Source organism: Argiope bruennichi, chromosome X1 (assembly GCF_947563725.1).
Source record: "Argiope bruennichi chromosome X1, qqArgBrue1.1, whole genome shotgun sequence".
NCBI classification, from domain to species: domain Eukaryota; kingdom Metazoa; phylum Arthropoda; class Arachnida; order Araneae; family Araneidae; genus Argiope; species Argiope bruennichi.
The window spans coordinates 97,544,869-97,660,394 of record NC_079162.1 but is presented as its reverse complement, the minus strand read 5'-3'; the positions used below and the strand labels follow the sequence as shown (position 1 = coordinate 97,660,394).

At 29.1% G+C, this 115,526-nt stretch overlaps 1 protein-coding gene across 1 annotated transcript; it reads left to right on the top strand.

Moving 5' to 3' along the window:
* The first annotated feature begins 5,759 nt into the window (after positions 1-5,759).
* Positions 5,760-65,236, top strand: LOC129958391 (regulator of G-protein signaling loco-like). The gene is made up of 15 exons (XM_056070857.1): positions 5,760-5,964; positions 7,906-9,397; positions 25,246-25,970; positions 27,758-27,856; positions 29,920-30,120; positions 30,848-30,934; positions 37,849-37,995; positions 38,197-38,392; positions 39,671-39,885; positions 41,560-41,763; positions 43,845-44,042; positions 47,921-48,020; positions 56,733-56,902; positions 59,931-60,108; positions 61,936-65,236. The coding sequence occupies exons 2-15, from the start codon at positions 7,936-7,938 to the stop codon at positions 62,859-62,861; spliced, it is 4,908 nt and encodes a 1,635-aa protein (XP_055926832.1). The 5' UTR covers positions 5,760-5,964; positions 7,906-7,935; the 3' UTR covers positions 62,862-65,236.
* Positions 65,237-115,526: the final 50,290 nt, after the last annotated feature.

The window sequence follows — 115,526 nt, the reverse complement described above, 5'->3', positions numbered from 1 at the left end:
AATTTAAGATGAATTTCTCTGATGATTTCCGTTTAGAGGTCGTATTCACTATAAGAAATCTATGGCTAAACTAAATTTCAAGTAAATATCTTGCATCAAGTTAGAAGAAATATTTGTAGAACAGAAGTTAGGAATGACTGGCCGATAAGTTTTTATAAACAGGTCTTTGAATTTCAATTGTACGATCGTTTAAACAATCTTGTTTTTATATTTAATTTATATTTCTTCTTAAGAACATAATCCATGGGCACTTTTTGATTGTAAATAGGTATAGGCTAAAATTAGCGGGTAGGTCTTGTTCAAGAATATATTCTTGGGTACGAATATTTTCTGAAAAGGTTTGAGGGGCAATAAAAAGCTCCAAATAGGTCGTGAATTAGGCGGTGTGGATTAAACTGTACCATTATACGCCGCACGACTTCACTTAAAATGCAAAATTAGAGCTGATATTTTCAAACTTTTGTTCAAACTTTCCGAACTTTATTTATTGCTCCTGCCCTAGTTTTTATTATATCGCTACATTACATGCACTTAATTAATAACATTTGACACACATCAATATAGCTCCTCAAGTGCCACCTGACAAATGCAAAGAAGAGTACCCCTTACTGTTAGCAAGCATAAGATCACAAGACGGAAAGAAATCACATAGTTTACTGCCATTGTTACCAGCCGTCAATATTAAATTTGTCCAAAATTCTAACGTATAACACTCCATATAATATATAGAGTAAATTGCAACTTTAAAAAGTACTATATGTTATATATTATTATAAACAATATTATTCATTTATCTGTATAGAATGTATTACGCCTTGTTTTCATAACAGTGTCTTTACTTCAGAGTGGTAGTTCATCAATTAAGATTTTTTTTTTCTTTTAAAGAAGATTGGATTATAAAGATAAACCGTTTAATTCTTTTACCTATTTAGTTTCGATCCAAGCTATATCAAACAATTATATAGCTCGAACAACCTTATGGCACCATTTTTTACAGGCTACAAAATCTTGTCTAACGTTTGAGAGGGGCATCATGACACGCCCTCCTTGAACTTGATGTAAAATCATAAGATTAAAAATTCTACAAGATTCATATACAATGTCCCGAAAGAAGATAATTAATGATAATGATTATTATAGAAGATAATAATTAATTAATCTTGATATTTTGGTGCTTCTTGTTTCACGAATATTTATTATTTTCTTCTTGCACTAAGCTTTTGCAAAAGTTTTTTACTTTTTTTCACGACAGAAAATTATCTTTCTTGAGTTTTAGTTTTAAAAACAAAAAGACGTTGAGAAATTTAGAAATCTAATTTAAGAGCATATTTTAAAATATAGTATCATTAAAATATTGTCATTTATTGGTTATATAAAACTTAAAAGCGATTATTGATTTCTAATTCTTTTTAATTGAAAATAATAACTGTGATATATTTTCACTGCAACATTTCAGGCACGATATTGTAACAAAAATTGCATTTCTTTGATTTCTTATTTTTAAAAATAAATCTTACTATAGGGTCACAAACTTTCCAATTTTAATCAATAGTACATTGATTAAAACAATTACTTTTACTGATAGCTATAAACTTAAAGAAATCAACATTTCAAAATTTTAAAAAATATCATTTTTAGATTAAATTTAGAGAGCGAAGTTACAGAAAAATATTTCGAAATTTTATGAAATTTATACAATTTCTTTTCCTTTTTGGAACTTAATGAGTTTAGGATGTTGTAATATTGCTTGATGTTATATTTATTCAAATATTATGCAACACTAAAATGACATCTAAAATAAAATTCAATTTATTAACTAGAAAATGACTTTAAAAAATCGTATAAATTCAATTGTATAAAGCATAAAGATTTTTTTTTTTTTTTTTTTGTAAAACAACATAGGAAATTTGGCTAAAGTTAATATTTTCGCCATGCTGTGATTTCAGGCCTGTATAACTTAGAACAGCGTCCCTTCCCAAATGAAATTTTATATTAATATGTCCGACAACGTTCGGAAAATCTTTTTAAAATGATATTTGAAGCAATATTTTTCTATTTTCAAATGACATTTATGTAAAAATTTAAAATATCATGCATAAATATTTTATAATTTAAGTTTTTTTTTTATTTAAGAAAAGCTAGAATTTTTTTGCCCTAAATTTCGTATTTTTTCAGACACACTCTGTCAAAAACAAATAACCGGAATAATATGTCCTTCAGTACATATAATCTTGATTATATAGGCTAAGAATTGAAGCAAAAATTTAGGAATAACTCAAAATTCTTGCAATAATAGTCAAAATTTTTGCAATCCTAGCTTAATAATGTCCCCTCACTATTCGTTTATTTGGGTTCATTCCCTAGACAGTTGTATAAGCTAAATGTTTGCAAAATTTTGGACATGCATTTTTAACAATATTTTGGTAATCATGTTTGAAACATGAAATTTTTTGGAAATACCGCATTTTGAGATAAATGGGTTTAACATTTTGATATTCATTTTTCAAAGAGATGAAAAAAGTACTTCTCTTTAGAACTTTTCTTTCGTTTTTAATTTTTGTATATATAAGATAAAAATAATTTTGAAAAGGTAAAAAAAACCCCCAGATTTTTAAATAAAGCACTAAAAAGAATGGGGGTTGGGCGGGTGGATTAAAATGGGTTTTTAACGATCGCGTATACTTTAAGCAAGCTATAAGCTTTCCCATAGTAATATGATTCAGCATTAACACATTTCATATTTTTATATTTTTTACTTTCAAAGATGAACGTTAATGGTCAGATTGAGATTACAAACGATATGGGACTACGTTAGCAAGTAATCATTTATATGCTTTAAGCAAAGCAGAAGGGGAAAAATAAATAATGGAGAGTAGATGTAATTGATAAGAAGTGGTGATTGTACGAAATAACTAATTGAAAGTACACGGAATATTTTTCTTACTGAATTGAATTATTGTTATTTAAGTTTATTGCAGTGTTTATAATAATTGAAAATGTAAACTCGTCATTTAGTCTAATGATTGAAATGACAATTTCATTTTCATATTTTTTCTAATAAAGAATGAGTTTCGACCTCTCACCTAAAAGTTCAGATCTCTTTCTGCGTCAATCTGGAATTGATTCATGACCGTTATCTCTGAGGTAGGATTTTACATCTTATTAACTGAAAATAAATTCCGAGAATTTCCAGGATAAATCTATAGCGAAATTTAAAAATTTCGGGTCGCCTTTTAGGCCCCTCTTCAACCTAACCTTTAATGCATCTCTGACCGTTAAACATTGGTTTAAAAATATGTCTTCTTTACTAAAATATTTACTTTCTCGTTTACGAACAACAGAGAATATCGTAACCTTCAAAAAATTAAACTTTGAGAGTTTGGCGAATATTTTAGACCTCCTCATGTTCTAAAAAAGTAATTTTGAAATTATATCTGCCGGTGTGTGAACACATGCACTCAAAAACGCAGCAAGCTGGGAAAAAGAAATAGAGTATGTAATCCTAGCATAAAAGTTTAGATAAAAATTGTCTGTTTGTCTATTCAGTTCATGTGAATTCGATAACTCAGAAATGCTACTAGCTAGATGATGAAATTTGGCATATTGTTTCATCTCCAGAGTTATAGATGTGGACCAAATTTTGGACCATATCCATTACCCGACTAATTATCTATCTATCCGTTTATATGTGATCAAGATAACCCGAATACGCAACAGTCTAAATTAATTAACTTTATTATGTGCACTAAAAATGTGATTCATTGTCAAATTTTGAACAAAATCGGTAAAGAAATTAAAAGATGTACTAATCTAAAACGTGCATTTGATTCTTTTACTGAGTAACGAAATCAAGCGCTTAATGCACCGTGCTGTAGGAAAAGTCGATGGAGGAACACTCTTGCTGGTTCAATCTATAGTTTTCACTCTTACTTTTTATAGTGCAGAAGTCTGTCTATCTTTAAGATGATGTAGTGACAGGTAAGGGTTCGGTATTGAAAAGCAGACATTCTAGATCAAGCTGAAGACAAGACAATTCTTTTGATCTCGTGCATGCTAAATTCAACGCCATGGGTCTGATGTCCTTAATCTGATTTGGCGTGAGATATGGAGAATTGGGTTCCTGCTCATCTCACCCAATCATGAAGTCTCTTCCAAAGTATACCTCCTGTAAATTTGAATTGGGTACATTGATCTAATAAACAAATCTTGATGCAGATTTCTTGAAAATGCATTGTAAATAAAGGAGTCTCGTTTGCAGGTTCTTGAGAACGCGGTATCTTAGAAATTCTTTTCGAATTTATAAATAGTGATGAAAGGACCACTAAAAAAACATTTAAAAAATACCTGCTATTTCTAAGTCATTCAAAATTCTCCTTTTCTTTATAACACACTCTATGTGTTCAAAAGTATCCAAATACTTTCAAATTTTCGCATTTTTCCGAATGTCTTCAGAAAGGCTTGAGGGTCTTTTTACTTCGATCATGCAAAATAATGTACTTCATCTCATATTTTACCATAAAAAAATTTGGTCACGAGGGTATTTAAAGGATAGACTGGAAATAGATGGTGAATAAAATGATTTTGCCCCCCCCCCAACGTCTCATAGTGCTTTGCTACTTTCCTCAAAGGAAGATAAATTTCTTTAAGTTTTCTAAATTATTATATTAAATTCATAGATATGGGTATTTGATCACTAACATTTTTAAATAAAGCATTCAAAAATATTAAAAAATATAAGGTTAACCTTTATTTCACTTTAAATATAAGGAAAAAAAACAACAACAACCCATAACCCTACTTTCCTAACTTATATCCTTAATATAGTACTGAAGCCACATTAATTTTACTGTCATTTTTCAGGAAGTTTCATTAAATATTTAAAAATCCAAAAATAAACCCTATTTTTAAAGTTTGAATTATAATTTTTATTTATAAAATACTTCTTTAATTAACTTTAAAAATACGTTGAAAAAAAAAAACGTCCCTACTTTTTTTTATGAGTTGTAAATGATATTGTATTTTAAACATTTTTGATTTTCTAAACACGAAAAAATTCTTCATCCTAATGATGCTCCTGACGTAAGCGGATAGCGAGAGAACGATCATGAAATATAGTGAATATTACTCATTTCTCCAGTTAAATCTGAACATGCGCAGAGACACTCATTCCTGTTCAGAAAATTTTTAAGTTCGTTAACATTGTATGATCGTTCTTTCGCTATCCGCTTCTAATGTAAACAAATCATCATAGCTGAGTTGCCATCAGCGACATCTCGTGATAAAAGCTAATCTAAAAAGCCTTCGAACGATCACGCTAATTATTAATTCCTTGCTGTTCATTCCTATTAGCATAAATTGTATACAGCCTGCATTACATGCAATGATTCCTTTCCTCTTTCTTTTTTCTGACATTTTGAAATATTTATGAGGTTGAATGTTATAAACTATGATGCAACATAGGATTTTGTAATTCATTTAATCCCTGGAAATGTGAGCAAGTTATATTTCCCATCAAAAGGAAATAATATTCGATATTGAACTTAATTCGATGGGGCATCTGTAAAGTTTAAAAAATTCTGGTTCATATGCACAAGAAATAAAATTAAGAATTTGGCTTATTCGTCTCTCATTTCTTTTACCTTTGTCACATGATCTTTCAAGGAATATTATTCAGATCATGTGACCACAAACGGTCACGAAATGTTACCAGCCAGTGGGTATAAGGATTCTAAATATTTGGCATTCTTCAGAGTATGAACGATGACAGGGTTATTTAATTTTTGTGTTGTGTTCCTGTAACAATTCAAATTTGATGTACGTTAGTTGTGTAAACATGGTATAAATATTTGCGTTTGTATTTAATGAAAGGTTTATTCATTTTGCGTTGAAATTCATTTGATATTTTTGCATTAAGATAATTAAATTTTTAAAATGCCCACCGATTTCAACGATATTGTTTTTAGGGTGAGTTCCATTTAAATATTTTCTGTGAAATGGAATTGTTTGTTGGTGACTCATCATAACCATTTGTCAGAAAACTTAAGTTATCTATGTTTTATTTTTTATTTTCCTACTGAAATCTAAATCTTGAATTTAATAATTGTACAGCTGCCCTTGTGATTTTTATATGGATTGTGATTTGAAGTTTGCTGCTTGAAGTTGGTTTGTTTTTAATTCTTGATTTCTAATTTATTTGTGACTTATATTGTTTTGATATTAAAATGTTATGCCGGAATTTTAATTTTGATTTATGATACTGATGACTTGACAGTTATGATGTTTTTGGAAGTTTCCTATTTATTGCTGTTCTAGTTTTTGGATTAATAGTATAACACAATGTAAGTATCATATTACAAATTAAAAACATTTGAATTGGCAGCTGGATTGCTTTTTCAATTATTAGTGACATTTTGAATTCTTGTAGTGATGAATAATTGAAGATTAAGAACAAAATTTCTTTTCCTTTTCCTAGTTCCTGGTTGTCTGTTATGAGGGATTTAGTATTTATCATGATATTTAAGTTCATATTCTTCTTATCGCACATGTATATTGTAAAAATATTTTATGGTGTGTTAAAATTCTACTAAATGACTGATCGGAATGTTCAGAGGTTTATAAGATAAATTATTTTGCCTTTTTTATAGGTAAACTGAATATGGCTATTCTTAATCAAAATTTGCAATTAATACATCTAATTTTTTATGACAAGGAGGCTATATTGTGGTCCCACAATCAGATATTTTAATGTGGCTATTCATTGGAATTTTTAAAGTGGAACAATTCTTGAAAGTAAAGCATCCCATTTCTAAGTGTAATAAAAGCAATTATTCATAATATCATAATTAGTCTGGTTTTTTTTTTTCATTATTAAGTATAACATGATTAGTAACTTTTGTTATAGTATTTTTTTTAGTTAATTCTTTTTGTATAAAAATTCACAACTTACTATTATTGGAAAAGGATGTTTCCCCCTTCAGATGGTTATGATACTTTGAAAATGAATGTTTCTTCATATAATTATAAGTCTTGTATTTTAATTATTAAAAAGCTAGTATGGAAAACTTTTACACGCTTAAATCATAATGATTTTGAAATGAAAATTTTTATTTAGGAGTATTACTGTAAATCCTACCTGAAGACTTATTTGATGAAAAATTAGTGTAAAATTTTAAATAATGGAATGAAATCATAAGATAAAATATTTATTCTCTGACCATAGTAAATTATTTTACATATATCTTTTTGCGAGATCCTTTATTTTGATCCAAAAAATATTTCACTTGTTTTGAAGTTAACAATATTGGAACTTTCATTTTCTTGTATAGTTGTTTATTATTAAATTGGTACTCTTAAAAATATTAAGGGAACATCATTAAAATTGGTACCGGAATTCTTTTTTTTAGTTATATTGATTTACTGATACAACATTTGAATTTCGATTGTCATACATGTTCATAAGCTTAAAAATAGTTTATATGCTGTGTTGAATATAGAAATAGGGCATTTTAGTTCATCATTAAAGTATAATGAAATAAAAAGAGTAAGAAAGTAGCAATTTTAAATTGCAAAGCCCATTGATGCCATTACAGACAGGACCCCAAGTTATAATTAATTTTGCAACAATATATCTACAGAAGCTTTATGAGTTTTGTTGATTTGTCCAATAAATTATTTTTTTATTTTGTAAATGGATAAGTTATTTCTGTATGTATATATTTATATTACTCGTAAAATGCAGCTGTACGAACATATAGTTTTTAGTGCTAAAATGGTTGATCTCTTAAGATGTTAACATGTACAATCTCATTTTTATTCAGTGTTTTTTATGTGTATGCATATTTTAATTTGTTATATAAATTGCTTTATTTGTTATGTAAATATATAATTATCTATATATTTTTTCAGGGATCAAGTAGAGGTGAATTATAACTAATAATGCATCAACACAGACGACGCAAAAAAAGACCTAGTTATGGTGTAAGAACAGTAGAAATATCTAGAGGTAAAAATGGATTTGGTTTTACCATATCAGGACAGGCTCCTTGCATTCTGAGTTGCATCATAACAGGCAGCCCTGCAGAAAAGGCTGGCTTGCGCCCTGGTGATTTTTTAATTGCAGTAAATGGCCAAAATGTTTCAAAAGCTCCCCATGATGATGTTGTTCGATTGATTGGGAATTCTAATGGCATATTAAAGCTTCAAATAGCTGAAAACTATTATTCTGATTCCTCTGAAGAAGAATTCATATCAATTGTGAAGCTTAGACCAAAGTATCCTAATAAAATTCGAAATAGACATCAGAACAGTGTTTCTCGTGCTGAAAAAGTAGTGCAAGATTTACAAACTGGTGCATTGTTTGTTGATCACATCCATGGAAGTAATGTGATTGTCCCCCAGAAACAAAGTTCAAAATCCCATACTGCTGGTCTTGCTGGACCTAGTAGATCTAATAAGGTATTACTAGACTTAATCCTTCAGCAGAGATTACAAGATGGAAATAATAGGCATTCCTTACAAAGTCCTCTTTTACAGCAAACCACAGGTATAGCATCTGTTTCTTCAAATGAAAAATCAAAACAAGTGCCTTCAAAAAGAAAAGAAAACCAGGTTTTAAAATCTCGGAGTCATCCAGAACATTTAAATACATCATCCAGTTCTACTAGTGAAGTCTTTCATTCTATTTTTACAGAGCAAGATTTAAATAACATTTTATACCCAGCAATTTTCGCTTCTCAAAATGTAGAACAGAAAGGTAGTCAGGAACAAGCTATTTTAAAAGCTGTTGTAGGTTATTTAGGAACTATAGAGATGCCTAAAGAGCCTCAACTTCCCAATTCTCGACTGCAAACTATACGGAATTGTATTCGTCGTTTAAGAGTTGAAAAGAAAGTTCATACTCTTGTGTTAATGTCTGTGTTTTCAGAAAGTATTATTCTCATCAATCCTCAAGGTGTTACTTTAGCTGAATTTTCTGCGGACAAAATTACTTTTAGTGGTGTATATAGTGATGATAAGAAATTTTTCGGTCTTGTCACTAATCATGGAAGGAACATTGATGAATTTAGTGAAAGTAGTCAGGAAGAACCGGGATCTGTGAGTAGTTCCTGTCATGTATTCATGGTTGATCCTAAATTAATTCCTCATCATCAGCATTTGAAACGAGCCAAAGCATTTCATATAACATGTACATCAGATCCTGTAACTAATAAGTGCAAAGAATTTCCTGAATCTGCAGATAGTATTCTTCAAGCAGTAGTTGGATTGTATAGAAGTAAATTAGGACCTAATAATGATGTTGTGCATGGTTTGGAATTTCATGTAAATATGTCTCCTCAGCCTAGCAATACAAGCAGTAACAGTAGTAATAGTGACAGTGGAATCGGATTTCGAGATGAAGGTAAGTGTTATTTTATGTGATGTTTTTTGTTTCATTTATTACTCACTTGGCAATTATATTTCATTTACTATCTAATGGACATACCTATTAATATACATCACATACATAGTGTAAAAAAGATTATCTGGTATTTGTATGAAGTTATTTCAGGATGATTCTCTAAAAAGTAAATATTATCAGATTTTTATATATTTTATTCTTTTGATGATTTACTGAATTACAATATTTTTTTTCAAAATATGTGTAGTTTGTGTTCACATTCAGAGAATAAAAATGTTTTCTTCTGTCTTTAGAAATTCCTTAATATTGCTCCTCCTTCAGTTCCATTTTGAAATGCTGGCTTTTCTTTTAAGCCAAGAGTTAATATTTTCTTTTACTTTCAAGTAAATGCTTAAATGAATCTATAAGTAGAAGTCTGAAAATTTATAGTTTTTAGTACAGTAAAAGGGCTTCTGTAATATCTTGGTTCACATTTTTATAATTTAACATTCTTTAAAGCATAATTATAAAAAAAGAATGACTGATTCATATAAAAAATAATCTAAAAGGCTTGAAAATCATATTTATTTCAAAATTGTGCATAAAAGTAAGAAAAGAAACTTGCATTTTGTGACAAAAATACTAAGTAATTGCATGCAAAGGAAAAGTAAGAATGTATACAAATAAATAATGAAAAAAAATTAATGAAATTCTTATTTCCAATAAGAAATCTAATCTAAGGATATGGTTTTGTAAATTAATATGTATAAAAGGAGGTAACCTATTTATACACATTATTTTTCTTGTGTGAATACTACTTGTAAAATCATACATACTATTATTCTGTAGTTGTATTGTGTATTTTTATTTTTACTTACTCTTAGATTTTAGAGTTGCAAGTATTTTCTGCTATAAAAAATTTAAATATATACTTATGAAATATTGATCAAATAAATTTCCTTACTTTGGTATTGCACTTTGTTATGTGTTTTAGAGCACTAAGAAGTCAGTTTGTACCTGAGCTTTTGCAGTATATATTTAAATGCCACTTGACTAGTGAGGTGGAATGTTTTGTGAATAACTACTTTTTTATTTATTTGAGGCTTGGGTAGATACCTAAAACTAAGTACTATGTAAAAAAAAAAAAAAAAAAAAAAAGGATTAAAAATTTTTTTCTTGATCGAAAACATAATAATTCTAATTTAGCAACATTCATAAAGTAATTTTTTTTCTATTTGTGTGAATTCAAAATTTATTGTAAATTCCGAGGTGCATGTGTCTTTGTTTCTTATACTCTGCACATGTGTGAAGTAAATGTTATCTAAATTTAGAGAAAATTCCCTTCTGAAGCTATATAAGCCCTGATTGTGTCCCACACTCTCTTTTTCCTGCTTTCTTCTTTTCTATTCAGACTGTATCATTTCCTGGTCATAGTGTATCATTCACTGACCATTAATTAAGAAAAGTAATCTTATTCTCTTGAAAATTGAACTCTTTCCTTAATCATAAAGAAAAATAAAAAACCTTTAATTTAAAGAACTCACTGTTGTTGTTATTATTATTATTACCAAGAACATTTTATTTCAAAAGTTGACTAGATTTGATTTGTTTGTTGATAAGAAACTCCTCTGATGTTAACCTGTTTAATGTTATTCTATCTGTGCAATGTCAAGCAATGTTAATTTCAAGTCTTTCTATGCAATGGAAAAAATTTCAAAATATTGTATTGGCTCTGCATTTTGCTTTCTTGGACCCTTTAGTAGAAAACATTTTTTATAAACAAAGAAATGCACATACACATGTGTATTTTATAGCATTTTTACATCAAAATTTTGATAATATCTATTAAAAAATTATTATTAGGATTAAAATATATTAAAAAATTGCTATTGGGATTGAGAGTAAAACATTCTTGATTATGATATATAAATGGGCTGATTGGATAATTTACCTTTTCTAGTATGAAGCAAGAGCACTTATAATGGAATAGTAATTTTTAACGCTATTTATGTTATTTAGAAAGAATAATTTGCATTTGGAAGTAATAATAAACATAATCATGTGCTGTGAGTCATATAATTCGCAAATTCACTTAGTCAATAGGTAGTTTCGCAACTTGGAGATTATCATATTAGGACTGCTTTCAATGTCTACGTTATATAAATCCCAAGTAAATTGCAACAACTACATGCCACTATTACAGTCGCTATAAGCCAGACTTGAACACCATGGGAAAGAAACTTGCTCTGCCAAAATATTTTAACTAAAATAAATTAAGAAAAATGTGAAAAGGTTTTTTTAACAGTGAATTCCTTGTATGGCTAAAAACAAAAGCAAATAACATCAATTTATAAATTATAGTTAACAATTCAATTAAATTAACATTCACAAATATTACATAAAAATAAAATTTGTGATAGAGTCCCTAAACCAAACTCGGATATCTCGCAGTTAAGCTCCAAATAATTGCAACCAGGGGTAAAAATTACTGCCACCTTTATGGTTAACATTATAACTGTTCAGGGGAATTTCCCAATTGCGTTTTTTTCATTTACTACGGAAGTAAATATTTATGTAATTAATAGTGAAGGCAAAGGGGCCAGACGAGCTTTGAGTTAAGAAAATTGGTTATTATGCTGAAGATGGAAAGTCTGTACCAGAACTATCAGATATTGTCCATAGAAGTTGTTAATGGTTGATGATATCTTAAGATGTTTGAAAACCAATAATCAGGTGGAAAATAAGCCTAAGACAGCCCACGATAAGATTTTCAATAAAGCAGATGAGCGATATTTAATAAGAAAATTAAAGCAAATACATTCTTTAATACACCAAAGCTAGCTATTATTGTTGAAAAGGAATTATAAATAAAAATCCCATCTACAATAAGAAATGTGCCCCATGAGGCAGATCTTAATGGAAGAAAAGCCATGAAAATGCCTTTCATAAGTAAGTGAAATCAGACTGTAAAACTTAAATTTAGAAGGAGTGCAAAAATAAGGATTTGTTTTAATAGGGATTTGTCTTATTTACTGGTGAAAGCAAATTCGACATTTTTAATTCCCATGGCAAGCCTTGTATCTGGAGAAAATCAAACTAGATAAGGGATTAAAAAAAAAAAAAAAAAAAAAAATGAAAGCAGCTGTGAAATATAGTGGTGGATCAGTAATGGTCTGGGGCTCATTTTCAGCTGCTGACACAGGAACTCCACATTTTATTCATGGGAGAATGCATCGGGAGGTATACCTCAACATTTTAAAGGAAAATTTGACACAATGTGTGCAGAAACTTTCTCTTGGTAATAACTGGAGATTTTATCAGGATAATGATCTGAAACATAAAGCTTATTGAGTGCATCCCTGGCTTCAACATAATTGTCCTCGCATCATGGACACTCTACCCCTAAACCCTGATGAGATTTATCCCATCAAAAAATTATTGGAATACCTTAAGAAAAAAATGGGCAAAAATTTACAAAAATTAAGAAAAAGTTCATTTCCAATAAAGATGAATTGAAAAAAGTATTGTTGCAGGAATGAGAAAATATTGAACCTAATTTTTGTTAAAAATATGTACAGTCTATGCCTAAATGTCTTAAAATGGTTATAAAAAAACAAAGATTAACATACAGAATAATAATTCATTTGAAATTTTAACTAATTTTTAAAATCTTATTTGTCCGAGTTTGGATATTATTTTTGTGGGGGTTTTCCCCCATAATATTTGGTTAAAATGAATAAATTTATTACTTTTGTTATTTGTTTTTATAATTACAATAAACATACTATTGAAAATACATTTAACTATGTTTCTTATCAATTTTAGTATACAAATTTTGGCTGTATTAGTATCTTTTCTTTGATGTCTGAATTTGACTTGGAGCAACTATATGGTGTAGGAGTTTGCATGATCTGTATTATAACTGAAGTTGCATTATAAGTAGGGATTGCAATACCGGACCAAAATTTCAATACCGGTATTCAGTATTTTTTAAATCTTAATACCGGGATACCGGTTTTAATACCAGTATTAGAAATTTTAGAAAAAGAAAGAAAACACAGGTGTTTCTTTGTTTTATTTGCCAGTTTTGTTAGAGAGTGTAAATATCACAAAAAATAATTTGTAACTTATAAATTATAACAGTATATAATCACAAAAAAGTAAAGAAACATCTTATTTATTTAAATCAGAAAAAAAGTGTAAATATCACTATTCAGTCTGTTGTACTATTACAAATTTTTGAAATGTGATCTTAAAAAACATAATGCATCAATTGTACTGCCATTAAGCCTGAAAAGTAATTTTTTGTAAAAATTACCTGCTGTCGAAAACGCTCTTTCGACATCTACGCTAGTTGGTGGTACTGTTATCAATGCGCGATATACTTTTTCCAAATATTTACCTCTAAATCCCTCATCTTCAAATAAATCGATTTCTCGTCAGATGGTTTTGGATATAGCTGATTTCTGTATTGTATTTTGATTCTTTGAATTTTTTTTTTAATTTATCGCTAATTCTAATTTTTGTTCAAGAGACAATTCCTTTTGACTATCGATATTAGTGTCATCATAATCTTCGATAACTGTACCGAATTCTTCTGAATGCGGATAGGTTTGTGGGTAGAAAATTTTAATAAAATTTATAGAAACTTAATCAGATTTGAATTGGTTATTTTCTTTTCTTCTTTTTCATTTTTAAAATCAATATAATTATGTAAATACCATAAGACATTTTCTATTTCGGTATGCCTTTCTTCTGTGCGATTTTTGAATGTAATATATAATTCTTCAGATAGTGATGTGTACTGTTCTTTCAGTGATTGCAACATGAAATTTATTGTTGCATTAGCTGTTAATAAATTAGAATCTCTCTGACATAATGCCTCAATAGTCATTTTTATTGGAAGTAGAGCTGATATAGTTCTAGATATAAAGTCGAATTCACTATCTGAAAAATTAATGTACAGGTTTAAGTCGATTATTGCTTTTTGGATTGGATTTCTCAGTTTCAAAAATCGTTCCATCATTAGGAGTAAACTGTTCCAACGTGTTTTAGTATCTAATATTAAAATATATTCTGTTTTATTTTCAGTTAGTATATATTTTAGTAATATATCCTTTTTATAGGGGAACGTTTAAATATCTTAGCAATTTTTCGAACTTTAAAAATTATAGGAAACAATTCTTGATGGGTTAATATTTCATCCTCATTAGCAATATCTTCTTCAAAAATTATATTGTCATTATCTTCATTGTCAATATCACTCTCACTCTTACTCTTTTCAAAGTTGGAATCCGAAGTTTCCATATCCATAGTATTTGGATTCTTCTGTTCTTTATATTTTTGGTATAATACATGTATTACTCTTAATTGAATTCCATGTGCATAGCACAACTGCTGAATTAACTTTCCAACTTTTTTCATAATTGTTGCTCCATCAGTTGTTATGGATACAATATTTTCTTTCAGGGATAATCCATGTTTCGCTAATTTAGATTTAAGCAATTAATTAAGCCATTAATTAGTTAATTAATTTTGCCCGTTAGGGAGGCATAAAAACAAAAACGTATACTATTTTGCTATGTTCGTGATACCTGAACATATAGTGGAAACAATTTTAAAAATTTCTAGTAAATACCGAAAAACCGGTATTTAAACTTGTGAATACTGGTATTACAAAATTGTACAAATGGCTCAAAATACTGGTATTCGGTATCCCGATATACCAGTATTGCCATCCCTAATTATAAGTACTCTTGTTAAATAGGGTGAAAAGTTATTAAAACTGTTTATTTTTTTACTAAGGTGCTTTTTTTTTCTTTCTGAAGATAAAATAAAATTTTTGGGAAGTTAGATTTGCCTTAGTATAGGAATAAATTTTCTTTGTTTTGTTTCAACCTTTCATGAAAAGGTTGACCATAAAGGAAGAAGTGATGCTGGTTGCTGATTCATTTACATTTATGAGTTCAAAGGTTAAAAAAGTTTCTCCTGTAACAGTATATAGTATGCATGCTTGAATAAAAAATATCTCTTCCAGTGACTTAATTAAAAAAAAATCTTCTTTTGCTTGCATTGGTAAGTGAAAAAGAAGTTTCTTTTCGTAGACGGGGAAGAGGTAATTTTATGTTTTGGCTGGAAGTTGGTTTAGCTGTGGCTTAACCACATCGTTCTGTGGTTACTTCTTTGCAGAATATTAATTATATTTTAATATTTTTATCAATAAATTATTTAAATATTTTTACTGCATGTAATTTTAATACAAAAGTTGTATTTTTTAAAACCGTATGCTGGAAAATTTGAGTACTCAGTGTACTGTGGACTTACTGAATGTGAATACACTGAATGGTTAAAGCCAACCAAAAGTAAATATAGAATGAAATGTTCATGGTGCTCCAAAGAATTCGACATTTCTAATGTAAGAGAAGCAGCTGTAAAAGCACATATGAAAAGATTTTATTTAATTATCTATTTTCTGTGTTGTAATTTAAATTAGAAAACTATTGATTTATTAAAATGGATCTATTCAGAGAATTAATCTCTCATTTAGATTTATAATTTATTGTTTTTATATATTTGGTGCTATTTTGCTTTCAATATATATATATATATATATAATATAAACTGAAAGCAATATTTTTGTATCAATGTTAACCCAGGGAGTTACGTCTCCAAGATCTAAAGACTTTAAATATAAATATGATACAAATCAGGTTTCCAGTAGAAAAATTCCATTTTCACAGAAGCTACATCCAAGATAACTTGGAAGCTGATTACAGATATTTCAGAAATTTCCTTCATTTTCTCCTTTAAGAAAAAGATGTCTGCACCTCTGAAGTGCAATACATGCATTTGCCTTTCATTACTGGGCAAATTAGAAGGTGGTTGCAAATAAGTTCTTTTTTGTATTTCAATTTGAATAAATTTACATTTCTGAAATAAATGTCACTGTGTAAATTTGCGACAAGACCCTCTAAATTTGGAAGTAATCATATTTAAATGAATTTTGTAGATAGAAGCTTGAAACTTATTGGTGCATTTAAGAATATTTATGATGTATTGGTCTTTTTTCTCTGAAAATTTAATGTTAGTTACTTATTATCAACAACTACAGAAATCAGAGAATTTTTTATATTTGCCTAACTTATTTAAAGAAACTCAGCAACTGAAATCATGCCTACTGCAATTTTAAGGAAATAAATGATGAAATAGGATGCACTACTTTTGAGAACTCACTTAGTATATGTTAAGATTTTGGCGAGCAAATCTAAAGTTATTGAAGCATATTTTCCTTATTGCTTGATGCATCATGAATATTATAATATTAGAATTAAATCCAAATAAACCTTATTAAATTTTAGCTAATTATTTGAATAATCCCATTATGTCTCGTCTTTAAAAATAGTTTTATTAATATTTTATATACATTATGGGTTTTGTTATAGACATCTCAAAAAGAATCTAGCAGCTTTGGGTAGTTATGTATATATAATATAAGCATAATTTTGACAGATTTATTGAAGGAAGACTTTTTGAATGAACAATTGATTTTAACAAGGGAGGCATAACTTTTACACTAGGACATTGGCAGGATGTGTTCATTCTCATAAGAATACGAGAGCGAAAATAGCTGAATTTTTCCCTTTAGTGGTTTTATTACGAAATTTCTATAGGGATTTCTTTGACATGTGTCGACTTAGGAAAGGAAATCTTGGGAATTTTTGAAACAACTGCATAGGTGCCAGAGATATTTATTCCTTTGCTTGCAGCATGGGAAACAAAGAAAAGGCAATTTTTAGAGCACGTGTTGGGAATAAAAAAAGTAGTATTTGGATCAAGAAGTAATAGAAATTTTTTAGAATGAAGTAACATGGACTAATTTAGGATAAAAAAAAAGAAATTAATTAAATTAAGCAATATCATATATATATATATATATATATGTATATGTACAGAAGGAGTGCAAATGATGGGCCTGATTTTAAAAAATCATTTTGGGAACTACTGCACATATTACAATAAGCGATACATGAATTTAAAGAGAAATATACCAAGTTTTTTTCAGTTACAAATGTTCGATATGTGACCCTCTTGTTACACAGCATACATTCAGTCTGCAATCCAGTTCGTTCCAAACATTTTGTAGCATCACTTTGTCAATTATTCTGAATGCTGCACAAATGCATTCTTTAAGTTCTTGCAGCGTTTCTGGCATTGGTGGTACAAAATCAATGTGTTTGACGTAACCCTACAAAAAGAAATCGCATGATGTTAGGTCTGGAGATCTTGGTGACCATGTGATTAAAAGAAAATCATCATCACCTGCACACTCCATCCACTGGTCTGGAAGCTCCCCATTCAAGTTACTATGTACTTGCAAAGACCAGTGATGTGGGGCTCCATCCTGCTGAAACACAAAATTTGCATTGTCTTCAAGCAGTTGTGGGAATAACCAAATCTGCAACTTTTCCAGATAATTGTCACCTGTGATCAGCAAAGAAAAATGGGCCATACAATTTTTTCTGTGATATTGCACAAAAAACATTCACGTTTGGTTTAATCTCTATGAAATTGCACAATCTCATTAAGATTTTCACTTTCCCACACTCTGAATTTATGATGATTTACATGCCCTGATAAATGGAAGGCTGCTTTGACTGAGAAAATCAGTTTATTCGCGATATCTTCATTTTCCAGTTCCTCTTCTATACGAGCACAGAAGTTAAATTGATGCATTTTGTCATCTTGTGTTATTTCTTGCGTCAGTTGCAAATGATACGGCTTGAAATTTAATTTTTTTCTATAAATTGTTCCATACTGTTTACTGGCATCAGCTCTTGTAGACATCTGTGACTTTGAACAAAACTCTCCCTCACCCTGCATGTTGTATTGAAATTACTAAAGAAACCCATGCATATTCTAAGGTGCATAAACTCTTCTCTGTCATTGTTGCCATTTTTAAATTTCAATCCCAGCTGTCAATTAATGTGCTGTCATCTATTGATCAATGGAGTTAAATTGATGCATTTTGTCATCTTGTGTTATTTCTTGCGTCAGTTGCAAATGATACGGCTTGAAATTTAATTTTTTTCTATAAATTGTTCCATACTGTTTACTGGCATCAGCTCTTGTAGACATCTGTGACTTTGAACAAAACTCTCCCTCACCCTGCATGTTGTATTGAAATTACTAAAGAAACCCATGCATATTCTAAGGTGCATAAACTCTTCTCTGTCATTGTTGCCATTTTTAAATTTCAATCCCAGCTGTCAATTAATGTGCTGTCATCTATTGATCAATGGAGTTAAATTGATGCATTTTGTCATCTTGTGTTATTTCTTGCGTCAGTTGCAAATGATACGGCTTGAAATTTAATTTTTTTCTATAAATTGTTCCATACTGTTTACTGGCATCAGCTCTTGTAGACATCTGTGACTTTGAACAAAACTCTCCCTCACCCTGCATGTTGTATTGAAATTACTAAAGAAACCCATGCATATTCTAAGGTGCATAAACTCTTCTTTGTCATTGTTGCCATTTTTAAATTTCAATCCCAGCTGTCAATTAATGTGCTGTCATCTATTGATCAATGGTGGAAAAAACTTGGCATATTTCTCTTTAAATTCATGTATCACTTATTATAATATGTGCAATATTTTCAAAAATATGATTTTAACTTTGGGTCCATCATTTGCATTCACCCTTTATATACATATATATATAAATGAATTTTTTCGGAATTTTATGGATAAAAATTTGAAAATATCATCATCAGCAGGCCATTCAAAATATCACCTATTTTTGGAGGAACAAAGAGCTAAAGAAATTGCTGCCAAAGGCATAAAGAAAAGACAATCTGATTCGTCAGTCTCTTTAAGGAAAGAAATCTCTTTAAGGAAAAAGAAATCTCTCTTGGAAAAGGAAATTGCTGAAATTGAAAGTACTGCTATTGAACTTGCTCAACTAGCTGAGCAAACCAGAGACTTTCCACTGCTAAAGAAATCAAATGAGTTGCATAAAATTACTAGTAAGGAAATTGAACAGTTGAAAGAGTTAGTGAAATTTTTAGGAATAAACAGAAAACTTTTTTTTAATGGTTAATAAAATTTTACATTTTTTTTTTAAAATTCCAGATTTGTTTACTTATGTTCTTAACCTTTTTTCTATTAAGAAATTGAAATGTTAATGAAGTGGCAATGTAATATTTTTCTTCTTAATACAGACTGTAATGTAACCAAAGTATTTCAGATGTGGATTAAATTAGATTTTCATGACAAACTTGCAAAAAATAAAATAAAAATAAGGTACTTAGCTTTGATGTTAATGAAAAATATGTTGTAGTTACTTGTGGTATTTCTATTTCTCTTTTTTAAAATTGAATAGTATTTTTGGTCATCTTAATGAATTTCATTTTCTTAACGAGTTCCATAATCAAAACTACTATGTTAATGTTGGTACTCAAAGGTACTTAAAAAGTGAACCATAAACTGCTTATTTTTTAAGAAAAACTTTGACTACTCACCCTGTTAAAGAATTTCTGCTACTTGCAGATGGATTCATAGTGAAAAAGAAGCAATTTTACTTTTGAAAAAGTAGCTATGTATTCACATACATATCATATAATTAAAAGTTTCTATCCTGTGATGAGGCAAGAAAATAAAAGAAACAAAAACTAGATTTAATGAAAAAGAAAATATCACACAACAGAATTTGTAATTATATACAAGCATAGAAGCCAGAATAGAAATGTAATTTATGCAGTTCATCTGAAAATTTAAAATTTTTCTCTGAACATTTTTGAAAATGATTTCAATTTAATGTTTAAACCACACCTTAAGAATTCAAAAAGTATTATAAAGTATATCTCGTTTTAAGTTTTTATTTTAAATCAAATTCAACATTTTTTTAAATTTCAAAATTATTACTATTTTTTAAGAAACTAGCAGATGCATTATTTCTCATCTACTGAGTTTAATTAAAAAAGATTGATATTTGAATGGGATATATATTGTAAAATGCATGACTTATTTCATTTATTTTTCTAATGATTTTTTTTTGTAGTTAAAAACTTATAAAATAGTTGTATGTTTCTAATTTTTCTTGCCTTATTTTAAACTTCATATTTATATGCATATATGTGCAAAAATATATTATACACTAATGCAGGTATTTTGTATGAATAGATATAATTTGAAAATAGATACTTAGTCAAAAAGCAGCGAGGCAAATTACTTAAAGAGTTTTCACAATCTATTATTTTTTCTCTTGCTTTTTATATGTTTTTGTAACAAATCAGGAAGTAAAATTTATTGCATGAAATGTGCATTTGTCAAATACACATTTTTTAAAGTAATAATTTTGTTCAATGAATAATAAATATCGAAATGCATTTTAATATGAAAACTTCAGTAAACTATACTCTTTCTGGAGATGATCTGATATTTTGCATCAGACATAATACATAGTTTCCTAGATCAGTTATTGTTCATAATATCTTACTTTAATTTTAATATTTTATATAGTTTATTTAAAACTAAAAACAGTATTAATGTGTTATATTTGAGCTGCTAATTAGACAGCACATTTTATATAGTATTTAATTTTAGTTAATAAAAATACATAAAATGCTTGATTAGGGGAGAGTTGAGAGGAATGGGACAGCTGCATTTATGTCCAAGTGAAAATTTAGAACCTATTTCTAGTTGCTCCATTGGATAGAGTAGCCATAGCCCTTTGCTTGATCCCAATTGTTACACTAGCTATGATATTGTTTGTGTTTTAAACAGAAAGTCTGATTTTTATGCCTCAGAAGTAAATGCAAATTCTTATTTTTTCAATTTTTTTTTTCAGTCTTATTTTTCGTAAAATAAAAATATTTTTAAACGTATCATAAACTTAACGATATAGTATTTACAAACTAAAAGTCAAATTAAGCTTTTAAATGTAGCATGTTTTATGCGATATGCATTTTAAAAGAAAGTTCTGCTGAGGGAACAATGAGACATGCTCGATTATATTCCAAAACATCTTCTAAATAGCTAAATATGCTAATGATTAAAGTATTTAATTTTTCTTAATGTTGTTTAATAAAATTAGCTTTTAGGGTATTACAGTACAATAGTGAGTTGATATATATGTAAGCATTATTTTATGTGAAGCATGATGGAGTTTGAAGACAGTGAAGATACTTTTAATTTTGTGACGTCGTTTTATTTCATTTTGAAGAAGCAAGCATATGTACAAGCGATGAGCACACAGAGCGACACAGAAAAGGAATGAGGAAAAAGCTCTTGGACATTTTATCCTTGGTCTTATATAACCTATGATTTTGATAGGGAAAATATTTCTTTACTGTGCTAATGTATTATGAGATTTCAATAGGGATTTTCGTTATACGCGTGAACAAGGTAGGGGAAACACAGGGAGATTTTAAAAAAGAATTTGCTTGATCAGCGGTATTTTATCTCTTCACGCGCGGTGTGGGAAAGTTAGATTTTAGCTGATTCAACAATTTAACAAAGCTTCTCTTGAATTAATTAAGTAGAGACAGTGGAATTGGATCACGAAATAAGAGAATATTTTAGAATGAAGTTACTATGGCCTAAATTAAGATAAAATCTTGAAAATTAATTAAATTGAAATTAGAGTTAAAATATCATTACATATATATATAAAATGAAGAATAATATAAGAATTCTAAAATGTTCTCTTATTTCCTGATCCAATTCCACCTTTTTTATTTAATTATTGCTATACGAGCTCTGTAAAACTGCTTTAATCAGCATTTTCACACGTTCTGAGTGGAGGAATAAAAATCTGTCATTCTGAGCAAATTCTTTTAAAGATACCTTTATTCTCCTTTCCTAAATCAACACATATAAAGAACCCTTATCAAAATCTCATTGTAAAAACTACCAATGGAAAAATTTTGCTGTCTTCTCCTCATCACTTGTGAACGGACATCAGTTTCGTCATTCCTTCTAGTACATAAATTATGCTTCCCAGGATTGAATAATTTGAGTTAAAAAATTCATAAATTTCTCTGGCCATGAAACTGCTCAAATATATATATATAATGATATTTTAAAATCTTAATTTAATCCAAATTAATTTCCAAAGCTTTATCTTAATTTAGCCCATAGTAATTTCATTCGCTTATTTCCTTATTCAATTCCACTTTCTCTACTTAATTAATTCCAGAGAAGCTTTATAAAATTGCTGAATCGGCTAAACGCCGACACTTTCACATGCTCTGCATGAAGGGACAAAATACCGCTGACTTTACAAATTATTCTAAAAGATCCCTGTGTTTTAGATTGGCATGACATGGAAATCCCTATTAAAGCATTACAGTATATAAGACAGGGATAATTTGTTTTTCCCTCTTTTTACACCACTTCTTGACTAATCTGTTGCTGTGAGCGTACGTGCCCTGTCTGCTCCTTTTGTAAATAAACATGCCTGCCTGCCTCCCGGGAGAGAAAATAAAGCGGACTTTAAAATTTCAATGAGTCTTCAAACAAAATAATGTTTATGCACACACACACACAAAACAAACCAAAACAAAAACTATAAATTAAAATTTCGCTCTTTTTCAAAAATTTACTTAATAGCACTAGTGTATCTAAACACGTTTTTGTTATTTATTATTTTCATTAATAATTGAATCATGTAGAGTATGAATACATATTGTAGAATATTCTGTATCATTTCGCAGAAAAAAATTTCTACCTAAAATCATGTTTACCACTTAATTTCAGTTGAGTCTACTGTAAATATAATAAAGTAATAAGCAATATAATAAATCTGAAGTAATGAAAAAAAATTGATCTAAATTATGAAAGTTATTTATTAAAACTTTTGTCATTTTAAATTAAAAAGAATGATTATTAATTATATATATATATATATATATATATATATATATATACTGTAAATGCCGGGGTGTAATATAGCTGGCCTCCAGGCGGTGCACCCTGGTTAACATTAAATCTGCTGTGGGTTTGCCTCCCTTAAGAAACATAATTGATAGAGATTTAGTCCTTCTTTATGAAAAGTTGATTTGCCTGCCCAACAATACTTTTTGGAGGGATTACAACACCAAAGTAGAGAGAAATCTTAAAACTCAAAAAGGGTTTACACAATATTTCACAATATGCTTATTCTGCAGTCACTGATATGAATATCCACCTCAATCCTGAACTTATCTGTTGGCCTGTTTGCCCTTTGGGATATGGAGAGATCTTGGTGTATTTGAAGCTGGATATACAGATTAATAAGAGTCATACGAGTGAACAACAGGTTCATGCCATTGCTCTATCTACCATTGAAAACAAATATCCTAGAGACACATGGTTACATGTCTACACTGATGGATCAATGTTAACGTTGAAGACGTAGCAGGAGTTGGTGTTTGTCGTGATCTTTTTTCAGGCTATGCATCAATAGGAGCTCATTCCACCAATTATGATGACGAAATCGAGACTATTTATGTTGCATTAAAGCTACTGGCTATTTGCCCCTTGTCATTCTGCAGAGTGTTTATTTTGTCAGACTCCCTGCAGCTCTTCAATCTCTTGCAAATAGACAATACACAGATAATATCCATATACTGGAGTACAGAGAGCTCTCAATATCAATCTCTGTTTCTTTCCAGTGGATCCCAGCATACTGCGGGATTCCTTGGAATCAGGCTGCCGACTTTTTGGTCAAAAGGAGTACCAAAGTCCTCCAAAGACTTTTGAAAACCCTCTCATTTCATTCTGAAACTCCTGATAAAAAGAAGATATGCCTCCAGGATAAAGCAGAGAGAACTGTGTGACTCTGCCGGTAAGCCATGGACCTCACTGCTTGAGGATACACAGTTGATCCCAGATTTGCCTAGGAGTGCAGCTGTAGCACTTTTTCGCCTTACTACAGGCCATGACTGTTTGCTCACGTACTTGTATTGGCTCAGGCTTTGTGACTCTCCCTTATATCCTCTGTGGAGACATCAAATTTTTGATGCTACTCATCTTGACTCGTGCTCTGCAATTGTGTTTTTAAACTGTAAAGTTCAGAAATATTAGAAGGCTAGAGATCTAATGGATCATAGCCTAGAAAAAAGGAAGAAATACATCCAGAAAGAGAAAAATATATTCAATAATAATATATTGCAATTAGTGGAAATGGTTGTAAAAGAAGAGTTTTTTAGATGTGGGAGAACCAATGAAGATTTCAAAATCTGCTTTTGTTTAGCATGTCCAAAATCATAAATCATTGAATGAAAAGAATATCAAAAACAATGTTTGTTAATTTGCTGAAACCTTGTCCCATTTCTGTCATGTATGTGTCCCATACCTCCCTCCTATAAGGGAGGTGAACAAAAATATTAAAAATTTAAGTATGCAAATAACAGCTAATTATTTGTATTGTGCTGCTCTTGTATCTTTTAAAAATAAATTAAAGAACATACTTTAATAACATATTTTATAAATTGCACTCTTAAATTCACTTAGCTAGTGAATTAAATTTTTTGTGAAATTTGTTGCTCTCCTCTCAACTTTCTCCTACTATCCCAAATTACTTATGAACTCAGAGTCATGATCCTTGATATCATGCAATGAAGTTTCATACAGTTTTGAATTTTTGTGCATAAAAGTAGTGTTTTTTAATCTTATTTAAATATAGATTAATCTTTTTTCAAAATTTTATCTGTTTAATTATTTCAAGTTCTGTTTAAATTTTCAAATTATTCTGAGTCAGATGAAAAATATGCAGTGAAAGAGTATATTGTTTACTTTTTCTGTTTCTTTTCCAAGTTATTTGAATAAAATGTAATCATTTTTTTCAATTGAATAATTTTTTTATATCTTAAAATTGCTTCTTTTCAGGCAATGCCAGTGACAGAGTCTTCGTTGTAGATGTAGATAATTACCATCAGTATAGCACAAATAGCTTAGATCGTCAAGCATTTTCAAATCCTGGGTTTGGTTTACTTGAATCACCACTGAGAGCATTTTCAATATCTCAGGATAACCAATTATTGGCATCCAAATCAATGACACATTCACAATCTACTGAATTAAAAAATATAAATAATAAAGCATCACCTTGCCACTTTGATCGTCTTACAGTTAGAGCTATGCCTGATCCTGTAGGATTTGAGAGAAATTGCAGTAACTACAACTCTGAACTCTTGGAACAACCAAATTCATCTAGAAACAGTTTACACAACCTTATCCAAATGAGAGAAGATTCCCCTGGAAATTTTAAAAGTGGTCAAAATTTGAATCAGTTAGGCTCATGTGCAGATGATAATTCTATAGTTGACAACCAAAATGGTGCATCTTCTGTAGAATCACATGTTAATAAACTCAGTCCAAAAGTTTATGGACTTAATTTTCCTCTTAAATCTGTGGATGAAATTGGTTTTTGCAATACATCAGTTGAATCTGCTGGTTGGGAATGTACATCATGTAGCACGGAAGAATTACAAGTTCCTACAAGACATTTAATGTTACAAGAAGCCCAAGATACAACAGAACAGGAAGAAGATGGAAGTCAAGATGTGCATCCTCCAACTCAGGAAGAGGATTCTGAATCTGAAATATCTGGGGTCAGTACTTTTCATTCCGCTTTATCATTATGTCTTTTTAATATTATATATAAATATATTTTCGTGCAATATCAGATTGAAAGAGACCTGCCAATTAATTTTTAATTTTTTAATAATAATAATTTTTAATTTTTAAATTTTTTTAACGTGTAAATTGAGCAAAAATTTTCTTCTTTTGATATTTACTTCATAGAAAGTTACAAAATATATTATGATAAGTCTCTACTTAAAAGATTTCATTTAATATGTAAAGATTCAAGAATATGTATTTTAATAATATTCAAATATTTAGTCTTTAAACCATATTTTTTAGGCATTTCATTTTTAAGGGAATTTTTATATATATCTAAGGTTTAACATTGTAAAAAATTTAATAATAATTTTTAGTTTTGTGGTTCATTTATGACAATATTTTATTGTAATCTAAAATTATAAGCGATATTATATTTGACAAATGTGTTTGAATTCACAAAGTTTCTATATAAAAATACTCATTTTAGAATATACTTTCCTTGATTTGCATTTTTTTTTCTAAAAAAGAAACCAGATGCATTTTTGAAAAATATTTTTAAATCTGTATTTTAAAAGGAAACCTAATTTTCTCCTTTTTTGCTTATACATTTAACTGAGTTACAAACTTCCTGTAGTGGAAGAAGTAGCATCCAAGTCTCTTTTGTAGTATCATCATCATTATTACCAATTCTGCAATTTGCTGGTTTCATTTAGTAAAAAAATATCAAGTATCAGTAAATTTGTGATAATGCTTTATTATTGTAGATCCTTTAAATTAAGCACTGTTTGTAAATATTAAGTTAAATTTTCTCTTGTTTCATTATTTTATTATTCACTTTAAAAAGGCAGTTGTGAACTGAGCATCAAGAGGTGTAAAATAGCTCGATTTTGATAAGTTAGGAGATGTCAACACAGTTGTATTTATAACCCTGTTATTTCTCTACAATCTGTTTTTTATTTAATATTCTTATATTTTTTGAAATGCACTTGTCTGTCTGAGGATAAAGGTCACCTGTCATCTCGTACTGGAAGCATTGTATTACGCTTGTGCTGTAAAAATATATTTAATAAATAGAAGTGGCTACAAGTTTTGGAATATTTTCTGTACTTAATGATTTATAAAAATGTGACTTGTTTTGTTAAACAGAAAGAATTCTTGCAGATAATAAATATGTTTGCACTTAAAAAATTGAAATAAATTTCCAAAATGAACTGATATTTATTTTTATATGTGTTTGCTGAAGTGGACTTACTATATAGGAAATCTATCGCTTGTGAATGAATTTTAAGTGTAGGGTAAACTGTACTAGTATTGTTAGTTGAAAGTTTTTGTGTACAGGGAAATCAAATTTGGCTTATTTACAATATACATATCCATTTGAAATAGATTATTACTTTTATGTTATTGATCATTTATCAAGTATAAATAACAAATTATTTAAAATCCTTTATTTCTTTAATACGATTTTTGTGCATTCAGAACTATTAAAAAAAAAAATAAGATTACTATTTGCTGATCAGCAGTAACTGTGGTTTTTTTTATTGCATTGATTTTTTATCTTTAGATAGAATTCATTAACCTAAAAGTAAAATTGTAGGGATTTTTATAGGATGGTTATTATATTAATCTTGTACATTTATGAATATTTCCTCACTATTTAATAAATAATTAAAAAATACTGTAGTTCATCTTAGAAAGTAATTAAACACTTTTTCTTACTCTGATTTCACTTTGTTATTTGTAATCTAATGGAGATATTGAAAATTTATTATAGGTTGAACAAGGATCTGAGTCTACTAGTAAATGGGCTAGAACATCATCTCTGCGCAGGCACCTTGGACGTAAAAGAAGTCTTTATAGAAGCACACACGAAGTAATTTATCTATATTAATTTTCTCATTATATATATATATACTAGCCGCCTTTGGCGACCAGCCGGTTCGCCAATCTTAATGTTCGTTTAATAATGTAATATTTTTTACTGAAACAAAGCATTTTTTTAATAATATGATTACTAATAATAGAGTCACTGAGCGTTTAAACTTTATGGGCACTAAAGAATATCTTTCTTAATTTATGTAATATCTCAAGAATTTATCAACAATGTTTAATTTTAAATGCATCAAACACTAAGAAAATAAAATGAATCGTTTAAAATAATCGGTCTAAAACAGGTTAAAAAAACTACTTAAAAAACGATGTACTTAAAACTATAAGCATATACAAAAAAAAATATATAACTAACATAAATAAAATTTACTTACAATAGCATGCAACTAACATAAAAATAATTTAAATCATCCGTTGATCATGGTTGTCATGACAACAATCAGAACACAAAGCGCATGCGTGGATTTTCTTCGCCAGTTATGCTAACGCAAATGCGTGAATTTTTCTACGCCAGTTGGGGTAACGCTATGCAGATTATACATTTTTAATTTCCTTTATTCTGTGTTATTTTAATTCAAAAGTACTTCAGAATGAATCTGAAACATGGATTAATTAACAATGTTTAATTTTAAATGCATAAAACATTAAGAAAATAAACAGAATCGTTTGAAATAATCCGCCGAAAAATGTTAACCCTAGCCTCATTACTGTTGGGAGAAAAAAAAAAATGCTGAAGCCTTACTCATTTGGCGGTGGGGAAAATGGAAGATTATTTTGGCGGAAAAGTTGGCGGTGGGGAAAATTGAAGATTTTTTTGTCGGGAAAGTTAGTTTTTAATTAATAATTAAAATTTCAAAAAACGGTACCCCAGGTGCACATTCCCGACCTCTAAGGTATACATGTACCAAATTTGGTAGATGTAAGTTGAATGGTCTGGCCTGTAGAGCGCCAACACACACACACACACACACACACACACACACACACACACACACACACACACACACACACACACACACACACACACACACACACACACACACACACACACACACACACACACACACACACACACACACACACACACACACACACACACACACACACACACACATTGAGCTTTATTATAAGTATAGATATAATTTGCCTGTAATAATGTATACAAATTTTTCCAAGATATATATATTATATATTTCATAATAACTATTCTGAAAACTATTAAATTGCTGTGTCTTAAGACCTTCAGAAACTTCATTTTCACTTATTGTTTTTTGTGGGAGATAAATACATATTTAAGCCTTTTTTTTTTTTTTTGTAATCATACTAGAAAAATGATGCTTGAATTTTAATAAATTGGAGGAATGATAATTAATAAATGTGGCTTTTGAAAATGCAACAATAATATGCTCCCTTGACTATGTTGCAAAACCAAGATAGAATTTTATTTTCATAAATTCTGTTACTGATTTCCCAAGGAATTCTCTCTTGTAAAGTTAAAAAAAAAAAAAAAAAAGTGTTGTGTGTTATGTGGAAAAGAAAACTTCAGGATTAAGAGCATGTTAAGGACTTTTTTTTCCCTGGAAAAGAAAAAGTTTTTATGAATATAAATTTTATTTTATTCTATATTTCTTCCTTTTTTATGAGTTGTTTGATCAGATGGAATTTCAGTCTTTTATATTTTTAAAGTTTAAAACATATATTTAATGATAGTCTTACATAAATTAAATTATTTCTTAATTTTTGTAAGCTATATTATATCATTTTATAAATAATTGCATAAATATTATTTATTTGATTGATTATAAAAATAATTCGCAACAATTTTATTGAATCATTACATTTTGTAGTTATAATGATAGTTTGAATGTCACAATCATTACATTTGCACTTTTTTCAATGATAATCTTTGTTTTTATAAGCGATTAATTAGTTCTCTGCATATGTAAATGTTTGACTGAACCTTTGACTCTCTCATATTTTTGTTCTAATTAAACTCATACAGCTCTGATGATAAAATTAGCTTAATTGGTTTTCATATTTATTTAGGCTGGTACAGTATCTGATGGTGAACTAGCTAGTGGGAAAGCATCCACATCAAGCAGTATGCTTGCTCTAGATCGAATGAGTGATACTTCACACAGGAGTAGTTGTGCTTCTGAGCGTCCAATCGATGTGGGCAGAGTAGGTAGCTGGGCTGCTGGATTTAATGTACTTTTAGAAGATCCTGCTGGTTTACATACATTTAGTGTAAGTTTTAGTTTTACTGTGTCAGTATTATAAAATTTTTATTTCGTAAAGCATTTTTTTACTTGATTTATTAATATTCATTTAAGAATCAAATTAATGCTAATGCAATTTTCTTTAGTTGTTCTTATCTGGTTTTAGATTGTATAATAAGAACAATATTTTGTTCAGTTATAAGTAATGTGAATTCAAAGTTTTCCTAATTAAAATTAAAACAGTTAATATTTATTGTATGTATTTGCCAGTGGACTAATTCAGCTTAAATTTATATAGTTTTGATTGAGACTTGATTTTCTGGCCATGTCAGTAATATAGTTACTGATCCAAAAAATGTCACATATAACCTAATAGACAAATGAATATAGTTACATTTTGTCCTAAGGTTATTGTAAAATTAATTCTATAGCATCATGCCTCTTATATGAAGCTTTTTATTGAATGTATGAGTTATATTGATCAGCAATTCAAGTTTTGAATTATTTTCTTTTTAAGAATTCTACACTTGAAATGAAATTGAACTTATAAAATGCTACATTAGCTTGCATTGAAGTTTTATTTCGAATAATATTGCTTATTTTTGAGTTAATTGAAAAACTATCAATTATTGTTACCATCTGTACTGTTTTCTAATAAATTATACTTTTTAAAAATTTAGTTATTCATATAAATTTCTGCACATTTACTGAATATTGATTATATATTGATATTTGAAATGTTCTTCAATGTGCAGGAGTTTTTAAAGAAAGAATTCAGTCAAGAAAATATTACATTTTGGATAGCATGTGAACGCTATCGACAGTTGAAGGATCAGTCTGCAGTAAGTTTCTTTTTTATTTTATTGTACGTACATTAAACGCTTGGAGTTTTTGTTTATATTATAAAAGCATGTAGAAAGAAATAAAAACAATTTACTTATGCAGGAATTACAATAAAAGAAATAGCAGCATGAATACTGTCTTTTTCAGATTTTTAATAATATTTCAAAAGATAAACATAACTTTTACTCTGAAAACTATTTCCGATTACGAATCCTTTGCTTTAATAGGCTATTCTTATTCTGTTAAGCATTATTACGTTAGTGTGCAAGACTTGGCAATTATTTTGATTTTGCTATAATTAAGATATTTAAAATAGTAGTAGTATCTACAAAAAGTGAGCTTAAAAATTGAAATTCATACTGCTAAGGCAAAATGTACTACCTAAAGAATGAAAAAAAGTTTAGTAAGAAAAAAAAAAATGAATAGGATGCATAAAAATTAGGGAAATTAAGAGAAAAAGGTGTTATTGCCAGAATGGCGATGGTAAGAAACAAACAAATGTCCTTTAGTAAGTAAGTAGCCTCTCCTAACTGCAGTGGTTGCTTTGAATATTCTGTTCATATTCAAAATATTAATATCCAGCAATTCTTGATGCAATTGAGGTTCCTCAATAAGCATTTGTATATGTTGTCTATTTGTCTCTGGAGGATGCGATCATGCCGTAGACATCTTCCCAAAGCATCCCATATATATTCGATCGGACTTAAATTAGGGAGAACACTGATCAATCCATTCAACGTATATCTTCTTTTTTTTAGAAGCTTCTGAACAGCAAGAAACTTATGTCACCGTTCGCTATCACCCATAAATAAAAAGTCTGAACTTCGGAAGAGATATACATGGGGATTATAACTTCATCACAGTAGCGGTCTCTGACCCATGAACCTCTGTCGAAAATTTAGAGCTTTGGTCTTCTCAGCGGTCTCTTTGCCTGAAGTTAATGGATTGAAAACATATCCTTGTTTCCTCTATATCAATTGGCATCGAGAATCGTTTGTTAGATCAAAACAATTCTTATTGATAAAGAGGGCATAACAATTGAAATGTCTGCTCTTAGTGTGCGTCACATTATTATAAAAGGTTCTGCATATGGTATATAGCTGTTAATAGTATATAGTGTTTTAAACACGGGAGAATAGAACACTTTTATCTAGTTGTCTGTCCTCAGTAAATCGAAATTCTTATCTTCCGGTTACCGTACGCAAGTGCTGAGCAATGTTGCCGCTTTCTGGTTTTGGTTCCAGCATGGCGATTTATCGGTTATCTATAATTTATTTTCCTTGGGTATCCACAGTTACCTGACCATTCTACCTAATGCATGGTTTTCTTGGTTATTTCTTGTAGTCTTTTTGGAACATACAAATAAACTTTCATTGACAGCGAATGTATGGAAATACATTTTCCGACTTCTTTTGAAGTTGCCTTGCACCGCATGCGCTGATTCCCTGATGCCCTCGTGTCTCCTGTAACATCATGGTCCTGATATTTGCATATGTATCACATTTCTGCTGAGTTCGTTTTTCATTGGAACAATAGCAAAAAGTTTTTTTCTACAATTTTATAGTTTTATGATGAAAAATTACTTTAAATTTATGTACACTAGTATAGATGTTAATAAATTCCTTAGTCAGCTTAAGTTTCTTGCAGAATAGCACATATTTTGTTGTTCAACATCTGCTACTATTCACATTAGAAGTTTTCTTCAGAACGTGTAAGTTATGCGTTTGCTTTCTAAGGGTGAAAAAAAAAGTTGACTATATAAATTTCAAGGCGCTTTTTGAAACACAATGCTTTAAATTTATTCCATCAGTTTCTTATTGACAGGCATTGTGTAAATTGATGAATAAGTGGAATAATAATAGTATTCATTTTAGCATCTAATAAGTGTTGCATTACTTCTTTTTCATTTTCTATCAACTCATCAAAATCTTTTATAACTAACTATTATTAAGACTTCAAAGGTTTAATAGTAATTTGATTGATTGATTTAAGCACTAAAGTGAATTATTTATAGATTCGTTTTAGTGCTTAAATGGAGTGCATAGTAGCAGCTGTTGATAAAATTTGTCATTTTGGCAATTGCAATTTTTCAATCAACAAATAATTAATCTGTTATAAATATGAGATTAAAATTTGTTATACCAGGAAGAAGGGAGGAAGGGAATTCCAAAGTGGATTTTAAATGTTTATTGAATTTAAACATAAAAAAATGTTTTCCTTCTGTATTATATAGTTACATTACCGATTAAGTAATGATTCTGACATTAACATTTAAATGATTCTGATTATTTGCATGTTATTATTGTTATTATTTTTTTGCTATCATTTAGTAATTCTATCTGTACAATGATTTTTTGGCGCCTTTAATAAGAATAATAGAGTTTCAGGGGAAAAAATGGTGCCAGTGAACTTTATTTTGCCATCAATCATTGTTTATGGAAACCAAAATTACCATTTTAAAGATAGTAATGAATATACTAAAAGATTATGTGCCCAAGGGATTGTCTACATATTTAAAATTGGATAAACTTTGAGATTTTCTCTATCAACATCTGTTTGTGATGTCATGAATAAATTCCTCTTGGAAAAATTATCTTGTTTACAAACTTTGGTTTATATTTTTTTGGTTATATTGGGAGATATTTAACATTTTCGATTGAGGGGCCATTTTCACATTTAGATTTCTAAGATTTAGATATTTTTTAAAAATATATTTAATATCTAAATGCTCTCTAATATCTACAATTGTGTGTATATATATATATATATATATATATATATATATATATATATATTTGTGTTGCTTCATGTTACAATCGATTACTGTTTGATGTATGACAAAAATATTACCATAAAAGAATTAGTACTTATAAAGAAGTTTTTTATGTGATAAAATATTCATAATTTTTCTAAATTGCTCTTGAGTCCTGAATTGTCATTATGAAAAGTTTTTTTGTATGAGTGAAAGAAAGAAAATTATATAGGTCCTTTATTGTTTGGAAAAATGTAAATTTTAGTATTAAAATTAATACATTATAGAATAAATAATTAACTTATTTTTATTCCTTTTATATATTTCTTTTTATTTATTTATATATTTTATATATTCCTTTTATATATTTATCAATATATCCTGTTCCTGTTATTATTGCTTATTATTCAGATATGAAATGTCATGGCAATATATTTTGCAAGAATATATGTATAAAAAATACTAAGCATTCCATTCACTGATAAATGTTAATCAGTTATCCATGCTGTACAGGTAATTTAGCTTTCAATATGAAAGCTTTTTGCTTACAAAAAATTTCATTATTCAAGGACATGTATAGAGGATATGTATGTATGTATGTGGGCGTGTTACTAACGTGCAATTTAAATCATTGAACATTACACTGTAAATGGTCAGGCATTTATTTTGTATATCTTTAATTTTTTTTTATTTAGCATTTTTTAAAGCTTTTGATTTGATTTTACTATATCAGATATGAATGGAATGTGAAGTTAGATATAATTATAGGAATAAAAATTATAAGAATAATTATTCCACAAGATGTCTTTAAAAAATAACCAATTAACGTAATAATTGAACATGTTATTAGTAACTTTTTGATTAAGCACAATAAAATGCATTTATTAGAAAAAATATTTCATTTATAAACCAAATATATATTAAAACAGAGTTATAAAAGCTATTAAATAAGAGTTAAAAATCTTAAGAATACATTTAAACGTAATTTACCAAACACAGTATAGTTAAAAAGTTAATTTTTGCATTTTTCTTACCTGTTTAAAATTCTTTTCATAATGATTGAAGAACTGTGCTTTCATTCGTCACTCATATTCATTTAATTAAGGGCAAATAAAATATATTGTATATAACACACTGAGATTACAAGTCATGGGTTACCTCCTAATAACATGTCGAATCTCTTTTTGCCGGCTAGGTGCTTAATGTAGCATGTATTCAACAAGTCATTGGAAGTCCAATACCGAAATATTAAGCCATGCTGACTATAGACCTTCATAATTGCAAAAGTATTTGCTAGTGCAGGATTTTGTGCATGAATTGACCACTTGATTATCTTCCATAAATGTACGTTGGGATTTATATCGGGCGATCTAGGCGACCAAATCATTTGCTGGAATTGTTCAAAATGTTTTTCAGACTAATCACGAACATTTGTGGCACGTTGTCATGTTTGTGTACATGAAGTCCATAAATGGTTGCAAGTGTTTTCTAGGTAGCTGAACACAACCATTTCCAGTCAATGTTCATTTGGATCAGAGGACCTAGTCCATCCCATGTAAAAACAGCTCACACCATTATGGAGCTACCAGCAGCTTGCACAGTGCCTTGTTGATAACTTAGGCCCATAGCTTCATGGGGTATGCGCCACACTCGAACCCTTTTGTCAGCTCTTGCCGACTTAAATCATGACACATCTTATCAATCCACGTTTTCCAGTTTTCTAGGATACAAGCATTATGGTCACAAGCCCAGGAAAAGTGCTGCAGGCGATGGCGTGCCATTAGTAAAGGCAATCGAGTCAGTCTTCTGCTGCCATATAACCCATTCAAGCCAAATTTTGCCGCACTGTCCTAATGGACATGTCCATTGTACACCCCACTTAGATTCCTGCAGTTATTTTGCACCGTGCTTGTCTGTTAACACTCACAACTTTACGTGCAAATAACTGGTTCGGTTATTAAGTGTAGGCGGTTGGCTATTGTGTTGTCCATGGTGTGAGGTTATACATTAATTAAGGTACTCTCGGCACACTTTTTACACTATGGATCTCGAAAAGTGTTAATTTCGTAAAAATTTCCAAAATAGAATGCTCATGCGTCTAGCTCCAACTATCATTCCGTATTCAAAGTCTGTTAATTCCCTTGATGCAGCCATAATCACGTCAGAAACCTTTTCACATGAATCACTTGAATTCAAATGAAAGCCCTACCAATGCACTGCCTATTTATATATTTTGTGCTCGATACTACTGCTATTTGTATATTTGCATATTGCTATGTCTTCTCTATAAGGAAAAATATTAAGTTAAAAAGAGAATAACTTTAATGTATTATTTTATATTAAAACACTTGTTTATCTGGACAGATAATTTCAAAAAACTTTATTTTTGAAGTAGTTGATTCACCTGGACATTCAGCTAGATTAAAATTTATTAATTTAAATTTTCTTTTAAACATTTTTTGCTATCGTATAAATATAGAAGTATATATAAGTATATAAGTATATTTAATTATAAAAGTAAGAAATGCGTAATTTTATATTGGCAAGCAAAATGCTAATCAACACTTCCTGAATCATTAAAAATTATTTAAAATTACTGTTTTTGTATTATGTAGTATTAGTATATTTTGCATTCAAAAAATTAATACTAAAGGCTTAATCTAATATGTTTTGATGCCTGAATTTAATTTCCTTTAAGATTATATACAATGTTATGATAATTGCAATGATGACAGATTTATTTTATGAAATTTGACTTTTTTTAATGAAATCCTGAACACATAAAACAAAAAGAATAATCCCTTTTTGTGTTACAAAATATGGAAGTTATTTTGCATTAATTATAAACTGAAAATTTGATAAGTAGGTTTGTTAAACTATTACACAATCATTAAAAGTATTTACTGAGAAACAAAATTTCAATTTTTTTCCCCCTTGAGTTATATTCAGTAAGTGATTCTATGAGGTAAAGAGTAAGAAAAAGACTGACTCTTCACCAGCTTAGCGACTATTAATAAAGTATTATTGCACTAGAAAGCATTTTTTTACTTTGAGTTTAACTTTTTTAAATGTTTTTGCATTACAAGAATGTAGAAAATAATGTGAAATTCACACAATGGTTCATGCAGAAAGGTGCCGTGGACTCCAATTTTCCAGCTTCTGTACTTTTTACAGATGAAGCTTCATTCAGTCGTGAAGGTGTGTTCATTACAAACAGTTCACACGTGTGGGTTACAACAGTTACTATCGACAACATATTATGTTACAACAGTTCGTGTGTTATGTTACAATAGTTCACTAACGACAGCAAGCATGTTACGAGAAGTTACGCTGCGCAACATCGTTTTGACGTAAATGTGTAGGCTGGAATCATTGGTGACTATTTGCTGGGACCGTACTTGATACCGCCTCAATTTGGCGCTGTGAATCCTGTATTCGTGTAAATGGTCGCAATTTTGAGCACCTACTGTGAACCTGTATTTTACCTCGTTGGAATAAAAGTCGATGTCGTTTGCGGACACACTTTCCTTTGTGAAATCGGTTTCCCGACGTCCCCACCTATCATTCATTATACAGGGTGATTCAAAACTTATCTTTCCACCTTGAATGATAAGTTTTCAATCACCCTGTATAATAATAGATGTATAAAACTGACCAGTCTGTTTAAAGGCGATTCAAAGTGTAAACTTAGTTATAGTAAGTTTATATTGTTTTTAAAAAAATTAAATTCTGTCGAAGATATATTCAAATTCAAATTATATTGATTCTATTTCATTCAGCTTCAGATTAAAAAAATTATGCAATTGCTGATTCTAATTTCAATTTAGTAAAATATTTAATTGTAACTTAATCTCATTTTGCACACCAACATTTATTTTTCTATATTATATGATTATTTACTAATAATTTATGAAAGTAAGGATTATTCTATAATAGTATTATCAGTTTTATTATTAAAAAAACCCAGTCAATATATTTCATTAGAGTAAAATTATTTTGTTATGACCTATAAAACTTCATTCTTTGAAATAATTTTGAAGTTCTTATTTTGAAATAATTGTGTTGTTGAAGTCTGTTTTAACATTGACTTTAAATATATAGCATTATATCATAAATATTAATATAAATGATATTTATTATTGTTTGTTTTCAAATCTTTAGATGGCACAGATGGCCAAAGAAATATATAACAAACATCTATGTATAGGAGCTCATGAACCAGTCAATGTTGATAGTCATGCTCGTCAAGTTGCTCAGGAAGGATTAGAGTCACCAACCCCGGATCTCTTTTTGCCTGCTCAAAAGCAGGTATTGTGCTGTGTACACATTACTTTAGATTACACTTATACAATTTATTTTTCATTTGCTTAATGCTCTTTTATTCATGCTCGCAGAATATGATGATAGTTGACACATGGTGAATTAATTTTTTCTTCCCTGTATGCTTACTGTTATTGTCTGTAACTTTTGTTGTTATTAATTAGGTTACCTTTTGTATGTGCTTTCCAGATTTTCAATTTGATGAAATTTGATTGTTATCAGAGGTTCTTGAAATCCACTATGTTTAAAGAATGCATGCTTAGAGAAATGCAAGGACAGCCTCTTTTGTATCAAGGCCAATCAAATGATGCAGTATTTGGAAATGAAAAACAAAAGATGTGCTCAGAGTTAAAGAAAAGGAAATCACTGATACCATGGCACAAATGTATGTTCACTATTAAAAAAAATGCTTTCAAATTTTTATTTTGGTATTTTTTATTAATTTGAGTTTGGAACTTACATTAGCATATGCACTTTTACATATGCTAATGTTAGTTATGAAATTTATGAAACAGCAGTTTTGTGCTGGATGAGAAAAAAAATCTTTTAAGTTAAAAAGATTCTTATCTTTCAAGAAATTTCCATATTAGTGATTACTTAAAAAATACATTTTGATTTAACTAGTTGACTTATTTTGCATTTAGTCTTAAAATAATTTAAATTTTTTAATGCTTGTACATGATTGTGTGTTATAGATTATTAGGATAATACACTTAAATGACTAAAGGTCTATATCTTTCATGTCAAAATATGTTTAATTCTTTTATGCAGTATGTGATTAAGATGGAATGTATATATGTAATTTGAAAAATAATTGTATTTTAATCACTTTATCTTTTTCATTCACTTTTAAATTAGATGATAGACTTATGAAATACTGACTATTTATAATTATAATCTAAAACAAAAGACTATACCTATATTTATAACCTAAATCAAAAGATTTAGATTGCATTTTAAGATTCTCTTTTCTTAATATATAAATTTATGCACAACCAGTTATAGTGAATTTGCCATATCAGAATTTCATTCTCAAAACTATGGTCCTCAATTTTTCACAGAATAGCTAATTTAAAATAACTATGATCATTTATTATACATGAAGGTAGAATCTATCTAAGCTTACATTAAATAAAGAAAATTAGGTTTATAAAATGCTAAATCAAAGTATTATTATTTTGTGATAAATTCAAGAATTTTATTTGTTTTATTTTTAAGATAAAGTAAATAATCAAAATTATAAGAAATCAAACATTTTTTGAGGATTTGGTCTAATAATCTTGCTGTTATTATTTTGTTCTCGCTTTCTCATAAAATGTTCATATAGAATCATAAACATTATAAAGCATATGAATGGAACAAAATAATTTCAAATAAGCTAATTATTCTTTTAATTAAGTGCAATTTAACATTTCCAAGTAGTTATCCATGGTAATTTTTATATTGCTGACATTCATGATTTTACTGGAATGTAAAATTACTTTCTTCAGAAATGAGAGCTGTTAATTTTTTTAATGCACACTTGCAAAGTAAAGAATTTAATTTCTTAATTTTCATGTATAAATTTAAAAAATTCATATTGTATTCATGTATTGTTTTAAACTTTTTCATATTTGCATTTATTTTGTATTAATGGGATGCATTAATTGTATTGCATTTTTAGTAAGCAAAGCAAAATCAAATGAATCCAAAAGTGGAGGAAGTCGGCTTTGGGACAGACATTGTGAAATACGCAAATCTCTGAAAAAGAAGAAAAAAGAAAAAGATTCCCATAAATTGGATGATGCCAGCTCCACTCAATCTGATATGACAGATAGTCGATCCTCTCTGACTAGTAGTGAAACTGGAGTTATTTTCAAAAATGTATCTTCAAGAGAAGTAAGTACATATTATAAGAATTCTTACTTGCTCATTAATAATGAAAGTTCTTGGAAAAATGCATTATTTATTAGACTTACAGACTCATATTTGCTGAAAATTTAAAAACTGTTTCATTTTAGAAAATTGGAATGAGCATTCTTATCCTGTACTCAAAGATATGATAATAAGTCTTTAATAATCTATTTATGTAGTAGGCGTCGAGGGGTAAAGGGAATTTTTTGAAAAAAGGAATAATAATATCCGAATCAAACAAGCAATTAATTTATTAAGAATACATATGATTAAACATTTCAATATTTACTCTATTTACAAAAATGGGATAAGATAGTTTAATATTACCTGTGAGATGGGAAGGCCAAACATGGCCAAGCCTAAAAGAGGTACATAAAGGTGGTGCGTCAGATCTCACAAGTCCATTGCCACCAGAAGAATCTAGTGTTACTCCTTTAGGAGCCTCCCAGGCGCCCTGACATCACACGCGCGCGAGCCTCATCTATTGGATGCCAAAACCCAGCCATATCCGACTTGACATGATTGGCGTTACCATGTCTTACAATCGAAACCAACTAAATGTTTTAATTAACCACTATCCCTGAAAAAAGTTTACTGCCAATGTCACTTCCTACATTTATTGTGCCATACTTTTTATTTCCAGTGCTTCATATTTTCAAAGCATGCGAAATTTCTTTGTATAAATTGCTTCAGAGTGAGATATTCTTTAAAATCATTGAACCTATTTAGATACTTCTAAAGAATAGATTCACAGAAATTTAAAATCATTTACCATATTGAAAAATTAAGGTTGGTGTTAAAGAAATTTTATAAACATGCATTGAATAATTGATAATACACATTTTTTCTGACAGTGAGAATGATTTTAATACTAGAGGTTAATTGAAGTGATCTATTATTATTGTATCATTTTGTTCTGTGTTAGATTTACATAAAATTATATCATATTTTTGAGTTTTGTTCATAAAATGATTTTTTTAAATCAACATCCTTTAAAAAAAATTATGACTTTCGAATTTGTTGAATTGATTTTTGAGATTTTTAAAATGTTTAAAGTTTAATATATTTATGCCATTAATTCTTTTAATTATTTTCTGTTTTATGATAATTATGTTAAGAAATTCTGTTTATAATGTTAGTAAAACAGTTTAATTACATTTTTTAATGAAACCTTGAAGTTTATTTATGTGATAAAACAATTTTCATTGGATGATAATTAGTAGAATAAATTTAATTTTTGTAATATATAATATTTAAATAATATAATAAATATTTGAAAGGGCTCTCAGAAAGTGAGGAGCAATTTAGACCACTTAGACAGCCATTTATTTTTGTTATCATGATATAATGCACTTGAGATATGAAAATGCTTATGTACATAATTAGTTTTGAGATAGAAATATAATTCAGTGTTTTATTTGAAATTTTCAGAGGCCCAAAAAGTGAATGAATGAATTGCGTCGAAGGATTTAAATTATTATATAGTTAGATTAGAATTCAAATTACTTTTAGAAATTCTTGTTGCAAAAGAAAGGGGAGATTTTTCATTGTATCATTTCTCTTGCATCATCTATTTCGTGGATGCCAACTTTAGCAAATGTTGTTTAATTATTGCTGTTAAATTAATTTATCCAATATTTTTTTTTATTTACTTTGCAGTCTCTAAATTCTGCAGAACTCACCTTATTCCCTAACCATTGTGGTTCAGAGGGGTATTATTGTCGTGTTATTTTGCCAGACCTTTCAACTACTGTAGTGCGGACACAGAAAGGTGAAACTGTAGGTGAAATGCTCTTGAAGCTTCTAGAAAGAAGGAGTTTAAGTTACAATGCTGTTGAAGCTTACATTGTGGGATCTCATCAGGTAAAATATATTCCATTTTTATTTGTGCGGATCCTTTGTCTTTTTTTATGATTAATGAATATTGTATTTTGATTTTAGTAACAATCTATCAAATATAAATTGTAAATGTATTTTTTATACGCTGCTGTAGTTACCTTTTGAAAGTATATTCTGCATTACTTTTTTCATATTTTTATTTAAAATAAATAAAATTGAATTGAAATTGAAAAATAAAATTGAAATAAAAAAATTGAAATAAAATTGAAAAATTATAAATTAATGATTGAATTAAACACTCGTTAGTTTGAACTATTAATATGCAACATATGTTTTAGATATATAAGTATATTTTTATTTGTAATTTTCCATTTCACTGTAAAGAATAGCTTTATTTTAAATCATAGAGAAATGATTTTTAGTTTTTCTGTAGTTAATGAATGGTACAGAGTCATATAATAGAAAAGCCTAACTTTCAAATTTTGGTCTTAGATTATTAGGTGGGTCTGTCTTTTGTGAATTTATTTAGACCATTTATAAATATTGGAAAGGCTTATTGTATTTAGTTATTTTACTAGTTTGTGTGTCGAAATTTAGTGTAAGGTGTATCTTACCTATATGTAATAATTTTTTAAAATCATTTTTTGGTTTCTAATTGTTACATTTTTATTTGTTGACAATAGTTATAACTAATAGGTCATAAATAAACTGGCATATATGCCAATTTCTATGGATTCTCTATTGTTACTATGGATTTTATTGAAAACTGCAGCAAACTGCAGAACTATGGATATAATTAAAATTTCGGTGAAAACGTTCCCCCCTCATTTTATTTGTATTCCTTAATGACATGACGATAATGAAAATAGGTATTTTTCTTAAAATTACAAATTTATGATTACTTAAAATATGATGAAATATATAAAAATGACCATAATTTCAAAATTTTGACATGCTTGTTTCCATGTGTGTGTGTGTGCGTGCATTTGTCACTTTTCCATTATTGCCATATATGGTGCACCCTGCTTGATATCATTACATATATATCAATAGCAGAACTATGAATTCAATGAAAGATATAAAATGAATTATAAATAAAAAAAAGCAAAATTTGTAGAAAGAATATAAAAGTGTAATTCCTCAAGAAACTGCATTGTAGGGAAAGACTCCCAACGATATTCTTTAAATAAACTGCATTGTTTAAAAATTAATTGAGCATGCAACCTTTTTTTGTATGAATTTGTTTTCGTACAAATTTATAGATATCTTTTGCAATTTTTTTCGTTCACTTGATATCTTACTGGTTAACATAATTTTTTTGTGTTTAACTATTTCAGCTAAACAAAAAGTGCAAGATTATCTGATTTATATTGTGATATAGTATCAGATTGATACACTGAAAATAGAAAAGTCAGAGGTGGAGTTGTAGGTTAAAATTTCGTAATATAATGTTAATTAATAAAAGGGCAACAATAATAGGGTAATAATTTTTATTCCAACTTATCTTTTTGCTGTTAAGCATAAATTTTTTTTTTGAACTAATGTAAATTAAAGAAGCTTTTTTTTTCCCCTTATCTAAACAATACATGTTATGCACATTAAAAAACTGGTGTGTGTTGATTTCTGTAAAAGCATTTACTCTGAGGTTAAAATGAAGCAAGAGTAAACTGTCAAAAAAGCATTTTCCGAATCTCATTATTATTTATTTAATAATCATTAATTTGTTATTGAAATAAATGATGCTCATGATCATATGCTGTGTTTCTTCATATATAAAATGATCATATGGTGTGTTTCTTAAAGGAATGGTATACTAATAAACTTTCTATACTTCAGAATATTTCCACCTTTAAATGTATATATAGAGGATTTTGGTTTCAATAGAATAATTCTCTTCTACTATTATATTTATTTTTATCCTTTTAGTATAGATTTGATGCTCCTGCATTCTTGGCCTTTATTTGTTATTTTAGCTATGTGTTTGTTAGATTTATTGGAGTCTTCCACTTCTAAATATTAAAAACAAATTTTTAAAAATATAACATATTTTTGCTTTTTTTTGTAGACATGATTTTAACGAAATTCTCTTTAAACTATCTTTTTAGCCCCTTGACCATTGCACTGATGTTACATCTCTAAGCTGCAAAGAAATTAGAGTTGAACAAGTAATATTGTTTTGTGTTGAATTGCCTAATCGAAAGACAATAGGTGTAAAAGCCAAAAATAACAAAATTTGTGGAGATATATTGAAACCAGTTTTGCATAAATATGGCTATAAAATGGAATGCGTTACAATGTCTGTGGTAAGGATTTTTCTTTAATTTTGAACAAATAAATTTATTATTAAATCCAGAATTAATCATGTGGTGATCATCCATTTTTAGGGATTGTGAATATATCCTAATTAATTATTGGTACCTTTATAGATCTTTTAATTTCCAGATGCTTAATGATATTTTTGAATACAAAATTTTTCTATCTAATTGGTACATTTAAAAAAAAATCAGAATTGAAAAGATTAATGAATAAAATTTGGCTCTTTTTTGACATTTGTTTGTCAATAATTATTATAAAAAGTGTTGTTTTAACTCTATTTTATGATTTATATTTATATCTTAAAATTTATAATTATTCCTTATTTTTTTAATAAATATTTGCATTTTTAAATGAAAAAAGTAAAATAATTGTTTTCATATTGAATTTTGATTTAATTTTCAAGAGATAAATATACTTATTTATTTATTTTTGCCTTTGCTACTGTAGCTTATACTTTCAATAAAAACTCGGAATAAAGTTAAGCATTTATGGCTAAAAAATTGTGAAATGCTTATAAAGCAGGTTGCTTAGCATCATTAAAAATCCTTAAAAGCTGCTTTAAAAAAAATAGTTTTTATATAAGAAGCTTAAAGGAGTCCCCCCCCCCACTGACAATTGGGGAAAAAAGGATTCCCTTGCACCAAATTATATGAATATATTTTCTTTGCAGTGCCTGATCTTTCATTTCCAGTGAAATGTTAATGTGTCCAGAGGTCAGTGTATAAGGTTTCCCTTAGTTTAGGGTATTGCTGATCCTGCCGTAAAAATATTCCTTTAATTGACTTATCTCATTTTTTCCCTTTTTCTTATGCAGGTAGGGAAAAAAATCGTTTCTTTGCGGATATAGTTTTAGGTGTTCCCGGAAATGATATGAGTTTCATTTTGAGATACTTCAGCTAGTTACTACTTTTCTGCACTTGATTACTTCTTTATATAGCATTTTTAAAACAATATTTCAACATTATTATTTGTGAATTATTTAAATATTTTTACTGCTAGTAATTTTTGTTCAAAAGTTTTACAACTTTTTTGCAATATGCTAGGGAAATATTATTTAATTCATTATATATGGGAATATGATGAATGATTGAAGGTTTGCTAAAATTAGAATTGAAGATATCAACAACATCTGTCCTTTCTAAATATCGCCTGTTTTTGAAGAACAGAGGGTTAAATAAATTGTTGCTAATGACATAAAGAAAAGAAAGTTAGAATCTGATTTCTTAATGTCTTCGCAGAATAAGAAATATTTCTTTGTACAGGAAATTGCTGAAACGGATTGAAAACTGTTGCATTTGTTCAACAAGCCAGAGAGTTTTCTTATTTAAAAGAAAATCTTCTGTGTTGTGAAAACTATTTGTGAGAAATTGAACAAAATAGCAAAATTTCTTATATGAAGGGAGGGGGAACTCCTAGTTTCCTTAGTTAATAAAGTTTGTTAATTTTTAAATCTTTTTAATTATGCTGTTAATCTTTTTACTGTCAAGAAATTAGTAAATTAAGTGGCTGTATAATATCGTATTACAGCTAATTGTAGTGTGATAAAGTAATTTTAAGTATTCAATGAAAGTGCTTTTTAAGAATTTTCACCAGAAACTAGTAGAAATAAATATTTAAAATAATTTCGCTTCATTGTTTGTGAAATATATTCATCAGTTACTTATGATATTTTTTGTTTAAATTTGTTTAAAATTGAATACTTTCCCACCCAACTTAGTTAATATCATCATAACATAGAGTTTTGTATTTAAAGCTACTAGGTCAATGTTGATTCGTATTGTTCTTCTTAAAGTGTTTATAAAATTCTTGTTTTTCATGATCAAATTTACCTGCAAAAGAAATAGATTGTTTATAAATTATTCACCTAAGAGATTCTATAAAAATATAGTTATAAAAACTTTATGCAAAGTATTTAATTCAGCAGATTCTTTATTTTTAAAAAAAATCATTATCATGGATGACGAGAGGGCGACTTTTCAAAAGTAAAATTATTGTAGAAGAAATTGCATCACTATATATGTAGAGATATGTTAACTCGGGCTTGAAAAACAGGCCTCTACTAACCGGATTATATATCAAATCAAATATCTCTCACGGGCCCTTGGGGAAAGCCCGGTTGAGATTAATGCTTAGAGAAGGCTCATATTACAAGAATCACTCACTATATCCTAACAAACGAATTTAATGAACTGGACGAACGGTTGGGCGTTTGTACACCGACGAACTCTATAACATTACTGAATACAGGGTTCTATTGGCGGGAATCAGATTACTCCGTATTGGCTGTTGAGTTATGACGCAAGCGGCGCCAGGATGACACTCCGGACACCACATATATAAATGCAATATTTTTGTTGTTTTGGGAAACGTATGCTGTTTGTCTAATGACGTATGTATGTTTATGTTATAGTCTAATGATTACATTTCATGTCAAAAATCATTTCATAGAAAAAAAAAATCTTACTAAATACTCAGTGAAAGTTTTTTTCTGTCACTTATTCAGTGGATTTTTAAAATTTATCAGTGATATATAGAAGGCTAATTAATTACAAGGTGCAATGCCATTGCATAGTTTTTTTTTTCACTCATTTATGTTGTTTTCTCTTTTATAAGAGTTGAGAGAAAAATTCCATTGTTGTGCATTAGATTAAAATTCAATTGAAGTATTCATCACTACTTCAGCAATATTTATAGCAATATTTTTTTTAAGAATTCATGTACACACATATTAATGATTGATTCATATCCTCTTTTTTTTTCAATTATTGTGCAAATAAGATATTTAACAGGCAAAGAAACTTTAAAAAATTAAAGTTTTTCAATTCTTGCAATATTTTTTACATCTAATATTAAAAAAAAAATTACAGTGGAATTTCGGTAATCTGAACACCATTACTTCGACCATCATTAAAAAAAATTTAGAAATATTATGAAAAAATGAAGAAAAAACAGCAATTACGAAACAGAAATACAACTATTTTTTTTCTAGCTTAGAATGGGCATTTAAGTATGAACACAGAACCTAAATTAGTAAAAACAAAGTTGGTTATATTCTTTAGATGTCAGGAACTGAAACTGCTCAACGATATGATGTAGCACCAGAATCACATAAAGATTACGAGCTGTGTGTTCTACATTGTGTAATTCCAGTTCAAATGTACTAGATTGTCTTGATCCCAAGGGAACATTGGCATGCAGAAACCATGATACTGTACTTCAACATGAATCATTTCATTCATATGGCACACACTCAACACGATAAACACAATATTGACATTGACAGGCTCTTATAATACAATGCATGAAGGTTAGTGAAGTGAACATTGGCTCAACTCACGACAAGCAAAAGCCAACCGCACCAGTTTTAGACCAATAGTTTGTCTTCAAAGCGCGGTATCATAATAACCGTGATTCACTTCAATTCAAGATCACAATTTTCAATTAGTTTGTCCACTTCTCTGCTCTGCTGTACTGTGCAAAGCGCTACTATCTCTTTCATAAAACACCTAATCTCAATACTCCACTGTAACTTGTATATCAAGAGCATTTTACCTGACTGTCCCCATTCTCAAATTGTCCTCTATTGAGCAAATTTCAATAGTGGTCGGCCCATTTAATTTGTTTTTGGAACTTTAATGAAGAAAATTTCAGTACTAGGTTCCACTGTGATTCCTTCTATAAAATGCAGAGACTTCTTGAAAAAATGGATTTTCTGTACTAAACTACTATTTTACATTGGATTTATTGAGCTTAAAAACTAATTTAATGAAGCATATGTGATCTTCAATGTTATGTATGTGTAATTAATTAAATCATTGTTTAATTTTATGTGTTTTTTTATTATTCATTGGGAATCCTTTTGTAGGCTGCTTTGAAAAAGCCTGTTTCAAAAAATGCACCAATAACATCTATAGATAATCAGCGAATAATAGTAGAAATGAAAGATTCTTTTTCTTCTGTTGATGGTAAGTTTTTAAAATTTTGAATTTTTATCGAGATTTTATAGAATAATGATTTTCAATTTGAATCACTGCATTATGTCATTCTCACTCAATGTTTAAAGTTATGAAGAAAAAAAAGTGTCGAATGTTGTGCAGTAGGATAAATAGAGAATTTATCTCCAATGCTTTAATACCATTCCATTTAATTTTGAACTAAATTATAGGCGATTTATTCAGTGTTTAATAGATTTGTTATCATTTTGTAGTTTACTGCTTTGGCATTTTTTATGATAGTGTTTGTGACTTCCATTTTGATATGAAAAAATTTAAAACTCCTTTATGATTTTATGCTCCACCGTTTGGCTTAGTTTTTATTAGTTTCTTAAGGTTGGTAAATGCTGAATTTATTATATTATGCAGAGCGTTTGCTTTAACAGTGAATAGAAGTGAATGGAAAGGGGAATGAAAATATTGACTTTGTTTTCTTTTTATCATATGCAGAGTGTCCGTAATTATACGACCATGTTTTGAATATGTCTACAAATGAAACTATTGTCCTGAAAGTTATGAAATTTTTCTTCACAGAAGGATGGGAATAAAAATTTAATTCAAACTTTCGCTGATAGAGTACGTTTTGTAATGAATTACACATTTAGAGGCAATAACATTAAGTTAAAAAAATTTATAAAAAAACAGGTTCAGTATGCTGGTCATCGTTTTCAGCTACCTTTTGGAATAGCTGTTTCAGCTACCTCGTCAGATAGCATGTTCCAAAGTTGACCACGATGTGTTCTGGAAAACGCTATGAACATGTCGTGAAATGTTGTCTTTAAGATAGATAAAGTTCTTGGATTATCACGATTCACTAGGTGTGCCAAATACCCCAGGAACCAGAGAAGGCCACAAATCACAAAAGTGGAGGTTGATGAACACTACTCTATGAAATGATTGTTCAAAATGTTTTTAAAATCTTCTATGGAGTGATTTTTAAGGATGTATTTCACACAAAGGCTAATGTGTGGAAGAACTTTATCTCACATAAATGGGTTTCATGAAAGTCACTGATGTGCTTACTGATCCGGGGCAGATTTATTCTGTATCAATGATGCATATGGTGTCCCGGTGATTGAGTATGTTACTGGACCTCTAACAATTAATATTTCAAATAAGTACGAGTCAAAAATAAATGATGCAGTAAACCCTCGCCACACATTTATTTCCCAAATTCGGCATTTGTGAATATTAATCGAACCGTCCAAATAAAAAAGGCACCTCGTCTGTCCCGGAGATATGCCAAGACCTTTCTGAATCAATCTCTGAAGCGAGCAAGAAACTGTTGTGAGAACTGGTGTTGAGCTTCGGAAGCGTTTGGAAACAACCTCTGCGAAGTTGAAGCTTTCATGAATAATACCGAAGGATATTCCATACGATCTTGTAGATCAGTGAACGGGGCATATCCAATTTTTTTGCCACTTGACTATAATGATGATATAATTATACAATACAGGATATCTATAATTAAACAATCCTATTTCAGAGTTGTCTACAGATGAAATTATTATTCAGAAAGGTATGAAATTTTGTGTAGGACAGAATGAAGGGTCAAGAATTTGAGCAAATAATTTTGTACTAAAGTTTTTTTCGAAGCCAAAGAGCGTTTCTTAAAGAATGAAACGTATATGACTTGTTCTTTATTTAGATTCCAATACCTTTTTAAGTATAGATTTTTATTATGGTATGCATCCCTTTAAAGCAATAACTCACACTCATTAAGCGAAGATTTGTAACAGTCATTAAATCTTTTCGCATCCCCTTCAAAGTCCGATATTTCCGTAGAGCAATTACTGCTGCGTTATCTTTTTGGTAAAATAATTTAACTGATAAAGCCCGATCTGCTAAACGTAATGATATTCTGATTAGCAATAGCGAACAAATTGAAGGCGAAAGTTTGTAAGTTTATAACAGCTGCTGCTTGATATGGACAAAAAGTGCGCTTTTGTTTTTTCGAAAATTAGTTGTCGAGCAAGTTTTCTGTCAAGTGTAATCATCGAATGACATCTCGTTAAGAGATTTTGTACGTTGCAGCTCCTTGTGCATTCGAAAATAATTTTTTAAGGATATTCAAGTGCTTGCATCGAAAGACATTTCACTGCTTAAATATTATGTTTTTCACATGTTAACTGTCAAAGTGATTGTTTTCGATAAGTTTCAGTATTGTTTATAGTTCACTTTAGAGATTGTGTAATTTAAAGAATATGAGTTATTATGTCAGAGTAATTTATGCATAAGAAGGTGGTGAAATCTAAATAGAATACCAATTCATGATCAAAAACCCTTTGACATCGAAACTTAATTTTTTTCTTCTTTATACAAACAAATTCCCATTCCTTAATTATGTTCTACGCAGATTTTCACAAATTTCTGAACAATAGTTCTGTCTGTAGACAAATTTTTAATTTGGTTGATTAATTATGGAGACCCTGTACATGAAACTATAATCGTATTTTATAGCAAGAACGTTTTATAAAAAAATTATTTGTATATCGTATAACTTTTAGATTTCACCAAAAATACTGACTACATTCTTTTGCTGGTACAATTCATAAAAGTAATGATACTCTTCATTGTAGCATTTAAGGTGTATGGCTTTTCCTATTACTTGCTATTATGTTGTTTCTAAGTTAGTTAATCATTTTAAATTCAAACCATGCTTTATTATTTTTCTTTTCTGATATTTGTAGCAAGGTTTGTCTTTAGAACCAGAAGTACGGTAGCTGGAGAAGGGGGGGGGGATCTACTCAGCTTTATTTCGGCATCATTCATATCACAGTCATAAATATATCATTCGAAAAGATTAATGTATTTTAAAGATTTTTGGATTAAAATTTTAATAAGGGACTTTCTACATATTGAAATATGAACAAACTTCAAAATTTCCAATGACAATACTCATTTTTCTGATCAAATTTCGAAACTATATCAAAAGTTCTTCAAATTTCATTAATCTAGGTTCGTATGTTTTGAAATTATGAGCTAACGGAATTTTTGGTCTTCTAATGTTAAAATAAAATTTTGAACTTTCATATTTAAAAAAATAATATGGTTATTAACTTCAACTTTTTTATTGTGAAAATATAAGATTACGTAAGATAATCTAAATATAATAAATAAGTATCAAAAGCTCTACGCATTTTACGCCCTTTTTGCATATTTATTAAAAAGTAATTTTTAAATGGCAACACACTTAAATATGGGCATAAATCGAAGGACAAGGTCATGTTATGGGGGGGGATGCTAAATTTCAGCTTATTCCTGCTAGTGGTTTTTCCGTTATATTGTTTTCTGTTTTACCTCTAAAATGATGCATGTACAGGCGCCTTCACAAATCTCAAAATGTCAGTAACATTTCATTTGGCATTCAAATACGATTCATCATGTATATCGTGAGTGCAATCATGAATTATTACATTAAATGATCATGAATCGTATAATTTAAGAATATATAAAAAATATTTTGTCAGCGGCAAAAAATTTGAAATCAAACTAGAAAAAAAATGCTTTCCACTGCCATCATATTTTATTAATAGTCTTTGCTTTTAAATTTGGAAGAGAGTATCTGCTGTTGTGGCAGGCTAGAACTTACTTTTCGGCTCATATAATGTTACTTACAGGAGTAATTACTGAAAATGGGAATTTTATTTCCTAGTAAAAACTTGAAAGGGTTGCAATTATTTAGTTTTACAAACATACATATTTAATTTTGCAAACATTTTATATTATTTAATAATACAAACATCAAATTATTTTTCTTTGTCATTAATTACAAGAAAGGGCCATTTGTTCTTGTTAAATTTTTCGATGTGTTTGTTCGATATTTATTAAAGAAATATCAAATTTCATAAAATTAATCTGCCATAATTGTAATTATTATAATATTTTATATAATCATAAGTGGAATAAAATTATTCAGGTATAAAAGCATTAATGGATGATGCATTTATTATTAATATTTTGTATGCAAAATATATCTTGCCTTTATTCCTTAGACACACAAAAATTATAATTTCAAATAATAATTTACGAAGTACCGATTAATATTTTAGCTTACCACTATTTTTTCAAGAATAAAATTACACAATTTTTGCTTGGTGTTTAAATGAAAAGTAAAAGTGGATCAAATAAGTTTTTTAAAGCAATATATTTCAGTTTACTTGAATGCTAAATGAATGAACTTCTAGTTTTCTTGGAAAATAACATTTTTGTTAGAATTTCTCTTGATAAGGAAAAATAATTTATAAGCAATTACTCAAAATTTCGTATAAATTAATTTTTAGTCAATACTCTTCTTAATGATCTACTAATGACAAAGAAGTCAAGACATTATAATTGATTTTTTTTAATAAAATATTTGCGGTCACTCTTTATTTGGTTACAGTTATATGAACAATTGCATTTTATCAAATTTTGTTACAGTGGATTAAAGTGTTATTCGTATATCTTTTTTAATATATTTAATTTAATTTTAAACTTTTGGGAATGATTGCAAAAATTATATACATGTGACACGAAAATTACACAATCTAAATTTTCAGTTATTAACATGGATACATCGTAAAGGCATCCTATGGATTAATCACTCTCATAATTATTTGAAATTAATAATTATTCTTATAGAAATTGTAATTATTTCTATTATTATATCAGCCTTCAAATTTCTGTTCATATCAGAAGTTGCAAAATAGGGGATAAAAATTAGATTTAAAAAGTGCAGCAAGTATGGAAATTGAAAGATATGTAAAATAAGTGAATGAACTAGATGTTCTGTAATTTGTGTTCCTTATCAGTTATAAATACATATCCAGTATAGAGGTGTCTTCATATAAAGAATTGTTGTGTAGTCAAAGGCCATTTGTATAGAGCGCTAAGCCACCAGTAAAGCATGGAAGAAAACAAATTTACATTTAGCAGCGAATAAAGTGCGCTAATTTTTTTTCTGTGCCGATTAAAAAAATGGTGTATTCTTCTATGTCTATTTATGAGTAGTTAGCAATGATGATAAGAGTAGTATATACAGTGGAACCTTTAAGCGACCACTCATCCGTTCCGAGAAAATTCTCCGTTCACAGAAGGTGGCCGCTTTGAAAGGTATTCTTTATAATTGCAATGTACTTGCTATAATAATAATATAAACAAGTATGGCACATTTAAAATGAAGTTTGAGACTTATCTAAAGAGAAAATAGTACTTTATTTAATGTTTTTTAAACATTTTATTGAAAAACGATATAATTTGACTCACTCTTCTCAGAAGTTTTTACACTTCTGAGAAACAACCATTTTTTTTTTCAAGTTCTTCTTTCAGTTTAAAAAGTAAATCTCTAACCCATTTATTTGTTATTGCTTCGAAATTATCGAGAACTTCATCTATTTTCCTCAAAGTTGCTTGAGTTGAAAGTTTAGCTGGATTACGATTACCAACCGTAACGGAGAATTCCACGTCAAAGACGGAATCAGTGACCAAAAGGGACAATAAATTCATTTGTAAAAATGTGTAAACACACAAGATGTTGCTTAGTTAATTTAAATGAGTCTTAAATTAATTTTGAATTTGATTTAAAGACATATAGATAGACCTTGTCAACATAGGCATTCTTCCTAATGGGGATCAAAGCACTCCATTTGCATTAAAGCATTTCACTACTGGCTTGTGCTTCTTCTTGTGTACAGCCAACCACCCCGCCACCACTGAACGAAATAGTATCGACAGGATTTGCTGCTTTGTACTAGAAGGATTCGGGATCGTACTCTATTCCACTAAGTTTCGAGAGCTCTGTTACTTGATCTTCCGCCGCCTATTCGTCGAATTAGTTGTCTCTCGATTTCTCTGCTACTATCCCACAGTTAACGAAACATTTAGTGATCACTTGATTTTTTTCAGGAGATTTTAATCCAGTTAAGAGCATCTTCGACAGCATTTTTCTTTGAAAGTTCACAAGCCCTTCGCATTCATCCATACTCGCAATGACATGTCGCAGAGCGCATTGTTTATATTCTATCTTGAAACGTTTTATAACACCATGATCTAATGGTTGAAGCTTTGATGTTGCATTTGACGGTGGAAATAAAGGTTTAATATTTGAGGACTGAGCTCAGCTCTGTGTGCATGACACGCCGCGTTGTCCAACATAAGGAGAACTTTTCAGGCTTCATTTCTCATTTTTTCGTCGAAATTAACCAGTTATTTTTCAATAATTGATGATGTCATCCATGTTTTTTTTGTTCGTGTATCATGACACACCAAGATGGTTTAAATCTTTTCCTTTAAAAATCTAGTCTTTGACATCTCCAAATGACCAGAGACTTCTCTTTCTCTGCAGCTGCGCTCACACAAAAACTAATGGTGAGCCGCTCCATCAGAATTTTTCCACCTTTGACTTCTTGAGATCTTTGAATCATATTTTTGTTGGGCAAAGCGCGAGAAAAGAATGCCGGTTCGTCCATATTGAATATGTCTTGTCGTCATATCCAGCTAAAAGCAGTGGAAGACCCTCCTGCCAACCATCACATGAACTGAAGTCGACATCGGCCGCTTTGCCACACATTGATCGGAAAGTGATGTTATTCCGTCTACGAAATTCTGTCCAGTTACCCATTGCTGGCAGAGAAATTTTTAATACCCAGAGCATTCGCTAGTTCTTTTGCCTTGTGTTGAATCATACATCCACTAACAGGAGTTTTCTTGGCAGGAACAGCTTTAAACCGTTCCAAAACAGCCTTATTTATGTCGACATATTTTTCGTGTCTCACCTGTTTCACATCACGAAATTTGAGGTCTTCGTATTTTTTCAAAATCTAATAATTTTCTTTAATGAATTTATTGATTTACTTTCTTCCGCAATTAAATAATCCAGCTACCTTTCGTGCCGGTTTGCTGTTCTCATGTTGATGTAGAACTTGAATGCGTTACTTGAGATTTAGAAAACTGCTCTTCGACATTGTTGCAGCTCAGATCAATGAACGAGCTAACGAAAGAAGCGCGAATGATGTTTTTGTTTCAAAATTATCGGAATCTACTTATAATTAATTGGAAACAAGAAGCACAAACGGTCTTTCTTAATCGGACTTTGAACCTTTCAACTCAGAAACAGGAATTGATTACATTTTCCTGCAAAATGCGCCTGAATCATGGGCGGTCGTTCAGAGTGAATTGGATAGCCGTTGTTAGGGGCCACGAAAAATTAGCCTTTAGGAGGAGTGACCGCTATACAGGGGTGGCCGTTCAAAGTGGTTTCACTGTATTGATAATGAAATTCAAGAATAAAGCGCAAAAAGAAGAAAAATAATTTTATTCTCTCCCGTTATAGAAAACTTTAATTTTAACACTAAAATTAAATATTTCTTTAGAAAGGAGAAATTATATTCAATTTTATTTCTATAGCTAATACAATAAAATTTCCCTCTATACAATAAAATTTTCCATTTTAAGGTTTTCAGCGTATTGGCGATTCAGGCTCGGATGTAATTTAAACAAAACTTTCAATACTGTTGAATATTTCTTTGTTAAAAAGAATCAAACTTTTCCTACAAATTTTCGCTGTAAATATTTTATCATGCATGAAGTAGCAAACGATTTCTGACATGTGGATTGTAACTTTACAGTTGCCTTTAAAGTGTTACAAAAATAAAAATAAAAAATACCATTATTAACGTCCAGAGAATATACAAACCTTGCATATCTAAATATGGAAGCTACTCCTTAATAGAAAATGTCAAATATCAGCCGATTTAATCATGGTATATTAACCAAAGATTGTACTCTGTGTAATTTTTCCATGTGGCATCTATACATGACATCAAAACAGAGTGTTGATATAGGAAATGTCGAAGTTTGTACAATTTCAAATATGCAAATATCCCCCGTGAACATTTTAGACACATCATCTTTTAGTATTCGTCACTAGCTTTAAAATGGTATTTTTAGTTTTTATCCCAGTGTTCGACTGCAGAATAAAGTTTGGTGGCTCCTTTTTTACACGCGACTGTGCTATCTAGATGGGCTGTTAATTTGTTAACAATATCTCGGATCGGATTGTCATAGATTAAATACCGAAAGTTGTAGTAGAAAATATGCATATTCGCATAGTACTTAAGAAATAAAAAAAAAAAAATTATTTGCAGTGCATTTTAGATGTAAATGTTTAGTAACATTAGGAGTTTTGTTTCCTTACTGTGGGATATTCTCTATCCGTAATGTTCATGAACATTCACATCAAAACTAATAATTTAGAAGATCACTATTTTTTTTTTTAATCTTATTTAATTGAAAAAATGCAATGCCGAATACAAAATAGAAAGAAAAACAAATAACCCTGAAGATATTAGCAGTAACGTTCTATTTGGTTCCTGAAGGGCGATTATAATGAATCAACATTAATATAAAATAATAAAAATTGCAGATTTTAGCTCATTGACCTTTGCTATTTGTTCATACTTAGATTTATTCACACACCTATTAATCAGCCTATTTAAACAGAAGAAACCTTCTTCCAGAGCAAAAGCTGGGTCTTAGTGTCCGATAATGACAGACTGAAACGTGCAGTATTTTTAACAACACCCAACTTCTTAGAGGGTGGTGGCCGATTATTCATATACTGATTGAAAATTATTTTCTTTTTGGTTTAATTAACGGGCAATTTTGGCTTTCATTTCATTTGAATTTTCTTTTTGTGTATTTTAGATCCATGTTCAACTGATAAAAGTAAGGCATCAGGAAATGACCCTAGAGATGCTCATTCATTTCCTGATCTTGAAGAACTTACAAATCAGATATTTGATGACCTCCTAAAGACTAGGCCAGGATTTCAGTATGATGGGTTGGGCATTGTAGATTTAGAAAGAAAAGATAGGGTAAGTTGATATTATATATTTTCCTCCTTAAACATTTCTGTGTACAGGAAATGTTCTTGTTTTTGTTTCAGGAAAGGGCTAATCTTTTAGTTATAATCCTCCTTCCTCCCCAAAGAAATTGAAATGTACGGAAGAATAGCGAACTTAAAAGATTACAAAATCATATTAAATTTAATATAATTGGTTTTTGTATGAGATGATTGATATGATTATAAATATTAAAAATATAGGAAAAAACATTGCAGAGAATTGACTCAGTTATAATTAATGCTACTTCCTTTATATATTCATTAGAAATTTTGCAATGGTTGTCTTCTAGTAGTGATTTGACTTACTTTACTACTGGTCAGGTTTAATAGTAATTGGGATAAAATAGCTTAATCTGAGACTTATGAAAGCTTACAATAAGTTGTTTAAAGCAATGCATTCAATATTCTTTTATAGTAAAATAGTTTCATGTTTAAGCTGTAAAGGAATACTGCAGTTTTTAAAAACATGTATTAATGTTTGTAGCATATTATTGAAGTTTTCATTATGTTGTTACTGGTTCAATATTTTCTCTTCAGCCTTTGCATTCATGTATAGTAATTACAAATTACATCATTATGTCATACTAATTTTCTCTGATATGAATTTTCTATGAATTTATTCAGTATTTTGTTATGGCAAGGTAGACAGAACTTGAATATAACTAGGATATCTGTAGATAAGTTCAAAGTGTGTACACAGTTTTATATTCTACAACATGTATTATATGTTGCACTATGTATTGTATTATTCACGGTTCTCAAAAACTATGAGCTATCACGTTAAATCATTTTATATTAATCATTTTGCATTAGTTTACTGTTTCATTGACATTGTTGCAATTGCTTTAAAATTGTGTATTAAAGCAGAAGCAAAAAAAAAAAAAAAGTGTATTCAGTTATTTGAAGTGATGCTCTAGTGAACCAAGTAAAATCTCGAGTATTTTCATCTCTTATGCTTGATATCTATATGTAAATTTTCGTCTGTTCAAAATCTGTGATCTCCGAAAATACTTAACCGATTGCTTTGAAATTTTGACTCAACGTTGCATTCGAATACAGGCGGAGTTTTATATACTCATTACATAGATGTCATACCTGTAATAGATAAAAACGAGTTTTTTTTTTACTTCTTTTGATAATAGAATCCAACAGATGACGCCACCTAAAACAGCGCGATTTGTTGCAGGTAAAAGCAATACACGCTATAACAATTATTTTACGATTCTATTTCAGTGTTTCCGATTGCATTGTTAAAATAAATTTTCACTAATATTGATTTATTTTCATCTTGATTTAATTATTTAAAGTGACATTTTATTGGAATTGAGCTATGTATTTTAACACAGCGTTCATTTCCCACGCGCAGAAAAATGGCAAAAGAAATAATTGCCATCCGCACATACAAATCTGGTTTCTAACAAAATCACTTCAAATGAAATTGATGATGTAACATGCTGTAATACTGATGCCGACGTTGATAAGGATTTGTATGATATTGATAAAAATATGATACATGTACTTTGTGTTACACTGAACCGAATTTCACGATGCATTTTAGATAAGAAATACTTTAAGCATCTCTCGAGAATAAGTATCCAACACAGTTACAGGAAACAGTGGATCAGCAGAAGATGGCAATAAATTAGCAATCTCAGAAATGTGAAGATTTCAGACAAACATTGCCTGTAATTGCTTTATTGGCACCAACAGATAAAACAATTGCTTGCCTAAAATGCCATACTTTGTGGCGACCCTTAAAAACTTTGTGATTAACTACAAATATCCGTATTTAGTTGCAGAACGATTGATTAGTTGAGATATTTTCATGTCAGTTGCTAAAAATTGGGAACGGATAATTGTTGGTTGATCTGTCTACAGGATGAATTTCATTGTCTCATAACTTCTGCGTTTTAGTGACATCGAAAGAATTGGTTGAAAAAGTATTTCCCAATATTCAAACCAATGACAAGGATCACGATTGGCTGATTGAAAGCGCTATTGGACCTGCAACAAAGACATTTATGAGCTTAACAATATTATTTAGTTTAACATTCAAATCGAGGTAGTCGCATGCAAGTCCATCGACTCTATTGTGGAAACTGTTAATTATGTAGCACAATTTTTGAATCCACGCTATCTAAAAAGGATGCCGTCGCATGTACTGCAATTGAAAAATCGGCATACCGATTATGCTGAGAAATATCAACTAACCAAAGTTTTGCAACGGCTTTAACGTCCAATAAAAAAAAAAAAAATGAACAACGTCACAGAAACAGCAATCTTGACAGGATCTTTCATTGGTGAAGATGTTTTCATTCCTGAAATTCTCAAATATGCCATTTCAATTTAAGATATGCAATTCCCAATTGGAATGGCATTTGTAGTCACCATCTACTAAGCTCCGGACTAATCTTTAGAACTGTGTGGTTTAGAGCTAGACATGGATTCCTCTCATGTGGACAGTTATATGTTGAGTGTTCTAGAGTTGTCAAACCAGACAATCTTTATATATGCACAGACAGTAGAACAACAAAAATATTATATACCTAGAATCATTGTAGAATTAATCATATTTGAAACATGCAACTTCTCATTCCTTTCTTTTCCATGTAACCAGACTGAGTCACTGCGACTTGTGGCCGGGTACAGTTAGTACAGAATGAATTTAGGAGCCATATCCCATTTTGAAATAAGAGCTTTAAAAAATTGAAAATAAACTTTTAATACCAAATGCTTGCACAAATATAATAGCTCAAACTTTGAAAGTTTGTTTTACCCAAGATTAATGCACAATATTAACAAAGCTTACTTAGCTTGTATTATATATATATTATAACATTAATCAGGATTCATTCAATTTTTATTATATGCAGAGCGTTTGGATGAATAGAAGTTGCTATTAATACTTAAAGGTTATTTTTTGTTTATGTTGATTATCAACATTTCATGTTTGTTCAGTCACCATTGTGTACTATTTATATCATGTTTATCTTTTGCAGATTAAAAACACTTCTAAATCATCCAGTTTCTTCCATCAAACGTGTTCTGAAAAGGATATAGATATTTTACCTTCCAAGTATAAGTCTCTTACTGGCCCTAAATCTGAAGGAACGAAATTACTAGCAGAAAATAAGCCACTTTTACCTCATAATCCATTAAGGAGCAAAAGCAATTATGGTAAATAAATGTTCACTACTTTAGAATTATTTTTCAATTATATGTAAGTTGTTTTTTATATGACATTTAACAGTTGATAGTAATCTATTTACTTTTCAAAAACTCTGATTGATGCTATTTTTAAAAAAAATGGAAGGTGAAAAAAAAAAAAAAAAAAAAAAACAGGAAAAGATATATCAGATTGTTTTCATAAAAATCGTATGCTGTTTTCTAAAACATAATTGCTTTATGAAAATGATAAATTGCACTTAATTATTGATGTATACTAATAAACTGCTGTTGTTTGATGTCTGTTTTAAGCAGAAGGTTTGATTGACATTATATAAAAGTTTATGTTTATGTATATGTATAAGAACCTAAAAACTTGGCCATGTTATTTATTATGCGACTAACGGTTTTTACTTCTAATTATATTACATATATATATTTTTTTGCATAATAGAAGAGTTAAAAAAAAAAGATATATGCCTCAATTAATGAAATCTTTCAGGCTGCTCTAATCTACATCAGATGAAAGTTAAGTTGAGGAGAAGTTATATTTGTAAAATAGTATATAAAATGTTACACATGTACAAGTTTAATCGGAACAATTTGTAATGATGTAGAATATTGTAATAATTAGATAATGTAGAAAAGAAAGATTCCCTCCCCATATTTTATGGTTTTTGTTGTTGCGCTAAATTATGTGGTTTAATTACATTCTCAAAAACCTGAGATCTTCTATCAATACTATTTTAATCATTATGATTTAAGAAATGAAACAACTTGCTCAGATGAATGTACAAAGGATGAATTTGTTCAGATGCAATAAATTTCATTTAAACACATTATTTGCAGATAGAGAATCACACCATAGAAAAGTAACTGATTTTATTGTAGAGATCAGATTCATGTTTTCTCTGTAATTAGATTGTACAGGATATTGCTTTTGTAGTGTAATAAAGCTTAATGTATTCAGCATAAACGTGTATATCCAATGTCAGATAACATCTTTCAGAAAATAAAGGAACACTTTTTAGATTTAATAGCCTGTAACATATATTAAACTTTATATTTTTATGATATAAAACACTTCTAGATTAAAAAAAAAAATTATGTAATTTGAAAACCATCCAGGCCTATGAATATGTGAAGAAGAAAAAAGAACGAATTTCTAAAAAAAAAAAAAGAAGTTAAAAGTTTATTAAATTTTTTGATTTTCAAAAGCAATATTTTTGTAAAATAGGCCTACTTTTTTTTTAATTATGTTGTAATATTTATTCCTATAAAGTTCTTTTGGCATAAATGGTAAAATGTTTGCTCTTAAAAAATTGAGTAAATCTAAGAGTACAAAAAAGAATCATACTTTACCCTGTCAAAAAAAATTTAAAAAAGAATATTAGTCTATTTTTTGTGCTTTGTCTCCCAAACAAATAAATCATGTTTTAAATTTGAAAAGTATGGTATAAATACATTATCTAGATTTCTTGGTTAAAAGTAGGGCACACACTTTAAATATTTCAAAGTTGTTATTGGGCATGAATAAAGCATGTGCCATTTTGACGAAAATTTATGCTATTCCATACATAGATTAAAATAAACCTTTACAATCATTACATTGTAAAGTTTGTGCAAATACTGCATAAAATATCTTGCTAATTTTATAAAATGTTCGAAGAAAAGGATTAGATTACATACTCTAAATGTACTCTGAAAAAGACAACAGCATTTTGGACACTTATCTTTCTTTCCGAATTCATCCCTTATTTTTCTTAAAGTAAATATCTATATTTCAATGCCTTCTTTTAAAAAATATTTTTCTGTCTATTAAACAAAATTTCTTTGTAGATGGCTTGAATGCTGCTGTTTTATCATCTGTGAAGGATAGTAATTCTTCATCTGCAAAGTTCGAAAACAATTCAAATGATTTTTCTCATGGGAAAGAAAATTTTCCTGTACCAAATAAAACTGAAATGAAAATCAACAATCCTTTTAACAATGTTGATGTTGAATATGGATTAGCTACAGCTCTTCAAAGAATGGATCCTGGTTTTACATCAGATTTGATTTATTCTACGACAAAACTAGCTGAGAAGTATTTTCCAAGGCAGTGTTATTCTTCTGCTACTGACTTTGAAGAAACTAATTCCGAAAATATTTTGCAAAATCTCGGCATTATTCCTTCAGATATGAAAGATTTAAAGTCTAGACATGCTCAGTGGTCACCATCAAAGGTTCACCCTGTATCTCATCCCCCACCAAGACTTCCTCCTCGTACGAGACCTTCTGAACAAAAAGAAGTGGTTCTGCCTTTAAATTCATCACCTACTCCTAATTTGGATTCAACATTGATTGCCAGTGACAGTTTTGAATTGGACCTTGATGTAGATGTTACATTGCGTGCTCCATCAGATGAATCTTTGTCTCCTCAAGTAAACTTTTCAACTGAATCTTCGGTCCAAGTTGAGGATGCTTCGATTGAAAGAGATTTCTCAAAAGAAAACCCATTTTCTCAACCACTTTTAAGGAGATTGTCTTGTGAACCTCCACCTGTTCCACCTAAAGCTGTTGCTAGGGGTCCCCCTCCTCGCCCACCGAGTCGACAATTGGTTCATAGTAACCCAGCATTTTGCATGACTTCAGAAGATGACCTGTCAGATGAAGATGAAAGACTAGATAGTGAAGCTAAAGTGGATGTAGCTTCATTACCGCAACAAAGCAATTATCTCAATTTAGGTAAAGAATATGGAGAGTTTAATATAAGTTTTGTGTAAAGTTAAATAAAAGTGTACGCACGCACGCACGCGCGCGTGCACACACACACACACACACACACACACACACACACACAAATAATATACAATTTATCCTGTCGTTTAGCTTTATACAATTAAATTTTGTAGGTATATATTTATTTTTTGATTTGTAATATATCTATGTATTTATTGCATATTTGGATTGCATTTTTATATGATGATTAAAAAATATTTTTCTCATCAATTTTTTAAGATTAAAATGATGAACTTACGACTTCTATATAATTAGCATTTTTTAAGAAAACAAGCCAACGAAGTCTCGATTTGGGTAAAACAAATGCTAATGTTTTTTAATGACAATGAAAATTTGATGGAAGTTTTCTACTTTTGGCGATTTAGTTTTTACCTGCTGTGTTTTTAACCTTTTTTTAGTTTCTTTCTAACAACGATTTAATCAGCATCACAAATTGGTAATTCTTGCCGTGTATGTATAAAAAATTTTGATTCTAACATTTTAGAAAGAAATAGATTTGGTTTGTGTGCACTGAGCCATGTAAATTAAAAAAATGAAATTGAATGATAATTTTTGTGTTTCGTTAAAAATAACTTATCCAGTAAATTTTTCATTGAGAAATTGCAATTTGAATCCTTAAGTTTAAGAGATTTCCAATACGAACAATATATTAGTTCCATGAAGTAATGTTTACATATAGGTATATTTCCTCCAATAAATTATAAGCTCATTTTGTATTTTATGTGTACTATTCACAACCTAAATTTTACAGACTTAAAATTTAATTTTTTACTTAAAGTCTGATTATATCTAAAGTTGTTTAAAAAAGGAAATTTAAAAATGTAATTTAGTGTTTGTATGTTTCTTTTTACATATTGAGGTCATATCATTTAGCATGTTCAATCAATGCTGCAATTTTTTTATTTCTATGACTCCATGTGTTTTCTTTCCTGTTTTGAGTTTTTAGTTAAGTTTGTAGGAATATTTCTGTGTTCTTTCCCCTCCCCTTATTGTTGAAATTTGCAAATGTACAAAGAAACATTCCAAGAGAACTAGATGAATGCTCAAAATGTGACTTAATATTACTTTACTGTGCAAAAAAAAGTTTCAGTATAAACTATAATAGCATTTCTTGTATATTATTTAAACTGTATCCACTTCAAATGTTTGTAGACTCATTAAAATGTATTTTCTCTATAAATCGAAAAAATAGCTACATTTTGTATTTGAAATTGTTATATTATTTTAATTACCCTTAAAAGAAAGTTTTATGCACTTTTTATAATGTAGTATATTTTTACACAGATAAATGTACCATATTCTTTGTATGTATATATACATATTAAAGGAAGTGCTATTTTTGTACCCTTTATAAGAAAAAAGGTGTTGCCAGCTTACTTTATAATACATACTTTGGAAATTAAAAAAAAAAAAAAAAAGACAATTTGCAGTGATGTTAAAAGCATTTTGCTCAACTTATGGCTTTTTTCTGCAGTGATAGTGCATTTGCTTTAAAATTTTTAGGGCATGCCTGGTTGCAGATTCATGCCATTTTAATTTATTTAATTATTTTCTTTACTTGATAACTCTTGAGTTTATATTATTTGACTGATTATCTATTTCAGTTGTTAATCTTATTTTCATGCTATAAATTTTTTTCATCACTGTTAAAAATTATAATCCTGAAAAATAGTTAATTTTTGAATATCATTTCACTTTAAAGGATCATTCTGAGTTATGATTGTACTCATTACGGAGTTTAAGTTCTATGTCTTATTTTCATCAGTTTTGTTGATATTTCTCTTTTGCATTTGAGACACTTTTCCCACTAGGTTAATAATTTGCCTAAAAATGCATTTAATATGTCTATTACACATGATATTTTAAGAATGCTCTATTGACATTTTCAATATTATACAAAAAAAAAAAAAAAAAAAAAGAGGGTTTTAACTGATTGTGTTGATATTTGAAAATTTTCATTTTTATAAATAACTTCTGGCATTGGTTTAAATTTATCTGCAGAGAATATTAGCCAGACATTTAAAAAGCGCCAGAATTTTACATTCAGTGCTTTCCTAAAAGCATGCTGCAGTTTTTAAAAGTTGATCAACATGAATTAGGTCATTATTCTGTATAATCCAACAGACCACTGTTTTTATAAAAGTAAGCATTAAAATTTAATGCAAACCTATAACCTGAACATTCTTTTGAAATAATTGTGATCTTACCTTTTTTTTTCTATTACTTTAATAGAGAAATATTTTAATAAGTAAGTTATTTATTACAGAATTTTCTGATGATTTATATTTTCATATTGTATCATATGTAAGATTTTTTAGAATTTAACAAGTCCCTAGTCTCTCAGCAATAAAATATACTTATTGTTATATGGCTGTAAAAGTTTGTTATTTTGTGAATAAATTTTTATCTATTTGATTTGTGTTTTTTCTATTTTTTTTTAAGTCATAAAAATATTTTCTAGTGAATTTTTAATATGCAACTGATGGTTTTTTTTTTTTTTTGGTGTTAATGAATTATAAAGATTTATGCAACTAATGTACATCCAGATTTACTGTTAGCTACTTTAAATTTGAATCGGTTGTATTTAAAATTGATATATAACATTTGATTCTTGCATTTCAAGAAATAATGAGTGTGCCATATTATCAGTTCCTGAAAAAGTTGAAATAAGTTAAAATAAATTAAAATCATTCAATGCAGTTATATGAATAGAAGTTATTGATTTTGGAGTTTGAGTGAAATATTCAAAAATATTTTGGAAAAGTTATCTATACAAGGCATCAAGTATGCAGTCTTTTGATTCTTTAACATTGAATTAAAAAAATATTCATTTTCAATATCCATAATTTTTTTTGATCAGATTAATTTTCTTAAACAGTTCGATTGTGAATTAAATTAATTAAATTCACAATCTAATTCGCAATAATTCACAGTTTAACATTACAAAATTTAATTAACTGCATCACTTAATTTTGATACTCTTTTGCTTTAATTTTGTATGTGTAAAAATTGGTGTATCATTATATTCTGTCGAAATTGATTTAGTACTTAATATTAATTTAGTTCACTTTATTAATTGTGTGCACATGCGTAGTAGGTTTTTGATAATTTTGATCTTTTTGCTTTGTTAAAAGTGTAGAATTTATGCCATAAATAGTGAAAACTTATATTAAAAAACTTAACGTTTTGATGCAACAACTCAGACGTTTATAAGTGCTAACGCTAATCTTATTCATCTAATGATAAAGGGGAAAAAATAACCGGTGTGCTGATTTTCATTACTTTTAAGTGATCTTGGACTCATGGTCTGGATATTTTCGCATGGGGCGAAATTGAAAATGTTTTTTTTTTTCCCTCCCAAAAAATTAATTTGGTCAAAGATAGGAATCCTGAAACTGCTCTAATAATACCTGTATGTATATTAGATTACACTAAAATGAATTCGGGTCTAACAACCGATTATTTTTAACTGTCCGTGCATGGCATTTCCCATGATCTATATTCAGTGTGTATATCCTACCTTACGGAAATTACAGAGTGTAAATTTTAGTACTATAAGGTCAGTTAACATTAAAGTATTTTTAATATCAACAGGTTTGAATTTCTACTGTTGAAGGATCTCTGAAAGAACTTGTATCGGTGTCTAAGAAAGTGAATATGTTCTTGCATATTTCATTACTGAAGTTTTTAAATCTGTAAGGCAGTAATTTTTAGTTTCAACTCAAATTCATTAAGAATGTTTCTGGTATTCAAGTAAATTTGTGCGATTTCCTCATAGGTAATACCACATTATTGAAGACCGAAATCGTTTCGACAGAAGAAATGAGCAAGCAAGCAATTAATTTAAGCTACGTTACTGTGGCAACCCATATCAAAAGTTTGATTGCTATTTAAAAAATAGTTCCTATTTCAATTATGCAGTAGAAATGGGTAAAAACGAAGACAAATTACTTGTATATTCAATTGTACTTTTTTTTCCGATAGAAAAGTTCAAATCCCAGATTCGAATTATGAATTTTTTTTTGTTGTTGACTGTTCATAACTTTTCATATTCGACTTTGACGAAACGGACAATTCATTGGCCAGATAGTTTAGATATTTACATTTTATAAGCGATTTCAGAATAGCGAGGATCTAATATTGCAGTGGATTATTTTCATGCATTTCAAAACTCCAGGGGTGTTTGTGCTCCGGGGAAACCCCGGAATTCCGGGGATTTTGAACTTCGATACCCGGAAATTCCGGGGATCGTCGTTCAAAAGGAAGTAGGAATAATAATGAATTATTTATTTTGATCTGGGTAATTTTGTTTGCTTTGAAAGCAGAAAACGCAAGGTCAGTGTGTGTGGTGAAAACTTTTCCTTTCTTTCTCCAAAGGCAGTGATAATGCGTGAAAAGGGGGAAAAAACTTCTTTTTTGTTCTTTCCTTATTGCGAGTTATGACTCATTCCCCCGGTTCTCGAACATTCTCTTCTGGATTCTTTTCGGCAAGTAGGCGCGGCAGAAAAAAAAGGGAGAGACTTCGTTCGACCAGATGTGCGATCACGTGACCTGGGTTCAAAGGTCTTAATTTTGCAAAAAAAGTAATTCATTGAACTTTTATAATTAGGTCATTCAATACTTCATAATTGTAATTTTTCATTTCTCCCCCCCCCCTTCTCGAAACTCCAAAATGTCGGTAGTAAGTCCGTAAAAGTTTCAGGGGATTTTTTGGGGTCCCAAAAACACCCCTGAAACTCTCTTTTTAGCATGAAAGATTACAATGAAATGATAGTTTCAAAAGAATCCTTGTTTGATGAAAGTATAATGCTTTAACTTGTCATTTATATATCTATTCACTATATCCTTTGTGAGGTGTCAAACGGACTTTTGTTACCTGCTGTTCCATATGCTTGTATTTGGAACAATTTATAACATTTCATATTCTTCCATAAGAGCTGTTACAGACCTAATGATGGAAAGAAAAAGCTCTGGTGGGAGTATTGGGGAGGGGGAACTGACGAGAGAAAAGTTGTAGTGATAATGCACTCTTGTATGCGATAAAAAAAGGCTCAAATTCGATGCTAACTTTTAACCACTGTGATGACCAGAAATAATGATAATTACCTTCCTTTAATACTGTCAAAAGACTTCAGATGTATTCATACATGTATGGTTGGATTCGCCTAGTATCAAAAAGCTTTCAGCAACAACAAAAACGTATGTCGGAGCTTTCTATTGTAATTGGATTTATTGTATTTTAGCATATATAATGTCATTGCAGAAAGAATACTGATAGTCTTTTCAATAGTCTGATGCAAAAAGATTTGATAATCTATTGAATACCTGACCTGAATGACCAGCTTCTGTCTCCTCTATAAAGATTTTTGGCTTCCTCGCGATCCCGTCATAACGAGGAGTTATAATATCTATAATATTAAAGTGGTTTCGTGATCGTTAACATATTTCCTACAATATTTCATATATCGAGAATGATCTGTCCTGGAGAAGTGGAATATTTATAACGACAACTGAAATATTTATTACATATCATTTTATGGACAGTTGAAGCAAAATTCTTTTCATGATTAGCGGGAGCAGATTAAATAATATTTTAAAATTTTATGCATATTTTCCATCTCGTGATTGTTTAAGGCGTGCCTTTGAAGAATTGACTCTAAATTTTAAAAATAGTTCTACTCAATGTACCTCCGTTGAATGTATCTTTTAATTTGAAGCCATTTGATATATCGCGGACTTTTTACTTCTGAAATATTTATCAACTACTTTGATATTTTTATTCAAATTTTTTTTTTTTTCGGAAGCTTCTGGAATAGTTTTACTAAGGAAAACTTTTTTAAAGATAAAGATAGATGGAAATTAGAAAAAAATTCCAAAAATCAAGTTTGTTAGATACTTGGACCGTATTTGCTCCATAGTGACTGTCTTTCTCCCTTTTAAATACTGGATGGTTCCAAAATACCTGGCACAGGTATAGGGCTCCAAAGCAAGCAGATTTTAAAATGGAATGTATGAACGATAAAGTCACTGATATATTTACATTTCCATTAAACTCGCCCACCTCATTTTGGGATACGTGATAATCCAGATGACATGAAATTACTTACCTATCATGAAATATTAATTTAATATTGGTTCACGATAGTTTTATAGGTCATTAAATTCTATTTAGTCAGTTGAACAGTTTTTTCAACATACCTAACTTGCATTATATATAAAATGCTTGTCAACAAATTCTGTGTTCGTGTAATAATGCATAATGTTCGCAATTCGCTCAGGAAATGACGATTGTGACTCATTGTGCCAAATTACGCACAACAAATCTGTAAAGAAATCTGCTTATTTGGATCTTTTGTATATTTTAAATCTGTGCCAGATATTTTAGAATCACTGTGTATAAGAAGATGAGACAATTTATTAAAAAACAGTCTTACTACCTTAAAAGTATTATTTTTCGAATATCTAACTAAATACAAGCGAAGCATAAGTTGAAGAGAATATATCAAAAATATGCATAAAGCATGTTGATCCTTAAAATTGAATTTGGGGCAAAAATTGTAGCTATCAAAAATCTTACAAAGTGAACTTTTGTTATGTTTAATTTTTAAGTTTCATTTTAAATACAGACTTAGTACCTAATCATGTATAATATGAATAAAGTGAAGTTCAGCTGAGAGAAAATAGCTGAATATAATAAATGTAGCCAAAAATGGCGGATTTAGATATTTGGCGGCCCTAAACAAAGAACACTGAGAGGGCACTCCTCTTAATAAATTGATCTATTTAGTTTACAACACACTGTTAAATAAACATAATGCTAATGATTTATTATAGGCTAATTCTTTACTTTATTAACTTTGTAAAAATAATTATGCTTTTATTTATTTATTATGACTCATGATTGCGCGCCATATCCATTTCTATACATTTAGGCAGACTTATTTAGACAGGTGTTCGGCGTTTATAAATATTTTAATAACGAGGTGAACATATAAAACAGATAGGGTTTAACAAAGTGTTAATGTCATCCTGATATGGAATTTATATTTTTTATAATTAAAACAAAGAGAGTTTTTTTTAAAACTATCAGCGGTAATTCAGTAATGAAATTTTGCTAACAATCCTCTAATGTATTCATATTGCTGGTAACGTTAGAGATCACACTCAAGTCAATGGCGCATAAAAGCCATGCAACCAATATCTGATTCGGATCCATGTAAATATCAAACAGTGCGTGCAGGTTCGCCGAAGAAAGTGTTAATAGGTTGGTATCCGTTAGCTTTTGTGCAGACGATCGACTAGATCCTAGTTCGCCTTGTGTCTTAGTTGCAGTAGTTCATAACAATATTATTTTTTGTTCAGTTTACTTTTTTTTTTAAAGGAAAGTAATATTTGTTTTTTTTCTACGGAAGGAGAAAAAAGAAAACTATTTCATATTTCATTAATAAAAGTTATGCATTGAGTTGCTGGAAAATATTTCAATTGTTTACTTGATAGCCGAATGGAATGTTGCTAATTTTCTAGAATAATAAAACGCAGGCGTGGTTTTACACTTGAGTAGCAAAAAATAAATTAACAAATACAATTGTAAAACTATCCTGACAGCACAAAGAAAGATTAAAATAAAGTGCAAACCAAACAGGGTACTTAATTTTGGTGGCAAATAATGTAATCCCCCCCCCATGTCTTACTGGATTAATATGTTTTTGGCAGTGCTGTTTCGTGCATTTCATTATCCAGGTATATCAACTTTAATGACTTTTAGATTCTCTTTTTATCAAAATGTTTGAAGATCTTTTAATTATTCTTCTCAAATTAAAGGGTATTAAAGCGCAGTTGGAATGATAGAGTAATATCATGATGACACAATAGCGGCTTTGACATTATAAAATATGACAATTATAGCCTACAGTTAATTATTTCTTTAAAGAGTTTCTTTACTACATTTTTAAACACTAAATCTTTCAGAAAAAATCTAAAGTGAACTTTCTCTTGAATAATCTATTTATGATAACTTGCTTCTTTCTGTTCGCTGCTTTAAAGTTTTTCTTTTTACTATCTTGCATATTTTACTAGAATAATTTTATTCCTTTAAGTTAAAATGGTTCCAATATTAAAGATTCATCTATCTGCTTAAAGAAATTCAGAATCTATTTTAAAAATGTATTTTATGTAATAAATTAAAAAAAAATGGACATTTAGTAATTTTAAATTATACTATCCTTCAATTTGGAAGTAACAAATAGCGATGCATGTAGAAAATTAAGCTTTATGACATAGACTTGCAAAGACTATACTTTGCCACTAAATAATCGATTTATTCGTAAGGAAAGAAAATAATGATAGGCCAAGGTAAAGAGCACTGGGTAGAAAATAAGGAAAGATTGCTTAGACAACTTGGGATTTGCCGTATTTACCAAAGACGGTAAATCCCGCAGGATTTAGCTCCCCAACAGATCACTCTTAGAACTTCCGGTGTATAAAAGCCATGCACACCTAGTCAAGAAGTATACCAGATGGGACATTGTGTTCGTCGTAAATCATTATTTAGATGATTTTTAGAGTCTATCTTATATATACAATTTATCTTTCATAAGTCCTTTATTGTGCTTTTAAATTTTTTTATTTAAAAGAATCAGAATGGAGCTTAATAGAAACAAGCTTTAAAAAATTACAATTTATATTTATTTTTTAAGTCAAAATTCGTCTTTTGACTTAAAAAATAAATATAATTTTCAGCAGGCAGCTTAAAATTAAATGGGTGTGAAATCCATATATATCATTGAAAGAAACATGTCTCAAAAAAGATACTGCTTCCAGTGACAATGATTATTTTGGCTATATATTAAGCCTATTTTATTACACTTTAAGGTGAAAATTTATCTTTTAAAAATATCTTTTTATCATGCTTATAAAGCCTGCATTTAGTAGAATTCAAAATGACTTCGATAAAAGAAATTTTAAGGAATCGATATTTCTCAGTTACGTTGTTAAGATAAAATGTAAAAATGTAAAGAGTTATCAAAAAGAATCCACTTCATGTTTTAAGGCACATATTAATTACATGAGGCTTTCAAAAAGACGCATGAACTGAAGTATGTGGAAATATTATATTTACTTTTAAAAGTTATATTTGAAAAATTTATTACATTTTTAGAAATCCAATTTAAGTAATTCTTCAGAGAAATATATATTTTCTTCTTGTAAATGAAAAAAATTATTAGATTTAATTTTTTGATATTAAAACTATCAAAAGGCTTCGAAATATGATTCCTGTAAGTTAAAATAAAGTTGTTCACTGAATCTTGTCAAGATCCGGAAGTGCAGTGGCTTAGCGAGAGCAAATGGTATCCAGGACATGGTATGGACTTTTTTTCTCCCTCAATCGTCATCAGGGGTTTAAAAAGAATAAATGTCGTCTGAGAAATGATTTTATTTATTTGTCCTTTTATAATTAATAGTTTTAAAAAGTAGTATTATCGCATTAATGTTTTGCCTCCAGGGGACATCTAGATACTGGATTAACAGGCTGTGTTTTCTTTTGTAATTCTGGCCCCTTCTTTCTCCCCTTTCCATTCTCATTGTTACGCCTTTGCTGAAGTAAATACATTTTTTCAAAAAAAAAAAAAAAAAAAAAAAAAAAAATTTTAAGGGGGAAAAAAATGGAAGAATGTTAAAAATGTACTACTTCTAGTTGGTTTTTTTTTTAATGGAAGCTGCATTATTTCAATTTTTAAATAATGTTTCTGATGCCCTCAAATTCTAATTACTGAAAAAAACCTTCTTTTTATGATTTCTCCTATAAATACATTCGAAAGCCGTTTTAGTACATGGTATAAAATTTGCAATTACCATGGTCATATGAAGGAAATAAATCATTTTGTTCTGCTCAGTTTTCAACTGTATTGAAAAAACAGCTTTCTGGTTATTATATAGGGAATGGATTCACAGTTTTGTATGTTACTCATTTTCGTATTCATGAGAATTTACTTGACTTTTCTAATGTCTAGAGAAATAACAATCATATACTGTATATAATGCATAAAAATAACAATTTTATATCAAAACCACTCTTACAATATTCCTATCTTCCCATATCTTTTCTTTTCTCATGTTGGATATTTAGTGAAAACAAGTTGCTAAATAAATTTCTGTCTGTTTTTTTCTTTTTTTTTTTCTTTTCTTTCTTCTCTCTTTTAAATCCTCCGAATAGACGAATATGCTTCTACGTCATTCTGTTCCAAAGAGGATAAATCATGTTTATTCGCTCATTTTGTTAAAAAAATTCTGTTGATCAAATGTTTTCAGGAAACCAAGCTTTGCTTACTAGTAAAAGAATATTTTTCTTAAAAGCTCATAGCACAAAGCTATCGTTTCAAAACAAATAGCAACTCAAATGCTTAAGAAAATGAATTTAATAAAAACAACTTTCAAAACATACTTACGCTAAAAGGTAATCTTTTATATTGTAAACTATTTTCTATTTTTGAACATTTAATTTATAATTCATTATTACGAATTCCATAGAATTTTGAAATAAATTATTTTCTCAAAATCGTTACCAGGTAGCGACACTCATATGAGTAAAAAGTTAATAGAAATAATCGATTAATTAATATTAAATTCTAAAAATTGTATAGTTTTTATTATTATCAAGTATAAATAAGTATACAAAATTTCAAAATTCTAGTACTTGTAGAAGTGAGAAGAAAATGGATTACAAAATTCCAAATTTAAAATCTTGAAATAAATCAAGTTAAATAAAATAATATAAAAATTTCTAAAATTGATTTTTGTGAATTACTTTAGAGCATAAACAAGTGAACGAAATAGATATATTTTCCTTTCCAACAATAGCATTTATATCATGTGGCATAGATTAAAGAATAATCATCACACAAGTTTTCTCAATTTTTGGACTCGGTTTCCATTTTTTGAGAACTTCCATTCTTAAAACCTGTCCATTGTAATTACAAAACTTGTCCTTTCCTGGAAGATATACTTAATTGTATATTATGTTTCGTACAATTGTTTGAGTTTTAGTTATATGTGCTAGAGAAAATCTGAGGTTTTATGTAATATTAACGAATTTCAGAAAAAAATATGCTTTGATGAATGGTGTAATAGAACATATATTTATAAACACTCTCATTTAACTTCATTTCATTCCAATTTGCAAAGATGAAATTTTGTAATCTATTTTTTGCTCATTTCCTGAAGTACTTAAGTCTTGAAATTTTATACACTTGTGTATTTTCCATGATTATACATTATTCGAAATTTTTCATAAATTAATTTTATTGGTGAACAAGGTTTCTTTTCTGGATTAAGTGAGAATTTTATATTTTTGGGGTTAGTATAATAGAGTATGACATTAAAAATATGCCATCACTTACAGATTTACAAAAAAAAAAAAAAAAAAATCACGAAAATTTTAATTTTATAACATTTATTCAATAAACATTATATAAATTCTGGCATTTGGCATTTTAGTACTAATAAAGAATTAAATAAACACTTATAAAATTTAAAACTAATTATATTCTGAAAAATTATATTCTTTAGAAAATCATAGAAAAATAAAAGAGAATTTTTGTGAAAGAAAAAGATATTCATATAAAATTTTCAAAATTTCGTATTTTATGTAGCAATAAATACTTTAATGGGTGTGCTCATAGCTTATAGTAATAATAGCTTATATTATTAATTCTACGCATAATCAGTAGCTTCTTCAACAAGATTCCAAAAGTAATTTCCGAGCATATTAGGGATGCACCTACTTTGATATCAGCCTTATATTGCAGGACTATCCTGGTGGAATCTTCCCTCATGTTTGTAGCTAACAGCTTCCATATATTAAAAAAATGATGCTACATATTAAATCACATAAAAAAGCGGCCAGAATTAATGAACCGACGAGGCGTTGTTTTTCATCATGACAATTCGAGACCACATATTGCATAAGTCGTAAGAGAAAAGCTCTTACAACTTGATTGGGATGTTTTACCACCTCCTGCATATTGCCCAGATATCGCTCCATCTGATAATTACTTCTTTCTGTTCTTAAAAAATTCTCTTTGCAGTAAGCAATTTAAATCCATCAGCGAAGTAAAAGAGCACCTCGAGGATTATTTCTTGTCCAGAACGCAACAGTTTTGGAAAGAAGGCAAAATGAGGCTTCCTGAGAGATGGAAGAAGGTAATAGAGCAAAAGGGTTCTTATGCAACAAAATAAATAATATCTTAAACGTTAAAAAAATTTCTCAGTTGTTTTAGTTAATTAAATATAACTATATATACTTTATGATCACAGGAAGCAAGAGCAGACTTCTTTTCAATAAGTCTAATAAAAAAAAATCTGAATTTATGAGTTAAAAAAGGAAATAAATTTATTGCAATTATTAGCATTCTTCATCAATAAATATTATTTTATCATTTAAAAAAAATTGTAGTTTATTTATTAATTATGTATTATTTATGAAAGTTGATAAATATTACGAATGAATCACTTTTTGCCAATTTTTAGTTTAAAATTCGTCGCTTCCTTCAGCTGCGCTCGTAGAATTTTGTCTGAATTTAAATTTTTTGGATAAATCGATGTTTGTGGCAGCTTCGAGTTAGTCAAGATCCATTCCTTTCATTATTTTGTATTATTTTTCTTTTTGGCATTATTTGTTGACAAGAACATGATTTGTTTTAATAGATCTAAGATAATTTTGTAAATATATATAGATATAAATTACCATTGAATGTTCATGCTAGAATAAATAAATAAAAAAAGGAAGGAAAATTTTCCAAATATTCAGGCGAGAAAGAATTTTTATTGAACATCATAGAAATAATAATGTTGAATGGAAATTCAGTACGAGCTGAATTTTGAAACAGTCTTTTTTTAAACATGCAAAAAATTATTTGTTCCCCTTTTATTTTTTAGAGCTATTTTAATAGTCTGAAATAATAGAATTTGACTCTTTTATAAACAATTATTTAAATAATAATAAAATTTTCGATTTGATTTTTTGTTGATTATATTTATAAATCATGCATTTGATATATATTATTTATTTCTTTTTCCAATGTACTTTGTAATGGAATTCTCAATGGATGTAATTAATGAAATGTCTTCCTTTGTAACAGAATCTCCACTCACTTCTTGAGATATGGCCAAGTTTTGAAATTGCCACATCTCAAGAATTTTTGTATTCCTTTTGATTATCCTCTCATCCTTGTATTCCTTATGATTATAGGCATTTTGATGTTTTTTCTGAATTTGCTTTTAAATGCATTTATCAATTTACTTAAATTTTAATTCCATGTGAGAAGTGGCCTAGCAACAGGGCAGCAAAGAGGTATCACAGGAACAAAACATCAGTGCAATTATGCAGCCTGAAATTTAATGCGATGAGGGACAAAAAATAATGTCACTCCAGGGGCGCTATTTACCTTTCTAAATCAATTTTTCATGACATGGGGGAGTAAAAGCCCTTTTATGTTCTGAGCTTCATAAATATATGATTTCATTTGCTAGACCACTGCATATGAGAGATACAACCTGGTAGTGATTTTGAGGGGAAAAAATCATTTTAAGATTCCATAATGTATGTAATAGCAATTAATGACTAAAAAGTCAAATACAGTTAAAAAAAAGAATTCTCTGATTTTTAATCCACCACTAAATGTGTTTTTAAAAATGTTTCGTTTAATATCAAATTCATTTTATATTCAGGGTGAAATTTGGCTAACAACTAGGTATTATTGTAAATTGTTTCCAATGGGTCCCGGCACCTCTTAAGGCCAGCCTTACAGTTTACGGTATGCAATGCTGGAGCTTTAGGGAGACTTATTATTTTGCTCGAATTTGTAAGTCAAGATTCTTTAATAGGGTAGGCCAAAATAATCCTGGAGAATGTAAAAAGTCCGAAAATGACTATTAGCACCCAGCCGAACAGTTCTTTGTTAGAGATGTAAGAATGAATGCTTATCACCATCTTTGCAAACTGTTTTATTTATTAATTTTAGTCCATTTCACTTTAAAATCTTTAACTGGAGTTAAGGCAAATATTATATAATTAGCAAAGAATTAATCGTTGACTACTTCGGGTCTGAAATTTACAGTATGACAAACTCCAGTTAAGTAGTCTTTTAAGATACTTTTCTTTACACTAATTTTTATAGGTATACGCAACTTTGCTGAAAAAGATAAATAGATCCTCCATTGAAGGACTAATATGAAATACGTTTTAATAGCGTATGATTTCTTAAGCACATCTTATGTTGTTGTTGCTTATAATGGCACTTGCTATGGACAAGCTCGCTGGCGAAGTCAAAGATTTTAAGCCAAGGAAGCGTCTCTTGTTTTGGTAGTGCCAACTAGGGCCAAGAGTACGTCTTAGCTACTCACGCATCATATTCGCTTGCACAACCCCTTTTTTACAGGGGGGCACATTCACGCATCTCACAGATAGAACGGAGGAAGAACAACCATGCCTGCGCCGGGACTCGAACCCAGGACGCCCAGAACACGGGGAAGACGCGCTACCCCTATGCCAGGACGCCGGCGCATATCTTATAAAACTGTTCATCGATTGTAGATTTAATTCTTCTTTAAAAAAATGTTATAAGTTTTTAAATTTAATTTTTTGAACTAAATGATAAATTATCAAAAAAAAAAAAAATACTTTCATTGCAATATCAGCTTAAACAATCTCGAAATCACACAATTTTTAAAGAAACAATCACAAATACTAAATCTTGCAAGTTACGACTACTTATTCTGCATGAATGTCTAAAATGATTCATTTAATGAATTATACAGAAACATTTAAAAAAATACACTTTTATTAAATTCTAAAAAGTAGATTGATGTCCATAACATGAAAATAAAATTGAATTAAATGAATTGATCTATATCTGACAGCACCTTTGATACGAAATAAACAATTTATTAAAATTAATCGGTTATCTGATGATTAAATTCTAGAAGTATTAAAACAGTACTGACATTGAGAAAGCATTAGTATACAAATCTATAGAACATAAGAAAATGAGTGAAAAATCGATTATAAAACTTTATCTTTACGGATATGAGGAAAACAAATTATATAAAACGATTTCTTCCTTTCATCGAATTGGTCACAATAGCCTGAAGACAGAGTTTCAACTTCGAGACCGGAGAACCCCGAATTCGTGATATAGTTTCTTTAATGATCTGTAATATATATCAAATCCACCGGGATCAGCTGTCCTTTTGTTTGTGTGATTTGGAAATTCGGAGCGGGGGTGCCGGTTCAGGTATCATCAACTTCATCTGGCTAGGCTTAAAAATAAAAGTCTGCTCCTAAATAACCATTGTGTATTTTCTAAACGCTTTAATCCAAGTAAGCTAAACTATTAAGAATTGCTTTTAAAAATATATTTAATCTCCTAAATTCAAGTACATATTAATGACAATTTGGTAATTTAAACTTTGTTGATAATGGCAATATATGATTTAAAATTGAAATCAATAATCATTAGTTTTACTATTTTTTAGGATAATAATCGGGAAGTCAAGTTTTGTGCGTCCAAATATTTTAACCCTTAACGGTCGTAAGTCACCTAGTAGGTGACAACAGTGTTTTGTCAATTAAAGCATGTATAAAAGTATAGAGTCCGATGAGATTAAGGTTGGAAAAGCTGCATGAAAATTTAGCATTAGAGATCTTTAGCTAGCTTAATTCATAACTTTGTATACGGGAAAAAAAAATTGAAAAGTTTCTGCCATTTTTTAGAAATTTGGATGCAAAAATATATCCCCTTTTCTTCATGCCATGACTTTAAAAACTGTAAAATTGGCAATTAATAGATTTTTTTTTGGAAAAAAAATCGCTTTTCGGCTAAATAAAGCATTATTTTTCGTACTTATAATTTGCTGCTATCTAGTAAACATTCAGAGTCATAAACGGCCAAAGCTTACTCAGGTGAAACATGATAGCAAGCGAGAAGTGTTGAAAGTTAATATAGAATTAAAAACATTCTAACGATATCAATAGTACTTTTCTGTTCAGTTTCTGTCTCAAAAGTTACGGGGTTTGTTTTGTAGCAGTGTTAAGGTGTTTTTACATAAAACAATAAGAATAAGCAGCTCAGAAACATTAAATATAGCAATTTTGTTTTCCTGCTGTACAAATCAGATTATAATAAGAAACTCATAATTTTTTCAAATTATTATAAAATACGAGGTAAACTATTCATTTCATCTTCTTTTTAAAAACATAACAAAAAGCATGTCTGAAAAAACTAAAACATCATAGAGTTAACTTCGTATATTCAAATAATGATATTTGAAGCAACATTTTTGCATTATTAAATGGCATTTATGTTAGTATACTTCTTTGAAGGATTTATTAATTTATAATTTTTTCAAATATATCAAATAATATTTTAATTTTATTGTCTAAATTTGTTTTTTTTCAAATACTCTTTACCCAAAATAGATGCTTAGAATGTTATATTCTTTTGTATGTATAATGAATTTGTATAATGTATGTATATTTGTAAATGTATGTCTTTTGTATGTATAATGTATGTATGTATATGAAAAAATTATCTCAGTATTGAACTCAGAATTTTACAATGCCACAAATAACTTTCAAATTATTTGACTTTTTGTGTAAAATATTAGTTTTTTTTGTGTAAAATATTTTTTTTTTTGAATTTTTGTCTTTCTTTTTTCAAAGGCAATTTTATAATGAATCTTTGTCTCTCATTATAAAAGATCATTGTCCTAAAAATACATTTGATTTCATACAAAGATTTTAAACAGAATTTTAGTTATCAAACGTATTAAAAAGGAAAAAAATTTGAAAAATGAAATTTCAAAAAAGAAGCGGAAAATTGTTATATATATTTTAATTATTACACTTTTAATAAATTTGTAATTTAAAATAAAAAATTCTTTCAACACCTTCCTGTTTTGCAAGTTATTTCATTAGTTTTTATTTCCTGCATTGCATAATTTTTTTAACTTTAATTACCGGAAATTTTTTTCGCTATTTTCTTGATCTTAATTAATGTTTTTATGATCTACTATTCAACAAGAAGCGGCTGATCTGTTTATTTCTTTAGTTATCTGACTTTGAGATGTATACTAGCTGACCTAGAACATTTTTTTTTAATTGAAAAAGAAAAACGGAAGAAAGATTAAAGCTTTTAATTGGCCCATTGTCAATATTTTCATCGGCAATCTGTGTATGAGAATGACTGAATATTATCTAAATTTTTGCAGCAATTCCATGAATGTGTTCCATGAATGTTCCTCATGTGTTTCTGGAACACATGATGAACATTTAAAAAAATAATATCTCGCATATGCCAAATACCACAAAATTAAATCAAATTAAATTGAAAAATTTATATTAAAATATAGAAAGTTGCTGTATTCCAATTTTGAATTAAGTATCTGCAATTATACTTTTGAATAGCGTAGAAGCAAAATGTGAATGGTTTTGGAAACTTACAAGAATAAGATTTTAAAATAGACCATAAGGCTAAAATGAATCGATTAAAATGAATTTCGACCTTAAAAAGATATTTTAAACAAAGGCTATATTAAAATCACGGAAATGATTCGGTAATAAATTTTATCAGATGATATGCGGATTAACAATTCTGAACATTATGAAAGAAGCTAGTGATTAAGACACTTTTACCCAAAATGATAAAATAAAATATTGCCCACGCGAAAAAGTCACGAGTCGCACCACTTTTATTTCGGAATCTACGAGTTATGTTGCAAGAAGAAGAAAGAAGTGGCATTTCAAGACAGCTTAAAGCAGTTAGATGTAAGATTACAAATAAATTTACATCATTAAAGTTGTTCGATATATAGTCTTAGAATATACCGAATGATTACAGGGCTGATTTTTTTCTCATTTGAATTAAAGACACGTCTAGAAGACATCGATGGCGAGAAAGAAGATTGCCAATTCAGATATTGTCCAAATGATATTGAACAATATCTCAAAGACTTTCATAAACCGCCTGCCTTTGGTTGGTGAGCAGGAATTTGCTGCAATACATGATCCGAAATAGAATCCATTATGCAGTGGGGCAAAAAAATCGGATTTTGAGATTCATGGTTGATGGCTTCCGTAGTTGATCTATGGGGACTTAATGCTAGGGGAGGGGTGACTCACTATTAAGCTTGATGACAGATCCAATCAGGCAATCTGTAGACGGGGCGTGAAATGTTCTTTTCATCACATGTGCTCTGGGCGATAAAGGCCTATAAATACGTTTTTCTCTATTCTGATGAAAAGGGGATGCTCTAACAGAGCAACTGTTTCTTCTTTAGTTCTAGGTTATCACAACCTGGAACCTGTGGCGACGCGCGTGCTCTGATCGCTGTGCTGACGATGGGGTGGTGCAACTTTTATTTCTTCGCTTCACATCGATGCATATTTATTAGAGCTAAATTTTTGTCTTTCTAAATGAATCTTCTTTAAATATTTATATAATACAATATTTTATCTCCTGCATTTTGACATGAAATAGGTAAGTATTTTATCTAATTAATTTTAATAAAAAAAAAGAAAAACATGAAGTTATTTTTTGAAATTATTTTTTGCTCTTTCTTAGACATTCATATGACTGCGATTGAAGTAAAAAATGGTAGTAGAATTCAGCTTAGAATTAAAATAATGTCCATGTGGGAAATATTATCAAAAGTGAGGAATATTTTATGACGCAAATAACTTATATATATATATATATATATATATATATATATATATATATATATATATATATATATATATATAAAGTTAAAAGTTTGAAGAACTGCTTTAATAAGGATTCGAAAGTTTGAATGTTTCTAGTTCTGAAACAAGTGGATCAAATATGTAATGCCCTGAATAGGTGATCTTTTATAAAATTATTGTGAAAGAAAATATTTTGAGGGCATTAATTTTAGATATTTCAGATTTTGGTACCTAGCGGATTTTCTGAAAGTTATTTATGAGCCCAGAGATTATTAAAAAGTAAATTTGCAGAATTTTAATATCTTCAAACGGAGGGAACCTTCGTAAAAGATATTATAGTTCCTAATCCCATTCACAAAAATGTTTGCGTCATGGATCCAGTAAGAAGTTCCGTCTATATTAACACGTCATCCCAATTGTTCATTAAACATATTGTCCTAATCAATTCACATCTGATTAAATGCGAGAATGAAATTTTCTTAATAATGAACTGAGTACTTTAATTTATTACTGTAAGGGATATTGCAGGTTCATTATCCAGATAATATTTTATCAGGATGCGATGATTGCATGATGAATGCACTAATGTGTAACATGGAGTAATTTTCAATTAAGCTAACTAAAAGGACATGTGAGGTATACATTATTATTATAAGATATTTTTAAATGTCTTCTCTTATTTGTTTATCACTGTTTTTCTTTTATTTTCTTTTGTATTTTTCTTCTAATCCTTGTAAATTAGCTTTTCTTGCATGGGTAATTAGTTTCTAAGGTTTCTATTCTTCCCAACAACAGAGAAGCTGTTATAAGAAAGCAGCATTTACAGTTATCTCGTTATCAAACTGATGATACTAAAAGAAAGGACTTGAATCAACAGAAATCTTTATTTGGTTTAGAATTAAGTGATTTATTGCTCTAATATATGAAGATTTTAAGAAAAATAAACAATGGGGACAGTTTACGTGGCATTATAGTCGCGTAATAAGCATATTTGCGCGCGCAATCTGACATCTAAATGTATAGTGAACCGTCCATTTAAATGCATGGTGTTCTTTTTAAAGTTCTGGTGTGCTGTTACATTCCTTTCATCTTGCTAGGCGAGCAATGAATTCCAAAATGAAATTGGCGTGGAACTTTTGATGTGCATCACCTATGAATTCCCTCCATACTGAGTGGTTTATGAAAGCGGATTCAAAATTCTTTGAGAGGTAACATAAAGACAAATTGGAATCGCACTGGCATAGCAGAGAATCTACATGTGTGGCATAAGCGCCATCTACGTGTGCTACTGAACAGAGAGGATGAGAAATGAAGCAACAACACGAAGGAAAATGAAATGCTTTTTGTAAGTCATAATATCTTTCTCAAATATATTGAATGGATTAAAAAAAATAAAGCACAGCATCTTGAATCGTTAAATACGCTGAAAATCTTTGGTACTTGGGACACACCATTGGGAAAATTCCCACCCCATCATAGATTTTTTATACATGTTATGAGGCCCTCATAACTTTTAGTGATGGTACAGGAACTAGCAATTTGATAGAGTTCCTGAGGATTTAATCAATGGTAGTTAAGTTAGGTGATGTATTTTAATTAAACGAAAGAGCGATCATACTTGATATATTGTTTGACAGCAAGCAATATATTTGGAATATCTGAATATTTAGTTTAATAAGTTTAGAAGCTACTGATGATCTATTTTGCGATTGGCTTTGTAATTGGCGTATGAGGAGGGTGATAACTGAGCTGGATCCTCACTCTCTAAATTTTCACGCCATACAAACATGGAGATGTGTAAGCCATAAGATCTGGCTTAATGTGATGTTCACATACAGGGTGTATCACAGACAATGGAATCGGTTTCGAATTCGCAATACTCCACTCATGGTAGAGCAATACTTCATTGCATAGCGATTGATGCATCTGTTGTTAGAACTCCATTCATCCGTACGTGGAGGAATGATGTAAGTAGTTAATGACTTGCAGTACAAACATTAATTGAATGCGCAACACGTATTTCAGTCGAGGAATGCCATTTATAAGATAACATTTTTGATCTTGAAATGCTATGTCATTGCAATTCGTATTTGAGGAAGAAGTATTTCAGTTGAGCAATGTCTTTATTAAATACATAACATTTTTGATCTTGAATTGCTATGTCATTGCAATTCGTATTTGCGCAAAAAGTATTTCAGTTGAGCAATGCCATTTATTTAATATATAACATTTTTGATCTTGAATTGCTATGTCATTGCAATTCGTATTTGCGCAAGAAGGGTTGTGCATTTGTCAGGAGATTTGTACATACTTAAATGAATCACCCTCTATAAATAAATTATCTATAAATGATAGACTTTCAAATCAAGTACAGTTAAGCCTCAGTATATTTATATTTGTAAAATCCGCGCTATAAAAAATATTAGAAAATATTTTGCGGCATACAAATGCAATTATTTTTTTCATGTTATCAAATTCACCTGAAACATTAAAGAAATTTTAACTGAGAAGTGAAAAGTCGTTAACTTTTTTAAACCAAACATTTTTTTTCTGGAAGTAATTTAATAAATTATTAAAAACTTATATAAAAAAAGTATAAATTTATTGCCTTTATTTGATTTCATTTATCGAAGTTGGTAAAGTGAAAAATGGAATATTATTGATAATCTTTTGCTTTTTACAAAAGATCTTGCAAATATTCATGAAATATATAAAAAATTTAATCATACGCTATCTAGTAGTTTCATTTTATTTGCATTCAATTTGAAGCAAAAGCATTATGAAAATGCAATTTTTCTATTTTCATATTATTGTATGGACATTATCGGAAAAGTAGGAGTTTTGATTCGAATATTCATTTAAAGCGTAATAATTAAACAATGTTGCCTAAATACGAGACACGACATTTTATGGCAAATTTCAGGGGGAGTGAGCTGATAATGCACCGACTCCCTGTAGTTCCATTTCGGGGAATTTTTATGTCCGGCGTAGATGCATAATGATGCAACATTCTCGTCTCTCGTAAAGCTTTTGTTGTGTAAAATGTCGAATTATTTAACGCTTAAGTTTATGAAATCTTGGCTTCTTTTATGGAAAAAGGCTCGATAATGACTTCATCTTGTCCTTCATTGCAATGATGCTGGAGAAAATGAAACTGGCATGGCTAATTAATATATGCCAGTAAGCAGATCATTTTGCTCCAACTTATTACAGAGAAGCTGGAGCTCGGAATAACCGGAACTAAATGTCAAGGATGTTGGGACCAACCAATATTTCCCCCATCGACTGGGTTGCTGACGTCAGGAATGACGTAGAGACGACGTCATACAGCTCACGAACCCGCGCGGTGGATACCCTGCGATAATAGAATCAAGCTCGGGCTCGAACAAAGTTCGCTAGCAGTCTTAAATTCAAATAATGTTTTTTCTCCACACTAGCTGTTTTGGAGGAGGGCTTTCTTTTCCTTTGCTGATTTCAAATGTACAGATCCCCCCCCCCTTTCGCATCAATGATCGATTCGCTTCTCTGCTATTGATTATTATTATGCTTCAAAGACTATGCCCCAAATTTGGAACAATTCTTCGAGTCTTGAGATTTTTTTTATAAATATATTACCAATGCAATGAGGTCTTAAATTAGACTTGACACTTCTAAGCATTTAAAAAGATTTTGCATATTATTATATGAAATTGCAGAAAATAGTTTTTACCCCTAGCGATCTCTTAACTTGTTAACCAGGTATGACGAATTATTTCAATGCGAAAAAAATTGAATATAAGTTAATTACCCGGTTAACAAGTTAAAAAATTCCTTGATCCAATCTATGCACGATTATTTTGCTTTGACTCCGAACATTTATATGTGTATGAAAATAAAGCAAGCCGATCAATCATTAAATCATAACTAAAAAAGTTAGAGGAATGCATTGAGACATTTTAAAAATTTTATTAAAATGTCTCAAAGGAAATTTGTTTTACAATAATTTTTGAGTATTCATATTGAAAAATGAGACAAATGCACGCTGTGTTATTATTATCTTTGTGGTCTCGTTTGAAATTGGCATATATAACTTAAAAATCCTTTATAAAATCAAGTATTCTTTAACAGAAATTTTGAAATTATGCATTATGCAATTTATGCTATAATGAAAAGAGCGAAATAAAAATAAATTATGATGCTCATTACTTTTTGCATGTTCATATAAAATAAAGCTTCGCATATTCAGAATTAAGTCTGGAATAATTCACTCTCCAAGTTTCAAAGGAATTCTAGTTTTTGAAATTGGGATATATAGTTTAAAAGTCCTTTATAAAATCAAGTATTCTTTAACAGAAATTTTGAAATTATGCATTATGCAATTTAAGCTATAATGAAAAGAGCAAAATAAAAATAAATTCCGATGCACATTACTTTTTGAATGTTAATATAAAATAGAGCTTCGCATATTCAGAATTAAGTCTGGAATAATTCACGCTCCAAGTTTCAAAGGAATTCTAGTTTTCGGATTCAGTTGATAATCGACATAAAATTACTTCGCCGAACACAGTTTCTGCTCGAATAGTTCATATGTCTGGCACGAAAATCAAAACCTGATTTCTGGACAGCGATACTGCTTTTAGCACCTTTCAGGCGCGTTCCAATTTCTGAAATTCTTGAGGCATGTTAAAATTTTTTTGGCTATTTTTAAAGACCGACGCCAGAGATATGTTTGGGGAAAAAAACATACAAAAATAAATATACAAAAGAAAAAAATGTGAATAATCTCATTAAAATTGTTCATTCATTATGTTTGGGGTTAAAATGATAAGTTATTTAACATTATTATTATTATTATTTTTTTTTGCAAGATGTGGCTGGAAAAGCATTTATGTTACATAAATTATTTTCTGAATCTTTTGTTTTGCAATATTGATGACTTTAAGGGTGAAAATTTTCTTAAAAATTTTTTTAGGAATACGTTTTGTTTATTTACAAATATTTTATTACAAATTTCAATAAATTTTTATTTATTTGCGTGTATAATGTGAAAAATAAATAAATTAATGCGTTCTTTCTTATATCTGTTTTATTGTATGCAGAACACACTCTTTGACATGACTTATTTCGGATCTTTAATTAGGATTAAAAATAATGAAATAATTCCGTAATTATTATTTTAGCGGCATTTATTTGGAAAAGCCTTCATGCTGCATAAATTATTTTTGTATTTGGTTTTTGCAGTTGTTATTGAGAGAAATGACGAAAATATTGGATCACTAATTTTTAAGAAAAGACGTTTCAATGAAAGTAAAGCATATTCTTCAATTATTTTAGAATTATTCAATTTATTTTTCAAAATATCATTTATTAAAAAATATATTTAAATCATTAAGAAAATAGTTTAAATATTTTTATGAAATCATGAATTTTGGAATTTTGAACGAATCTTTTCTATGTCACGTTTTTACTGTTTGAAATTGAGTCTGAAATGACCAGTATTATAAAGGCTTACAAACTTTTAAAACTTATTAATGCAAAAATTATTCTTTGAATTAATATTAAAAATAATTAGCATTAAAAATTAAACATTATTTAGCATTAAAAAATTAAAAATTATTTAGCATTAAAAATTAACAATTATTTAGCATTAAAAATTAATTAGCATAAAAATATTATGTTGAAAAATTTTCTGCAGAATACTGAGGAAAGAGATAAATGTGGTTATTTTGTGATACATTAAGAAAGATAATTTAAGTAAGTTGCTGCACAAACAAGATATTTCTTTTTTCTGTTATAATTTTTTCACTAAGCTTTTAAAATTAAAATTTTATTTTGCTCTGCTATAAAATTTTAATTTTATAACATAGCATCTCGAAAAGGTACTCTATAAAATCAAAGAAAAATATGACAAATAGTCAAAAATTATTTCATATTAATTAAAATCAATTAAAAAGTTGTTTGAAAATAAAATAAAAGATTTCAGAGTTTTCAAATAAATGCAGAAAGAACTGAATTTATTTGAAAATTAATAAAAATTAATTCCGAATTAATATATTCGTCCGAAATGTATATATTTGGTTTCTAAGGGCATGTGATTTAAAACATTGTAATACAATTCAAGTTTCTTATCGAAATTGCACTACTGTAAAAATTATAACATAATGCAGTTATTTTAATATAATTGAATAATAAATTAAATAAATTAAATTTCCTTCAACCAAAAAGGAAACAATATGTTCTTGGCTAACATTTTCTCATATTTATAGGTTCGAAAAAAGAAGAGTCCATATTTATTTATTTTTTAAAAATTTTAATTTCTTTTATTTAAAAAAAATATTTTACTTTCATACCATTACACTAAATTTAAAGTGATATTCATAAATTCCTTTGCCAAATGCAAATATTTGTTAATTGGATCAAAACTAGTTATTATTCCTGGAATATGATATTGTAAACGATATTTAGAAAGAGAAAAGCGCTAAAATACTTTCTTCACAAATTTAAATTAAGTAAAATTCAAATTTTCTCTACATAGTATTAAGGGGCAATTTATTATATATTCCACAATAATCGGCCACCTTGCATAGTGTAAGACAATAAAAAGTTGCATGAAAGACAATTTACAAAGCATTTAAAGCAAGTTTTGTTGAAATAGAATTATTAAAATAAAAGTTATATCGATGACAAAAATAAATAAATAAATAAATTCTTGTCTTCAAAATATGCTTGCTCCTAGAGACCATCACAAAAACCGTAAAACAAACAAACAAACAATTCTTTAATTGTTCTATTTCGATAGAAATAGCCGTAACTGCTTTAAATGTTTTAAGGAATCATCCCTTAATCTTAGGCGAATTATTTCAATTTTCTTTTTCCTAAATTTGATATTTTAGGATGCTTAGTGAATATATTTGAGCGATTTCACGTATTTGCGGCAACGTACAGATTTGTTTAACTTTCTAAGTCGAAAGGACTTGATGAACGATGTGGCCCTTGAAATATTATGCTATGTTCTTCAGGAAATGAGGAATGTTCTTTCTCAAATTATAACTTAAGTCAGAATGAATACCTTTGAAGTAGAAAATAACAGAATTCCGAAGAACATTAAATAAAAGTTCAGTTTAACTGAATTTTGAACACTTTGCATTTAATAGAATGATGCATGAAAGTTTATTTTAAAAAATTACTATAATATTATAATTTAATTAATAACATCTTAGCCGTCTGCATTGTTGAGAATTAAATGAAAAAAATAAAAGGTATAACCTTTAAATATTGATATATTTATCTCCGACGGCCCCATCAAGTTTCCCGCATGGTCTCTGGCTAGGTCGGGGTATTGCACAGTATATTAATATATATAAAAAAGAAGTTTAAACATGCGTGAGATTATAAACAAGAAGGTATTGAATTCGTAAAAAAACACATACTGCACCAACAATATTTGTTGTGTTCTAGAAGTCACAATTGAATTTAAATTAAATATATTTCATTCAAAATACTAAAACCTAGGTGAAGAATATTTCGGATTTAAAAAACCCATTAGAAACTTTGTTTACTCTGAAGATCTTCATGTATTCACGTTTAAAGATAAACAATACTTTGAAAATAACAACATTGGATACTGAGGTCTTTGTAAGTTACTCCGCCATTGTCAGATTTAAGTCGATAGTTTATTTCTTCTGGTATTATTTAAAAAGGAAATTCGACGGAAAGGAATAAATGATTAAATCTTATCACACCAACAATGTTGCATAATGATAACAATTAGTTTCGCTGTATGGTTCTGTATTTCAGTTGAAACGGTTTATTTTGAGACAATATTAAAGTAATATGAGTTTTATTTCAAGTTTATAAAATTGTTTATTATAATCATTTTTTTAAATATTTCATTTTGTAATGATTTATTCGAACCATATATCCTTCTGGTGGTGTGATACAGAAGCTTGAAGAGAAGGTTCGAGCTCGGGTGTCATTTTCGTTATTTGCTCCCCGTTTCAAAATTGACAGCTCCATTCCAAAATAGCCTAATTGTTTCTTCTAAACAGAACATTAATAGAACTAAATTAAACTAAGCTCTTCATTATGTTGTTTATTGCACAAGCTGTTACTTTTTTAATACTTTGTATAAAAATGAATATCTGTTTTTCGGTTTTTGCTTAATAATTAACTGAATAAAAAAATGCAATGCCACTTTTCATTTCAGCTGAAAATTTTGTTTTTAATAGCTGATAATTATTTCCTGATATAAATTTGTATAAGAAATGTTTACTTTAAACAGCAATTCCCCGGAGGGCACATCGAAATGAGGTTGAGATGTTTCGGGCATGGTGGTTGGATCTCGCCACCCTGAAGGATACACGAAAAGGTGGGAGTCTGGTTCTTCCCATCGATGACGAGACGTACTTCCTTAGGGAAGGGTTGTACAGAGACCGGTGATGACCACTAGGACTCAACCACAGTTCCCGCCAGTGTTTCTGCTGCGGTTTTCTGGTCATTGAGCATTTATTATCCGCGTGCCTTCGGGTGGGTCGGAGAGTCAGTGGTAGGATTTTAAACAGCTGTTACTCAATCAGTTCTAGTCGCCAAGCCAAGTAATGTAACATATTTTTGGTACACACTGTTAATGTGCCAGAACTCTTTTCTTTCATAATTTTTTAGCATCAAATTTACTGATTCAGACAATAAAAATTCTATTGTTCGAATTCGAAAACCGGCTGAAACCTTTTTTTTTGGAAATATTGAATTCGAAAACCTATTTTTCAAAAAGTAGGTTTTTGTATAAACCCTAAATACAATTCTTTTCTTGATCTTCAGCATTTTTCCATTTGGAAGAATATGACTGTATTTAATGGGTTAGAAATTCGTTATTGGTCACAATTAGAGTGGACATCATGTATAATTATTTTTTATACATATTTTTACTTTATTTCCGCTTTGTCTGCTTCAAGTCCTCAAACATAAAAAGGAACGTCCTTAGGTTTTATAAATAACAAAATCTGGAACAAAGTTTCCGAAGAATGCAAAATCTTCAGAGCCCCACAGGCTACGTAAACATTGTGTATATCAATAAACAGTCAGGAAGAAAACCCAGTGGACCGACAACAAGTGGGTAGAATCGGCGCTCTGGAGCGGACGTGGCGCCGGGCGCTGGGTCTGATGCTGTTTTCTCGTATTCCCCTTGGGGTAGTTACTCTTCCTTCCACACGTCCATCCAAAACTAGTGGGAAATTAAATAGTGATTTGAAGCGAGGGGACATGCTGTGGTGTAACGGGCTCCATGCCATGTTGTCCCCAAATAGAACTTTGTTGATACTGAGAGAGGTGGTTAAACGTTGAAATGAAAATTCTTGCCTTGCTTATAATTTTATTGTGCTTATTATGATTTAATAAAGATATCTTGAAATAACGATAGATGTTTCCTCAGCGTTTTAAAACTGGGCACAAAGAATTTAGACCAATGTGGTAGAAAATAACAGTTGTTTTCTCTAGGTGGCAAGATTTATTAAAATCTCCTTGCTGATTATTCAACTCAGTGCAACACCATTGAAATACGCATTATGTCCCAGATACGATACTTCATCATTGCAAAAAATAAATAAATAAATCAGCAATTAAATTGCCATCGTAAAAAAGCCTTTCTAATGGTAATTGCTTATTATTTTCACATTTCAAGGAATTATATTTCAATTGAAAAATCTTCATAAACATAAATCATATACTATTATGCTTAACTATTCTATATTAGTTTTCTAGGACTCTTTCTCAATTCTAATTTAATTTATATAATTTCTTTAAAAATGAATTTTTTTATCAGTGTGTTAAAAAGCAGCATTTCCCCCCAAAATTCTGGGAGGCCCGTGTGTCTTAAAACATAAACATAAGAAGGTAAAGAGCTGATTGAAACAATACAAACACATTGAGAAAAATTGAAATTCTAATAAGATTCACAATGTATTAAAATTTTTAAAAATGTGAAAGGATTGATAATGCTAGACACTGTAGCTTAATTTTCCTTATTGTATTACTTTCAACGCTAAACTATTTATTTCGTCGTTTGGTTTGATCGCCAAATTTTTTTATAATTTTTTTCGTATCTTATAGTGCGCTATTAAAAGGTTAGTTTTAAAAATGCTTTCATTCTATTATTTTTTTGCTTTTTAATCTTTAAATTAAATTCCTTATTATAAAGATGACCAAATTTCAAAATCAATTTTTTTTCGAATATTCTACCTGGTGGTTCTATTTATATAGAATAAAAGCTGAATTAGATGTAAATAATTAAATAATCCTTAACTTCTTAAAAAATTAAAATAAGATTTTGCTATTGAGAGCACAAAAAAAATTCAAAATTTCATATCATATCACGAAATTAGTGGAAAAATCTATTACAAAATTCCATCTTAACAAGCATGAAACAAAATCAAACCTCAATTAAAGGACTTCAAGCATATCAACTAAACAAAATCAATTAAAGGACCTCAAACATGTAAGTTAATTCAAATATGCCCAATAATAAACATTTCGATAAACTTTTTAAGTAAAGCGCATTTCTTTTTTTGAATTTCTGATATCTTTATACCATCATTTAATAGCATATATGATTAGTAAAGATATAATTAGAATTTTTCAAAAAATATTTTTCATGCTGTTACAGAAAATTTTAAGAAATCAAAGTATCACCTTGAAGAGCACTTGAAACAGCCTTTTACCAAAAATGCAAGATAAACTGAGTTTTTCCATGATGAGTTTTGATGATCATAGAATTTTTTTTTGCACATAAAGGACATTTGTGGAAACAAATTGAGATGTAGCTACTTCAGTAAAATATTTCTTAGATTTTACATACCCTTTGCTTTGAGATTTTTAAGAACTGCACAATTATTTTTATACAGCCATTGATAAATGTTCGAAATATTTGGTTCTGAAGTTTTTTTTAATTTTATTTATTCATTTATTATCTTTTGCCTATCAGATGTAAATATGGTTTTAATTTTGGCTTTTAAAATAAGAGAACTGGAGTCTGAATCCGCTAATTTTTTTTGTAGGCAAAAATTTCTCGGACGAGTGAACGAAATTAATCCTAAAAATCTTGAGAAATTATCCATTCATAATGGATTTTTTATTAGCATTCTTAAACCATTTGCTCGCGTGCAAATTATTATTAATTTATTTCGAATGCCTCAGCTTTGTCAGTTGTTTCTAAAAATCAGCTTTAAGATCCCATACTCCATAAAAACATTATTAGAATATTTTATATATATAATGCATTTGCGGTTGCTTTTCATATGCAGAAGTTGACTGATTCCAGCATTTTCACTTGGAAATCCCTGACATTTAGTAATTTTTTTCAGATTTCTTTCTTTTTTATTATTATAACGTTAACAATTATTTCACTTATAATTTATTTTATTTCGATTAATATGAAGTCAAAATTGAGAATTGCAAGTAGTCTTATATTTTTAAATCGTTTCTATTAGTTAAACACGTTCAGTACCTTGCGTTCTCAGTGATGGTAAGCAAATAGTTTCTTAAGACCATTACTTAACTAAAATATTTAGTTGTACAATGAATCTAATAAAAAATTAATAAAAAATCTCTACTTTTTGGAAACCTTTAACACGTTAAACATGAAGTGCTGCTAATTTTGAAATTTTATTGTATAATTGCTCTATTCTAGGCGTTATATACTGTTTGTTTATTAAAATTAGATATTTATTAAAACTATGAACAGCTTTTAAATATTATTTATTATTACTTTATTCAGTATTAAGTAATTAAATTATTTTACTTGCTTTTTTAATTCATAAAATCGATTACAGGTTAAATACTTGTATTAATTAAATTTGTTAAATATTAAAATGAATCTCTACTACCGTTTTTAGATAAAAAAATGCCCTTTTTATTGCTCTATTTTAGATATAGATTTTGTCAATGCCAATATTTAGATAAATCAAATTGTTATTGTGATTCCATGAGCCTAGAATTATTTAAACTCCACCACATTTACCTCTATTTGCTTAAATAGATGAAATATTTTAAAACACGGTATCATGTATTAAAAAAAAACGTAAAGTTATCCGCGAATATATTTAAGTTTAGAATGCTGGAGAAAGGTTTTTCATTTAAGAGCTAAAATCTAATATTTTGGAAATTTTAATCAAAAATCTTAGTTCCCTATTGTGTCTTTTCCTTGCAAAGCTTCTAGCTCAGTATTTTTTGCAAATTTTTTTTCCCATGTCATCTATGTACAACATCCAACTGCAGTTTTTCCCCATGCTGACATTCATCTCGCCCTACCTTTCTTCTGTCGCCGAGATATCACTCTCTTTTTTTCTATTCCCGACAAAGCTATACTTTTTCTACTTCTCCATCCCTGAAAAAATCAAAATAGAATGGATAAAGTAATCTTTGAAGCCAGTTGAGTAGGGTTTCTTGAAAATTTAGTCGCGATTTCCTTTGAAGTCGTCTAGAGCGATATTGAGCAGCAGATTTTTTTATAGTCATATTTAAGATTCTTTGATATTTATTTACATAAATTGATAAGAAATTTTCCTCGATGGAAAATGTTGTAGTCAAATTGGCTAAATAATATTTTTGCTATCTTTTTTCATTTATTATCAGTTAATGCTTAATTTTGCTATTTAGTTACAACTCTGGCCAAAATTTTTTTGCTTCTTGAAAAAAAGTTACGAATGGAATAGCTTAAGAATCTCCATAATAAAATATATAGAATTCTTGAATTTCTAGATCAAGTTATCCAAAATATTTTGAAAGTTAGGATGTTATTGGCTTCCTAAAATTTTCGTTGCCTCTTCTTGAAATCTGCTTATGCACTTATTTGTTTACTATTATGTTCCTTAAAGGTTTATTCTTCATTAGATTTCAAAAGATTTACATATAAAATGCCTTCTTTTAAAATTTTTGATAATAATCTCCGAGATTATATTCACATTCATTGAAAATATTTTCCTTTTTTCGTTAAACGCTGTTAGATATTATTTCAATTCCTGCTGCTATTCTTAGCTTAGTTTTTTCTGTTTAGTTATATTAACATAGCTTTTCGAAAAGCATAAGACTATTTTTGAGATATATCTCTTTCATACGAGCCGCGTGGTTCTATTTATAGAAAATGAATGGAAAGATTTTCTTGAGTAATTGAAGTTTCATGTAACACATACAATGCTCCCAACTTTTATTTACCCTCTTATTAGAGATCTATCTTTTTTTTTCTCGAAATCTTGGTTTTTCTACTCGGATAAGACTGGAATATTCGGTGTAGAATTTTTTTTTTTTTTTTTTTTTTTGCTTTAAAATGATACTTGTGGCAAAATGCATATCCCCAATCAATGTGAGATTTTTGCCACATTGATTAATTACACTATGAAATGTTTTTAGATGTGTAGATTGTTCAGTTAGAGTAAAATCATTCTAGCGCTTTTTGTGTAGAAATAAAACTTTGAATTCGCTCATCGGTTTAAAGTTTAGTAACTGCAAGGAAAAGGAATAAATATGAGCAAGATGAGGTAAGAGATACCAAAATTTTCCTTTATCATATATTTTTGAGTAAGAGAAGCTCAAATTTATATGAATCTGTGCGAAAAATTCAGACACATCATTATCTTTATGTTCATAATTATTAAAATCTTCAAATAACTCGTATGTTGTTCTGTTGAATTGCTTTTTGGAATGTTGAGAAAAGTTTAGGAAGAGTGTTAAGAACTGTGTTTTGTCGTGAATTAGATATAGTAGATATGGATATATAGTATTTTTAAACTGTACATTTTTTTATTTCTTTATTTCAAATCTTAGCATAAAAGAAGTGATTGCCATTATATAATAAGTTTCAAAAGGATATTAGCTTTAATTAGACAAATTGAAAATGAAGAATTAATTTCATTTTCTTCAGTGTAGACACTTTCAGATAATTCAACTTTTAAAATGACTACCGGAAATATTTTCTTGCAACATATCAAAGTGTAAATTTAATGACATCATTCACATATGAAAGTGCAACTCTGACCGCAATAATAAATAATCAAAAATTGTTTACTGTAAATTTATCCAATGTTAATGCCATCAAATGTTATTGTCATTAAATTTTGTAAATAAGTGTTATAACTTTCAAGCAATATATTTTTAGAACATTACCAAAATTCAATGATTAAAAAATAATTAATGAGGCCAGCTTTTTAGACTATTTGTGTAATGTAAATGATTAATATCATGTATTAATGCTTTTTTAATCAAGCTGAATATCATGTATTAATACTTTTGCACAAGCTTTATTCGATTTCATTGTTGAAATATAAATGAACAAGATTTAACACCGAAGTGATGACTAGTACAAATTTGACAATTAACGAGAATTAAATATGGCGATTTTGTTGCATGTTGTGACTTAAGAAATGTCTCGAAAATTCAATATCACAGTTTTAAGTCGAACCATACTAAAGTTTTCGTAGAGTTATTACTTATTGATACTATATTTTCAGAGAGCGTTTATTATTATTAAAAAATGAATTTGAAATGGGAAAGCTTGACTTAGATAAAATAATAACATTTTTTAACTGTACAGTGAGAGTTCATTTAATGCTTGCCTTTCTTGAGATAATATTATAACTAAGATAATATTAACTTACAGAGATAATATTATAATATTATTATAGAAATAATATTATAATATTATTATAGAAATAATATTATAATATTATTATAGAAATAATATTATAATATTATTATAGAAATAATATTATTATAATTATTAAAAGATCATATTTTTTTGAAAGATGTGACTATAACCATTTAATTACGATTTGGGTGCTTACATTTATGAAATATTTGTGCAAGTCTAGAACATCTGGCGGTTTATATTTATATGAATATTTTTTGTTGTTTTAAATGGACAGCTTACTGCAAAGTAGAATTACTTTATTAATTGACGAACAAACGATTATTTAAAAAGTTTTTAGTTAATAAAGTGAACTGAATAAGACTTTGAGAATCATTAACATTTGAAGATAGTCACATATTTATTACTGTATTATTGCCGGCACTTAAATACGTTGTCAGATAGATGTTGCGACCAGTCTTTGGTTGATTATATATTCATATTCTAACGCCCCTGTCTAATACATCTTCACTATTTCACTCGAAAGGAGTTCCAGGAATCGATGCAGATGCACATTCATAGAAGGCTTGAAAATTTATCAAATTAAAAATACATTTCTGACAGCTCGATATTAACAATTCGAGCCAAAATTGCGTATGATTGATTTATAAATGCATATAAGTTTAATCTAGATAAATAACGAATAAATGTATTATATATATATATATATATATATATATATATATATATATATATATATATATATATATATATATATATATATATATATATATATATATATATATATATATATATATATATATATATATATATATATATATATATATATATATATATATAGCCAGAGGGAGTGGTCTACCCATCTCCTTTTCTTGTAATTCTCTAGTAAATTTGTTGTTACCCCTTCACAAAACTGTGGATCTTGGGCGTAGCTCAGATTTTTATTTTCATGCTCATGAGAGTTTCATAGTATAGTAAAAAAACAACCGATATTTGTGTTTTAGCTGTATGACATTGGTGAGCAATAGCTACAAAATATCGATCATTGGCTTGAATATAGTGTTTTTACTGAATCTAGTTTCTGATCTTTGACGGTCAATTGCTGACATGCGGCTAATACATAAGTAGCAGAAAATAGAACATATATCTTAGATGTATTTTTTCTGAAATTTTGAAATCATATTTTGATACTGAACACAACACAGTCACAAGATGGCAAATTAAATTTCATTTATTTAAGTGATTCTGTTTTTTCAATTATCGAGCTTGTATACATGAGAATAAACGGACGGACGGGTCAACCTTTAGACGGATTTGATTCAAATTTGAAACAGATCTATATCATAGATGTTTAATCTGAGTACCAAATTTTATTAATCTAGTTCCTTATGGTTCGTAATATCGGGTTCACTTGTACTCAGAGACAGATACATTTTTTCTGAAAGAATATCTTTAGATATTTATAAATTTTAGGTAAAAACCAGACAACACATTTTACCCCTCTAGCTCAATTCGTTTTTGAATTATTGTATCCACGGACAAACAAATATAATCTCAAAGATGTGTGTTTCGAACTCAGAGAGGTCTGAAACGTAGAGACTCTTGGAAATCTCTGATTTTTTTTTTTTACACGATTACAATACTTTTTGTTTGTATACTTCTCGTAGTCTTTTCACAGACTTCATATACGAGAAAGTAAAAGCCAATATATATTACATTATAAAAATTAAAATATAATATATGAACTAGTATATTAGCACATTTAATTGCTGTACAACGAACTTTCTTCACTATTTTTTTCAGCTTTCTTTCTTCATAATTTAATTGATAATTTATTTTGCTTGACACTGTATTTCGGCTTCCGGATCGTTGGCAAAGGCGTTTAAAAAATTCTTTGCATCTTTTATTTTTTATTCGTATTCATTTATGAAACATTTGTGTAGGGTTAAAATACCACAGAGCCTAAAACAAAATTAAAAGAGGAATGTTTATTAAATATTAATTCTCCTTTTATTAGATTAGAGAATAGAATATTAAAATTCGCAACTTCTATATATAAATGGATATAATTTTAGTCAAATGTCAGCAAAATACTGTATCTCTTATCTCCATTCAAATTTTTAAACTTGGTTTATTGACATAGATGTCAATACCTATTGTATTTACCCATCAATAAATAACTATTTATTGCTATTATAGAATAAATAATCAACTAGAATATGATCTGACCAATAATTTTGTTAAAAATTTTAAAATGAAATAGTATTCCTTTACACTAGGTTTACCATGAGTTGGTATATATCTATTTCTACCAAAAGGGTCAAAATAAACCCTTTCGGTATTTAATTAGAAAAAAATATAAATTGACTTATCTATTATGAAGTTAGAGTAAAAAAAAATATATTTTCATTATATTTATTGAGGTGTGGTGTGATGAAAAGGCAGTTCCTCTGTGTTTATTTACTAAAAAAAGTGTTTATTTTCTAATCTAAGTCTTCAAGGCCATCTATTCTTCTACCATCATCTTCTACCAAAACAATGACTCACACGTCTTCTTATTGAACCTATAATAGCTTCTATCTGACTGACTTTCGGCTTCACATTCTTTCTTCTTATATACACAAATTTTACTAACACATACTTATTTCTATATTTATACCTATATCTATGTGCGTCCCTATCGAGCCGTTACATATTTAAATATAAATGTATGTCTTCTCAACAATATTTATTCGAATGGTCAAAATGACCCTTTCGGTAAAAGTAGGTATACATTTCTCCGAAACTAAAAAAAGAAGAAGAAAATATTTGCGTTTATATGTCTTATAAATGTAGTAAAAATTAATTTAAGTGAAGAAAATTAACGAACAGTTTTCTCAGAGGGGTCAAAACGACCCCTTTATAAACCTAGTGTTAAAGCCAATTTGTTAACTAATACTTTTTTTCAAAATGAAATCGAATATTACTACATTATTTCAATTTATTATTTTAAATTTACATTTGGAATACATTTTCATAGATCTTTTCTGGAAATTTCAATGAGAGATTTTTTTTTTCGATTGCTCTAGAAATGGTCTTATACGATGAAATACAAATTAGTATATCCGAAACACTTGGCTATCGAACACGGTATAAATTTCTGAAACTTTTGGAATCGGTAGTTTGACGACCACTAAAATAATTTTACAGGCTGCAATTCACCTTATCTCTAAGTTATATTTCAATATTGATGAATTTATCTGGAATTTGAACATTATCACTTTCGGTTATTTACTATATAATTGAGTAGAATAAAATGTTTTGCTGAAAAATTGGAAAGTATCAAAATATAATAAGGGAGCAAATAATAATAAAGAATCGTTAATAAAAGATGATTTGGTTAAAGCGAAGCCTTTTTAACACACTTTTTCGGCAAAGGAGAATTTTTATTAACTTTTTATATTAGAAATTTAATCTAATTTAAAAAAAATCAAAATGAACATTACTTATATTACTTATATATTAGTATGCATAAGATTAAAAGAATGTGAGATAGGCAAAATCGAATGAAAAGTTATTACAATTAAATACTTAATTCGAAAAAAAATCATATAAAATGTAAAAATTCAGATGATCAAAAAGAAAAAAATGTAATTTTGTCACATTTTAAACTAATGAGCAAATGAACTTTCCCATACCTTGAAAATATTTTTAAAATTGGAACTTTCTTAATCATTATACTTGATAATTTTTTAAGACGAGTTTTTTAAGAATCATTTCTCCAAATCTCTTTAATAGTCGTGTGATTTTATTCGAAACTTAATAAAAATCTACAACATTGGTGTAAAGACTACATAATTTCATCCTTGTAACTTGCTACGTTTTGAGCTATCATGTTTTGCATTTAGAGTATAGTACATACTTTGAATGCTTTTCTCGAAATTTCAGTACACAAAACGACAAAAATGTTACAGTTCTTTAATTCTACATTCCTTTTTCAATTATTTTAGGTTCATGGTTTTTCATTATTCAAAGATTCATTAGATTAATTAAAAATTATCATCATATGAGTTACAATCATTTGAATTTTAGGTTAGGAAAAAAATACATGTTTGTGCATTACTGTCTTTAAATATTTATACGATGATTCCATAGTTTACTTCTCTTTGTTTTGAACAAGAAATATTTCTCCAATGGTTATTGTTAATTTTTTCACTTCTTGAAATAAAAATTAATTATAGGACTAAGCATTTTAAAGTATGAAAGCTTTTTTTCTTTTATCGTTCATTAAGTACAGTGCGGTTATAATTAAAGTTTTCCACTTTGAACTGATCATAAAAGGAAAAATACTGGACCAAATGTTATCAAACTTGGTAATAGTTTAAAGGAGGTTATGGGAATTCCTTTTCTGACAAAAAAAAACAAAAAAACTTACCACCAGGGGAGAAATGGAGCTGTATGCAATATTGTTAAGACATGAAGACATCGGTTTAAAATGTGTTTAATTATTTGTGAAACGTGTTTGCAAAGCATGTTCAGTGTATGTTATCTCAAAAAGCACTGTTTATGGTAATAATCTAAACAATTTGGCGAAACTGAAAGATGCGATACACTGACAAGTACGTAACATTCCTCCTGATATGCTAAGACTAATGTTGAGAATGCAGTAATACGATTCAACTTGTTTTCAGAAAATGGTGGACATCACATTGAACATGCTTTGTAACACTTTTTAGAAACAATTAAACACATTTTAAACCGATGTCTCCCTTCATGTACTATTTTGCTTAATAATTTGAAATAATTAAAAACATTTGGTCCACTAGTTTTCCTTTTATGACCATTTCAAAGTGGAACTTTAATTATAACCACCTTGTATATCCCATAACTACAAAAATTAAGTTACGTAGAAAAGATAAAAGAAGGAATGTTTTTTCGAAGAAAAAAAATTTTTCTTCGAAGTTAATACTCAGTTATATTGAACTGTGCAGCATTTCTTTTAAAAATATTTTTGCTTAATAATATTTTTAATAGAATTTTCAAGATTAAATTTCATACCTGCCATAACTTAAGACATAAACTCGATATGTTGAAGCTTTCAAAATAACAGATTTTCTAGATAAAAGTTAATTAAGCATGTTAATAATCTTGATTAATTAAGACTTTAATTTTAAAAATTACTTCGAACTTCAGCTAGAAAAAAACAGTTATTTAATATTCAACTATATTGCCTCCCTTTTCCAAATGCAGAATATTTATTATTTGTTCGAAATAATAACTATTCTGGTTATTATTTCGTTCAAAATAATAACTATTCTGTTTATTATTTCGAGACTGGTATTTTTTGCATTTTTAATTAGCTATTTAATCAGATCTTCAATAGCAAAAAATATTGTATTCTCAGAATTTATTTTGTAAAAATAAACTCCGTTATAACGTAGATTTCATGACGGATAAAGTTTTTTTTTAAGTGCAAAGTTTAAGACACGTTCACACTGATACGTTTGAATAAATAATAGTCGAGAATTCCCCAATCATAGAAGCTCTCACAAATCTCTTTATCTTCTCTTAATCTGATAACTTCTCGGATTGGCTATCAATCCTTATTTGCTCCTTTAATAAAGCGAATTGAACTAGTCTATGTTTGAGATTTTGAATTTGAAAAGAGATTATATGACTTAAGAGTTTTAATGCTATTACTGGAATATTTAATAAATCGAAATTTTAAATGCTTTGTATCTTAAATTAACACATCGGAATAAGATGGGATATTTCTTTAAAAGTTTAAAACAAAGTGAGTACTTTTTAAATCTTATTATTAGCGTTCGCATTAAACCGGAACAAAACGATATTTTGATAAACAAAACAATAATTATACTATAGTATAATTATTGCAATTATTATAATATAATTATTGTAATTATTATAGTATAATTATTGTAATTATTGTGTTATTTAATGTATGGACTATTTTTCAAAAGGAAACGATTCTAAAGGATTTTAGTAAAGTATTAAAAGGTATTTCGATCTTTTCAAAGCATTGCATTCTAAAAGAAACAGTGATCATTAGAACATTAGATTTAAAAGATACGCATTTCGAAACGTCAGGAAATAATGACGTTAAAAGTTAAAAGATACGCATTTCGAAACGTCAGGAAATAATGACGTTAAAAGTTAAAAGATACGCATTTCGAAACGTCAGGAAATAATGACGTTAAAAGTTATGGAAATAATAATAATAAAATGAATATGTGGTAAAGGCTATAATTAAATATTTATTTGGATTTATAATTATTGACGAATGACAATAGAAAATTTATCTCATAAAATTAGCCATTGTCAAGATGTTTGAAAGTAAAAATGTAAACACATTGTGTTTGTTGAATTTCATGTGACATTAAATGGACTACCTATCTTCCCGAATAGTTAAAATAGCTTGGCTTAGGATTTACAAAATAGTCCAGTAAATTCTGAGACACTATCTCCATTTATCTCGTCTCTCTGGGGAGACAAGGACATCATATAGCTCTCTAATTGCCTTGACTACACAGCTACCGGCCTCTCAACAGCCTTCCGTACATGCTTTGTTCGACTCAGGTAAAATGAGAATGTTGGCCATTTCATACACTCAATACCCTACTCCAAAAGCAAGTTATAAACAAGAGCAGCTCTGTGATAAGGAAAGTTGTCGGGTATTCAATTGAATGTATTGTCGACTGTTCCAGCTTACGGTAATTCATTGATACTTTCATTAAATTTTTTTTATCCATCAAATTGGTATGTAAATCTGATGTATTGGTTTGTAAATCCACCTATTCCTAGCGCTGTCTAAACTATAGAGTTTATCTTATTAACTTTCAGGTACAAATTTTGGATTATTTCTCGTAATGCGTTCTCTCAGCATGAAGATACGAAGAATAGCTTAGTAAAAATATAATTTTGATTTATCTGTGAAGAAAACTTGATTTTATTCTGTGTTATCCTCTTTTTCTAATCTCTTTTTTCTTAAATTTGCTAAGGATAAGAAATGGAAGCGGAAGGTCTGCTTGATGAATCATACTGATGAAAATAATTTCGTGCAGTTAATGCAGTTTCATCATATGATAACCCATACTGATGAAAATGATTTGTGCATTTAATGTTGACGAATTTTAACACGGAAACGATACCATTGCATATGAATGTCTTTTTACATTCTCTCTCAATGGGCTGTTATGAATAAAATGCAATTTACGGTTCTTGTTATTAAGTCATATCATTAACTCTCCGACCCCTCCCCGAAAGCACACGAATAATTAATATTGAATGACCGGACGGCCGCAACAGCAACACTGGCGGGAACTGTAGTTGAGTCCTAAGGGCCATCACCGGCCACGGTACAACCCTGCCCTAAGAAAGTAAGTCCCGTCATCGATGGGAGGAGCCAGGCCCCACCTATTCGTGTATCGTCCAGGGTGGCGAGATCCAACCACCATGCCGGATGTATCTCATCCTCATTTCGAGGTGCCCCCCCGGGGGGATTCTTGTTACTAAGAGAGTAGTTGCGAGCATCTTCAGTTGTTGAAAATAAGTTCTTAAGTCAAAAATTATATGAAATTTTCTACTTGTAATTCATTTCTGCGATTTATTTCTTTGACGTCGATCAATTGTCCGACAAGTCATTGAATAAATTATGGTATTGAGTCTGAACTGAAAATCTTTGCGGAGAAGGTCCCTCCCCCCCAACCAATTTTTCTGTAAAACAGATAAAATAAACTGGATTCCCATTCTATAATCGTTTTTTTTAATTTTAAAAAATTACCTATTTTGATATTAGTAATGCTATTTTGTATAGGGAAAAATCTTCTAATATTTTTGAATTGCTACATACAATTCAGTAGATTATAGTTAAATTTTGTATATATATCGTTGGATGAAATTAATACTGTGAAAGAAAAGAGTGATTCTTTAGCTTTTTTTTATATAAGTGTGTTTTTAAAGCAAATCTATTTTTTAGGTCCAACTCTGTCCCATGCAGATAACCAATAGGCAGGTAAATATGTGCACAAACATTCACTTTTATTATTATTACATTCTTTTATGTTGCTTTTATACGTTTCTCCTGCGTATAAAATAAATTGATTCGTATGCTAAATCAATCGTTTGATTTTTTTAAAAGAAATTTTTACTACAATTATATATTCTTAAAACTGCTCAGAATAAGTATTTTTTAATCACTTAATGAAGTTATAATTACAAATATTTATATATATAAGCAAAAAAAAAAAAAAAAAAAAAGATAAATAAATAAATAAACTGACAGTATAACGAATTTTTGAGATTATAAGACCAGACTCTATAAAATGAGTAATGATAGCCAGTTTTGAATACATTATAAAAGTAATGTTAAAAATTTTAAACAAATTATTCAACGAAATGCTACTACGAAGAGGCTTGTTCCCATTAAAAAATGAAAATTAATTATACATGTTTTAAGCTCCATAAATACATGAAAATTTTCCCGAAATACAGTGCTACAGTTTCATAAAATGTGAAGATTCCATAGTTAATGTGCGCAGTGGAATTGCAGCTCTTCAGTCAACAGCAAGTTAATAATCAATCAATAGCTAGTGTTTTTATGAGTTCTATATTTGAAATTCAAAAATATTCTTTTCTTGAAGAAACATGAATCAATCTGTAGCCTTTGAATAATTTATCCTATATTTAGTGATCTCATTTTTTAAGGAAAAAAATTATTTTTTTTGTGTGTATTTCATTTATTATCGGTTATTAGCGTTTTTTTTTTTTTTTTTTTTTTTTTTTTTTTTTTGTCATACAGCACTGTATTTGGACTTTTTCTGCTGTACGCATTCTGAAACAAATAAATTATTATTACTTCAAAAAATCTCACTGTATCAAAGTGATTTATTCTTACCAGATACCAATTTGATATAGAAAGATAAAACTTTGAAGCAATTCCCATGGAGTTAGGGTCATTATTTTTAAAAATGATTTAAAATTTAAGTTATTTAGAAAAGTGAAACCACCTTCTTCTCTGACAACAGGTTATCGAAAAAAATAATACTATCTAGCATTTTTATGCTTACATAAGAAAAATCTTGGATGAAATATTTTATCAGCAAATTAAGTTTTAAAAAAAATGTAAATTCTATTGTATTTAATAAAATATATTTAATTTTAATAAGATATATAATAAGAAAAATATAAACATATAACTTTTAACCGGTTATTCCGACCCGCCTAAAGGCACACGGAAAAATCTAAATGATTGAACCGCCGCAACAGCAACATTGGCAGGAACTGTGGTTGAGTCCTAAGGGCCATCACCGGCCGCGGTACAACCCTTCCCTTGGGAAGTACGTCCCATCATTGATGGGAGGTAACCGACCCCCACATTTTTCTGTACCCACGAGGGTGACGTTAGAACTAACCACCATACTGAAAGCTTCTCATTCTCAATTATGAGGTATCTCCCCCCCCCCCCGTGGGAGATATAAATATATAATAAAGAATTGAAATATTCCTAAAGTAGTTATTTAATAATTTTGCGGAATTCACATATTTGTCAACAACTTGATTCTAAGTCAGCAAAATCTACTAAAAATGGTAATATTGTTAATAACGTGCTTGAAAGTTGCATTAACTTAACTTTCAGCATTTCAAATGGCTAAAAAACAGTAAATTAGAAACTAAAAATAAAGTTCAACTTTGCTAGTTCTCTAGATAAGGAGATTGTCAAAGAATCGAAATCGAGTATTTATTCGAATACGAAGACGGAATCAGTGATCTTAAAAAAATTCATCACATTGCGTGCCTAAAAGAATCAATTGAAACATTTACATTTTTGAAAGTCGATAATAGTTACGAACATGACTTCATAAGATGTTAACTGTTTAAAGTTCCCAAGAATTAAAGTCAAGAAATTAATTTATCAATTTCTTTACGTGTGATACAAAATGTCGAAAATTGAAATATCAAATTCTGCATAAAATGATAGTTTGTACTTGTGAAAAGTTCGAGCAGAGGAAACGAAATTCTAATTCGTCGACTTTCGATTACCATCGTTACTAATCACACCGTAGAGCTGTCAGTCGACTAACATGCAATCCGAATTAACTGACATAAGTGCTACATGTTAGAGAAATGGAACTGGGTGTGGCAATATCTTGTCTATAAATACACTTTAATGTTGGTTGAAGAAGGTTGACTGGTTTAATTTGTTAGATTAACGTATTGCTTTCATGAGTTGTTGAAGGCAGATTTCGTAATTTTGAAATCTGTTCAGGTGTCGAATATGACACTTGATTAGGGAAAAATGACCTTGCAATAATTATTATGATAGTTTTAATAAGAGGTTACCAGAAAATATTGCGATATAGAAAGCTAAGACTTATACTCTTGAATATATTTCAAATTTCTTCAACAAAGATTCTTGGAAGTCTAATGATCGAGTGGATATGACCGAATTACAAATAATCTTGATGAAGTTTTGTCATAAGCTAATGAGTCCATGATTCATTAATTTTTAAAATGTTAAAAAAAGAAATCATATTTGTACCAAGATTCATTTCCAAGTATTATTTATGCAAAATAGAATTTTGTCTTTTGAGGAATCACCTGAAACTTATAGAAGGGGCAGTCAAGTGAAAACAAGATAGATGGAAAGAAGTAAGTAAACTGTTTATTATTTCAAAAGTAATCGCCATAACTATTAACACATTTATCGCAATGTGATACAAGACGGTCGTTGCCTTCATGGAAAAATGTTTGCAGTTGCCTGTGGGACCAGGATTGTATCCAGGCGTGTATCTCTTCATTCGAAACAAATCAACATCCACGGATTCTTTCTTCAGGGCTCTAAAAATTTGGAAATAGCATGGGAAGAGATCTGGATTTTATGGAAGATGTGTAAGGGTTTCCTAGCGAAACTTCTCCAGCTTAATCTTAGCATCTTTGGCAACACGTAGGCGGACATTATCCTGCAACAGACTGATGTCCGTCGAAATCTCCGGTGTTTGGACTTGACGGAGCTTCAATTATTACTGTTCCCACGAGACATTGTATGCTAAATATGGAGCTATGTTTCAGATAATCAATTAGCGGCTAGCCCTTGAAATAGAAGCAAAAGGTCATTATGTCTTTCTCGGAACTGGCGTGAACAGATTTGGTTTTTTTTTCGGTGAGGATGAATCCATGTGCTTCCATTGTTGACTCTGACGCTTGCTCTTCGACTCAAAATGATGACTTCGTGTTTCATATCCCGCGAAAATACGTGACAAGGAACAATATTCTTCATCAAAATACCATTGCAGTGATGTGATGTATGCTTTTCTTTCCCAGATTCCATAGTGATGTTTGACAAACACATGGCTAGCTGATCTCACTTTGAGCTCATCTAACAGACAAACTAACCTTCTCGCCAGAGATTCCCAGTAGAGATCGCATCTCTACACATATCTACCTATGTTAAGGATTTCAACGTCTGTCTCGTTTTCATTTTAGTAGCCCTTATGGTAGTGCAAATAAAATGTGACTTTTCGGCGGGTGTATATTTGCATAAATAAATATAAAATTTAAACAGCAAGCAAATACGGCGGTGCTGTTAAAAAGAAATGAGATAATTAAAATTTTCGGAGGAACTAAAACAAATAAACACAATATAGCACATTAACATCAAATATAAAATATTGTAAATAAATAGAATTTCAACACAATTTTGAATTCTGGTTAAAATTCAGTGGGAAGAATGATACTGCAACAATATTATTATTAAGGGAACAAAACTTGGTAGAAGGTATAATAATATATTAAACAAAATTTTGTATTCGTAAATATGTTGGAAGTTATTGCAGTAAGTGACCTCGGACGTTATGTCCGATAAAACATTGAATATATGTTGTGCAATACAGAATGTTTTTCCACTTAATCGGGCTGCGGTAGCCTGGTGGTAAGTCATATCACTGACTCTCCAACCCGCCCGAAGGCACACGTTTAATTAATATTGAATGACCGGGGAGCCGTAAAAACAACACTGGCGAGAACAGTGGTCGAGTCCTTAGGGCCATCAGCAGCCAGAGCTATCTATAAGACCTAAGGACGTTCCTTTTTATGTTTGAGGACATGAAGCAGACAAAGCGAAAATAAAGTAAAAATATCTATAAAAATAATTATACATGATGTCCACTCTAATTGGGACCAATAACGAATTTCTAACCCAATAAATATAGGCATATTCTTCCAAATGGAAAAATGCTGAAGATGAAGAAAAGAATTGCATTTAGGGTTTATACAAAAACCTATTTTTGAAAAACCGGTTTTCAAATTCAATATTTCCAAAAAACCGGTTTCAGCCGGTTTTCGAAATTTTGTTCGAATTGTTCGATTTTCGAATTCGAACAATACAATTTTTATTGTTTGAATCAGTAAATTTGATGCTAAAAAATTATGAAAGAAAAGAGTTCTGGCACATTAACAGCGTATACCAAAAATATGTTACATTACTTGGCGACTGGAACTGATTGAGTAACAGCTGTTTGAAATCCTATCACTGACTCTCCGACCCGCCCGAAGACACACGGATAATAAATGCTGAATAACCGGAAAGCCGCAACAGCAACACTACCGGGAACTGTGGTTGAGTCCTAGGGGCCATCACCAGCCACTATACAACCCTTCCCTAAGAAAGTACGTCCCGTCATCGATGGGAAGAACCAGACTCCCACCTTTTTGTGTACCCTTCAAAGTGACGAGATTCAACCACCATGCCGGAAGTTTCTCATCCTTATTTCGATGTGCTCCCCCCGGATGGAAAAGTAACGAGATAATTAAAATTTTTCGGAGGCACTAAAATAAATAAACACAATATAGCACATTAACATCAAAATAAAATATTGTAAATAAATAGAATTTCAACAGAATTTTGAATTCTGGTTAAAATTTAGTCATGATAGTTATTTTGAGAAGAATGCATTGCAACAATCTTATTATTAAGGGAGTAAAATTTCCTAGAAGGTATAATAATATGTAAAACAAGACTTTGTATTCGTGAATATGTTAGAAGTTACTGGAATAAATGACCTTGGACGTCATGTCCTATAAAACATTGAATATATGTTGTGCAATACAGAATGTTTTTCCACATAATGAGGCTGTTGTGGCTTGGTAGTAAGATAACGATTTCGGAACCGAAAGTTTCAGGCTCAAGACCCGGTGGCACCGAAGAACCGTCGTATAAACGGGTTCGGTGCAGGCTAAATCCGTCAGGGCTAAACATCCTATCGCTGCTGTGGTGTGGAAGTTTGGAGAAGGGGTGCCAGCTCAGGTTTCATCTTCGTTATCTGCCCGCATTTCAAAATTACGAGGTCCGTCCGAAAGTAGCACTTGTGTTATTTTAAAACGGGGCATTAATGTAACTAACTAAACTAAACTTTTCCACATTGCATGCAATCAACAAGACGCTGACCTCTGAAAAAAGGAGAAACTTTTGTCAGATCATTATTACATCCGATGCCACTAGACATTAAATTAACTTCAAAAAATAAAGTGTATCAAAGATCCAGGCAAAATTGTTTCCACCCTTTCCCTCAAAAGAAAAAGAAAATCTCATTGATAAATCATGTAAACCACCGCCCCACTTCCCTTCAATAAACACGATGTAACTGCAAATGACTTTTACGAAATCAATGAGCTTATTAATGAATTCATCAACTGAGTTAATTAATGCACTCATTTGATAATTTATTTAATCCTCCTTTTTCTCTTCATTTTTTATGGAGGCTATTTTAAATCATGACTTGACATCACAATTCTTTTTTTGTAGATATTCATTCATCTAAAAAGTTAAAAAATTTTTAACAATTTTTTAATCGAAATCTAATTTCTTAGTGTTATTATTTTGAAAAATGTTTATCGCTATTAAATAGTTCTCTGTAAAGAAAACTTTAGATTGTGCTATTATTTTGAAAAATGTTTATCGCTATTAAATAATTTTCTGATAGATTATTTTAAAATAATTTATTTTTCATCTAAACTTTTAAATATAATTACGAAAATAATGGTTTACAATATACTGAAGATCTTTCGAATGATAGCAAAAATGTAAAACATTAGAAACTTTGTAGCTGTATCTCATTAGTCTAAGAAATTTTCGGAAAATACTGTTTATGAAATAAGTGTAGGAACTTATAATTCGTAATATAAGATCCTCTCTTCAACAATTGGTTGAGATTTTTCTCCTACTTGAGCACGAAAACAAAACGAAGAAAAATCTTTATTATGTTTTTAAACATCTCGAACTTCAAGAGCAAACGAAAACATTATTAAATATCTCACCAGTCTAGGAAATGCTTAAGAAAATACTGATTTCGAGATGCGTGTGCTAATTTATATTTTATAGTATTACATCTTTTCTTCAGAAACTCGAAGAGAATTCTCTTATACTTAAGCACGAAAATAAAACCAAGACAATCTATGCTATCATGTTTTTAAATGCCTCGAAACTTCGAGGGTAGTGAATGCATTATTTTTTAAGTATTTAGATAGCAAGAGAATATCAAATAAATATTTCTTCATTTTATCCTGTTTTGAAGCAATACTAGGGTGTTTAGAGGTAAGCTTCAATATAGTGAATTGATATATTAGACGAAAACAATGACAAAGCGGGAATGTCAATTTCTAAGCTTTTATGTCATTCCTGTAAGTATTAGGGTGTCCTATAAGTTTCTTTCCTATTTCTAATATGAAATGAATACACAATATTTACTGTTTAAGATATTATTTATTTTGTTATATAAGAACCCTTTTATTCCATTAACTTCTTCCATTTCTCAGGAAGCTTCATTATGTCTTCTTTTCAAAATTGTTGTGTTTTGGACAAGAAATAATTCTCGAGGTGCGCTTTTATTTTGCTGATGGATTTAAAGCGCTTATCGATAAGAGAATTTTTTAAGGACAGAAAGAAGTAATAATCAGATGGAGTGAGATCTGAATAGTATGCAGGATGCGGTAAAACATCCCAATCAAACTGTACGAGCTTCTGTCTTACGACTAATGCAATATGTGGTCTCGCGTTGTCATGATGAAAAACAACGCTTCGTCGATTAATTAATTCTGGCTGTTTTTTTTTTTTTTTTTTTGCTATGGCAGCTTTCAATTGATTTAGTTGATGAGAGTATTTCGTAGAATTTATTGTTTCATTTTGAGGAAGGAGCTTGTAGAAAATTACGCTTTTCCAATTCCACCAAATGGACAAAAGAACATTTGTGGGGTGTAGTCCTGGCTTTGCGACAGTTGAAGGCCTATTGTCCTTACACCGATGATATAGACGGCTAATTAATAAGCCTGCATGTTTTGCAAGAGCAGAGCCAGATAAGGCCATTCATAGAGCAATGAGAAAGAAACTTTTGGGACACTCTAATAAATGTTTGACCAGACGAATTTAACGTGCATCAAACTCACTGAAATGCCAGATTTGAAATAAAATCCGGTCTCGAACTCGGAAATCTCTATCAAGATACCGTGCCGACTACTTTTAGGAATCCAACAAATTTCTTGTTCTGTTAAAACAAGCAATAACCATTTACTGACCATAAGCTTAGTGAATAATGAGTTTTTCATAAAGCGAAGAAGGAATTTGAATATTATTATACCCTCTTATATATTATAGTGTATAATACGAAGAATTTGTATTTGGTTTAAAGCAGTATAGAAAAAAATTCAAATGATTTTGTTTCTTATTTCAAAGAGCGAATCTGAATTTATCTTTAAAAAGTAAATAAAAACTTAATATAAATAAGAAATAATTTAAATAAAAAGGCATATTTATCTTCTGTACAGTACGGTAATGATTATGAAATGAAATAAGAAATACAATAAATAAAATGAAATGCTGTTTCTATGCTAATGAAGTGACGCCAAAGACACCCAGGTTATTCAATTACTCAAATTTTTGATTTGTAAAAATTCTGCTTCAATGTATATTAAATGCAATTTTTTGGAGAAGTCTTAAATATTGCAATCAATAAGCACCGCAGAATTTAAATTCTAGGAAAATTTTCTCTTTACCTGAAATGAATCGTATGTTTTCAAGGAAAATAAGTTTATAGAATTGCAAAACTTACAAATAAGGATACTTTAAATGATTGGTTTGAAGGCCTTAAAATTTTCATCTTAAAAGTAATTCTAAATTAAGGAATTTTTTTTCAATTAACTTAAGTATTTCATTCCACGTTCATTATATTTTTATTTGAAATCATTATTTTAACTATATAATATTTTAAATTTCCTTTAACTATTTAGAATTTATAGCAATTTTTATTTTTTATATGCTTCTGCGTTTTAACTTGGGTTTATTGAAAAGTTAGAATTTTTGCTTTGAAATAATTCAGAGTTGTTTGAAATATTTATATTTATTAGTGACGCAATGCGAACATTTATAAAAATATTCATTATTATCTTCAGCAATATTTCGGGGATATTAGGCAAGAAACTTTCTGACAGGAAGGTTTTTGTGTTATAATTGATTTCCTCATGGGCTTATATTGATTTTTTTTTTATCTGTATACATAACACTTAGTGAAAATTTTCATGAAGTACATGTTCATCAATAAATGTTCTATTATGGAAAAACTTTTAAACTTTTTGTGCCCTGAAAATTCTTAAAGGAGAAAAAAAAAAGAATTGTTTGAAGAACTTTTCCTTCAGCTACATTCATTTTGCATACATTCATCTTTTATAAAAGCTGGCCATAAACTTTTAAAAGCGATCAAATAACCATTTGAGAGTTTGGAACAATGTTTTTCTAACAAAACCTGCATTTTGAACATTTTTAATGAGGAATAATGTACCTTAAACTTTTTAAAAAATGGAAGTTTTGCTTGATAGTCTACTTGGGAATATAGGTAAAAAATTCATCCTACTTTAGGTGAAGCAATGATCACTTAAGATGGATTCTTGTTTAGATCTTTATTTCTCTTTTATCTTTTGCCATTACTTCTTACTGATATAAATATCTGACATTAGAGGAAAGTAAATTCTTCTTCTTCTTCCTTTTTTTTTTGCTTTTAAAGTAAATCAGAAAGAAGATAAAATGTAGAATTTTTCCTTTTAGCATTCTAATTAAGATAGATTCTAGAATTAAAGCTATCTTAATTTGAATACTGAAGGAAAATATTTCAGAAACAAATGGACGTACTAAGAATTCGGAATCATTCAAGAAAACCAAACATTGAAAAATAAACAGTTTATATTATTGCAAAGCAGGCTTTTATAAAGAGAAACTAGCCCCCGAAGTATAAATAAATACTAACTCTAAGAGTTTTTTGAAAGTGTTTAAATTTTTACTATGTTTCATTAAAGAAGAAACAAAAAAGAGTTTCGATTGGTTTTACACGTATAGATAGCGTTGAGATTTTAATTCTAAAAATAAAAATTTGTATTAATGGCGACTATACAACGCTTTTAAATTAATAAATATAGCCACATTTTTATTAAAAATAATTTCAAATTATGGCTATTAACTTGAAAAATCATTATAGCTTCTAGAATTGAAGCTGTGTTAATTTTAGTACTAAAGGAAAAGATTTCAGAAACAAATAGACGTACTAAAAACACATAATTATTCAAGACGACAAAGCGTTGAAAATATTGTTGCAAAGCAGGTCTTAATAAAGAGAAACTAATATCCAAAGTATAAATAAATACTAACTCTGGGAATTCTACAAAAGTGTTTACATTTTTAGTTTGTTTCATTAAAAAAAACAAAAGAATTTAAATTAATTTTTCACGTATTACCTTGAGCTTATAATTCTAAAAATTAAAATTTTTATTAATGAAGACTTCACAATGCTTTGTAATCAATAAATCCAACCTCAATTCTATTGAAAATAATTCCAAACAATGTCTGTTAACTTGAAAAATCGTCATTCTACAAAAGTGGCTGTATTGTAAATGTCTCGAAGTGAACTCAAGTACAAAATTAATTAATAAGATTAGCAAGTTAATTAAATTCTATTTAAGAATTTTTTCGACAATGCAATTAAATATGCCTCAGACTAGAGGCATTTTTTCATTTCGAAATCTCTTAATAAGTTTTTAGGATAAAATTAGCTAAAAACTATGTTCTGCGTTGCACTTGATTGGGGAGAGAAGGGAATTAAGGAAAAAGTCCAATTAGGGATTAAGGGAAAGAATTTTTTTATTAATAGAAAAAGCTACATATTTCGGTAAATATTTGAAGAATTGTTCATTAATTAAAAGCATAGTGAAAATTGGCTGATTCGAGCCTCACGGGATTAAACTGAAAATTCGTTTTATCTGAAAGGTCTAAAAATGTGAAACAAGAGGAAAAGACAGTTTATCAAAAAAAAAAAAAATGATTTATTTAAAATGTACAATAAGTTTAATGAAAGGCATTATGTATATAAGATAGTATTTTGATAAATGAAATTATCATAATTAAAGTGAAAATTCTTAAAATTATTTAAAAATAATAATTTTAATACAAAAAGTCATTTTAATAAGTTGATCACGTGAAAAACTCTGCTTACAGCAGTTGCACAATAAAATTTCAAAATAAGTCCTACATTTCATAACTAAGGTATCTTGAGTTTTTTTTGAAGTCAGAAATCTTTATTACTTTTTTCATTGATTACATTATAAGGTGATAAACTTCTCTAGTGAATTAAAATGAGAAAAACCTATTTACTCATAATATTTGAAGACACAATCTACGGATATAGTTAAAAAAACACACATAAAAATAAGAAAAAAAAATGCGATTTTTTTTCGAAAATGAATTCGAATCATTTACAATATTTTAACATTTTGTTATTGGAAATTTTTGGGACCAGAGAATAAATTTGAATTAAACACATTCGAATTATCGAAGTTCCACAACATTATGAAAATAGAAAAATTAAGAAAAGTAGCTTATGTTTTGTTTCATTTAATAAAAACATAATATCTACTAAAATTATGAAAGCAATTTAATTGATTCAAAGTAAATCGAAACAAATTCATTACAATTCCACATTTATTTTTAGATCTAATGAAATCAAACTGAGAATTTTAGCTCTTTCTAGCAGAAAGAAAAAGATTACTTTTAATAGAAGAAAGCAAATTTTCAATTAATGAATACTCTCAATTTAAAACTAGTTTTACAAGTAAAACAATGAAAGAAAGAAGAATATGGTTATATTTAGTAGATAGAGGATTTTTATCCCAATTTAAGAAGTAAAAGTGAAAATATTAATAATTTTTAGATGATGGTTACAATTATTAAAATTATTTTATTAATTAATTTTCTTATTTTAGGAAATTTTT

What these genes read in the sequence shown, in the direction of transcription:
- LOC129958391 (XM_056070857.1), top strand. Translation starts at nt 7,936, where the DNA reads ATGCATCAACACAGACGACGCAAAAAAAGACCTAGTTATGGTGTAAGA. An exon ending in AATGCGTTACAATGTCTGTG is followed by an intron (nt 44,043 to 47,920) that starts GTAAGGATTTTT and finishes ATCCTTTTGTAG; the next exon opens with GCTGCTTTGAAAAAGCCTGT. An exon ending in TTCTTTTTCTTCTGTTGATG is followed by an intron (nt 48,021 to 56,732) that starts GTAAGTTTTTAA and finishes TGTGTATTTTAG; the next exon opens with ATCCATGTTCAACTGATAAA.